A 144,179-nucleotide genomic window follows, 5' to 3' on the forward strand; every position below is an offset into this window, starting at 1 on the left:
AAAAGGGGAGGATTATATCCAAGACTACAAACTTCTGTTATATAATTAAAAAAAAATGTATGCTACATTAGACAGGAGCAATCACATTGCCCTTAGAACATTCTGTTCCTCCAATGTTTCTTTCACATGATTGAGGCCATTACTCAAATTGTTTCCCTTTTATTACTACTTCTCCCTGCATTAGCTCATGCTGGTTTTTTAAAGTTTCTCTAAATTCTTCCTGGCCATTTCTTCCAGTGCAATAATATTGCAATTTGTTAATTCAATTGAAAGACAACTACTTTTTTCTTTTCTCAATTCCTTGCTACTACAACTATAATTTTTGCTTCTATGGGAAACTTCCCTTTGCCTTTAAATTTTTTTTTAAGGCTGATCTATCTTGCCCAAGCGCTTGAGAAGTGCAGCTAGATGGTACAGCAGATTGAACTCTGGACTTGGAGTCAGGAAGATCCAATTTCAACTCTGACCTCTGACACTTTCTAGATGTATATATGACCCTGTGCAAGTCACTTGTTCAATTGTGTCTGACTCTTCAATAGCCGATTTGGAGTTTTTTGGGCAAAGGTTCTGGAGTGGTTTGCCATTTCCTGCTTCAGCTCATTTTACAGATGAGGAAACTAAAGCAAACAAAACTTCTGTGGTTTGGCAGGGTCAGCAGCTAGTGTCTATGGTCACATTTGAATTAAGGTCCTCTTGACAAGCCTTCCATACATACCAGCATATAAACCTTGTATATTTGTTTTTTTCAGGCAGGGGTAAATTGGAACTCACTTGAATTAGCTCCCAAGAGCCAATTAGTAAATTTTCAGTATTTCATCTTGAAAATCAGCAAATCATCAGGAAATGACAGAAAAAGTTAATGTAGATCAAAAAATTTAAGTGTGTAAGGTGTAATTTTTTTTGGAGGGGGAGAAGGCCAGTTATTAAACATTTACCCCTATACCGCGTCATATTCAGTATTGAGTTGTAACTTCTATACTAGACTATGGGTTTCTTGAGGAAATATAATTATCTTTTTATCCCCCATAACTCCTATAATAGTGTTTTTTAACAACAGTAAATCCTCAACGAATATCTGGCGAATCAGTAATCCCCCATTTAATACAGGAGGGAACTGTTAATGCCAAAAAGGGAAACGATCTGTTAAAAGTCATGGAGTTACTTGGAGAAGGAGCCAGGTCTAGTACCTTTATGAATCTTTCTTCTCTGATATGTGATGATATTAATGATGAATTACTAGCACAATCTAGGAAAACAGATATAGCAGTATATGAACTATTTAATAGAACATATCACCAATGGAAAAGTATAAATCACCAATCAAATTATGAGGAATTAGGAAAGCCCATATCTAAAAACTACAAGTAACCCCCCAGAGGCCTCAGTCTTCAGCCTTTTTCTTGGTTGCAACTGGAACTGGTTCCCGTTTCTCCACACTTGGGACTCCAGCATCTCTGTTGCTTGAGGTCAGCGCTGTATGACAAACTTGCCCTCAAGCATCTTGGAGGGAGACGTCCACCGTCCAGCTGGGCAGAGAGAGTGAGCCTTATCCATTTAGTATGTGTTGAGCAAAACTAAAATGTGATGCCTTGAGTTGGAAACATCCAAGCACAAGAGTTAATCTCAGCTATATTTTCTAAAAGCATGTCTGAAGAGTGATCCCCTTTATATCAAGACTGCTGAGACATCCAAAAGGCAGGATGGTAAACAGCTGTATCATTCAGGCAGAATTTTCAAAGGATACAGCTGTATAAAAATGAACAGTTTACCTCACATGCAAAACAAAATAAGTTATTTTTAGTAGTAGAACTGTCACAAAATGTTTCCTTTTATTTTACCACTTTATTAGTTTTGGTGAACATAAAATGATCATGAAAACATTTGCTATGCTTTATTTTATAACAAATACTATAATATCTTCCTTTTAAACTCTTAATGTGTAATGTAAACATTTGTGTAAAGAACTGTATACAAATCAGTTTTAAAAACATTGAATATACTATAAATGTGTTTTCTTTAAGTCTACTAAATAGAAAAATAGAGCTGAAAAAAAAGGTATCCTTTAATGATAGGCACAGTTTGACAGCTCCTACAAAGCTAAAAAATCCTTAGGTATGAATGGAATTGGTAATGCATTAATGTCCTAGGCCAAGGCTCACTAAGTGCAGAGAGAAATACCCGAAAGGATGACTACCAAGTGATAAGTGATGTCTTTTTTTAATACTAGCAACTCAATGTGGAAGGAGGGGTTGTTGTCCATGTTAATGAAGAGAGTACCCATAATAATAAAATTTCAGATCTTTTGAAGTAATAAATATGTATTATTTCCTTTTACATTTGTGCTGATTAACTATTCTATATTTATTATATGTTTCTAAGTTTATGACAAATCTCAGCTCCATTTGGAGAGAAGTTAATTTCCTATTATGTGCACAGGACTATTATTAAGTGCTGGTGAAGATACAAAAATTAAATAAGAAAGAGTCCCTGATCTGGCAAATAAAGCTATGAGATATGATGCATTTTATCATTAAAATTTCCATATAATGATATTTAACTATATTTGCATTTTCCCCAAAATGTAGCATAATGATTCACAGACACTTAAGTGAATGATCAATAAATAATCATTATTATATGAGTACTATTTTAAGCCAAAATAAAATATCTTTTTAATTTTTCATAAAGATCAGATGATATTTTACCCTAGGATAATTTCTGTGAGGTGTTATCTATAGATAGAGGAACAACAGAATCCTTTCAGACCTGCAATTTTAAAGTCATATTGCATAGCTTATTTTTTTATACTGTAACTCTTTTCAAATTTTGGGAAAAGCATTGTACTTTTTGGCAACAATAAGTCTTTCCATGACCCACTTGCTATTTCTATTCTGCAGAAAACAAGATTTTTAGAAGTCTATAGACTATATGCATCAATTCATGTGTTGAAATGATTTATGAAAAAAAACTCCACTGTCACCTCCCAAAGTTCCTGCTAGCTCTTTGTGAGAGATTCCAATGGTTATATCATATCCTTAGTACTTTCTTCTGTCCCTGAACTTTTTAGTTAAGGTTGACAAAGTTTGGCGGGAATTCCAGAATAAAGTGATCAAAGAGACTATGAGAATCTACAGGCAGAGTCAGTTCAGCCATTAGAGAACAAAAGCCCTCTTCTAGGGAGATAAGAAAGGATGAGCTTCTCTAATTTTTGTTTTAGGTGATGGACATGTTAGAAGGGCAAAATATCAGCAAATTGTTCTTGAACTAACCAGGCCCTTGGCTGCATGAAGAAGACCTTAGTTACAAGGTGCATCTACTATATCATTTGTCCCTCACAATCACCCTGTCAGGTAAGCAGGACAGCATCATTAATCTCATTTACCAGACTGAACAGACTGTGCCTGCTCCAGTGTCCTATGCTATGTTTGGGGGTCTCTCTTGATTGAACCAGCGGGATTGATGTCTGCCACACATTCCTCCTTCCAAACAGAGAACCCCAATGATGCTATGTGGTATAAGTTGAGGAACAGGTTAGTGAAGACTTAGGAGGGGCTCTCCTAATGAATCATTATTGTCATTTTCTGGGAAGTTTAACTTTGCCTAGAAGCTCCCAAGCAACAGAAGATGTTCTGAGGCAGAACAGTCAGGAGTGAGAAGCCAGTCTAGATGGAGGAAAAACACTACTTCCTGCTTCTGATAATGGGGTGCTAATTTCCTCTTCCTCCTTATGACACCCCATTTCCCTTCCAAACTAATAAAATCTTTAACAAAGACTATTTTACCTGGCTTACTCTGTCAATAGTTTAAGCTTCATAGCTAGAATATACTCTAACAATGTCTTATGGAAGAGTAATATGGACTAGACTGAGAGATTTGAGTCATAATATTCTGTATAGATAGAGATTCTTAGTATGAATAAATGATTTTGATACAATTTGAAGGGAGCAGAAAATATATCCCAGCCAACAGTTTTACAAAGCTCTTTCCTTGTCAGAGAAAAAGGGAAACTGAAGTACCCAGTAAAATCTATTCTCTAGAATCATTTTGGTGAGCTGTTTGTAAGAAGTGCACTTCTCCATTAAACACATTAACTGCAAATTTGCTTGTATTTCTCCTCACCTAAGAGAAGTCAATTTTTAAAAAGGCAAAGGATTACTAAGCTATCATTTGAAGCTTTTGAACTGGAGAAATCAAAATAGATATATCACATAAGATATAAAATGTAGGTTACCTACTAACTTTTGTACAAAATCCTTTCAGGTGATATTAAACTTCACTTTATGGCAGGGGTAGGAAGACAAGAAATTGCTTTACCTGCCATAGAATAAACTCTCTTCCATATGGCCCATATCACTTTCAAGTCCTCAGATATGGACAAGGAACAGAGAATAAAGTTAAGGATGAGGTTTCAATAAGGTGTTATTTCCTGGGATCTTTGCTCTGGGTTTTGATTAAACATGGAGAGATAAGGACAGAAAACATGCTTAACTGGATGATGAAAGCAGGTCTAGTAGTTTAAAAACAATAACTGCACAGTACCATAATAACAGCTAGCATTTATTTTCATAGCACTTTAAGAATTTGCAGTGCTATTATCTTATTTGATCCTCACAACAATCCCTGAGACACTGATGCTATTACTATTGTTATTATTTCCTTTTTACAGATGAGGAAACTGAAGCTGAGAGAGGCTATGTGACTTGCTCAGGCACACACACCAGTGTCAGTGTTGGATCTGAATTATCTGGAGAAAAGTATCAGATTTGCAGTTCATTCCTTGTGTGGCTCTTGTACCTTTCTGGGTCTCAGTTTGTTCTTCTGGATAACAAGGAGTCTGAGTGCTCCTGGGTTATTTTCTATGACACAGACTGGGGAGTAGAAAGTGGAAGGACCCTAAGGGGCAGAAGAAAAGAAAATTGAGGCAAGACTGAGTCAGAAAAGAGAGGCTTGGCTCCTGCTCCACAGGGCTGGGCACATGTCCGTGAGAAAATATTTCTGGCACCCCCCACCCCCTGGATTCAAATGCCTTCAGTCTCATCCCTCCTTTGGTGCTATTTTTAAAGATGCATTTTTGGTTAGATCATAAAGAGCTTTAAGAAAGAAAAAGATAAAAACCCAAACATCCATTGACAATCCCCCAAACTGCCAAGGCAGAAGATGAGTGGATCAGGGAACTCCTGCGTAAGCCTCTTCCTCATCCTCACTCGTGGCATCTTCCAGTGATTCGATCTTCATGGCTTTCTCTCTGAGAAATATTGCTTTTATGTGCTCCAGCTCCTGCAGTTCAGCCTCAAGTTTCTCCCTGTGCACGGCCCGCCGGTTTCTGAGTTGCTTCATGGGAAAGGGGTTCATGTCAGTGAAAGCAATATTCATCAGTTTACTGTGAAAGAGAGGAAAAGGGAGGGGTACGACCCACGATCAGTCAATTAGCCAATCTGAAAAGGCAAGATAGCGTCTCAACATTTTTCATATGAATGATGATGATAAACAAAAGGAAATCATTTACACTTGTACTAACAAAATATATATAACAAAATTAGATCTTTATAAAGCTCGTGAAAGAATGAACACCTTCATTAAACCTCAATCATGACATAACAGAACTCTTCCTATATGTAGATTGTTTTGGGTTTGTTTGTAATGTGAGTGCAGGTCGGGGACATTTCTCTCTGTAGAGATATTTCCTGACATAGGCCATATTGGTGGACATAATCATAGAAGGCTGAAAAATGCAATGGTAAACCCACTTGGGACACACATGCAAAACGAAGTTGGTCTTTTTCAGCAAAGCTTTGTGACTGACCATTGGGCTAAAGCCTATGGCTTTCATGCCATGAAATAAACATTAAAGAGCTTTCTGGAAAGTTTTCCCAGCCAGTCAATAAGCATTTATTAAGTGATTAGTATGTATCAGCATTGTGCTAAGTGCTGGGGATACAAAGAAAGGCAAAACTAGCCCCTGTCTTTGAAAACCAGCCACCTTTGAAATGGTGGGCAGGGGAGAGGAAGCGAAAGAATCTAAGAAGCAAATGATATATAGAAACAATTGGAGATAGTCTCAGAAGAAGAGCACTAACATTAAGGAGGCTTGGGAAAGATTTCTTGCCGAGATTTGAGGGAACCCAGGAGGCAGAGAGATAAAGAGGGACAGCATGCTAGGCATGGGACACAGCCCATGAAAATGCCCAGAGTCAGGAGATATGAGCATCTTGTTTAAGGATCAACAAGGAACCCAGTGTCACTGGATCATGCAGTGATCCTCCCTGGAGAGAAGGAAAATAAAGTGTAAGAAGACTGGAAAGGTATGGAGGGCTTTAAAAACTAAACGGGGATTTTGCATTTGATCCCGGAGATAGTGGGCAGCCTCTGCAGCTGGGAAGGGACGCCCTACGCGATCAGCTCATACTGAGGTAGCCAAAGGGTGACCTGGATGAGGGCGGGAGGAAGCAGAGTCTGAGACACCCACTGGAGGCTTTGGCAGCTGTCAGGACCCAAGTCAATGAGGACCTTCACTGGGGTAGGGGCAGAGAAAACGAACATAGGGGAGAGATGGGACAACTGATAAAACTTGGCAAAAGTTTGGATGTGGGGGTGGGGGAGAGTGAGGAGTAGAGGGTAACATTTTGGGTGTGAGCCGAAGGACGAGGGATCCTTGGTGGTAACAGAGACACTAAGAAGAGAGGAAGTCTCCGAGGGAAAGGATGAGCTCAGTTTTGGGTATAGTGAGTTTAAGATGTCTACGAGACACCGGAAGTTGGACATGCAGACCAGAAGTCAGGAGAGGTCAGGGCTGGAGAAATATTTAAAGAACAAGCTATGTAATTCACTTTGGAACCTGTGGCCCAAAGCTAGACCTTGGCTTTTTTAGTGACCACAGCACACAGAGACAAATCCCAATCCATGAGCACCGGCTCCCTGCAAGGCACTGTGCTAGGTCCAGGAGAGATGAAGACAAAAATGAAAGAGTGGGTGATCTCCAGCAACTTCCATATTTATCTGTATAAGTGACTACCATGCCTGGGGATAGGGCTTACATTTGTGAATTCATGGGGAGAGAGAACTACCAGGTAAGGGAAAGTGTTCCCCAGAGCAGATCAGCACTTCTGCTGCAAGTTACATTTTTATAAGTTGCCTCAAATGCTGAGAAGTCACACAGCCTGTGGCCAGAGTGGGGCTTAAATCCAGGTCTTCCTGGCTTTGAGGCTGGCACCCAGCACTCTGCCATGCTTCCTCTCTTTTTATAGGAAGTAAAGATGAAGCAGATTTCTCAGGGTAATCACCAATAGCTGGAGGCAGGGAAGTCGGGGTGAGAGGGAATCAGGAGTAGTTTTCTTAAGAGTAGATGCTGATAGCTTGTGTGTGGTGCGAATCAGGAGTGATGTCATATAGATAGAGGAGCTAGGTGGAGGAGAACAGGGAGTGGAATCCAAGTATGGAGGTTGGGAGAGTACTATGCAAAAAAAGCACAGAGAGGTAGGCACAATGCTCTGCGTGAAGAACACTGTTATTTTATTACACAATATATTTTTCTCCCTTCTTCCCCCACCCATCCTTTAAAAAAAGTGGAAAAAGGCAATTCAGCAAAGTAAATAATACATCAATCAAGATAAACAATCCACAGTAAGTTAACTGGCTACTAAGCTTTCCCCTCACTAGCAAAGGAGGAGCTATGTTCTCCTTTTCTATCTTGGAAGTCTGGTTTGATCATTATTAATTGTACACGTTCAATTTTAATTTTTTTGTTGCATTTTATGTTAACACTGTCATGGTCATTCTGTTAATTGTCTTCCGAGGTCTGCTTACTTTACTCTGCATTCTTCATTCATATCCCATAGTTTCTTAAGTTGCAGTCATATTCCATCATATTCATGTAACAAAATTTGTGTAGTCATTCTTCAATTGATGGGCAAACACTATGTTTCAGTGCTTTTATAATGTAATGTAAATGCTATTGTATAGAATGCTATTTAAAATATTTTGGCATGTATTATACCTTTCTATCTTTGGCCATTTTCAGGTTTATAAATGTAAATCTGTAAATGTCAGTAAATGTAAACCCAATCATATGATCAGCAGTGGGACCCTTAAGGCCACAGAATATGGCCTTTTAAGCCACTTTTAAACATAATTCCAAATTTTGCTCCAGAATGATTGGACCAATTCACAGATTCACTTAAACGATACATCAGTTGAAAGGCTTCCTTTCAAATATCATTTATCCTGTGGCCTGCTTCTATGAATTTTAAGGCCTCTACCTCACAGGTTGCTTTTAAGTCCTTTGGATAGCATGAGAGAAGTTATAAACAATCAAATGGAACATTTTCAGATAGGAAGAAGTCACTTAGCTAGCCATTCTTAGGGTCTTTGATTTTTAAAAAAATATCTGAGTGGGCAGAATCTGACTGTGAGGCATATGTCCCAATCTTTTCTTAGTCTTAGAGGTTCTCATGGCCATTTTACCCTTGATTCAAGGAGAAGGTACAAACTATTTAATTGAATTAGTATATGAATGGGGCCTGGAAATTGACTGTAGTCTCTAACTCCTCCAAATAACAGTACATATCACTTTCATTTCACATACCATTGGCCTGTTCAAGAACCTATAATGGCTCCCAATTTCCTATGACATTAAATCTAAAGCACATTTATCCAGGCTTATCAGATGAGGCTAAACTTCAGCTTCTAATATTTTTGGCTTGTCAAAATGTGATTCCAAATTTCCCAGGACAACTATAGCACTCATAAACTACACCATGACATTTTAGCACAATAGACTTATTCATGTTTTTCTTTTTAAACTCTTGTGTTCCCAACTAAAAGGAAACATTTTAAGGGCAGGGACTATGTTTGGGGGCTGTCCATAGCACCCAGCACAGTGCTAGGTTCAAAGGAGGTGTCTGATAAATACTTATCTACTGAATAGGAAAATTTAAAACCTTACCGGCCATCGCATATTGTTTTAGTGAAGATTTGAAAATACTGGTAGATCTCAAGGCTGTCATGAATCCTCAATATTGCCTCTTCATTGTACTTAAATATAGCAAGGGCATATCGGAATATCACCTGAAATGCGTTCAAATCTGTATTAGGAAATATCAGTGACATACAAAAATAAGGAAGTACTTAATAAAACAATCTTATGTATGTCTTTGTAAGGAAGTTTTACTTACTAGTCCATAGATAGGTACTATAGCACTATATTGATAGAAAAGAAACTGTCTGAGTGGAGTGACATGAAGGTCTCTAAAGACTCCTGTTGGTTTTAAATCTCCCATTCCAAAAAGCCAAAGACATGACCTGAAAATAGCTTGTTTTATACTCTGTCTAGATCAAAGATAAATTAACTCTAAAAAATAATTTTCTCTTTTGATTCATTTTCTTTCAGTCTTTTTGGTTAACTTTAGTACCATAGTCTAGTGGGGAAAACATGTATTGGATGTGCTTTTAAGAGTTGGGTTTAAGTTTTGCCTCTGACATCCACTGATTAGGTAATGAGGACAAATCACTCACTTCTCTGTACTTCAGTTTTCTTAACTGCAAAATAATTCTTGTACTACATACTTTACAAGGATGCTGTGGAAAATGGAGAAAACAGTCTGTAAAGTATGAAATCTATATTTGAAATGCTGGATAAATGAAATAATGTTTCTAAAGAACTTTGTAAACCTTAAAGCAAGGTTGCTAGCTCTTATGCTTAGAGCAGGTGAGCTCAGCATTTTTGGGGAGGAAGAAAGAACTAAGGTTTTTCTTCTCTTCCTTTCTGCCTCCCACAGAGCATTCCTTAGACATCCCATTGGCTAGTTAGTACTTTCTGGTTCAATGCTCTTCTGCTGTCCTCTGTGGCACAGACAGCACCTACGGTCACTCCATCTGGGATTCTTATCTGATTAGAACATGCTTCTTCTCTCCATAGCTCCATTCTTTCAGAGTTTTAGATTATTGCGATAATTGCCATACTTCTGTGTCTATTTCACCTTTGGGAGTTGACTTTCCATATTATATAAGTTTAAAATTAACAAGACTAAATATATACTAAATATATGTACTATATATAACAACAATTAACATATACTAATGAAAGAAGGATAGAGGAATACTACTTTCTTCAAGGGTCTTCCCTGTTCTGATCCCTCCTTTGGAGGCTTAATTCAGACAAATATCTCTAATGGCAGGAATTGTAGGCTAAATGCAAACAGCAAAACTATAAAAAGCAGAAAGAGAACATTCTAGGGCAATGAAGAATCCATCACCTCATAACATGATGATGGCTGCCTGTTCAGGCTATTCAGAGCACTGACCCCATGGAAAAGTACACTGTCTTGTTTCATCCATCATTTTAAAGGTACTCATTTAAAGGCTCAAATGGGTAAGAGAAGGCTAGTTGCCTAATCTTCATACTTTCATCTGGTCACTGCAGGAGTAAGTTAATATCTTTTGGGAGAATAGTGGAATAGTTTTTCTTAGCAGTAAAATGAAGAACAGGAAGAATTCAGTTGCTTTCCTAATATGTCATACCAGTTGGCATATAAAGTATTTCTTAGAAATAGTGTCTAGGGAAAACCAATAAAGAATGAAATAAACAGGCATTAGATTAGAGAGTGAATGAAATAATTCTTTCATTATTGCTCAGTGAATTGAGGAAAATGCTAAAGCCAGAGCTAGCAAAGGAAAGCAGCTCTTACCTTAATTCCTTCATACAGGAAGGCATCCCAGACTCTAAGGAGTATGTCACTGATGAGGTTGTCCACAAAAATCACAAGGAACCAGTTGAAGGTGATCAGTGACAGATCGATTTTGTGCTGCTCCAAGTGGGCCATCAGTTTGGGAAGTTTCTCTGATAAAAAATCTTGGAGAACCCTTTGATCTACCTGAAGTGAACCAAAAATCTAAATGTTACTTATCTCTCATAACCATAGGAAGGCCCTTTTATCTCTGTATTTTTCCTTTAAGAGTGTTCAGAATCCACAGTAGGCTTTTTGAAGGATCATAATATCTCAGAGTAGAAAGACTCTTAAGATGTGATAACACCTATCCAAAGCAGAAATTCCCCCTTATGCATAGTCAATTACCTATATTCCTATTGAATGAATGGAATATCAAAGTAGTGAGTTTTTTTTTTTAATATGGCTGGTTGTTTGGGGTTTTAAAGGGAAACTTGTGAAAATAGGAGGATATGGGTTAACTGCAATTGCTGGCTATATTTATTGCATATAAATATATATTTATAATAATATATATATATATATATATATATTATATATAAAAAATTAGATGTTAAGAGACCAGACAACTTAGTGTTAAGATGTCAGGGTCAGCCTTAAATGGTAGTCCACATCACTGAGACCAAATGAATGTGTAGGGTGATCCCTAAAGATTCCCAGTGGTAAGATACATAGCATTCATAACTACTAGGTCCTTTTCCATTAATATCCTCCTCTGATATTGCTTTAGTGTGGAGGGTCTTAAGGATCATGTCACTAGAATACAAGTTCTAGAAAGCCCTCCCCAGGCTGAAAATAATTTGAATCGAAACCTGGAAATAGAGTGTATGCTATTGTCATTCAAGGACCAGACTAGCTAAATGCAGTGAGCATGGAAAGTTGGCCCCCAGAAGCTGAACTTCATGGCTTTCACACTGCAAGAAGCATTACCTCCCAAGGCCTATTTCCATGCATAGCTAGAGAGAGCAGCTACACCAACAAAGTCTTTTGAGATAAGAATAAGGGTCTTGACTCTTGTATGCTTGGATTTTGACCCTTTATAGATATATATAGTCTCTATGTGTCTGTTTTCTCACACAGAGAGTGTAGCTTACTACAATCTTTAAGTCTCTTTCCCCCCCCAATTATGAAATTATGATCTAGTCATCTGTCTTCCAGTTTGTACAACTAAGATTATTTTGTGAACTTAAGGGTAGGACTGCATATTTATTCTTATTAAATTTCATATTATACATTTAAATGCAAGTTCTAGCTTAGTGAGATCTTTTGGATCTCTAATGAATCATCCAATGCATTAGGAACCTTTTGTAGCTTTATGCCACTTGCAGATCTAATAAGCATGTCACCTGTGTTTCTGGGCAAGTCACTAATAAAAAAGTCGAATAGAACAAAACAATTTTTATTACATTAGATGAGCCACGTTATATTTAGTTTTTCTGTATTCTCCCTGTTATTTCTTTTTTTGTTCACTGAAAATTTACAAAAATGCTTGGGGATAAGCTAGGTCCAATGAGATAAGGAAGATGAACAATATAAACTACCTGATGTACTGGAATCTAGTAAGTTAGGCAAACTGCATTTTTATATGGCTTTTCATTTTAAGCCCATTCCTTTGGAGAGTTCAGGCAATAATTTTTTGATGCTCATACTAGCTTATGAAAAAAAGCACATAGCAAATATTATAATTATTATAGAATAGTTAAGTTGAAAATGACATCTCTGTATCTTTTCCCACTAAAGGCCAATGGCCCATATTGGGAAAAAAAAATTAATTATTTATCACACAAAGATAAAAGACAACACATTTTTTGAGGGAAAAATATATTACATTAAAGTCATGAGCTGTCTGAATTATGGAAAAGGAAAATGAAAGACTATTGAATAAAAGAAGATAAGGAAAAGTGAGGGATATGGAAAGATACACAGAGAAAGAACTAAAAGAGATACACAAAGCTAGTCAATAGTAGAAGAAGCATTACTCCTGGAATCAGAAGATGGGATGGCCTTGACCACTTTCTTCTATTTGTATAACCTTGGAGAAATCACTTAAGTTTTCCAAGCCTTTAGTTTCTTCATCTATAAAAAGGGAAATACCTATCTTAACTATATCAACTATAGCAAGATCAAATAAAATAATTTAATAGACTAACATCTTCTGAAAAGTTGGCCAATGGTTCCTTTCTATGATGCCAAATACATTTTTTTCTCTTAATACTATTTTATTTTTTTCCAATTACTTATAAAGATAGTTTTCAACATTCCTCTTTTAAAAAAAAAAACTTCTATAAGTACTGGGTGATATGTTGGAAAATTGCCTTCTGAGTTCTGAGATTCATGAAATTTCTAACATAAAATCAAAGTAAAAATCAAGTTTGTTTTCATTTTAATTGAGGCAGATATTTATTGGTCCTTCTTTTGATCTTATCTTACTCCTAGTATCTAGAAATGTAGGGAAATCCACATCTCTTGGGTGAAAAAAAGGGAGGATGACAATATCCATAAGTATCCTACTACTCTTTACTGATGGGAGTTCAGCCATTCTTTTCCTTACCATTTTCTACTTTCTAATCTAATCTTGCTTAGTGAGCAGTAAAAGACGGCAGTTAGATTTTCTGAAACAATCTGTCTTTTCCCTACAAAAGATGTCCATTTCAGATGCTTAAAGTAAATGATTCATGATGGGATTGCTTTTTTAAAAAATGATTTTAATTGGATTTTGAATCTGTGATACTTTTTGTATATCAATCAATCCTCCTTTCTCTACCCCCCTATCCAAATTTCATATCTTTTCCGTTGATGTTTAGTTATTTTCAGTCGTGTATGATTCTTTGCAACCCATTTGGGATTTTCTTGCAAAGATACTGCAGTGGTTTGTCATTTTCTTCTCTAGCTTATTTTACAAGTGAGGAAACTGAGGCATTTACTATGGCGCCACCTATCAGCATTTTATCTTTTCTAGTAAGTCCTAATGACCATTACCTTTTGTCTGAGAGAACTGGGAAGGGTTCTGGGAAGTCTCTGGGGCATAGCATACAGACCCCCACTTGGAGATGGATGCCCAAGGCCACAATTTCTAAAGCCAAGGACACTGCAGAGAGGACTTAAGGGCTCTGCCATACCCAAGGCCCTGTGGTCCCAAACAAGAAAGATAGAAAAATCCACATGTTAAGTTTAAGTTGAATATGCATCATTAACACTTCCTTACTCACCTGAGATGCTATTAAAGTTTTGCTGTAGTATTCTTCTGGCATTATGGTTTCAACAATACAAACTAGGCACCAGAAAGCACTTTCTTCCTCTTCTAAAATTAATAGAGCAATGGCTGCCAATCTATATCATAAAAAAATACAAATACCAAATGTCAAAAATAAAAGAGCCATGGTCTTAAGCATACAATGTGATTGTAAAATTGCAAAAGAGGTGATTTTCCTTTCAGCAAAAAGATGTAAGTTTGTCTTGGTTATGCAGTACTGTTAGGCTTAATACTTTTAAGATGGTCTCTGACCAGTGGTTACTTGGAAAATGAAAGGAATACTTTACTTATTGTTTATATGTTTATATGTTTTTTTATATGTTTTTTATATGTTTTTATATGGTTTTTTATATGTTTATATGTTTTTTTTCTTAAATATGCCAAACAAAGGAAGTTGTAATACATTATCTAGGATGAATACAAGATTATAGCAAGAACCTGTGAAAACTGAGTCAGGGAGATTAAAGGTCAAAGTGAACTAAGGCTTGTAAAATTGCTAAGAAAAGAAAAAGGGGCTACAGAACTCCTTTGGAGTAGTAAGGAGGTGGAAAAAGCAGATTAACTGATTGGATGAAGTTGCTGTTATGTTAATAGATGAAAAGGAGAAAGTCAAATGACTTAAAATGTAGTTTATTTCTGCCCTGTTCAGTAGAGAGGAATGGTTCCCTGATTCAAGAGGGAATCACAAAGAACATAAAAAGGGAACTGAAGTCCAATAATGGTGAAGAGATAATGAGAGAGCACATGGGTGCTTGTTTCTTTATTAATTGCTTGAAATGATTTCAAGGGAGATAAACAGCCTTTCTTTCTGTTCCTGACCTAAAATCTGGTGATTATCAATCAGAAAAATGCCATAGGCACAAGTGAACCTGGATTTGTCAGTCTCCCATTATTTTCTTAGACTTAGAGAATTTGGAGGTGAAAAGGAAGGATCATAGAATTGCGGATTTGGGGCAGGAAGATGAAGCTCAGAGAGAAGAAATGAGTACTCACAACGGTGAATTTGAACTCAGGTCCCGATTCCAAAACCACAACATTTTCCACTCTACTTGATTTGTGTTTTCCTTGATATTTGTTTATTTTTTTTGTCAAGGCAACTGGGGTTAAGTGACTGCCCAAAGTCACACAGCTAGGAAGTGTTAAGTGTCTGAGGCTGGAATTGAACTCAGATCTTGATTTTATTTTGTACTTATGTTAAAGATCATCTAATCCAACTTCTCCATTCTACAAACATGACACTGAGGCTACAAAGGTAGTGAGTGGCCCATCCTGGGACTAAGTCTGACTTCCAAAGCTCTCTCCATTACATAATACAGCCTTTAAGGCAGATACGACGGGCTAAGAGTTTGAGATAGGGGCAGCTTTCTAACAGAAACAGTGCTATAGACAAGGTGAGAAGAAAAAAAAGATGCTATTGTCACTGCTCAGCAACTGTCTCAGACCTGCTAACAGACAGAGGTGTCCTGGTCCAGGCACTAGGAAGCCCAACCCACTCACCAGTGACTCCATTCTGTGCAAATGAGAGCCAAGAAGCAGTTGTGGACACAGGGCTAAGTGAAACTAGAAGGTGAGGTGGTGCAGTATGGGCCTGGATTTGGGAAGCCCAAGTTCAAATCAAGTTTCAGACACCAGCTGTGTGACCAAGTCACTTAAGTTCTACTTGCTTCTGTTTACTCAATGGTAAATTCGGGATATCAAATGAGATAAAAAACATTTAGCACAATGCCTGGCACGAAGTGGGGGATATATAATATTATCTATTATAAAGGAGATGATGTATGTTAGCTCTTACTTCCCGTCTCATTCCTGCATCTTCCAAAGCTCAAGGAAGCTGCTTTGAAGTACTAAGCCAGTGATTCTGATAGCTGCCATTAGGTGGAGCTAGCTACATTACTATTCATCTAAAAAGCAGCTTTATTCCAGGCATAAATAACTGATGTCTCCAAGACAATTAACATGTTACTATATTTGAACATATTTTTTCCTATTTAAAAAATATACTTTATTAAAGTCCAATTATGAAGACTTAAATAAGAACTGCCTACATTTATACAGAGAATTAAAGTGAAAATGTAATTTAGAAAAATACATAAAGCATAAAATTTAAAATTGTGTCACTTTCCATTATTTCCAGTTTTATTTTTGCTTTTTATAAAACATTAAGTCTTGGCTTGCTGTTGCCTCTACCTATTTTTGAAGAAAGAGAAACACTGCGTGCACTGTAAGCATGCAATAAATACCTGCTGAAAGACTGAGTAAAAGAAGAATGTATTCTATTTCTTCATTACTTCTAGTACCACATGGTTTATAATGGATTTATAATGGAAAATAGTAATGAGTCATCCAGGAAAAGATAATGATAAATATTGGATATGGGAAAACTGGGATACTAATGCATTGTTGGTAGAATTGTGAAATGACCCAACTATTCTGGAGAGTAATTTGGAACTATGCCCAAAAGGCTATAAAATTGTGTGTACCCTTTGATCCAGTATTGTCATTACTAGATCTGTATTCCAAAGAAATCATAAAGGAGGGAAAAGGACCTGCTTGTACAAAAATATTTATAATAGTTCTTTTTGTGATGACGAAGAATTGGAAAATGAGTAAGATGGCCATCAATTGATTGAATAAGTTACAGTACAGGAAATTAATTGTTCTATAAACACGATGAAAAGGATGATTTTAGAAAGGCCTGGAAAAATTTACACAAATTAATGTTGAGCAAAACAAGCAGAATCAAGAACATTGTACATAGTAATAGCAAGATTGTGTAATGATCAACTATGAAAGACTTGGTTATTCTCAGTGGTTCAATGAGCCAAGGCAATCCCAATAAACTTTGGATGGAAAATGCCATCTGCATACAGAGAGAGAACTATGGAGAATGAATGTAAATCAACACATGCTATGTTCATTTTTTTTTTGTTGTTTTTTTTTTTTCCTCTCTCATGGCTTTTTTTCTTTCCCAACATGACTCCTTAAGGAAATGTGTTTTTAAAAAAATATACATATATAACCAAAAAAAAAAATTCCTTTTTAAAAACAAAACAAAACAACAAATGAGTCATCTTCTTAGATCCTTTCTGGGCCATGTCAACTAAACTACTAATTTGAATTTAGAGGGGCAAGGGAGCCAAAATGAGTTACATCAAACTTAGTAACAATAATAAATAAAATAATTCTTGCCAAAAGAAGTCAATATAAAAAGAGACCTTACATGGATTAATAAATTAAACCCTCTGACAAAAGAGTAACAATCCTTTCTTAATTTTCACAAAAGAGAAAGCATACTTGGCCTGAAATCCTTTGCAGTTTCCTATTTTCTGTCACTGATATCAACAAAGCTCAAAATCTTGGGAGGGACCCTCATATCTCTCTCACTCATTTTAAAATTCTAGTCACCAACCCCTACCACCTGCCAATTTACCTCTTATTCTTCACATCCACTGCCAATACCCACTCTTGTTAGGGCTTCATCAGCTTATGTCTGGACTAGCTTTTAACTAGGCTCATACCTGCTGGTTTTCCTTTCCCCCAAACCATTCTGTAGCTGGGTGTTTTCTTTGCTATTAGTGGCAGTGACTACCCATTGGACCAAAGCTGTATGCTTTAGCCTGGCATTCAAGGTCTCTGTCTTCTGGTCCTACCCTGTCTAATTGACTTTATTTCCCATTACTCTTCAACATAAAATTTCTACTGAAGATCAGATTAATGTTCTTAATGTCCCTATATTTTTTGTGTTTATTTCTTGCTTTTTGTTGTTTTATTTATGCTGTTTCCTGCCGATGCAAGAGATTCTGAAAGGTCTATATTGAATCTCACCTTTGCCACAAAACCTTCTCTTATCTCTGATAATAATGGTAAAAATGATCATTTACAGAGTGCTTTACATATTATTTCATTTGATCTTCACAATAACCTTATGATATAGATGCTATTATTATTCTCACTTTTACAGATGAGGAAAATTAGGTTGACTTTCCTAGCATCAAAGAGTTAATGAGGGCCAGAGGCTGGGTTTGAACTGAGGTCTAACTCTAAATAAAGCCCTCTCTCTACTGCATTGCCTAGAGGATGTTGATCAGGGTGAATATCAGTGCCCTACCCTGGTCCTTCTTCCTGCCAAAAGATCATTAACAGAACTTGCTGCATGATATACTAGATAGTGCACAGAACTTCAGTTTCCCATGTCAAATCACTTTTTCTCTATAGCTCACAGTTTTCTCATTTGTAAAATGAGGGGGTTGGATTTGATGACCTCTATTTTCCAGCTCTAATCTTATGACCATTTTAGAAGGTGATTACATTAACACCATATCTCATACTTTTCTCTTGTTTCTATCTTATACAGTTCTTTAATAGCTTTATATCTCTCAATTTTTCCCCTCTCCAATGCTATAATATGGTCTGGGAGACAGGACTGCATCATGTGTTTTTTTTTGTTTTTCAGCACTACAAAGCACCTAATAGTGCTGGGCACTGAAGTGAGCTGAAGAAAAATTTTGCAAATTTCCTTGAGATAATGAGCAGGACTCTTGAGTCATGCAAAAGATATTAAGAAAATCTAGAGATTTTCTAGAGAGGGCCCTCAAATTACTATCAATCAGAATTCAGAGTTTTTATTAAAGGCATGTGCTAATTTTTCATATTACAAAGTACCTAGTAGCACAACTCAACACAGCTGTGTGTTTTGGGACTTACCAGTGTTTGTGGGCAAATAAGCTCACCTGTTCAGCCCTTGACAATAGCCAATGGTAGGGTTTTGCCAGGAGAATGCAAGTAGTACTCTCCGGAGTTTGGAGATAAATTTAGAAGTGGGGCTCGTAAAGTGTTTGTTGTTCGTTAAGGTACGAGTTAAGTCTAATTCAATCTGCCGAGAGGCTGGGTGCTCCATGGTTTCGCACTTTTCAAGCAGAAAGTTGTAATGGTGGGGTGATTGCATGGACCTGACTCGGAGGCTTATCATCCACTTCCAAACCCGCTGGCGGTGCTCTGGGGGGATGCCACTCCGGATCAGATGCTTCAGTTCTGCAGAAGGAGTAAGTTCCCCAATACTATTCCATTTCTCACGCAGAGGTTTCTCTACTGCCTCATGGTTCAAGAGATTATTTGATCTTATCTCTAGAGCCTGGATTTTTGCCAGAAGTTTTAAGTCCTCAACTTCATAATCAGGGACAGTCATGAATCCATAATTATCATATTCACTGTTGAGAAGACACAAAGTTGACAGTGTATTATTATATAGGTGAGATTGTGTTCATAAATATTTCAAAAGTTAAAGAACATAGACTTTAACTCAATGACTTTCACAGTTCCTGGCAATTAGTCCTAATTCCATATCTAAATTCATCTTTAGAGCCAGACAGAAAGACCAAGACATTAAATCAGGGGTCTTCAAATTACGGCCCGCAGCCAGATGCAGCAGCTGAGGACATTTATCCCCCTCACCCAGGGCTATGAAGTTTCTTTATTTAAAGGCCCACAAAACAAAGTTTTTGTTTTTACTATGGTCCGGCCCTCCAACAGTCTGAGGGACAGTGAACTGGCCCCCTATCTAAAAAATTTGAGGACCCCTGCATTAAATAAATGCCTATGTCTATCACTAAAGATTATACTGGGAATAGCGAAATTCTTATCACAGCCTTAGTTTCTTCTGGAGGAGGGAGGTAGATGAGATGACCTTAAAGAATCTCTCCAATTTTGAGATTCTACAGTCCCTTCTGTCTCTGAGATTCAAAACTAGCAAAACAGTCATGTAGCATCATGTGGGTTCAAAAACCACAATTTAAGAAACTTTGCTGTAGACTATGATAATGCTACTATGTGCTGAGATAGGATTACATTTGAATCTAAAAGGCACCTGAGAATGCAGAATACAGGGGTCATTTCTTTTTAGTGCTGAATCAGGTGCCACAACACTTTTGCGCATATTATTTGAGTTCTAGTATCTGTCCACTTGACACCTTTAGCTTCCTTGAGGCATGAAAGGACAGTGGCTAATACCAGTTCTGTCTCATCCCTAAGTCCTCGGGCTCCTGTACTATCACTTTCCTCCAGGTTTTTCTGGTAGGCAGAGGTGGAGAAGCTCTTCATGTAAGAACCTCTTTTCCTATTCTAGCAAAAGTTTGACCTTGAGTCATGGGGTAGGATTTCTCCAATATGTAGTATTGTCATTAAAGACCAAAGGGATTTCTTCCAAGGCTGAAGCAGAGGACAGTCCTCACAGGCAAACCTCCTCACCTGATAGGATTCAATTTCATGGAGTCCGCTGCTCCCTCCTTTACATCCCACTGTAGAGCTTCGTGAATCAACTTCTTTAACAACTCCCCAGATTTGCCATCCTCACTGGGCAATGTGTCTTGTAGCTTCCGCAGCACTGAGAGGTATTTGCTTTCAATTTGACAATTCTTTGCTTGGAGATATGCACACTAGAAGAGAAGGTGACAAAGGAGATTGTGTAATAGGGAGATCAGGGGTGTTGTACCAGGAGTTCAGATCAACTGCCAAGCTCAAGCAGTTTTCTTCTTAGTTCAACATTCTATTATTATGTTAAAATGTAGGCTAACATATTATCAACTTTCTAAATTAATCAGCTGACAATCTCACCTCAACTATACTTCTAGTTTTCCTTGGATTTGTTAGGTGGAGGCTAACAAGTTTTTTGAATTTCCAATTCATTAAAAATTTTTTTCCTTAAAACCACTGATTTGGATGACAATTTACCTAGCCATAAATACTAATATCTAAATTTTTAAAAATATTGATTATCTTCATTCAACTTAAATCAACAAGCATTGTTAAACATTTATAAAAAGAAAAAAAAAACAGTCCATGCCTTAAAAGATCTCATAATTTAATGAGGAAAACAACATACAAACAACTATATAACATACGAGATATAGCTAGAGTACAAAGTGGAGGTAATCACAGAGGGGAGCATTGAGAGGGACTGGGATTTGAACTGAAGGAAGCCAGAGAAGCTTAGAGGTAGAGACAAGGAAGAATAGAACTCCAAGCAAGAGGACTCTAGTGAAAATGCCAGGAAATAAGAGTTCTGAGTGAGAGAAATGGCACGGAGGCCTGTGTTAACAGGAATGCAGTCCACAAAACAGGAAGTAAGGTGTAAGAAGGTAGAAGAGGGCAAGAATATGAAGGGCTTTAAAAGCCAAACAGCAGATTTTGTGTTTGATTCTAGAGGCAAGAGGGACCCTCTGCAGTTTAGTTGCTGGATTTAAACCTTTCCTGGACTGCCTTTGCCTACTGTCATTGAAATCTTGCTGAGACAATTCAAACTTTAATTTAAAATGTTATAACAATTTATAGCTAAGTGATGTAAAAACAAAAAATGTCAGTAAAAATTTATTAAAACGCCCTCCCCCCCTTTTATACAGATTAAAGTAGCTGTTGTCTACTAACACCCAAGTGATTCTCCCTCCTTTCTTGAGGAATTTAGCCCCTGAGTATTTTCCTCTTCTCCTCAACTGATGCCCTTAAGTAGAGGACTCCAATGTTCATACTGATGCTTCATAGCACTCTCAACTCTCAGTTCCTCAATTTCCTCAAATCCTATGACTTACTTCTCCCACTTCACCTCAAACTCACATAGGGATAGTCATAGCTTGGATTTCAACATTACCCATAAGTGTTCTACTTCCTTAATGAAAAACCAATTCCCCCCCCCCCCCCCCACGCAAAAACCCACCTCTGACATTCCTCTATTAGATTATAAACTCGTATTATTAAATATTTTTCTATATCTCAATCCTCCTAAACCTATTTTTATCCCCATTACAATGTCTTATTTCTCTGTCCTTCAGGACATGCTCAGGCCATTGCCACTGCTTTGACTTCACTTCCCTTCTTTGCCAATCAATTAACAAGTTTACTCTATACTTTTCTGTTCTATCCTTTACCCCTGTGGCCTATAGCTGCTTATTCCTTGCAGGATTCCAGCCCTGAATCATACTAACTGCCATAATGTTGAAAGGAGCTGAAGGAAGTTGTGTAACTATGATGACTGTACAAATTTGTTATCTAACTCCCTTTTTTTAAGTTTAAAAAAATTAATGTCCTTACCATTCCCTCCTACTAAACAAAACAACAATAGCAATAACAAAATAAAACCTTTGATATGTACATTCATAGTTCAGCAAAACAGATTCCCACATTGAGATCTCTACCCTTGGACACTTGAGTCTTTTTCTGGACACATTCTCCTTTCCAACTTTTTGTTCCTGGTTCTTGTATTGGTCTGATTGCTTCTTCTCAGTCTCCTTTATTGGCTCACTATCTATATGAGACCCTCCAAGGTTAGAATTTTGCAGTGATTAGTTTTTAGGAAACAAAGAGAAAGCTATGGTAATGGAACAGAGAATTCAAACAAACTTTGCAAGGTGGTTTGGAAAGCAAGGGGGAAGGAGAGGTTGTTAATGAGAGAAAAGGATTGATTGCAGCAGCATCTGAGAACAGAAAGAGGCCCTTAGGCCGACAGGATAATTGGAAGCTACCTGTAAGACCATGCTACTCTTACCTTCATCAAAAGGAGTTTTTCCTTCTCAGCAGCATTTCTCCAGATCTTTGTGACCTGGTGGATTTCAGAGTTTAGGAATCGGTTCTGAGTCTTGTAAGCTTCTATGTCATCCTGAAAAGAAAGGTGTATGGGCTATTTAATGAAGTTGTAAATATCTAACAACCATATAGACAATGAAACTCTTATATCATATCCCAACCTTTTTGATAAACTCCTAACTTTTCAGCTCAATAATGACCAAACTCACTAGTATTATTTTCAGTGATACTAATTCAGTCTAAAACATTTTCACCATCCCAGTGTCTGGACTTTTTGCTGTCTTTTATTATAAGCTAAAGTGCCCCCCCCCTTTCTTTTTAGTCTTGGTCTTTCTCTGATGTATCTATAAATATTGTTTCAAAGTGTTAAATATTTTATTCATAGAATTACAGGTTAAAAAGGATTATAGATAGCATTTAACTCAATCTCTTAATTTTACAGAAAAGGAACTGAGGCCTAGGGAGATTAAATGGCTTGTCCAAAATCACATTTTGCAGTAGTGACAAAACCAGGATTTGAATTTTGGTTGTCTGACTTAAATACAGGGTACTACTTCTCTCATTATATACTCAGGCTCTTTCTTTATGCTCCCAGGGTTTAACATGGTGTCAGGCAGGGTGTAGACAATATATGCTACTTTACTTTTACTACAATATATTGCCCTTTGGCTATACTTTATAGCCAGATTGTATTTACTAAATTGTATGCTATTATTTCTGCTTTAACTTTTAGTTTACCACACCTGAGGAAAGTTTAGTTGGTTGAACTGAATAAATCAGAAATCTGAATCCCAAAGGTGGAAGAGAGCTTTGAAGTAACTTAATCAAAACTATACCAGAATAGAAATCTTCATCTATATCTCTGATAATGATTATATACCTTTGACAGTTAAAATCTTGCACATATTTTCAGCAATCGACTGTGCATATACCCTTTGACCCAGAGATTTTGGTATTGTGTCTATATCCCAAAGAGACCAAATGGAGAAGGAAATGATTCATATGTACAAAAACATTTAAAGCAGTTCTATTTGTTGTAGAAAAGAACTAAGAAATAAGGGAATGCCCATCAATTAAATAATGGCTGAACAAATTATGGCATATGAATGTAATAACTTATGTAATAAATTATGAAAAAGATGGATTTAGGGAAACCTGGAAAGACTTATGAATTAATGCAGAATGAGGTGAATAGAACCAGGAGAACAATTAATATGATAACAACAAATAAGATAAATAAATTCTTATGAATGCAATAAGCAATAATGATTCTAGAGGGATACATCTTGGTAGAGGAATGATGGACTCTGTGTGCAGAATGAGACATACTTTTTTTTTTTCTTTTTTGGATATAACCAATGTAGTCATTTGTTTTGCTTAACTGCCTATTTGTAACACAATTTTTGTTTTTCTAATTGAGTGGGAGAAAGAGAGGAGTCTAGTGATAGGATTTTTTTTTAAAGGCCTGTTTTTCTGTTCTACTTTGAAACTAGAATGCTCATTTCACTTGACATTTGTCAAGAATAAAAAAAAATTAAACACAAGAACTGTAGTGTCAGAATTCACTATCTCTTGAGCTGCCTCATTTCTCATTGGGAAGCTTTTTTTTTTTTTTTTTAAGCAAATGTTAAACTTAAATCTATCTCTTCAATGTTTATCTATTGCTTTTAGTCCTGCCCTCTTTAGCTACACAAACTCAAATCTCTCTTTTTTATAATGACCCTTCAAATACTTGAAGACTTTATAAGCATACACACACACACACACAATTTGTAGTAATGTATGTATAGCAGGAGTACATATACCATATGCATATATACCCTATGTTTATATATACACACACTCTATAAGACTTCTTTTCTCAAAACTCAAGCACCTTCCTTGTATATGAAACTTCCCCCCCAACTGCTCATTTCCTCCCTCTCCATATACTTCTGTCTTGGCTCTGGCTCAGATACTGGGAAGGTATTCTTGTAGTAACTGAGGAACTGATATTAGATTCAGTCAGGACCCCAAATGCCCAATCAACAAGTGTTTATCAATTCAGAAGCCTAATCTAAATTACTTGTGCTTGAAAGAATGATGCTGCTCACTAGCATCAAAGGGCCTTTAATGATGGGAACTCTAGTCAAATAAAATGTTGTTAGTAAACACCATTTCCTTCTGCTCATATCATCTATGTGATTCAATCACCATATTCCTAGGCAAAAACTCCCTTTGCCTGTTACCACTCCCTGAATCTTATTCCTATCCATCCCTTCTGTTCCCCTCCTAAGACACTCTGTCCTCCTTTGTTTTTCCTTCCTGGATCCATTTATATCATTAAAAAACTTCCCTTCATATTAAACGTCCTCCTCTCAAAACTCTTTCCATCCAAAGGTAAACTGTGAGCCCCAAAGTACATCAGTGTGATACTTCACAATATGATATGCTAACCAAGAATTTACTAGTTTGGGAAAACATCCATTATAAAGGATTTCCCAAAGGTCCTAGGACAGTTTTATCACATCAAGCCTTAAAATTTCCCTACGACCTTTGGGACATCCTCTATAGAGGGAAAAGCTAAGATTCAGGACATTTCTATCACATGGTCTAATAAATGAGGTTCACAATGATTGCTATGTCATTAAGAAAAAAATTCTGTGCAGTATATTCTATTTTATAAGCCCCAAATATATTCTAAGAAGGCAGGGAAATATGTAGTAGATTTAAACAAAAATTTTTAAAGAAACTAATAAAAAATTTCTTCCATTTAAAGAAAAGGTCTTTAACTATTTGAAAAACTTGGTTATTAAGAATAACTCACTCTTTAAGAAATGTGAATAGTTGAAGTTTTACTGTATTTGATTTATAACCCAATAATATGCAAAAGTCCTACTGTGTCTGTGATCAATAAAAAATACTAATAGGGCAAATGGAATAAGACAGACTGGGAAATGCTGATATAGTTGGGTTGTAAGGCAATTTTACATACCTTCAAATGCTCCACCTTTTCTTGAGGATTTAAGAAGGTTCCAGGGTCAAGCTCATCTTCCATCTTTGGTGGATCCATGAAATCCTTGGTCACTTTCTCTGTGAGCTTGAAGATAACCTGCTGCTTAGCATGGTTCTTGTCCATTAATAGTTGGACATGCTGCTGTAGTTCCTTAATGTGTTCCTCCCTCAGGCCCAGGGTCTCCTCAAGGGCCTTCTTGTCTTGTTGGAGGCTTTCCACATGCTTTTTGAGCTCAGCAATTTGTCTCACCTTGTGCCGAACCAGCTCTAGACGGTCTTGATCTTCAGCAGCTGTGAGGTAACTGCTACATGCCCGCTTTTCTTGTTGGGCTGCTTCAAGAGCTTTATGCAGAATCTTCACAAGTTGCTGAGGGATAAAACAACCACCATCACCATCACCACCAAACAAACAAACAAACAACAAAAAAAAACAAAGCAAATCAAATCTTTTCTTGTCAATCCCCTTCCACATGCATTTCTCTTGACTTGTTTGTATATAAAACTTCCAACACAGATTTTTTCTTTTTAAACAAATGATTACAAGTTTTCTCACTAGTCCATGAAAGATTCCTCAGGTCTCCCTCTCCAATTTATTCTCAGGATCACAGAGTCAGTTATCTCTTTTGTCACTTGGAATATCACAGTCTATCTAAGGGCTTGTGTGATTCTAGGAGTAGCAGTGTTAGAGCACTGAGACCAGGACATAATATGTAAGGCAAAAAAACCAAAACAAAACAAAACCCAAAAAACCAAAAACCAAAAACCAAAAAAAAAAAACCAAAACCATAAACTGGCAGAAATATCCTTTCTTAGAAATTTTTATAGTCAGAGGGAGATCTTCAAGGTTGATTGAATTTTAAGTATTGTCATGTTGGGATTGGAGTTCTGTCTAGTTGGACTACCTGTAATATGCACCTGTGAAATAGAAGGCAAAATGCTAGACTATAAATCAGGGGAGATAAGTTCAAACTCTGCCTCTGAAGTTAACTATGTCATTATGTGGAGGTCAATTAACCACTATGTGGAGGAGTTTTAGTATCTTCACTTTGAAAATGGGAATAATAGTATTTGCAACATCTGCCTCACATGGTTATTGTGAGGTATAAATGAAACAATGCATGGAAAGGATTTTGCAAACTTGGGTTTGCAAAAATAAATGTACTCCTCATTACTAGTACTGTTTTCCAAATTTCACAGGACCAGTGGCAAGAGCATAGGGTCCTAAGAATTAGAAACATCATAAACTTTTCTTACCACTAGAATTAATTACATAAAACAAAAGCTGTGTTTCCTACTTTAGATACCAATCTGGAGAACCTCTTGTTCAGGAAATGGGAGGGGCAGCCTCCTCATCTGTAAATTCTGGGAACAGTTTCCTAGTTACTGAAGCAATCTGATTAGCCAGTAGTTTTCAGCACCATTTCATAATCTTCTGAACTCAATAAAAAGCAGGCTAAGAATGTTTGTTATTTTGGTTTTCAAGGACTTGTTTTTCTGCGTTACTCTTTTAATTGGCATGCTGACAGGAATTAAAATGCAAGCAGACACTGAACAGTACTGTCAATCAGACTATGGCAGGAAAAGGAGTTCATTAAGAAGAGGTATTTGGTTGCATAGTTAAACCTGGAATTTGGATAAGTTTTGCAGAGGCAAATCTATGTGCTCCTGGTGGCAAGAATTGGCAGAAAGCAAACTACTTTCAGAGTCTCTGTTTGAAATACAATAGCAAGTAACATCCCGATGCCACAGAAGGAATCTTAGGAAAAATGTACTATAATGCTGACAAATTTCAAAAATTAATCTTTTAGTAGCTTTCTTATTTTCTAGTTTAACTTAGAATAAATCTAAACATTCAACAAGGACATTCAGAAAAGAATAAAAAGGGTATAGGAATATTTCTAGAAGGCTTCAGTTTAGAGTTTTAATATTAAAATAAATGTTCTCACCTTAAAAAATTATAGATACAAAAAATATGTATTAACTGGAGAGAAATAAAAAAAAAAACAACTGGGTGAGAATCACTATTCAATATTTTTATAGGACTAAAGAAAGACCTGTTAAGAAGTCATGAGCCTCACAGTTCACCTACTCCAAAATGGACTTTTATTTTACATGTGAGAAAAGGGAAGCCCAAGAGGAGAAACTTGTTAAAGGTCCCACAGATGAATGAAACAGGATTTGAATTCAGTCCTCTGATTTCAATTCATTTCCTAAAAGTCAGTTAATTTATAGGAAGGATGAGGGAAAAATGCCCCATGCTAATATATAGTCAACTGTTAAAATACTGTATATGTATATCTATCTATCTATTGTATATAGGATTAAAAATGACAGCTTTTCAAGTTATTTTAGTAAGGAGCCCAAATTGAAAACAAAAGGAATATAGATTAGTTGTAGGCTATCCAATTTTTACTCATGAAGAATACATCACCTTGAGGGCAAATTCACTTACAAACATCCTAGATGTGAATGCTGTATAAAATGCTTCTGTAACATACACTTAAATTTCATTATCTTTATAGGGAAAAGGAAACAATAGAATCATAGTACTGTTAAAGTACTATGTCAGTGTTCTAAGGAACCAAGAATAAGATTAAGCGACTGCCTCATCGTATTTCCTAAACAGATGTAGTGTCCAGTGAACTACATTATAACTGGATGATCCATATCCTGAAACACATGTTAATTCATGTTTATCTCTATTTAGGATACATGGATGATTTAATTATTTCCTTCAGTTGATATATGTCCAACAGAGTCACAATAGCTTTCCATATGCCTAAACAGATGGAAAACAGGGACAGGTATGATTTCTATTCTCTTGATTATTGATTATTTGAGTATTCATATTAAAAATATCAACTTCTTGTCATTGGACCCCAGACAAGATTGTTCTTTTCAGCATTACTATTAAAAATGTCTATAGCAGCCAAAGTGTTTTCAAATTTTTGATATAGAAAATACTAATCATATAACAAGAATTCATTCATTCATTCAATGAGTATGTATTGAGAATCTACTTTGAACATAAATACATTTTAAGGGGCATCTAGGAGGCACGGTGGATGGAAAGCTGGGTCTGGAATTCAAATCTAGTCCCAGACTCTATTTGACCCTGGGCAAGTCATGCTATTCAGTCTGCCTTAGTTTCCTTATTTGTAAAATGAGCTGGAGAAGAAAATAGCAAACCACTTCAGTATCTTCACCAGGAAAACTTCAAATGTCTAAAAACGAAGAGTCAGACATGACCAAAATCACTTAACAACTAAAATTCAAAGGGATGGAAAAGAAGTGAAAGGTCCTATGTTACCTGATCTTGAAAAGCTAACAGTTTTGCTTGGGAGCTAACAAATACATACACGAAATAATGGAACAAGTTCAATTTGCTTAAGTAGTAAGGTTGGCAGATCTGATTTCAGGATATATTTTGATCAGGCAAGGACTGTTTAGGTCTTTTTTGCTTCTGAGTTGGTTGTTGTAAGAACTATTAACTGGTTTCCTAAACTTCAAACTCCTCCCCAAACCATCCTAAATATCACAACCAACTTAAACTTTCTAGGAAAAAAACCAAAAACAAATAAAAACCAAACAACAACAAAAAATGACCAATTTAAACACTAATTAAAAACTGTTTTTATGTCTGTATTCCTTTTCCTTGACATGGTAAAAGAAAAAGAGCTCCATGATGATGACAACAGTGATAATAGCAACAACTGTGCTAAAAATTTGCATCTTATTCTCGTAATAAAACCTGGGAGGTAAGGAAGACCTTTATCCTCGTTTTACAGATGAGGAAACTGAGGAAGAGGTGACCTGACAAGTTCACATAGCTTGTCAGTGTCTGAGGTAGTAGCTGCCTCAGGTCTTTTCTGATACCAGGCCCAGCATTCTATCTAACAGTTTTTGCCAATTGCCACAGGTAGCATAAAAGCCACTAGGTCTTCTTTTTCGTTTTCTCTCTGGTCAGCTATTTAACTTCTTTGGATTAGGGAGATGTGACTTGATTTGTACATAACACTTATTTGCATCTCTAGACTTCAGTTCCTATTTCAATGATCACCTCTATGAAGATACTCTCAAATCTTCATCTTTAATTCTTTACATTTCCATCTACTTTTTGATCATATCAAAGATGCTGTATTTCAATCTAACATGTCCAACAGTGTACTTTTCAGCTTTCTTCTCCTCAATCTTGTTTCTTACCTGCCAAATAGCATCTTTTTTTTGAAAAAATAAATTTTTATTGATGTCAATTGGTCTTTACATCATCAGTTTCCTCTAGTATGCCTTTTCCTTTCCCCTTTCAGAGGGCCATATCATGACAAATGGTGTTTTTTTTTTTTTTTTTTTTTAAGACAACAGGGACTGCGATTTGTGCATCTTTTTAGTTTTATTTCACATAACTGTACCTTGAGCACTCTGTTCTGCCCAACTAGTCTACTTGCTGTTCTCCTTATTCAGCATTTCATCTTCTACCTCAGGCCTTAATCCAGGCTGCCAACCTATTCCTTGTCCCTGGAATCCCTGCTCTACACAAGGTTCACAAGGGCTAGCTATTCCCTAAAAGAAATTTGTCCAGCCCAGCCCAGTTGCTAGTGATTTGTTTCTCTTTCTAGTTACTTTGCATTTACTTGTCTGTGTATAGGGTATTCCCTCCAGGAAAAGGTGAGCCAGGGACTACAGTTTTTGTCATTTCATCCTGAACACTTGGCACAGGGCTTGGAATTGCTGAATACAGCAAACTGATACTCAATTAACATCACAGATATTTTCTAACATTTTAGATGGTGTGTAAAGAAAACAGGTGACTCCTTTATTATATTAATGATCTCTCAATCCTCTGAGAGGACCAGGCAGATTTCCCTCATGCAAAACTTGGAACCCTTTCACTGACAGAGTCTGTGACACAGTTAGCATTAAAGGATACTTTTGAATAATCTATGCAAAAAGGATTTAAGAAAAACAATAGTATAAATTAGAGAATGCTTACTAGTTAAGAGAAGACATGTAAGCATTTTACCATCACCTATTTACAATAAAAGCATACATTGGAGTTGAGTTATAAAGGCTAGGTATGATTTCAAGAGGTATAGGGAGGACATAATTCAAGGCAAAAGAATGGAAGGGTTGATTGTTCTCTCCAAATTGTTGTAATACTTATTTGTTGGTGACCAAATAAAAAAATTACAAACATGCCAAAAGACATCTATGGAGCCAATACTTACTTTTTGAGACTTTAAATCCTCTGTAAGTCTCAGAACCTGTTGTTCAAGGGTCCTAACTTTATCTTGAATATGTTTTTCATGAAAGCCTTCAGCAAAGAAGTTGCTGTTCTGCTTTTTGGCTCTCTGAATGAAATTTGCTGTCAGACCCAACTTCTGTGTCAATCTTGAATGTTCCTCTGTTTCTTTTCCTGTTGAAGAGGAAAAATTTAGAAGTTAGCAATATTATTAGGGTAATTAATACTATAAATATATTTTGTAGAAAATATGTTTTGGGGTTAAGTAAATATAACAAATTATTTGAAATGTCAGACACCAAGATGGAAGGACAGAAGTCCTCTTCATGAATTCATGAAAAATCGACTAAATCACAGTATTCTCATACATAAAAGGCTGGGTAGAAGATAGTAGTAACAAGATATTCACTATTTTAACTGAACATTCAACAAAAAGGCCTTATTCTTAATGGCTAAAAAAGTCTCTGTGTCTCTATTAAGAAAAAAATTCTCCCATGTTCATGGGAGTCTTTGTGTGGGCCCACATTTATTTTTTGCTATAGACAAATATGACAATATCTTTAATTATATATAGAGAAAGAGAAACTGGAAATGAGAAAAGGGAGGGAAGACTGGAAAATGTAAAAAATTTAAAATTTGTTAAGCTAAAGAGAATTTCTGCAATTTTGAAAAAATGCTAAATGAAATCTCAGAGACCTAAATTGGGTCTAAATAGGCCCTCTGACTTCTACTACTGTGCAATGAAAATAGATTCATTAAGAACATAAGACAAACTCTACCCATGCTCTAAATTAGACCAATTTTTTTTTTCTCTGCTATGGTACTTTATCAATCAGTGTTTAATGTGAAAGGATATTATCATCCTCAATGACAATGATCTTAATAAGTATCTAAGGGGCTGGGACAAATTCTTAAATGTGAGCCTCAGTGTTTTCATTTCTAGAATGAAGAAGTTGCACTAAATAATCTTTAAGGTCCCTCTTAGCTTTGTGATACCATAAGTCACCTTAAAAAAGTTAACTTTTTAATTTTATGTATCAAAATTGTCAATTTTTACCATCTGTGATCAGCTCTATCTCATTTAGTCATGAACTTTTCTCTTATCTATCACTGTGATGATATTTTCCTTCTTAAGGCATTTACATTTTAATGGGGGGAGATGAAGCATGGGTGTATAAGTATATACAATACACATATAAGATGATACAAGACCATCTTGTGGGACACACTATCATGGCCAATCTTGGACTTGGAATGGAGAGGTCAAGCTTTTCCCTCTTTTCCTTAGACAATTAAGAGACTACATAAGCAGAATGTTGCATTCATTGACAAACACTATCATTTTATCAACTGGTTTTGCTTAACTTTTTCTATTAAAAGGGAAGTTCATTCTTGGGACTGCTTTAATTGGTATTGTGCAAGAAATCTTCCTTCTCTGCTAGAAGGCTATTTTCCAGGGGCCTGCTGCTTAGAAGAATCTTTCTTCCTATCAGGCTTCATAGACCCCAGTCCTAAACCCCTGCTCTCTGGCCACATGGATGAGTACGTGTCTACCTCTTTTGTACATTTTGGCAAGAATTCTTCCTGCTCAACCACTAACCCAGCTGTTGCTATCTCTTGGACTGGAAAAATACACAGTCAGGTATTTATTAGGATCTCCTATGTATCCAACACTCTGAAGAACTCTCAGGCTAAGTGTAAGAAAGTTGTGTGGGAGGATATGATGAAGTCAGGGACATGTAACATGAATATTTAGTAATTTCCCTTTAATAATGATGATGATTATTATTTTTAATAGCCTTTTATTTACAGGTTACCCATACATGTATGGGTAACTTTACAGCATTGACAATTGCCAAACATCTTGTTCCAATTTTTCCCCTCCTTCCTCCCACCCCTCCCCCAGATGGCAGGATGACCAGTAGATGTTAAATATATTAAAATATAAATTAGATACACAATAAGTATACATGACCAAAACGTTATTTTGCTGTACAAAAAGAATTGGACTCTGAAATATTGTACAATTAGCCTGTGAAGGAAATCAAAAATGCAGGTGGGCATAGATATAGGGATTGGGAATTCAATGATTACATGAGTTTTTACTCATCTCCCAGAGTTCTTTCTCTGGGAGTAGCTGGTTCAGTTCATTACTGCTCTATTGGAACTGATTTGGTTCATCTCATTGCTGAGGATGCTTAGCTCCATCAGAATTGGTCATCATATAGTACTGTTGTTAATAATAATGATTATAAATGTTATTTATCTAATCATAATTTTCTAAGATATAAACTGTTGTTTGAGAGGCAACTAGTAATCTCATTTAGAAATGAATCTAAAATGCCCTTGGGTATTAGTATGGTAAATGAATCAATACTTATAAAACACAATTAAGATCCTGGAAGCACTGAGATTTCTCCATAACGTAAGCAATGGAATCCACATGGCAAAGTTTTTCTGTGATGTCTAAATATAATTTCCACTATTCTATTCCACTATTCCACTAGATCTATTTTACTATTTTAACATCCCCTGACTCTGAAGTATCAGCTTTACTTGAAGCCTAAAACTGTTATATAAGGAAGCTAACTTGCTTTATATTCTTATATTTATATTATGCTTAGGGCATGGTGGCACACACTTATAATCCCAGCTACTGGGGAGTCTGATGCTAATGGCTGCTTGTGTTTAGGAGTTCTGAGCTACAGAGGGCAAAAACCAAAAAGGTGTTCACACTAAACCTCTGGAAAGGTGTGAACAGATTCAAGGCAAAAATGGAATAGATTAAAGCTTCTGTGACCAGTAGCCTGCTGGGGACCAAGAGTAGCAACTGTACATCCAGTCTGGGAGAAATAGGGAGACTTAGTCTCAGAATAAATAACAAAATAGTATAAGATAAAGTAAATCCTCTTACCTCTACTGAAAGATCTCAGTAACCCACATTCTGACTAAAAGTCATTAAATCCTTGGACCTGAATAGATACACAAGTCATTCAGTTCATCTCCCTATTTTCAAATAAGTCATTTTAAATCACCTCTCTCTGGCAAAGAGCACTATATATCCTTTTCTTTATAATATCCAAATAAAGGATTTAATTAACCTTGATAATTATTAAAAACCTATTGAGAGAGGAGGGGAAGAAGGGAGAATTTAGAAATCAAAATCTTATTAAAAAAAGGAATGTTGAAAACTATCTTTACATGTAATAGAAAAAACAAAATTCTATTTATAATAAAAAAATACATTGGGATCTTTTGGAAAGAGTCAAAAGTAACATGGGGGTCTATAACAGGAAAAAAAAATGAACTGTTTCTTAATTGATTACCAATAAGTTCATCTGAAAGTGCACAACACCTTATGTTTTGCATCCTCTGCCCCTGCATAATGCCTGGTATACGGTAAGGGCTGAAAAATTACTTGTTGATGAATTGATTGTGGGTTCCCTTGAACCCAATACCAAATAACGCTATACCTCTATTAAGTAGTTGTTTTCATTAAGAAACAGACACATAAAAGAAAACTATAGAGTTGAGCACCATTTAGCCCTGGGTCTGCTTGTAGGTGGTGTTCCTCATTCTGATTCTCTCCAAACTTATGGGATTCATCTCCTTGGGAAACACGGCCATTTCCCTTGGACTGCTTGTTGCTACAAATGTTATGCACTGTATTTCTGAAAACAAAACAATAACAAAAAGAAAGTGAAGTAAGTCTCACTTTTAACCAAGATTTTTAAGCATAGGAACAATCAATGCAACACAAAGAGCAGATGTTCAAGAAACATTTTTTAAAATGTATGATTGAAAAAAGGAAGCATCAATATGCAATGGCACTTTTTCTGCCCATCAAGGGTTATGGTCTAGAGAGTCATATTTAGTCAATCAACAAACATTTACTAAGCACTTACTATATACAAAGTACTGGGCAAAGCATTAGGGATACAAAAAAGACAAAAATTGTTCCTTGTACTCCAGGAGCTTATATTTTAATGAGGAAGACAACATATACACAAATAGGTATATTTGAAATATATGTAGGAAAGACAAAGTAATATTAGAAGGCAAAGCTATGGTAATTGGGGGGGACAGTGAAAGGTCCCCATGCAGAAGGGGGGCATTTAAGCTGAATACTGAAGAAAGCCTAGGAACATAATAGGTGGAGGTAAGGAGTAAGCACATCCTAGGTATGGGGCACAGCTAATGTAAAAGTAACTCAAGAAGACCGATATAGGTGGACCACAGAGTGCACAGAGTAAACTGATGCAATGGGGATTTAAATGCCAAACAGAGGAGTTTATATTTGATTCTGGAGGTAATGAGTCACTGGTATTCATCAAGTAAGGGCTGACATGGTCTGCTAAATGCTTTGTTAGCTGAGTGAAAAATGCACTGGAAGGGGAAAGACCTGAGGCATACTAGCTGTCTGAACATTGGCAAATCACTTAACCTCTTAATATCCAAGGAAATTAAAACTACAAAATTGAATCACTGACAGAAGGATTTTCCACACCAGGATTTCCTTATGATGAATCTATAGATCTGAATTCTCATTAAAAAAAAAAAAAGTTTGCAAATTTATTTAGAAACAGCTAAATCATTTTGGTAATAAATAGTAAAATAAAAACGATTGCTACATTAACGAATCAATAAGCAATGGATTTTTAATTAGGTGAGACTGGATTTGAATCTCATACTTATTAGTGGTATGATCCTAGGCAGGTCATTTAAATTCTATGAGCTGTAATTTCCTTTTTAGTAAAACTGGGGCAATAACATTTGTAAGATTTATCTTATGATGCTAAGAGAGGTACAGATGAGAGAAAGTAAAATGATTAAAGCAGTTTTTGTCACAAATAAACTATTATAGATATTTGAATAAATGAATTGGCTTATTACATTGATGTAGCAAGTAACTGCAAGAGCAAGTTAAAGTCCAATTCCACTGAAATAAGAGATAAGAAAAGTATGACTGTGCTGATATTTGTTAGATTGTATGAAAGATATGAAAAATGCCAATTAGATTCAAGAAAGTCACTAAACCATTTATATTCTTTTACATAATAAAATCACTACTAGATCCAGGAGGGCAAAGACTAAGGAAAAGGCCTCACATGTTCAGAAATATTTGTAGCAGCACTATTTGTAGTAGCCAAGAAGTAGAGGGAAACAAAGTGGGTACTTATCAACTGGGGGGAATGATTGAATAAATTGTAGTACATAAATATATATGTAGTATATATTTGTAGTATATGTAGTATAATGGATCTTACTACATCTTAAGAAATTAATAATATGAAGAATTCAGAAAAAAACATAAGGCTTACATGAACTAATGTGGAGAGAAGGACAAAGAATTGAGAGAACAATTTGCAGTGACCAATTGGACTTCTTAGATTCATGGTCTAATGCCTCTTAGTAGAAAGATGATGGACTGTAAGTATGGAAAGAGGCTTAGGTTTTCAGACATTGCTAACATGTTGATTTATTTTGGAAAGTTCTACCACACAACAGAAACTTGAGTAGTCTGCAATTTGTCTACAGACCAGATTGGCAATCTATGTGAGCACTGCTTGGGTGTAATTACAGAATCTCTGAGTTGAAAGGATTTTTAGCAATTATCTAGTCCAACTTACAACTGAAGATAATTTTCTTTTAAAGCATCCCTGACAATCATAATCTAGTCTATGCCTAAAAACCTCCACTGATGAAAACCATTTCCATTTGGGACAGTTCTAATTTTAAAGCAGCCAGGCTTATGATGTAGAGAAGCTGCCTTGGAATAAGAAAGATCTGATTTCAAGTCTCTTGAAGAGTACCCTCTTCATAATCTTATCAACAATGGTCCAGGAATCATATTTTCAAATTCTTTCAGCATGCTAGGATATAGTTTATCTAAGGATAAGGTGATGTAACTCATCAAGAGTACTGAGGTGATCCCTTAACATTTCCTCATTTATCTGGGATTTCAAATCCATTTATCATTTTTTTTTGTTTGTTTTCTATTTCCTTAAAGAACACTGTCCTTGTTAACTATGGATTGTGTGTATAAATGTGTGAATTCATGAATAAACGAATGTTTGCTTGGCAGTGTCTCTCTGTGTATGTATACAGTAAGGTTATTGAGAATAGATTCTTGCTTAGCTATATACTCAGGAGACAATGGCCGAGGGTCCTTGTTTCAGCAAAATCCTGAGTACTTCAGTCTATGTTCTTGCCCCAAATTTCCTGTGGCTTATCATAAATAGCTTTAAAAGGAAGTGACTATCTTTTCACCAAATATTTCCTTCTTTCTCTTGATTTACGTTTTAATTTGGTCAGTTCAACTTTGATTGTCTTACTGACACTGACTGAATTTACTTAAACAAGATCTGTTGGCATAAAATGAGACATCATTTTACATGAAAGAACATAAATGAATCATGAGACTACAGAGCTTTACAAACTTTAAAGTGCTATACAAATGCTAATTATTATCATTATCTTATCACAGGACAACTCAACAGCCTCTCAGTGGGGAGATCAGAGAACAACTGCCTCTCAGTCTCCTTGTATCATCCTCTGATCCATACTGCAGATCTGGGTTGGATCTCCAGCATCCACTGTCAGGTGGCTTCGGTAGCACAACAGTGCACACCCATTGAGCCAGCACTGTTTCTACTGAGTTTATATCCCTAAAGAGATCATAAAAAAGAGAAAAGGACCCACATGTACAAACATGTAGTTGTGGTGGTCCTTGGTGGCAAGGAATTGGAAACTGAGTGGATGCCCATCAGTTGGAGAATGACTGAATAAGTTATAGTATATGAATGTTATGTAATATTACTATATTCTATAATATAGAATATAGTTCTATAAGAAATGATCAGCAGGATGTTTCAGAAAGAAAGACTTACATGAACGGATGTTAAGTGAAATGAACAGAACCAAAAGAACACATCGTGCACAGCAAGAAGATTATGTGATGATCAGCTGTGATGGACTTGGCTCTTTTCAACAAAGAGATGATACAAGGCAATTCCAATAGAACTGTGATAAAGACACCATCTGCATGCAAAAAGAGGACTATGGGAAAAGAATGTGGATCATAGCATAGTATTTTCACCTTTTTGTGGTTTGCTTGCTTTTTTCTTCCATCTAATTGTTTTTTCCTTTTTGATCTGATTTTTCTTGGACAGCATGATAAATGTGGAAATAGGTTTAAAAGAATTGCACAAGTTTAACCTTTATTGGATTACTTGCTGTCTAGATAAGAGGAGTAGAAGGAAAGGAGTGAGAAAAATTGGGAACACGAGGTTTTGCAAGGGTGAATATTGAAAATTATCTTTGCATGTATTTTGAAAATAAAAAGCTATTATTAAAATTGTAAAAAATACAATTACATGTTCACAACATAATGAATTACTTGGTCATAGGACCAATGTGCTCATTTTACTAAAAGGAAAAGTTAGTATATGAAAAACTTAAATATAAGACTCAAATGAAATTTCTAACTATATTAAACCATTTATCGAAACTTGCTGTTTTTCAGTTGTTTCTGACTCCTCACAACCTCATTTGAAGGTTTTTGTTTTTTTTTTTTTTTTTTTTTGGCAAAGATACCAAAGTGTTTTGCCAATTCTTTCTCTAGTTCATTTTACAGATGATTTTACAAGCAGAAATAACTGATTTACACAGGATCATATAGCTAGTAAGTATCTAATGGTGCATTTGAATTCAGATCTTCCTAATGTCCAATGTCTGTCCACTGTGCCATCTACCTGCTTTACTCAAATTATAATTTTTATAAATGTTTAATAGCTTTATTTCACAAAATGCTATAAGTAGAATTAATCTCAAATTCAAACCAATCTATGATCTTATTGATTTGAGAGTTTTATTCAACAACACAAATCATAAACCACACTTATGAATCCTCCTGATAGGAATCCATTGAATATGTTGGAGTCCTTTGATTTCTCTTAACATGAGTTAAGTTTCCTTCTGTCATTATTTTCTTTTTTTTCCTCTTCCTTGTTCTTCATCATTGTTTAGCTCTTTAGAAGCAAAGGTATTCTAAATCTTGAAAAGTTGCACTAATAAAGTGTTTACACTGAAAAAAAGGATCTTTGCTTTTCTGGGGAAGCTTAAAATCTGTAAAAGTAGTTTTTACTTTTTTACAAGAAACCCAGTCAGCTCTCCTCAACTCTGGGTGCTATCATACATAGATATTGTTGAACAAGGTCTGTAGGGTGTCCATTCAGAGGAAAACTGAAACCTGGGAGACATTCTTCACTCACATTTGGTTTTTCCTGTGGAGGGGAGGCCAAACTCCTTTGAGTAATTATAGATCTCTTTCTGGAGACTAATATTTCAGGGTTTCAAGCAAACAATGTATTATCATTTACACACAGAAGCATCTTGAAGATCTCACTATTCACAGGTAATTTCTCTATGCATCTCCTTGTTTTTTGCCCTGTTTGATGTTCATTATCAGAGAGTCATTAAATAGAGTTAGTTTCATTATTATATTTAAGAATGGTAAATAGATGGGAGACAACTGGTTATAAAAGAGCCTGTAAAGGCAAAGTTTTGTTTCACTGAGGATTAAGAAAAGGTCAGGAGATTTGTCAGTAAGATCATTGGTAACTTTTGAGAGGGCAATTTCAGTTGAATGACGAGTCAGATTGCTTTAGAAGAGAGTAAGAGGAAGTGGAGGCACCCTGTGCAATGACTTTCTCAAGGAAGTTAACAGAAAAAAGGAGGAGAAATATAATGAGCCCGATTAGGAGGAACAAGAAAGGGTTCTGAAGGAGGGAGGCGATATAGGCATATTTGTAGGCAGCTAATCTTTACATATAGAAGAGATTAAAGACTAGAGAGTGGGGATGATAGAGAATATGGGAGGTAATGGCATTAAAGATTAAGGATTAAGGATGTATATAGAGAAGTTTGTTTTAGCAAAAAAAAAAAAAAAAAAAAAGCCACCTCTTCATATAAGATAAGTTAAAGAGAAGATCATTGGGGGGGGGGGGGATATATCTGAGTGATGTGAAACAAAAGGAGAAAAGGGAAAGTAAATGGACTTATGTGTCATGTGAAATATGAATTGGGGTCCTTAAACTGAGAGAGGGGAAGATATTATAATGTGGGAAGCCTGATGAGAGATAAGAAGGGAAGAGCCACTGTGGAGAAATGGGAGAGCAAATTGACAAAGTGTGTGTAAAAGGACTGCCTGCTGTAAGGGCCCAGTTGAAATTGTGTAACATAAGTCTATAGTGAATATAGTCAGAAAAGTTTTGTGTGTGCAACTAGTACTCTTGGCTTACCAACTAAGCCACACAAGGTACTATAATTATTTTCAATTTTATATAATATTTCTACCTGTCACACATTATATTTTAAGTTTGCCATAAGATTTAGGCCCACTATGTCATTTGATCCTCACAAGAACCTATAAGGTATATATATCTCAGATATTAGTATATATTATACTATAATAATACCTTGAGTTATTATTATTCTCATTTTACAGAGAAAACAAATATCTCAGAGAGATTGTTTAGTCCATGTTCCTATTGTGTGTCTGATGTTTTTTCAAATCCACATTTTGATTCGACAAATCTTGATTCAATTTATATTTCACTTGTTGTTGTTCAACAGTATCTAATTTTTCATAACCCTGTATGAGCTTTTCTTGGGAAAGATATTTTAGTGGTTTGTCATTTCTTTTTTTCATTTCATACCTAGTTGTAAATTTGTTCATTCAGATAAATGCTTGGTGCTCTGAGGGGATTAAAAAAAAAAAAAGATAAATCTCTGCCCTCATACTTACAGTTTAGCAGTGGAAGAAAACATACATGGGTAAATATAAATAATCGGGTAAAATGTTTAAGTGAAGTAAGAAAGGTAGAAAATGTTCTGGTATTTTAGCAGAAGTTGCTTCTGGTTAAGGAGACTAAATGAAAACATCATGGAGATAATGGGATTGAACAAGATGATTGAAGGACATTTACATTTAAGACAGACAGAACTGGGATGAGTGAAACAATTCTAGGGGAAAGGCATCCCAAGAGCACTGTCAATGTCAAAGAAGTGGGAGAATGAAGGGTGTGCTTAAGGAATGGCAGATGGTCAGTAAGCATTTATTAAGGTACTATGTGCTAGGCACTATGATAGTATTGTTGAAACGAAAGGAGGGCAAAAGGAAGTAGTACAAGATAAGGCTGAAAAAGCTGTTAGAGATAAATTGGGGCAGACCACGGTTATAAAGAGGACCAAAATGACTCCACTACATTAGTCAAGTTATACTGTATCTGACTATGGCTAATCAAACCAACATGAGCTTGGAATGCTCTGCTACAGGCCAGGCACAAATAATTCATGTGAACATTTGGGATGGATTCTCTAAATTAGTGTTCATCTTGCATGTCTTTTGGTAATTCAACTCTGCTTTGCTCACAGAGCCCAGCACCTTCTCTGATGAGGGCCTGCCATGCTGGGCGGTCCTGTGCCAGTGTCTCCCATATCATACAATCAATTCTAAAGTTCTTAAGTGAAATTTTGAGAGTATCTCATATCACTTTCTGACCATCATGTGGGTGCTTACCCTGTGTGAATTCTTCATAAAACTCTTTTTGGCAAACATGCATTTGGCATTTGAACAATGTAACCAGCTCAACAGAGGTGTACTCTCTACAGTAGAGTTGGAATGCTTACAGTTTAGTTCAAGAAAGAACCTCAGTATCTGGTATCTATCCTGCCAGGTGATCTTCAGAATCTTCTTAAGACAATCCAACTGGAAGCTATTCAGTTTCCTGGCATGGTGCTGGTGGAGTGCCCAGGTTTCACAGACACACAACAATGAGGTCAGCACAATGGCTCTGTAGTTCAGTTGGTAGTCAGTCTAATATCTCTTCTATGCCTTCCTTTGGCACTTCCCAAACACTGAGCTAGCTCTGGGAACACGTGAGTCAATCTCATTATCAATGTGTATATAACATTGGCAGGACAACAATCCAACCACTTTAGTCTTGGCTTGTAACTTCTTAAAAATTAAATACATTGCAGTTTTAATAGTATCAGAAAGTACCCAGTTTTAGATTAGTTATCCCAACTCCCTAATCACTTACTGTATTTCAGTTCCTAGGTGTTTGAGGGAAATATTCTGGAGGGTAGTGGGCATCTCTGGAACAGGTTGAGAAGCAGCTGCTATGCCTACCAGCCCAGGTGGTGTTTTCATAGGACAGAAAAATTCATCAGTTTCTGCATTATCTAGTTCTAAGAGAACAAAAGAGAAATGAAACAAATGGACCCAATGTTATAGTGCTATGAAAAGCTCATGTTTAAATTCATGTTAAATGTTAACCTATTCCTCCTGATCCACAAGGCCAGAAGCAGAAGTCTAGATACTCTGTTTCTCAATGATCCTTCCAAACTACTACCATCCTCAATAATGCTTCTTATTTCAAATTTTATGTCATCAGATCACATTTCCTGATCTCAGAATTACAGCTACCTTTCTGATTTCCTCAATGACTTTAGTGCTTGGTTCAAAGTTCTCTTCCTTCCCCTAGCTATCATTCTCCTATAATTCAATATTCATGGAACCCCTTTTGAAAAGCTCTGCTATAGCCACATACCAGAGGAGCCATTCTTTAGATCTGATTATTACGGCATACTATGATCTAAAATCCGGAAATCAAAAAGTAGAGACACCAACCTCTTATTCTTCTATCATTCCAACTTCCTCACACTAAACCCTCTCCTTGCCCTTCTCAGTTTTTTTCAACTTCTTCCAGTCTAACCTCTCCTTTCAATTCTCTCCCTTTCACTTTACCCGACTCTGGCTTCAATTATCCCCTTCCTAAGTCTTAACCTACTGATAAGCTATTTAAAAAATTCCTTAGCCATAAATTTAGACTAAATCATCTCTCTTACCTTTGACTCTTATTCAACTAATATGAAACTCTGGTTAACCCCCTTAATCTGATTTCTTGGACCTTGATGATGAGCTGATAGACAAAATTTCAAAATTGACCCAACTTCATTTATTATAAACTTGTCAGTCAGTCAACAAGTATTCATTAAGCATTTATTCTGGGTTAAGAATTGTGAATACAACAACAAAGAGGCAAATACAAGAAACTCATACAGTATATGCAAACTATATACATGTCAGATATTTATGATATTAATTAATAATAAAAACTGTATTAATCTCAAAGGGAAGGCATGACTGGCCATAAGAGGCATAAGTGGTGAAGAGGGAACCACGAAAGGCTTTTGGCATAAGTTAGAATTTCAGCTGAATCTAGAAGTAGAGCTGAGGAGGAAGAGCATTCCAAATATGAGAGACAAGCAGAAAAAGGTACTGAGTTGGGAGGAGTGTCATGTGTGAAGGTCAGCTGGATGGCTAAGTGGAGGAAAATACTGTGAGAAGACTGGAAAGACTATTTGTGAAGCCCAAATGAAAGATTTCATATTTGACCCTGGAAATAATAGGGAGCCACTGGATTTGTTGCATAGTTAGGGGACAGTCAGATGTGTTTTAAGAAGATCACTTTAATAGCTGTGAGGAGATGGACAGAATGGGAAGAATCTTGATTCAGGGACACCAACTAGAAGGCTGCTGCAATGGTTGAGATGTGGTAGCTATGTGAGTGGAAAGGTGAGGATGTGCATAATTTCTTGAAAAGGTAGAAACAAGGCTTGGCAACAGTGTGAGTGAGGAGCCTAAGATGGGAAGATGGTGGTGCTCTTGATAAAAATAAAGGAGTTTGGAGGAGGGAAAGGTTTTGTGGAAAAGAAACTGAATTCTATTTTGGACATTTTAACCTCAACTGCATATTCACTGCTACTCACAAATCCTTGTTTTATTCTTATCAGTTCACAATCTAAATTTCCACAATTGGTCTAAATCTCTTTCAGTCTCTTCTGAAGTCTTAAGTTTATCTCTACCCTTTATGCTCAATGACATTATTTTCCCTTACTGAAATCAAGGTCATCTTTTGTTATATCTTTGACTTCTCATAGCTTTAGCTTAAAACTTCTAAGTCCTTTCACTTTTTCTTCTTTCCTTCCTCTAGTTTCAGAGGAAGAGGTGGTCCTATTTCTTGATAAGGTGCTCTTACGAATTTATCCCCTACAGCTTCTTCCTGCTTTATCAATCAATTATCCCCTCTTTCTGTGCATCTAGAATCTTTTCCTTTCTATTGATATCTTGTTATGCCATGCTTAGGTTTCCTTAATCTTATAGCATAGTTCCCTCCCTCCCCTTTCCCTTGACCTTTCTATCCCACCAACCCACTTATACTCGGTTCAGGTGCTTCCAAGTCATTGAGACATTCTATAGATAATTGGGCATCAGCCACTAGAGACTAGAGAGGGAGAGAGAGTCCATAATTTTAAATACAAAATAAAAATCATCTACATAGGTTGAACAGTAATATTAACAACTGAAGCCAATGCAGTAGATGAGATCAATGAAAGTGTGTGTAGAGAGACAAGAGAAGGTTAAGAATTATACCTTGAAGGCGTATTTATTTAGATAAGCTCCTTGAGGTTAGGAACTCTAGAGTTATTATGTCTATTATTATGTGTCCTCAAGCACTTTAGTACGTTGATATAACATATTAGCATCTAATAAATGTTCAATATTCAAGATACTATGATACAGGAAGAAATCGTGTTTTTGAAAAGCTAATTGAACCGAGTATAAGAAGTATAGTATCCGAGTTTCTTGTATTTGCCTCTTTGTTGTTGTATTCACAATTCTTAGCCCAGAATAAATGCTTAATGAATACTTGTTGACTGACTGACAAGTTTATAATAAATGAAGTTGAGTCAATTTTGAAATTTTGTCTTTCAGCTCATCATCAAGGTCCAAGAAATCAGATTAAGGGGGTTAACCAGAGTTTCATATTAGCTGAATAAGAGTCAAAGGTAAGAGAGATGATTTAGTCTAAATCTATCTTCTATCCCACTTTCTAACCACTTACTGGTTAACAAAATCAAAATCTTTAGGCTATCAATCAAAGCTCCACATAATTGATAGTCTCTCTATATTTCCACTCTTATGAGTATTCTTTACATATACTAAGTTACAGAAAAAAACACTACTTACTATTTTGTATTACTTCTGTACCTTCTCCTTGGGATGCCCTTTTACTATTTATGACTTTTAAAATACTATCCATTCTTCAAGGTCTGGCTCAAAAACTGGTTTGACTTCTCAATATTTGCATAACCACAGGTAAGTCATTTAACCTCTCTGGGTCACAGCTTACTCATTTATAAAATGAGGGAATTGGACCACAGGATCTTAAAATCCTTTCCAGCTGAAGATATAAGATCTTATGATCCTCCATGAAGTCTATTTCCACTGCTTCTTAGTACCATCAGTCTCTCTCTTTCACACACACACACACACACACACACACACACACACACACTCACACACACCATTTCTTTATTTCTTGCCAAAAATGAAAGCTGGTTTACCTCTGCACCCATCTAGCCTACTTTAATTGACACTGTGTTTATTGGCACAGTAGATACATCTAGCTTCTGATTTAGTTTCACATTCCTCCGTATCTACTACTCTAGAAAATCTAACACTCGTGGTATAAAATGCTGGTTGGTGAGAAGAAACTCCTTGTTATTAAGATTACATTCAAAATTTGATAATACCATCTGGAAGGAGCTTAAAACATGATGCTAGTAAACATCTACTAGCAGAACCTGGAAGACCTTCAATACCTCTTGTTTCTCTCACCTTATTCTCTTTAACCCCTTCTATCTTGGTAGCTGCTTCTTTTTGTTCATCTTGCTTTTATTCCTTCTTACCTTTTACAATCCTCAACAAACATTTATTAGATGCTAATATGTTATATCAATGTACTAAAGTGCTTGAGGAGACATAATAATAGACATAATAACTCTAGTGTTCCTGACCTCAAGGAGCTTATCTAAATAAATATGCCTTCAAGGTATAATTCTTAACCTTCTCTTGTCTCTCTACACACACTTTCATTGATCTCATCTACTGCATTGGCTTCAGTTGTTAATATTATTGTTCAACCTATGTAGATGATTTTTATTTTGTATTTAAAATTATGGACTCTCTCTCCCTCTCTAGTCTCTAGTGGCTGATGCCCAGTTATCTATAGAATGTCTGCATGACTTGGAAGCACCTGAAGTTCAACATAAATCTTAGGTAGAGCAAGACATAGAGGAGAACAGAAAACATGGAAATGGCTTTTCTGCTCAGAAATGGATAAAAGTGATGAGAGAGTAAGTGGTATAAATTCCTAGATGAAGGATATCAGAAGTATGTACTTGAGATATGCCAATTTTAATTCAAGTGAGTAGGGAAATCTATCCAAAGGGAAATAAAGTAGCAGCAATATGAAAATATTCAAGATACTATGATACAGGAAGAAATCGTGTTTTTGAAAAGCTAACTGAACCGAGTATAAGAATAAGGGGTGTATATTTGTGTGTGTGTGTGTATGTCTATGTGTGGAGAGATTCACAGCATTGTTAAGAGCTGACAATCTGACAAATGCACTGTAATTGCTTAACCACTCAAATTCTATTTCTTTCATGAAGTCTTTCCAGATCATCCAAAATACAAGCTTTCCCTTCCTCTGGCCCTTGTTTGTTCCACTTAACATATTCTGACTCCATTCCTAAATTGACTTATGGGAGACAGATTAACTGCCTTCAAATATATGAAGGGCAGTCATGTAGAAAAGAGATAAGAATTGTTTTGTTTGGCTCCAGAGATCAGAAGTAGAACAATCGAAACAAACATGTTTTTGCTTGAAATAAGGGAAAATCCCAACAATCAGAATGGACTAAAAATGAAATGGGCAGCCTCAGAAGGTAAATGAGATCCCAGGCATTGGAGGTATTTACGTGGGTAGAAGAGAGCCACTTGTTAAGCAGCTGAAGAGGGGATTCTTGCTCTAGTGGAAAGTGTGCAAGATTCTGGAGGCTGACAGACAATAGTTCAATTCTCACTTGTGACACTAGCTGTCAATTTGTCCCCAAACCTATATCTGAAGCTTTATAGACAGACAGATACATATAGGTGTAGCTTTAGGATGTGACAGAATTTGTGATCTGCTGGCACAGCTGCCAAAAGTCCTGTGTCACCTCCATACCAGGATGAAGCATTAGAGCATGACTTGTTGGAAACAGGGAAGTAGGAAACACATTCTTTTATGTTAAAATGCACGTTAAGATTAAAAGGTATTGTATACATCCTAAAGCCTTAAGCAGATGTTTTATAATTAAGGAGACAAGGCAACTTGGAATATAGGCTCTGTTTATACTACGCAGATATTGTACAACAAAACAATAATTATATGTGGATGTTCTAAATAAACTGCCACACAACAAAGGAAAAAGATGAGTGTGAAAACTAAGAATATTCTTCTGGTTAGTCAGTTTCCAGTACCAGTCATGTGGGAATTCAGTTATCTCAAGGCTGGTTGACACCAGTCTGACTCTAATTATTTGGAATTGCTCAAACTCATTATGCAATCATCTACGAAACCAGGGTTGGAAATTCAATAGAGGAAGAAGTTAAGGAAATGGGGGAAGGGACACAACTTAATAAAAAGGATCTTTATTAATGATAGTCTCTAGAGACGTAAAACTTTAGAAAGATTCTAAATACCAATCCAACACTATGCAGCTCTAATGTTCCTCTTCTAATTTTCACATGAATGGGATTTAATCACAAAAGGAAATAGTTTTAGTAGTTTAACTATATATGCATTTTTCTAGTAGTTCTATAAAGGTCGTGATTGTAGTATATTTTACCTATTTCAAATTAGATTCAGACAAAGGGTAAAACATTTTTCTTGCAGATTTTCTTTTATCTTTCTACTTATGGTCAAGAGGTCCTAGCTAGTTTTCAGCATTTATAGAAAACTGTGAAAAATTGTAAAGCATTTTAATTTGAATGGCATTATACTGTGGCCTTATGGCTACAGTAAAATGCTGTTGTGATCCCTTTCTCATTCCTGATTCCTTCCCATCAGTGTCAGAAGTAGCCTGGAGCACACTAGGTTGGACTGAGGGTTAGCAACTGAATTATCTAGCTGAGAAAAGGGGAAAATGCATCTAGGAGCCATACAAACTGAAAAGCTGTCATCACAATGCATGCGTGTAAGAGGATTCTTGAGTCAAATTAAGATCCACAAATACAAATTTATTTGCAGCTCAACGACATTATAAGCTGACAGTGATTTCATATAAAGTTGGTCCTAAGTGCCAGCTGGCTTACCTCTGTTGGAGTGCCACTGTGAACCTCTAACCCCAGCTTCCTTTATCTCACAAATGTATACTTTTTTTTTTTTTTTAATCACAAAGGGTTCAGGAAGAAAGAATAGACAGGGGATCATAAATTCACTATTACTACTTCAAAGCAACTGATGATGGGGCAGCATCAGTATCTTTGCATATGATAGACATCTCAGGCATCAAGCAGTTAGAATTGATACCATTGCCAGAAACTGCGATACATTAGAGCAGTAGCATGATACCTCAGAAAGAACACTGGATATCAAGCCAGAAAACCTAGACTCATGTGCCAGTGCTGGATCATATACTCCTAGCTGTATCTGCTTAGTCTTAGAAAAAGTTAAGGAAACTTCTTCTTCTTACCTAACTGCAAAATAGGGGTAATATTTGCTCACCTATTTCATGAAGGAATTATAGGGATCAAATGAAATAATGTATATGAATCATTTTTGAAAATAAATCCATATAAATGTAATATATTAATTACACGTGGGTAAGACTTAAAAACTTTTAAATTGACACTTGGGTTTGAGTACTCTTTTCTACTAACTTCCTAGATGATGTGAACTGGTGTTAATATTTCTTTATATTTTAAATTCCCTTTGCAATAAAAAGCATGATTATTACTCTTGAAATAATATGTAAATCACTGAGGTTCTCAGTTTTAAAAAGGCATATAACATGTTGTTTTCAGAACATTCTCTTTCATGGTACAATAATGTGTCCAAAATCATTTTGTTGAGAGTTGGAGCATTTTTGTCCCCTGGGACAGTACCTATACTTATTGTAAGAATTAAGAATGAGGTAGGCCTAGGGAGAAGGGATTCACTTTCACATAGAAGTAGAACATTTCTCCAACTTCTGGAGAACTTCTGTGTTATGTTAGACTGTGGAGGGCTTCCTTGTTGAGTTTATGTTTTCATAACCTGAACAATAGGCCAGAAACAATAGGCCAGAAAAGAGAACAGAATAAGTATATATATTCTATTTTTGATAAAGGAAATTAAAAAAACACCCCATAATATGTATATAACATTTGTTAGTGTAACTTGTTTACAATCTCTTTCTTAGAGGCTACAAAGATTATTATTGTCTCTTTAAAAGTATAGAAGTGGGATGTTTGTACTGGCAGTTAGGAAGTTGAGAAAATTCCTTACTGCAAAGTACTTCTCCCAATGATGTCAGGGAGGTGTGTATTTTATATTTGACCCATGCTCTATGAGAAATCTGTGAAGAATACCAGAGAGGAAGAAGATCATGTGAAACAACTATTGTGATATGTTTTAAAGAAACTTTTATGAAATGAATCCCGGAAAGAGTCTGTGAAGAACTGGCAAGTACAATGTACTTGGGAAAGACTATGAAACTATAAAAGAAAGACAAAGAAATGACTGATATTCAACAGAAATATTGGAAGATTCTTAAAAGACTTTCATCAATATCTGGATTGAAGTAGAATAAGACTTGAGTTTCCATAGAAGTGAAAAGTGGTTAACTACTAAAGTATTGAGACATGAAAGGGCATAAAATACTCTAGGTAGTTAAATATGTCTACATCTATTGATATTTTCATTCATTAATGATTTATAGATGAAATAATTATAATTTTTAATTACAATAGATAAGTGTAGTTACTATTGGGAATGGATAATTTCACATTAGATTTTGAGCACTATATAGTGAGCTCCTTGAAGGCTGGAACAAGTTTTGCCTTTCTTGTCTTGCGCACAATTTAGCACACTGCCAGGCATATAACACAGATGCTTAAATCTTTATTGACTTGAGACTTCATTTCATTAAAAACTAATATTATCATGAATTGGGATGGGGCTCAAACTAGTTAAAGAGATTACAATTTTATCAATGAGAAAAATCACAATTAACTCTAGTTGACTATAAAGCTTAGGAATATAAAATTAAATAAATACTCAACAGGAGTCAAGTGACAAGTTGACAGTGTCAAGTTAATATTATATCTGGGAGTATAACTTTGTCACTCTAACAATTAATAACAATGTTTTCCCCCCCTTCTGATCTGTAAATGCTTAATATTTTAGAATGTAGTGGTAAAGAGGCGAAGGTTGCTCCTTATAAATGTCAGTTTGCTTTGCTCTGCCGTAGTGTTACCTTCTACAAAGTATGCAAAGATCCTGTCTAATAAACTTCTTACATATCGGAAGGGTATCTTCTCAGCTACCTAAAGGATGACTTCAATACCTCTTCTTTCTCTGATGCTACTGCCATCACCCACCTGAAGGAGCATCTTATCTCACAGCTGGATGACAACTGTCTTCTGATTGATTCTCTGCCTCAAGCCTCCCCATTCCAATTCACACTCTACTCAGTTGCCAAAAGTGATCTGTTTAAAGTGTAAGCCACCCCCCTAATCCGATAAACTCTAGTGATCTAAAAGATCAAATGTGGATCTTCTGTTTGACTCCTAAAGCTCTTCATAGCCTGGCTCCCTCTCTCTCTTTCCAGTCTTTGCATAAAACACTTGTATTAGGAGTCATTCCCCTCTGCATATGCTGCTCCACCTGGTTTCAAGATGATGTTCCTCCCATGTTAAGGGCGGCTTCCCCTCCAATCTCATCACCATGCAGCCAACTGGAGTCTAGACTGACCCCACCCCTCAGCCCTCAGACTGGCTTATGGACTTGATTCTCCTGCCACTCTGCCTCTGCTGCCCTCCATGGAACAAGATACCTACTAATCAGTGTTCCCCTTTTTCTGTTTTCTCCTCTCCTTTAGATCATAAGCCTCTTGAGGAAAGGCTTTTTAAAAATATTAATTATAGATATTAGCACAGTGCCTAGCACATAGGCAATTAATAAACGAGTGTTAGATCGGATAACGATCCAGTGACACTGGCCTCCTTACTGCTACTTCCACAACACATTCAGTCTGTAGACTCTGAAATTTCAAGGGTTGTCCTCCATGCCTGCTATACCTTCTTTTTTCACTTTGGCCTTCCCTCTTAGATGACTCCAATTTTTCCTGTATATGTCAATATTTATATACATACATATCTTATTTATACACAGTTATTTGCATGTTGTCTCTCCCTTTAGAATATAAGTTCCTTGAAGACAGGAGCTGCTTTTGCCTTTTTTTTTTTTTAATCCCAGTGTTTAGCACAATGTCTGACATATATAATAGGAACTTAATAAATGCTTAGTTGACTTGATTTAAACAGTAGGCACTGTTTCTGCAGCCAAGAATTCCCCTAGTTTCCAGTTTTCATAATGACCACATAATTAAGAATTCAACTGTGGTTAAAAAAAAAAAAGGTTCACAATAGAAAGAAAATTATTTTTTGATACCTAGTGTGATGTGCAGGGGAGAAGCATTCCCAGGCAAAGCTTCATCTGTGATCCCTGAGACCAGGATTCCAGGCTGGTTGTTATTATATTTCCAACGCTTCAACTGAAGCTGCTGCAACCAGTACATCATGGTTTGTTTGTTGACGGCCTAAGAAGTCACAAAACTTAGATTCAATATTTGATTCCTGTGAAGCAAGTTGGTTCTTGTTATCTCTATATTATTTAAAGGAAGGAGTAAGGGAGGGAGAAAGGTATGGTAACCACCTCTTTCAGGATAACTCAAATTCTAACATAAAATCATATGGCTAGAGTTGAAAGGGATCTCAGAGATCAGCTGTTTCAAACCCTTCCTTTTACAGACAAGGTAATCAGAACTCCAAAGTAAAGTGACTTGCCCAAAGTCACAAAGGTGATGAATCAAGAGAGCTTCTACTTAGATTGACTCTAGTCAGAATTGCCAGAATATTTTACATTTAAAAAGAGTGGGGAGATAAAATATTTAGGAATTATCAGGAATGGAAAAGTTTCTCTTTCAATAAATAAAAATCTAATAGTTAAGTGATGGCTTTTCTTTGTCAACATAAGGCACAGAGTTCTGATATGTCACATGTCCTAAAAGTGAGGATGGAGCAGAACTATATAAAAATAATAACATAATAAACGTGTATTCCTTTTCTTTCCCTTTTCTACATCCCCAATTCCCCCACTACAGGCACTCTGCTAGGTTGACAATGGTAGCACAAAAAGCAAAACAAAACAGCCTCTGTCGTCCAAGAGATTACATTCCACTGGAAAGAGATACCATGTTCACAAACAAATGTCATTCAATGAAAAAGCATTAGAAGTCTTTTTGGGGGGTAGGGATGAGAGGAATACCAAAGATTTCATGGAGAAGTTGGCTCCCAGTTGGAGCCTTCAATGAAGATAATGAACCTGAGAGGCAGTTAAGGAAGGACTGGTTTGTCATGTTAGTGAAGGAATGAGGCCCAGTATAGGATCAAAGATTCTGCCCTGATGGGGAGTTGGGGACAATCTAGTCCAATGCTTTTATTTTACAGAGGAGGAAAATGAGGAAACAAAGAAATTAAATAATTTGCCCATGTCAAGTAGAAAATCACTAAGAGTTGGAATCTGAACTGATGTTTTCTATTTTTGTATACAATGTTCTTTCTGCTATAGCATTTAAATGGAAGATGAGAGTTATAGCATAAAATCAATCTGAAAAGGAGGCCAGACCAAGGATTTTGTATTTTATCCTACAGTTGATGGAAAACCACTAAAGGTTTTTGACCAGGGAAATGATATGGTCAGTCCTTGGCCTTGAACATAGCTAGGAATTGAAATGTTTGCAGAACTAAAATACGGTGCTTAGAACCAAACACAAGAAGGCAGTATGGATAAAGTATGAAGGGCACTGGATTTACTCCAGTCAAAGGGCTGGAGGTCAGCAGCTGGTTCTGGTTGCATGACCTTATGCAAATTATTTAACCTCTCAGACCCTCAGTTTCTCTTCTTTAAAAAGAGAGAGGTTAGACCAGATGACTTCTAAAGTCTCTTTCAGTTCTAAATTTATTCATATCACTTATGAATAGATAGATTCATATCTAAATTTACTCATATCATTATGGATAATCTTGGATATTGTGACTCTCACTACTGCCTATAATCAAAAGATCTTGGTTCACTAGGCAGGATGCTTACTCTGAGCTTTATTTATAATATTCTATGTTTTTGAGAGCCTTCTCTAATGTCTCATCATTGTATGGAATGTGCCAGTCAATCCATCAATAAGTATCCATCATTCCATCTTCCACCTTTGTTGTGGCTGGAGGCTGAAGCACAAACCTTTGGAGTGGGGGAGATTCAGAAGCCAGAGAAAGCAGGTGGGAGCTCAAGCTCTAGAACCAAGGCCAAGCTCAAAGGCTCTCCAGAAAGTTGCCCAGCGCCAGGAAGGAGATTAAAGGATTTGGACATTAATCGTTGGGCACAATTATGGTGATTACTGAACTGAAAAAAAGGCTGCCTCCAGAGATCCCAAGAAAACCCCAACAAGAGAATATTACATTTTAGAGAAGAATATTACAGATGCCCATCAAATTGAGAATATGACTAAATACATTTTGGTGTATGTGTGGGATGGAATACTATTATTGTGCTATCAGTATGATGGGGAGACATTTTGAGAGAACTTGGGGAGACTTATATGAACTGAGACAGAGTGGGATGAGCAGAACCAAGAGAACAATTCATTTAATAAAAAGAACATTGTAATCACAAATCACTTTGAAATATTTGGGAAATACTTAGTGAGCACTTCTTTATGCATCTTCTATAGGCAATTGAGATAAAAAGGCAAAAAAGTCAGTCTCAACATAAAGGGAGAGGTAACATGAAAATAACTATCTACAAACAAATAAGTAGGGTTATTTGAAGATAATCAATGTAAGGAAGATGGTAGCACTAACCTTGAACCAGCATTCTAGAAGGCTAAGCTAATGAAGCCCAAGTTGTAAAGACTTTTGAATATAAGGTTTGTGGTCTGAGAAGCAGCCTAAATAAATTTCTTAGAAGTTTATCACAAGGTTGACAAAAGCGAGCTGAATTTTTCACCCCTTGCTGCTCTTTGAAGATCATTTATACTTATTATACTATATGTACATATACTACATATAGTACTACCTATGTACATATACTCTACAATGTAGAGAAGTCATCATATAGGGAAGAAGTACCCATAAAGATTTTTATTTAATAATAATAATAGTTTTTCTATCCATCTTACAGGATACTTTTAAATACTTTCTACACCTTAATGCCTCTACAAATGGGAGGTATCAAGATAATTTAATGCAATTTAAGTGAACTAGGGCTCAATGCTCTAGTTCTGGGTAATCTGTGCTTCCCTTTACTTAATTTGGCAGCATAGAACATCCTACCCTAAGGCACCACTCTTTAGCCACCTAGTTAGGTCAAACTTCCTTAAACTATTTATCCTATTATTCCCAGAAAGGACGTTATACAGATTAAATAAAAACATCAGTGAAGAGCTAGAGAAAACAATCCACATCAAATTAGGGAGATAGCAATCAGTCAAAGAAATCAAAGGCTCTAAAGTGCTTTGCTTTTTCCTAGCAGGAAGCACCCATTCCAGGAGACAAAATGTAGACCCAGTATCTCCATTTCTGATGAGATTAAAAAATTTCCATCCACAACATTTCACTTTTAATTAGGAAAGAGAAATATACAGTCCTATAGTTGAGAAATCTTACAGACACACACACACACACACACACACACACATAAACTTTGACCTAAGGTTATGATTCCAAATTTTACCATTGAAATAGATAAGGGCAAAAGTTATTAAGAATGCCAAGCACTTAGCGAACCTCAGGGCATACAAAAGAATATATAAAAGGTGTTCCCAAGATGTGAAAGTACAGATCCCAAGGAGCCCAGTCTAACTGGGGAGACAGCATGTAAACATTTACGTACTTAGTAGCGCTTAATAAGTGTTGATTGAAGTACAAATAAGTCAAATAAATGCAGGATACACTGAAAGTCAAAAACAGGGGGAAGACACCAGAATTAAGGGAGATCAGGACTAGCTAACAATAGAATTTTACCAATTACAAGTAGTTAAACTAATAGCAATTCTATTTACCTTCAGGGTAAAAACTCGATTGGGAGTTTTGATCTCAAAAGTGCCTTCCTCCGCTTCCACTTTGCAATCAAAGGTAGCAGTGGCAAGGTCGATGCTCCCCAGGGGATTAGCATCCTGGGCTGTCCGGGAGTAATTCAGGTGGCACTTTCTCTCCTCGTAGAAGAACCAGCGGGATTTCCAGCCCTTGATGGGCCCTTTGCCGCCGAATTTAAGCAAGTACCCGCAGAGCTTCTTGGGCGCCCCGTTCTTGGCTTCTTTTTCGGGCTTGGGCAGGGCAGCCTCCGAGTCATTTGGGGACGCCGCACCTTTCTCGGCCGCTAGGGTGGGGTCATGCCCGCTCTCCGGCTCGGGGGAAGCCTCGTGGGGAGCCGGGGGCCCGGGCTCCTTCGGGATTCCCTCCTCCATCTCGGGGTTAATGCAGGGGAGGGAAGGGCCTCCTCTCCGGAGCCAAGCTTCATTCACGGTTAGCTCCGGGGCTCGCGGCGGAGTGGATGCGGGTAGACCCCGGTAGCTAGGGGGTCGGGGCGTCCCGCGCCCACCCGCTGCTTTGGGGAGATTCTGAGGTAACCCGAGTTGGACGGGGCCCAAGGCGGGGCGGAGCGGGGTAGCTAAAGGATACCTCGAACCCGCCGCTGCAACAGAAAGACCCCCAAGCCCTTCCAGAGCCGGAGCTCACTGAGACGCCGTTCCACCGACAGCCGCGCCCCCCAAGGCCCCGCCTCCAACCTGTCTAGCTCCTCCCCTTCATTGCCCGAGATGCTCCTGGCCACGCCCTCTTCCGGCGGCTGCCCACGCCATCTTTGCCGCTGGCTCGCGGCTCCTCCAATAGGAGCGGACTTGCGAGCCCTAGGTTTCCAGCCTCCTCTGGGGGCGGGGCTCACTTCTCTTCCTTTCCTCGCTCAGTCCCCCTTCCCGCATTCCAAATTGTCCACACCTTTTCTCGAAAACCTAGAAAGGGAAGATTGTCCCTTTCCCCGCCCTGTCCGCCCGAGGCTTCCTCTTAGAGAACGTTCCAGGGCCCACGTGGCTACCTGTCAAGCCTTTCCTTGTGACTGACCCGAGGAGTTACCTGCCTTTAATGCGGTCGGGTGTGGCGGGCCCTGGAGGAGTGGAGCACCTGACTGACCTCAGAGAGTGTCGTAATCCCCGCTGCCGCCCTGAGTTTGAGAAACCATTCCCCCATTTCACCAAATTGCAGGGTAGCAGGGCCTGAACCCGGATCCCGTGGATGACATCCCTGATAAGGAGTTCTCCCAGCCCCGAAGACATGGCGGGGGCCGGGCAACTCACTCCCTGAAGAGGAGCTCCCTCTCGTTTTTGTTGGCTTTTTTTTTTTGTCAGATGAAAGAAAACATTTATTAAGCTTTTCCTCTTTTCCCAGTATTGTGCTAAAGCTTGAATACAAATAAAATAAAAAGAAGTTGGTTCCCTTCAGGAATTCAGTTGGAGATGGAGACAATGTATCAGAGAAAGCTGGAAGTCTGCAATTTGGGGGGATGGCTCCCGATTCTTCCCCGCTGTGGCCAAGCTGAAAATCCTTTCCCACCACGATTTAAAGGAAGCTCTCAAACTAATCCGCCTCTTTACTCCCCTCGCCTTCCCCCCCTCCCTGCCCTTCGAGTAAATTGCCTTTGGTTCCTTCGCGGTCTGAAATTGTCATAACGATCATTAACGATATTAGTTCTATCCCTTCAGGATGTGTTTGTTCTGCCTTATTAATGTTCTTGCTAAAATGTGTACCCCCCAGAACTGACCATAGTATATTCCAGATGTAGTTTGATTAGGGTAGCGGATAACCAGACAATGACCTCTGGACCTGCTTCTGGATGAAATCAAAGCTAGCATTACCTTTTTGTCTCCTCAGTTACATTTAATTACTGGTCTGATGATCAGGCTAGCTAGGTTTTGAGAGGTTTATCACTTCGCAATGAGTTTACAGTAGTAGAAACAATGTTTCTCGATGCAATCAAAGCTAGCATTACCTTTTTGTCTCCTCAGTTACATTTAATTACTGGTCTGATGATCAGGCTAGCTAGGTTTTGAGAGGTTTATCACTTCGCAATGAGTTTACAGTAGTAGAAACAATGTTTCTCGATGCAATCAAAGCTAGCATTACCTTTTTGTCTCCTCAGTTACATTTAATTACTGGTCTGATGATCAGGCTAGCTAGGTTTTGAGAGGTTTATCACTTCGCAATGAGTTTACAGTAGTAGAAACAATGTTCCACTTTTGGAATCAGGAAAACCTAGGTTCAGATCTTATTTCTGTATTTGATTATGCTCAAGTCACTTAACGTCACAGTTTCCTCATCTGTGAAATGAGTCCCCTAAATGTCTACCTCTCCAGTATTAAATCTTTTAAGAGTTTTTTAGGAGACTCGAATAATAAAAAAACACTTTCTACACTAAAGCACTTTGTAAATGACAGCTGCTATTATTATTACCCAGGATTTATATCCATAATCTCCCAAGATTCAGATTGATTGTTGGCTGGGTGATGAATTTTTTGACCACAATAACTCTTGAAAACTAAGAAATTATAGAGATATTAAAATGTGTTTCAGTTGATTGTTATTGAGTTGTGTTTTTATGACCCCATTTTGGGTTTTCTTGGCAAAGATGCTGAAATTGCCATTTCCTTTTCCAGCTCATTTTAGATGTGGAAACTGAGGCAAACAGGGTCACACAGTTAATAAGTGTCTGAGGCCAAATATGAACTCAAGATGTCTCTTTAATACAGGTCTAGCACTCTATTCACTGGGTCTGCCAAGTTTGGAAAAAACTTCAAATTTTGACATGTCACATTCAGTCCACTAACTCCCCTACACAAATATTTATTTTGTGATCATTCCCTGACTACATGATTGTTAATAGCTTCCTATCTACAACTGGTCTCTTTGTGCTGCGATTCACTCACATCTACTAGACTAATCTTCCTAACATACAAGTCAGACCATGTCTTTGCCCTGCCCAAAACCTTGCAATGATTACTCACTATTTAAGGGATAAAGTTTAAACTTCTTAGTGTGGCATTTCAGGTCATCATTGTCTCTAATCCCATGATCCAGTGAACTGTTCTGTTCTTTGTTCTGTACTCCCCAAAATCTATAAAAGGGAAATTTCCCATCTGGCCGGGTCTTTGATATAAATGGAAGCAAGTCACTGAGCCATTTATTTACAGGCAGCATGCCCTTGTTATCTTGCTGAAAAAGTTACTTCGGTTTACCTTTATATTATAGTTCACTCATAACATAAAAAATATTTATCATACCTCTTTTTGTGGTGGCAAAAATGAGAAAATTGAAATTGGATGCCCATCAACTGAGTAATGACCGAATAAGTCATTGTATATGAATAAAATGGAGCACTAACGTACAATAAGAATTTAGGTAATAAGATGATTTCAAAGGGACATGGAAAGAAGACTTGTATGAATTGATGTAGAATAAAGTAAGTAGAATCAGGACAGCTAATTTTACAGCATAAATATTATAAAAACAATTTCAAAGACTTATTAAACTGATAAAGAATAAAATGAATAAAGCCAGGCAAAATAATACATTAATGATAACACTGTAAAAACAAATAACTTTTGAAATTGAAAGAACTATGGCTAATAAATTGACCACCCATGATTCAAGGGGCCTGATGATGACCCTCTCCTGGTATCACTTGGTAATGAAGTAATAGTTTTAGGGTGGGGTTAAGACAAATACATACCTGCCTACATATATACAAACACACATATTGTTATTCATCCTTCATTTTCAAAGGCGATCAATGCCATCACGATATTGAGGTTAGGATAGAGTATGTTCATCTGTGATTGAACAGTCCAATATGAATTTGGAAGGCTCTATCCCAAGTTAGGCACATGTAGCTCATTTGAATGTTTGGGATTGAAATGCCTTTAGATTTGTCCATCTCATGTTTCTATTGTGCTTCTGTAATTCTTTGTATTCATGGAATACAATACCATCTTTGATGCAGGCATGCCATATGGAAGATCCTGCCAGCATTTCCTGTGTCTCACAGTTGATATCAAAATTCTTTAAAGTATCTTCAGAAGTGTTCTTAAATAGTTTCTTCTGGCTATCATGTGAGTGCTTCCTTTGTGGGTGTTCTCTATAAAATAGTTTTTGGGGTAAGTTTGACTTTGGCATTTGGGATTTGAGGCCAGTCTTTCAAAATTGCTCCTGTTGCTTACTATTTCAGCTCAAGAGAGGGGACCACAGTGTCTGGTATCTTATCTTGCTAACTAATCTTCAGAATTTTCCTAAGACAATTCAAGTGGAAACTTCAATTTTCTAGCATAGTGCTGATGCCCAAGTTTCAAAGGCATGTAATAGTGAAATCAACAGAACAACCTGACAGGCAATGAAGGAATTTATTTTGCTTCTTTATGCATATTTATTACAACAATTTGTTGTATTCCTCTATAGGGTGACATAGGAGAGGAATAGGGAGAAAATAGATTTCTGTTGATCAAAATAAGTATTTTTTTTTCAATAGAGATGTGTGTGTTGCTGATACAACAGGTGTACAAGGCTGTATTTACTTTCATATGAACTCGTGTTACTAATTTTGCTTAATTGTCTTAATTTGTTACCCAAGACCTAGTGGAGTGGGAATAATCTATGAGTATTTGTAATATAAATACAAAACATATCAATAAAGCTTTTTTTTTTTAAAAAAAAAAAAAAAGGAAGAACATGCATTGTGTCCTCCAGACTCTCTTTTTCCCTTTTCTATTTTCTACCTTGTGGCTTTCCTGTCTAGTCATAATATAGATATAATTAGGAGATTTAAAAGGCAATTCTCCCCTACCTCTTTATTTTCTATATCTCTTTTTTTACTGCTGGCATTCTCATCTCCCAAAGACTTATAAATATATCTAGGGATATGGGTCTGGAGAATGAGTGAGAGGCATTGAAAATTTCAGAGTTAAATATCAGTAGGAAGTAAATAAAAAATTGGTAAGAGCTTAAGAATTCCTAGAAAAAAAACAATGACTGATAAAAGATATCATCTAGAGGAATTCCTTTTAAAAATACTATCATTTTTACTAAAGAAGAGTTAAAAAATGTTACACAAACTTAACACCTGCTCTCAGTTGTCACTTGACTTTTTAGCTACCAAATATTTTGCACAAATCCTACTTTCTATGAGCTATATTTATAATTTTTGGGACCAAGGTAAAAGATTTTGAAATGATCGTTTCATTTTACATTCTAGTTCTACATAATAACATCTTTTTGGCAAAGACATATATCATATCACATTCTTTCTATTTTGGATCTCAGAGAAATCAATCAATTAGCAAGTCTTTATTAAGTATCTACTATGTGCCAGGCACTTTACTAGATGCTGAGAACACATATATAATGAATGAAATAACTCCTACTCACAAGGAACTTGTTTTTGTTTTTAAATATCTTTAATGTTCCAGTTCAGAATCTGCTACAAAAGTTATGTGGCTCAGAGCAAGGTGCCAAAATCTTTGCCCTAACCCTTATTCTATATTCATTTCTTTATCTGTTAAAAGATCAGTGGTGAAAGGGGTGTTTGTTGGATTAGATGACCTCTAATGTTCTTTCTAGTCCTTCACTCAGTGAAGAGCTATTGAGTTAGCATATTCTTCACAGCTGTTTTCACATCCTTGTTCCTAAGACTGTAGATCAAAGGATTGAGCATGGGGGTAACCACACCATAGAAAAGGGAGATGAGCTTGTCTGCTATTTGCTGTTTATCTGCTCCAAGAGAATCTTTAGACTTAGGTTTTGCATACATGAAAAGTATGGTCCCATAGAATATAATCACCACTGTCAGGTGGGCAGAGCAGGTGGAGAAAGCTTTGCGTTTTCCTTCTGCAGAAGGAATCCTCAGAATGGTGGAAATGATGAAAACGTAGGAAACAAAAATGAACAGAACTGGCACAACTAGAAAAATCATATTTGCCACTACCATGCTAATCACATTGGTTATGATATCTGCACAGGCCAGTTTAAGAACAGCTAGAATTTCACAAGTGAAATGATTGATGATGTTGTCTCCACAAAAAGGCAATTGCATTGCAAGAGATGTCTGTACAACTGAATTGACAGCTCCCGCTATCCAGGATCCCATTGCCATTGGCACGTAGGCTGCCTTGCTCATGATGACAGGATATCTCAGGGGCTTGCAGATGGCTACATAGCGATCAAATGCCATCATGCTCAGAAGCACGCATTCAGTTGCTCCCATAGCGAAAGACAAAAACATTTGCACTGTGCAACCAAAAAAAGAAATAGTTTTTCTTGGGGTGAGAAAGCTGTCTAGAATCAGAGGGACAGAAGAGGTTGTATAGCAAATGTCCAGGAAGGAGAGGTTGCCAAGGAAGAAGTACATGGGGGTGTGCAGGTGGGAGTCATAGATAGTTACTATGATGAGGATGCCATTGCCCAGAAGGATTACCAGATACATCACTAGAATTAGCAAAAAGAAAATTTTTTCAAGCTTTGGATGCGCAGAAAGTCCTAGGAGAACAAATCTTGTAACATAGGTAGTCTGATTCGCTTCTTCCATTTATTTTCTGTTCATTTCCTGCAAGAATTTAGAGTACCAAACATTTCATTCTTTAAAAATTACAGGGTCACCACTGCTTTTTAATTGGAAAAAGTTAGAAATTTCTGGGTCTGTGTTTACTGTTTTCTCTAACCTTTTAAAATATGAAGTCAACAGGTAACAGAAAAGTGACTTATTCATTCAGTTGAGATTTAATAAGTGCCTACTTTATTTCAGAAATTGTGCTAGGTTCTGGGGATAGAAAACCAAAAATGAAACAATATCTGTTATCAAAGAGCTTACATTCTATTATGAGGAAACAAACTATGTCCTGATAAGTATATATATTATATATACATATATATATTTATGTATTTATTATATGTGTGCACGTGTATGCATATATAAAGAATTTGATGTTATTTGGGGAGCAACTTGAGGAACAGTGACACTTGATTTGAACTTGTAGGAAAATATTCTGTAAATCAGATATGAGGAGTGAATGAATATTCATTATGGACTTTACAACCTAGACCTTTCCCCACAAGAAACAACAGGATATATGACAAATACACAGACCAGTATCACTACACATAATGTAGTATAGGCAAGGGGAGATAAAAACAAAGAAAATTTGAAGATAGTAAGATTAATTTTAGTTGAGGGGGGTGTACCATGGATTTTCATGGAGGTTGTGGTCCTTGAGCTGAGATTTGAAGGAAGTAAAAAATTTCAAATAGATAGACATGCGTAAGTAGACCATTCAAGGAATAAGGCATGATTTCTGCAAATGTATAGTGTTGGGACAGGGTGAAGAAAAATATGGATGGAATGTCCACTATGTGAAGGATTAAGTGGAGTGAAACAATTAGAAAGGTAAACTGGATCTGCATTATGAAGGATCTTAAACACTAAGTTAAGGAATTTTGTATTTTATTCTACTGGCAACAGAGAATCATTAAATATTTTTTAGCAGGTAAATGACATGATCAGACTTATACACAAGGAAGATTATTGTGAAAGTTACAAGAAGAATAGATTAGAAAAGGAAGATGCTGAAGAAGGAAAGATGAATAAGGACACTTAAAACAGGGTGGTGGCAAAATAAATGGAGAAGAGAGAGCAGCTTTGAAAAGTACTGTTGAATGGATTTATACTTATCTGAGACTAACATTTTCTACTAATATTCCAGTATGACTCTACAAGTCATTCTAACTATTATAGTAGAATCATTCTGGCACACTGACAGAAAATGTTAGTCCCAGATAGGTACATTCAAGGGGCAGGATTCTTGATAGGAAGTGGCCTGGGGCTAGTCAAGAAGATATTTCTCCTGCCTGGTAGAGAGATTAGATGATTGCAAGTTATAGAGAATTGCTTTGGGGAAGATACGCAATTTCTCTTTTTAGTCTTGTTGATTCTGGTACCCTAGAACAAAGTTTGTTCACTTTGTCTTGGTTCATAGTTCTGTTTCTTTCCTGATAACCTGCAATTAATGTGAATCATATCTCTACTTCTAATCAACAGTGTTAAAGTCCTTCACTAATTTCTTCATTTTTTCCTTCCCACCGCTATTCTCAGACTAATTGCTCCTATGTTCAATCACCCCATAAGTCCCTTGCCATCTACTGCTTATTTTGTTTGTTTTTCCCCTAGTAACTAGAAACAGTCTGTCTGTACTATTAGAAACTTAATGTTGTTTACTGAGTATAATTAATGGACTGATAAACACTGACTAACTTATGTGACTTGCTCTCAAGGACATAATTATTTTTGACTTATCAAGCAAGACTAAATCAGTTAGTCAAAGGGCATTGTTATAATGTCAGTCTTTGGGACCTAAATATGATATTTAGAAAAAAGGACTCTTTTCTTTTTTCAACTGCAGTAATTCAAATGCAGATAATTTACAGTAAAGAGGCATATCGGTTTTTCCTATCCCCAAAGCACATACATTTGTGTGCAATTAGGAATGGATTGGGTGGATGAACCTTTTTGACAATGGGAAAGTTGTTTTGGATAAAGAATAAATGCTACCAGAATTTATTCTATCTGCAGAAGAACTAACCTGGATTGATTATCATGTTTAAATCAAAGAAAATGATAAGAGCTCTTACCTCCATTTAACTTTGATGCTGTGAAGTTTCCTTTTGATAGTGGGTCCTTAGCATGTTCACCTATGTTTCTTCTCTGTTTCTTTGTATTGATTGTATCTATCCATGTCTATTCTGATAACAGCTATTGAACCCATTAGACTGAATCTTTTGAAATCCACATCTACTTTCTAAGTCCTGTGATCTCATGACACTGGGATGCCTGAGAAAGAAGGAAAGAATTTGATGTCAAGGTTGTAGATGGTAATATCTTGTGACACAGATTGCTTATCCCTAGGTCCTCTGGTGTTCTTTCTATCCATAACCTCAGATAATCCATAGCATGTTTAATCCATAAAAATTCCTCAAGGACACATATAATGCAGGGAGACAAAAATTAAGAAGATAAGGCCTTTAGGATATCATGTATACCTTTAATATCAGAATCACAGAATTTTAGGGTTGGAAGGAACCTAAGAGGTCATCTGGTCATCAACAATAACCTTGCCAAGCACTTTCACTATGCTTAATACTTGGAATACAAATACTAGTAAAAAGAAAGACAGTCCCTGCCCTCAAAGAGCTTACATATATGTAAAAACATTTTATAATACTTCTATTTATCAGTTCTTTCTCAGGATACAGATAGTGTCTTCCTTTATATGTATATCCTTTATAGCTAATTTAGGTATTTTTAATGATCAAGATGACTTAGTTGCTCAAAGTTGTTCTTCAATATTCAATACTGTATATAATGCTTTCTTGGTTCCACTTATTTTGCTCTTTATTATTTAATGTAAGTCTAACCTTGGCAAATCAGAAATTCATTATTGAAAGCTCCCCCTTCCTTTCTGTGTGGAATCTCTTATGGAATTTTAAACCTTACCTATATTTTCTCTGAACCCTAGTAATTGACTCTTCCCAAATATTGGACAGGTAATAGTACAGAAGATAGAGTGGTAGGCCCGAAGTGAGGAAGATTCATGTTCAAATCTGGCTTCAGACACTTACTAGCTGTGCGACCTTGGGCATCACTTAATCTTCTTTATCCCAGATCCTCATCCATAAAATGAATTGTATCTTTGCCAAAAAACAAAACAAAACAAAAACTCCTCAAATGGAATAATAAAGAGTTGGAAGGGTCTGATTTCAGACTGAACAATAACAAACATGTTAGCTACATTCCATACTATTTCTATTCTCTACTAGAAATTATAAAATGTCTTTTAATAACCATTTCTAGTCTAGCAATCTGTTTCTCCTTTTTGGTGACCATCAGGTCTAGCATACTAGTCACCATGCTATTTCCTTTTTCCTTTCAAACCAGGAAATTATTATTGAAGGAAGCTAAGAAATCAATAGCTTCTCCGTTTTGAACAAAAAGAACTCCAAAAAATGTTGGATATTTGCATTTCTTTCACCTTACTGTATCATGTCTCTGGGTCAAGCTTGTGATTTTTTCCCTGAATTTTCCCCCTTCCTTTGTCTATTCAGTTATCTTGTAATATGCCACAATAGCAATATCACTTCTGGTTTTTATTCTGTTGATATTCATTCAAATAGTCACCATCATATTTTCCTTTATGGTTTCTGAATTTTCCCACTTGAGTATATCTTCTTACAATATAATTCTTCCTTGCCTTTCCATTCTTTATCTGTTTTGTTCTTTTTCTGACTATGGACCCTATCTTACCAAGTTTTAGCTATCTTAGATTGAATTTGTATTTTTTATTGTCATTTAATTCAGCTTTCTTATTGCCCCATGCTTCATATATATGATGCTAGATCCTTTTTTGCATTTTTTTCTATAATGGATTTTTCTGGGTTTTTTTTATTGTAATCCCGCCTCTGAATTTTGTAGTTATTCTTTATGGCAAATACATGCAGTAATATAGTTTGACATATACATGCAGGACATTTTCTTTGTCCCTTCCTTTTACATTTAAAATGCTTTAATTAGATTTTCATGCCTCCAAGCAAATAATTTTTTTCAATAATTGTTAGGTGTAGTTCATTCCTGGTCAAGAAGCTATTTTCTCAAATTAGAAACTATGGCCCATAAATCTCAAAGTCATTCTTGGAATTATCCTTTTAACAATTTATTCACTTCCTATACATGCTATTTTCTTTTAACATAATGCCTTCGATTACCAATTAAAATATTACATGCCCCTTAGCACTTGTTTTTTGTTGTCAGTTTTAAAAAATTTCTTACTGCTTTAGTTCTTCCATCCTTTGATGTGATGTTCCTTAAGGGCTTTCCATGTTTCTCTCTGTTCCTGTCTTATGCTTTCCTGAAAATGTTTTAGGTGCTAGACATGCTATGAATTATGTGGGGTTTTAGAGAGAACTTGTGGGGTTTGAAAATGAGAGATCTATGACAGAAATTCTGTAATCCTTATCAATGCTTTCTTGTTTCCTCTTAGAGTTACTGTACCATTATGATTCAACAGAAGTGAGCAATGAAGAAATTGTGGAAGATTCTTCATCATGTTTTATATACCTGTACAAGGGAGATAGGAGATTGGATTATTGCTTAGGTCATGTTCATAAACAGCTATCTCAAGAATTGAAAAGTAGGTATAATGATTTATGTCCTGACTAATTTAGGGCCTATAGTAAGGAGCAAGTTAGGTAATAAATGCACAATTTCTTTGTAAAATGAAAAGTACTACATAAATATTAATCCAGATGGAGAATTTAAAAAAAAGATTTTCATATTGATTATATTAAGCAAACTATATTATTATGAAGCTTAATTATTACTTAACTAATTCATATCAAAGTACTTAAAATATTCATGATTTTATTATTGCGGGTATTCTCTCCTTAAACATATAATACTTTCATGCTTCAATAGATGCTCTTTGGGAGTAGCAAGGGCCAAAAAAGATGATCTATATGTCTACCTATCTAATATATAGGGTATCTATGAGATATATTATATATGTTATATCCAGGTAACAAGCTTTCTGGTTTTAAGTTTTTATTTTTACTTATCTAGGTTGGTCTATGAATAAGAGACAAATGCCCATTTGTAAACTTATATTCTATATCTTTAAACATATATATTGGGAGAACTGGAGGAGGACATAAATAGAGGAACAAATCAATATGACAATAAACATTCTCAGAAATAATTATTTTCATTCATATAGGCAGGAGTGTATATTTTTGTATATAATTTCTTTCTTGATAGTAATGTCTTTTTGAAGACTCACTATTATTCACTATGGTACAATTCCAGAACCATGGAGAGTCACCAGTCTACCAGTATGTCAGATAAATGGGATCATAGTCCATTGTAAAATGGAAAAAAAAGCAAAAGCAAAAAGCAAAAATAAGCAACAAACAACACCCCCAATAAAACAAAAATAATATAACATTTTATTTTAATGATTACATATTTTCAGCATAATATAATCATAAAAAAGCACATTAAAAAATTTTTTTTGGTATTTGTTTTCATTTTTTGAGTCAGGGTCTTCCTATATCCCCTAGTCTAGAAGTGCAGAAGTCACTCATGAGCCCAGCCCCACTGCTGACAGGCACAGAAGTTTTGAACTGTTCTATTTCTGACCTGGCACTGAGGACAGTAAATATAAAAGCATGGAAATGGAAGATGGAGTGTCACTTTTGAGGAACAGAGAGAAGACCAGGTAGTCTAGACTATAGAGTATAGAGGCTGAAAATGATGAGAATAAATTGTGAAGAGCTTTACATGCCAAATAGAGGATTTTATATTTGATCTCAGAGGTAATAGGGAATTACTGGAGTTTATTGAGTAGGGGAGTGATATCAGAACTGCACTTTAGGAAAATCACTGGGGCTATGTAGAAAATGGTTTGGAGTATGGATCTGGGAAAACATATTGACTATTAAAATTTTTGTGCATTATTATAGATTTACCCTTTTAAAGAGAAATGTTTCTTATTCATGGTGGTTTATTTTTTATTTTTATTAAGTGAGTTCTCCACCCAAAATACTAGTTAGATGTTTCATTGTGGCAGGAAGGGGACCTAGTTTTCTACTTAAAGCACACTGAACACTCGCTTTGGCTGGCTTTAGCACCTCAAGAGGCTCCAAGCATGGGCCTGGTCACAGACTCTTTGTTGTTGGAGGACTTACTGAATGAAATGTGGTGGTGGTAGTAAACTTAGCCCAAGTGTGAATGCAAGGTGACGAATTATTTAGCTCAGCAACTTTAAAGTCTGTACTAAGTCAAAACATTGCGATTGCAAAAGTAGCTGGAAGCCACATCCTTACTAATGAAAAATATAAATCCTTAAAACATGAGTATAAAATAAATTACATATACTGCCGGAGAAAAAACAATTTAGAGAACTCGACTGAATTTTTCATGTTTATATTACTGCCTGAGATAGCAAAGGATAGTGCCACAGGGATAACATAATAATAACAATAACAGTAATGACTGGTGATAATATCACTTATATTTTACTATTATATATCATTTTGATATAATATCACTTATATAACACTTTAAGTTCCTATCTATCATTTGAATCTATAATCAGCAGTGTAATACAATTTTATTAGATTTAAAAAAGGTTTTGAACACTATTCCCCAAGACTTGAAATACCTATAATAAATGACAAAAGGAGAAATTTGTATCTATGGAAGTTATATATTTCTCTCTTCTGGATAGCTGGGTATGTGCACCAAATTTTCAAATATGAATTATTATTTCATTGGACTTTCTTATTTATAGTTTACACAGGTTAATTGTGCCTGAACTGAGTATTATAAATGTGATGCATTAACTTAAAATTTCTAATTCCTATTGGTTTGAATCCCACTTACCTTTATCATTTAAATAAATTGGAGAGAGGTTAAAGTTTCCTAATCTGCTACTTGGGAGAAATAATAATATTGGATCTATAAATGCTCAAATAAGGAATCCCATGGCATTGTTAAGGCTTCATGTGCAGCTCTTCTCAATGTTTGATTTCATTTCACATTTCAGATACAATCGTCAAAGAATTAATCATTGAATCTAAAAGCCAATTTAAGTCTTTCATTGTTTTTTGGGACTACTTTTGGTCCCTGAAGTGATTTAAAGTTTCAAAACTGAATTGTATAAAGTTTAGGAACTTTTTATGCTTCCGGGATAATGTCCCAAAGATCCAATTAGGATTATGTTAGCATAGTTAAACTTGTTAAGTTATTTGACTCTGATCAGCCTGTTAAAAACATGACAGGAAACTTCTTACAGGTCCTGCATGAATTATCACAGATTACAAATCTGAAAACATCTTTATTTGTAGCCGGTGAAAGAAAGAATATATTTAGAGGGGAAGAGATGGATAGTGAAAGGAAATAATTAACACATTTAATAAAGTGTATTTTCTCATCAGCTTAACAGTTCTTTTTGATTGTAAAAGCAAATAATGTTTAATTAAAAGAGGACCAGTTTAGGCTTACTTGACAATTCTTGGTTAGTTAGACTCTGCATTTTACCATTCATTCCCAGAACGGTTGTTTACATAGGTTATAGAAATAAACAGAGGTATATTCATTTTTAAATATTCCATAATTCAGATAATACCAATGCCTTATTGTACATGCTTTAATCAAAACATACATAAATGGCAACTAGCATTTATTAAGTAACTACTATGTGCCAAGCACTTTGCTAAGCAAAGTTATTTTATAAATCAAATACATAGACCTTCAAGAACTAGCAAGGAGCTTTATTTGGCATGATGACGGGTCTTTGTCCCTCTCCCTTTCCCCTTCTCCCTTTCCTTCTCCCTCTCCTTTTTATTCCTTCTCCTTTTCCATTTCTCCCTCCCTCCTTCTTTCCCTCTCCCTGTCCCTGTCCTTGTCCCTGTCCCTGTCCTCCTCCTCCTCCTCCTCCTCCTCCTCCTCCTCCTCCTCCTCCTCCTTCTCCTCCTTCTTCTCCTCTCTCTCTCTCTCTCTCTCTCTCTCTCTCTCTCTCTCTCTCTCTCTCTCTGTCTCTATCTCTCTTGGTGTCTCTGTCTCTGTCGCTCTCTCTGTCTGTCTCTATCTTCCTTTGTCTCTGTCTCTGTCTGTCTCTCTCTCCCTCTCAAAAATTAAGGGATAATGCCAAAGACTTGTATCAGACTTTAGGGTGTGTTTTTTGCTTGCCTGTAATAGTTGACAGGTACTTAGGGAAGGGAGGAAATTGTGATCCCAGTAGCTTAGAATATTGCTGTTAATTAATGCTAGGAATCTGGATGTTGAAGCAGGGACACAAAGGTATTCAGAATATCAAAATCAGATCTGATGATTAAATGGGTCAATTAGAATGGTGGACAAGATGAGATAAAGGATCAAGCATCAAGCAACATTACATACAACATTACATACTAGGAAAAAATATACCAGAATCCAGACAAAAGATACATTGCTATCCATCCAAGACACTTGCCTCTCTTTGCTGGTACTGTCACTATGTTTTGCATAGTGTTCTTTTAACTAACCTAACCTAGACAGTAAATTTCTTGATAGTAGGATTCATATTTTATCTATACTTTTTAACTCCTTCCCTATGTTGGTTAGGATGTTTGTTAATTTAGTGAGTACTGAAAATCTGTGAAAAGGAGATGGTTTTTTCTTTTCTGATCCTGGAGTTGAGAGGATTTGAGTTCAAATTCAGCCTCAGATACTTATTAATTGGATCATTTAACCCCAATTGCCTCAAAAAATTGGGGGGAAGACTTTGTATCTCCTCCACTGAAGACATTACAAATTTCTTGAATATCAAAATTTTCAAGAAAGGTGTTGAATTATATGACTTATTGTGTTCTCTCAAGTGAGGATAGTGAAACAAGTGGAATCCTTGAATTGAAGTTTTACTAGTAGATTGTTAATGAATCTCTATTTGTCCTTCTGTCAAATAGGAACAGTATTTTTAAAAAGTGGTATATTTTGTTTTTAATATAGCAGACAATTACAAACTCATAATTAAATTCCCTGAAAATAGTTAGGTGCAACACAAAAATCCATAACCAGTGAGTCAAACAAGAAACTGAGGACTTGTCAGAATAATAACTTTGGGTAATTCAAGACTTAGCACCAAGGGTCTGTTTAATCATTAAAGCTTTGGGAAGAAGAGGAAAGATTTACTTTTCCAGCAGAAAATACCTGAGGTAACCCTTTGATCTTTATTCAACTGCTTAGAGAAGAACCTGACTATTTAATTAATCTGGCCCATCTCTTTTGAAAATCATTTGTCCAGAAATTGACCATTTGTCCATTGAGGATAGGCTTTAGTCTTATGAATTTATATCAATTTCTTTTAGAATCTGTGTGGCAGAATCAAATTTACACCAAAAAATTCTAATCTTTGAAAAATTTCAGTGATATTTTTATGGGCATTATTGGATAAATGGATATTTGAGAAGCCTCCAAATTGACTAGCTCTGTTGATTGAAAAAGCCTGAGGTAAACCAAGCCTCCTTAGTTATTTTAGAAACCTTTAACTCCTCTGGCTTAATTGATTTCTTACCTCTAAATAAATCTCCTTCTTGTAAGGAGATTGTGAGGAATCATGAGGTTTCTCATAAAACCATTAACTAAGGTAGATTGAACCCATAACCTAAATTTTAGTTTATGAAGGTTTGATGGGTTTGGGAAACATGAAATTGTACAAACATTACAATAGAGTGCTCATATCAGCTCAAGCAAGCATTTGCAAACTGGTAACAAGCTTACCACAATATATTTAGGCAAACACATCTGCAATAAGTCAACTATATTGACTAGACTGGAATTTAGCCAACCTTTGCTACTTCTACTTGAGCAGACAGTGAAAATTAACCAGATAGGGGAGGGTGTCAAGGGTTCTTATGGTTTTTGACTATTTAAATCACCTCCAGGCCTTTGTAAAATTAGCCTCCTCTCTCTGAGAACTCAGCAGATTGCCTGCTTCTCTTGAGATTCTAATAAAGCTTCTGAGCTTCACTTTGAGAAATCTCTGAGTAGTCATTTTGAGTCAGTAGTTGCATTGCTATTCACATACCAGGAAATATATGGATAATTGCTTAATGATTATACAAAGTCAAGCTCTGCATTTCACCATTCATTTCCCAGACTATACGCTTCCCACATACATTCTAAATTCATATGATGGAGAGAGAATTTAAGGATGGAAGGGTTGTTGTCCTGTGACTTTCTATCACTGTACACAAAGTCACAGCTCCAAAGAGTTTCCTCTGCTTTCTCTTCAGGTTATCATCAACTGAACTCTAAATTTTAAGAATATTGAGAATAGCTTGTTAGCATTTACATAGTGCTTCAAGGACTTTACAAAATTATCTCATTGTGTCTTCTCATCTCATTGTAAAGTAGATGCTATTATTATGCCAATTTTACAAATGAGAAAATTAAGATCCAAAGAACTTAATTTACTTGCTCAGTACCACACAATAAGGAAATTTCTGAGCATGGATTTGAACTCAGATCTTCCTGACTTCAAGTACAGTGCTTTAAACACTTTAGCACTTTATCTGTCTTTTGTCAGAAGCCTCAGCTTATAACCCTCTTGCTAATGTTTTTTAACTCTTACTAGTCAACTACAGGACACAATTTTCTCAAAGCAAACATTTAATGAAATAAAATAGTAAGAAAAGTAGCAATAGAACATTTACTGCCTCTCGTTCTTTCCCAACCTAGGGCCTCACTCTCCCATAGATACAAATATTAAAAACAGGAGGAATAATCCTTTGAAGCGCACACGTAAAGAAACTGCATTACAGGGCTCATGCACAGAGAAGCAATTGATATCTTAAGTATTCCGGGATTACCTATATATTTTTGGGATGCAATATAGCTCCTGTGGACTTTTTGTTAAGTGCTAGGTATTATTTCTTCTGCTATCCCAATGGGCACTGTGACACTGCTGCTCTCCTTTTCCTTCTCTTTTCTTCCTCCTTTCTTTTCCTCCCCTTCTACTCTCATAATAAGTTAAGTGATTTCCTGTAATCTGGGCCATCTCTTTTGAAAATCATCTTTTCGGAAATTGACCATTTGCCCACTGAGGATAGGCTTTAGTCTTATGCATTTATATCAATTCTTTTAGAATCTGTGTGGCAGAATCAAATTAACACAAAAAAATTTCTAATCTTTGAAAAATTTCAGTGATATTTTTATGAGGAAAATATTTTTCTTATGATGTAATGAGGTGTAGCTAATAATTTCTTCCCTTTCAACATTTTTTTTCTCCTTGCAATTAAGAAAAATATGTTATGTGCTTTCTGCCAATATTGAAGTGATCAATAAAAAATACTTTAGGTTATTGATCCAATTGGATTTTATACAGTATATGATGTAGCATATATATATGTATATATATATATATAAAATAAAACTTATTTTAAGCCAATTGGTATCCACATTTTCCGAAAATTTTTATTGAATATAATTTATTTCCTTCAAGGTTTTATCATTTGAGGCTTAACAAATATTACTCTTATATACATTAGTTTCTATTTCTATATTCTTTATTTAATTTAATTTAATTTTTTTTTTTGGTATGTTAACCAAATCTGTTGTTGAATTCGAGGCAGTCTTTTACCAAAATCTGCAGATTTGGGAAAGGAGTAACAAACTGTGTCTGCACCAACATACTGATGGGGAATTGTCAAAGGACATCATGCATACCATTACAGTGAGTCAAAGATAAAAAAATTAAACTGAAAATAAAGAGATTTATTAACATGCTTTAAACTCATAGCAAAGTCTATGTATGTATAATGTAGAAATAAGATTTTTATAATCTTTCAGGCCCATTTAGAGTTAACAAGCAATAAACACAATTCTGCAGCAACTCAGGATAGAAAAGTAAAGCATTTCCAAAAAAAAAAAAAAAAAAGAAAGGGAGCTAGGTGGCAGCTAGATGGCACAGTGCATAGAGCACCAGTCCTGAAGTCAGGAGGATCTGAGTTCAAATGTGACCTGAGACACTTAACACTTCTAGTTGTGTGACTCTGGGCAAGTCACTTAACCCCAATTGCCTCAGGAGAAAAAAAGGCATTAGCTAACAAAGAAAAGGGGATTATTTGGAACATAAGAGGAAAGATTTATTATCACAATAAGAAAATTTTTTTTTTCAAAGACAGAAGAAAAAGGGAAAAGAATTTTATAAGTGTGAAAGCAATTCTTTTAGACAAAATTGTAGGGTTTCTTTTAGAAGTTCAGTGAATAATAATTATAAGTAGATAAGATCATGTCTTTTAAAATGTCTTTGCATAGGTGTTGGGAACTTTCTAATATTAAATCATTAAATGGTTTTGGGATTTCCACATTGTTATATTTCCCAAAAGATGCCCCCAAATAATTGTGGTGTCTTTTTTCACTTCATAATGGAATGATAGGCTTTTGGCTAGTGATGAAGTACATGAAATAGAGGTTGCTAAAATGTATTTATCTGGATTATCTTTACATTGTAAATATACATGTAATTTACAAAAATTACAATTATCTTTAATTGTACTTTAAACTGAAAAGGAAAATGGAAGAAGAAAACTACTTGAGTATGTGCCAATATAAATACCAACATGTATATCTCACTTTGAAGTTTTCATAGTATCATATATACATGTATTCTTATTTTATCCTCATAATAACTCTAGGAGATAGATGTTCTTAGCTAAGTTTTATAGATTAGGAAACCAAGGCAGAAAAAAGTTAAGTGACTTGTTTAAGTCTAGTCCTCTATCCATAATTTATTGACTGATTGGTTATTCTATCTAGATATTCTAACTATAATACAAAAAGAACAGCAGCAGGAATGCACAGAAAACTCATAGGGGAGAAATTTTCCAAAGCAGCTAGCAGTAAAACTTTACTTGCTTGAATTATCATTTACAGAAAAATGACAAAAGTAAAAGCATTGACTGATGACCTCTGTTTCACAGAAATCCATAAGCAAAATAATCATCACACAAATTGTGTGAGAGTTAAAGAAGCTCTAATTAAGAAGGAAGGGATTGTGATACCTTTTCTTTATGAAGAGAGATAGAAAGTTCTGTAAGTAGCAAACACACCAAATGGTATAGCAGAAAGGACATTTAAAAAAATGAGTCTCTAGGTCAATAAAATGGACAAATGACTCCCTCGGAGTGAGCAACTTGAGGGCAGAAATCATGTTTTTGTCTTTGTTCCACGGCACTCCCGACACATAATAAGCTTTTAAACTTATTTTCTTTGTTGATTTTCCCCAAAACACCTACATTTTATTCTGTCAAAAGTTCTTTTATAATCAATCAATAAAAAACAATGGGGTTTTGTATTTTCTGAATCTTTCACCACTAGTGGAAATATCCGGACTCACTTCTCTTTTGACTCTGCTCTTATATCTCCGGGTTTTTCCATCTTTCCTCTTCTCCCTAAACCCTAGCTTCTTTTAATGTCATGTACCTACATTAGAATGTAAACTTTTGAAGATATAAACTATGTACTTATTTGTTGTTGTTGCTTGTATTGTATTCTTAGAATTTGGCTCTTTCCTGACATCTACTAAGCTCTGACGTCTATCCATCCATCATCTATGCATCCATCTAACCATCCATCTATCCATCATCTATCTACCTACCTATCTTTTTTTTAACCCATTCTTTATGTCAGTCTATAGATCATTTATTTATCCATTTATTCTTCATCCTCTTTTCTTTCTATATTTTAGTCAATTAAATGACTATAGCTTTCATTTACATAATTGTTTGCATGTTGTCTCCTTTATAATGTGAGCTCCTTGAGGTCATGAACTGATCCCCCAAACTCCCCACTCCTTTTGTATCCCTTGCCACATTGCTTGCACATAATAAACACTTAATAAATGTTTTTTGACTGAAGGACTATTTGTAAAATGTGGTTGATAATGTGAGGACAAAACTTTATAAACCTCAGTGCATTTTATTAATGTTTTAACCACCAGGTGGAACTTATAACCACTCATCCAAACCTGTTTATTGAAAAAAGGATATGAGTCCTGCCAATTCCCACGAATGTGCTGGATGCTTGACAGAATACCTACTGGCTGGAAATGCTGAAAAAACAATGAGTAAATTCTCTTGCTTAGCTTTCCTGGTCAGGATTTAGATGACTACCTTTTTCAGCTCTGTGGAATCAGGAATAAGCTCTGAAGCTCCACCTAGTGACCAAATTCCACCCTTTCCTTGTTTCACCTTTGCTGAGAGGTATTATACTGATTTATGTTCTCCTGGCAGGTTTTCTTCTCACATGGTCTCAATGAATAGCTGATTACAGGAGACTGTGAAATATTAAACTCCTTTCTCTCTTAACCACTCTCTCAGGTTGTTTTCAAAGGGCTTTGGAGATGCTAAGGAATAAATGAAGTACAGCTAAGTCATTCAACAATCAAGGGCTTCAAACGGAAGTGTGCTAGTATTATTTAACAACCAACCCTCCAAAAAAAAAAAAAAAGTATACATTTTAGAGTTTAACTTGCATCATTAACATCTTCATATTTTTCTTAAGTCTTGATAATCAACAGGATAATAATCAAGTGCTAATTTGTACCATCTATTTATTACCAATAGATATTTCTTCTGAACAAGAGATGATTTTGATGGAGACCAAATGTGAGTACACATTGAAAATTGAACAATCATCAGTGGAGCCAGTTCAAATGACATCCAGCAGATAGATGTGGAGACAATGGCTCCTAAAAAGCGGGAAAGGTAAAAGGAAGTAAGGGAGTAGTAGAAAATTTGGTTCTCACACATCCTGACACTATCTCTGTGGAGACTGGATGGCAAATACTGTGGTAGGTATTCTAGGTAGTACACTTTGGGGTTTTCAGTGAGGAAGGGACAAGAGTCATAAAGAAAATGTATTTAATTTTCCTCAGAGAAAAGTTCCCTTCTATATGAGTTAACAGGGTAACTTTCAGCCCCCAAAACTAACATGATTAGGCTTCTCTGAGGGTTATAGTCTCTATATCTAAGGAGGTATGAACTTTTGCATTCTGCTGAAATTGTGGTCATCTTTGCAGTATTGTGTTCAATAGTTGGATGCCACTTTTTAGAAATGACACTTTTTTCTGCTTAATGTTTTGTTTTCTCTCAGTTACATGTAAAACAAATTTTTTTGGGGAAAGCAATTTTTGTTTTAGGAAAAGGGAGCAAATTAAACTCTTAAGAACCTTCAAACTCAAAATCAACTTAAAATCTCATTATGAATGAAGGTTACATAAATGACCAAATAAGTTTTTCTTTTACCACAAAAAATGTACCCTAGCAGCTGAAAACAAACTGAATTCTTTAATTTCTAGACAAAATGACATAGTTTGTTCATAGAACTCTTGAGAAAAGCCTAACAAAAAAGTTTACAGCTGCCTAATTTTGAAAATTTATCCATAATTTATCACTCTGTAAATTGCATTATCACTAATAAAATATTTAAAGTGAAAAAAGCAGCATTTGTAAAACAATTTTTAACATTTGCTTTAAAATGTTGAATTCCAGATTCTCTCCCTTTCTCCCTCCTTCTCCATTAAGAAGGCACATGTGAAGTTCTGCAAAATTTCTCTATAAAAGTTGTTGTAAAAAAACCCCATAGATCTCCCCCCCCAAAAAAAAACCTCCATAAAAATAAGTAAAAAATATGCTTCAATATGTATTCAGACATAATTAGTTCTTTCTCTGGATATGGATAGCATTTTTTATCATAAGTCCTTAGGTCATTGTATTGCTGAGAAAAGCAAAGTCATTCACAATTGATCATTCCACAACATTTTTATTTATTCCACTTTGCATGAGCTCATGGAGACTTTCCAAGTTTTCATGAGTCATTCTCCAATTGATGGATATCCCTTCAATTTTCAATTCTTTACCTTGAGAAAAGACCTGCTATAAATATTTTTGTACATGTAGATCCTTTTTAAAAAATCTCTTTTGGAATACATGCCTAGTAGTCATATTGTTGTCAAAAGGTATGCATAATTTTATAGTCCTTTGGGCATAGTTCCAAATTGTTTTACAGAATAGTTGAATCACTTCACAATTCTACCAACAATGCATTAATGCCTCATTTTCTCCACACTTCCTCAAACATTTACTATTTTCCTTTTTCTGGACTATTAGCCAATCTAATAGATATGAGGTAGTACCTCAGAATTGTTTTAATTTGTATTTTTTGAATCAATAGTGGGTTAGAGTATTTTTATATGGCTATAAAGTTTGATTAGTTCATCTGAAAACTTCATATTTTTTGATCATTTACCAATTGGGGAATGGTTATTATTTTTTATAAATGTGACTCACTTTCATCTGCATTTGAGAAATGAAGCCTTCAAAATTCATTTCACAATTACTATTGCTACTTGTATTTACCTCTGTTTCTTCTATTCTCTCTTTCATTTCGCTGTCTCTCCTCAAAAGTGTTTTGCTTCTGACTAGCCCCTTCCCCAATATACCCTCCCTTCTATCATCTTCCTTTATCATATACCCTTCCTCTCTTACTTTCCTGCAGGACTGAGCAAAGGAATTCTTCTGAAGAGGGCAGCTGGGATGGTGATGTTCCTCCAGGTCATGCCATTAGGAAACAAATATTTCTTTCAAAAAAGAGATGATTTTGGTGGGTGGGTGGGTGGAACTGTTAAGTTGGAGAACAGTTAAAATTATCTTGCTTGACCCCAGAAGGTAAAACTAGGAGAAATGACAAGAAGTTAAAAAGATACACATTTTCTTTCTAACACTTAGTGTAATCCAAAAGCACAGTGGGCTGCCCTTTTAAGTAATAGGTTCACCTCTCTACCAAAGGACTTTAAGTAAATATTGGGTTACTACTTTGGGATTTTATTTTAAAGGGACATTGTTCAATAATGGATTGGATCAGACACCTCCCAGCTGTTATTCTGTGATAACTAATTCTGACAGAATGTAGATCTTTATTCATGAGATTAGGATGCTCCCTCCTGTTTTCAAAACATGGATCTTCGAGAGTTCTTGAGTTCAATAGATGGTCAATATTGTACAGAGAGCATCTCCTCTGAATATTTTTTTCCTGAATCTTTCATCATAGTGAATGAAACTGACAGGAAAATTAAGAAGGCATTCACTCCTAAGGTAGGGCTTCAGGAGACCCTGTCATGTTCCTAAGTCAGGGTGTCATTTTTTCATGACACTTGACCCTCTGGTTAGGAGAGAGGATGAAATAGAAAAATGAAGAAGTCTGACTTTGGGACAAAGGGAAATATATTCAATTCCATTCTATAAAGTACACAATATGTTGTAATATCTCAGAATGATCAAAGTTAGAGGCAAACTTTAATAGGATGTTATGGTTGAATAATACTGTGTAGAACAAGAGTTTCTAACCATTGATCTTGGGATCATTTTTTTTAACATAATCTTCCTCTACTCCCAGTTCATTATGAAAAAAAATAAATTCTAATGTATGTCACGCATATGCACATAAGAAAAACCTTTTCATAGCTCCTATTTAATATTGAAAGAAAACAAATGGTAGGGTCTATCATATATTTCCCATAAGAAATAAAATTAATTACATAATATAGTTATCAAATATTCCATACATTCATAAAAAAATGAATAAATAAAAAAGAAATATGAATGAATGATATGAAAATATCTTTATTAAGTATTTGCAATGTGTAAAGAACTCGAATAAATACTTGACAAACAAATATAAAAGCAAGGCAGTTTCTGTTCTGCTTTTCCTTGTGGATAAGCTTACCCTCCCTAGGGAGGGAAATCTTGGTCTAAGGCATGGGAGTTTTGTAAATCTCAGATTTACAACTTCCTGCTACACTCTTAATTATTGAGTAATGATTTATAAGATTTCCTGAGGAAATTAATCCAATTACATTACTCTGTGACTACTGAAGAATTCATCACTTTTTGTTTTCTTCTTGATTTTCTCTTTCAATTTTTCCTTATTCAGAGGAAAAATAATCAAAATTTCAACCACCAAGGATAATTGAAGAAATACCAAAACATTAAAACAAAATGATTTTTTTCAAAAAATCACACTTTAATCTTTGTTACTAATATGTGCAAATATAAGCTCATTTCTTAAGGACCTTTAATTAAATTGGAAGACTTTACTCCTAATCATAGAAGTCTTTATTTAAAAAGAATGTTTATAAATCTGTAATTATTTCTCCATGAAGCAAAAAACACAAGGACACTATCAATATAAAGAATATATTATTTTTATTCATTGAAGAGTATTTGACTTAATACATTTTTTCATAGCTGTCTTCAAATCCTGCTTCCTCAGACTGTAGATCAAGGACTTGAACCACACTCTAGAACAGGAAGATGAGCTATTTATGCTTTTTGGTACATATTTTTTGTCAGGTCCAATAGAGTCTTTAGACTTGTGTTTTATCTATATAAAGAAAATGGCTCCATAAGATATAATAACTACAGTTAGGTGGGCAGTACAATTGGAGAAAGCTTTGCATTTTCCTTTTATAGAAAGGATCCTTAGAATGGTGAAAGGATAAAAATATAGGAAACAAAAATAAACAGAACTGGAATGACTAGAAAAGTCACAGTTTCAACAACTATGTAAATCACATTGAATAGGATTTATGCCTGGTTATTTTGAGAACAATTGGAATTTCACATGTGAAGTAATTGATAGCATTGTTTCTATAAAAAAAATTAAATTGCAAGAGAGGTAAAATTTTAGTTGACAGCTTCTACTATCCAGGAACCTATTGCCACATAGGCAGCTTTATTCATGATGATGGGATATCTCAGGGGCTTGCAGATGGCTACATAATGGTCAATTGTCATCATACTTAAGAGGACACATTCAGTTGTTCTCATGCAAAGGGTAGACACATTTGTATAGTACAGCAAATAAATGGCTTTCTGTGGGGTGAGAAAGCTTTGTAGAATTATAGGGACAGAATAAATTGTGTAGCAAATGTACAGGAAGGAGCATATGAGTATGTGCAGGTGGGGTCATAGTTACCTATTGCCCAGAAGGATTACCAAGTACATTATTAGGATTAGCACAAATAAAATTTTCTCAAGTCTTGGATAAGTTTGGGTTCCAGGAAAACAAATTTTTTGATGTAGATGGTCTGATTCATTCCTTACATTTACTTCCTTCTATTTATTTCTTGTTTTCCACCTATAAGAATCCAGAGTAATAAACCATTCTTTTATTATCATAGGACTTTCATTTTGTACCATTAAATGCATTTGCCATATTTAAGTATATTTATTATGCAAAGATCAGTTTCTACTTTTGAACATAAAGACAACAGATAATTAAAGAAATGATTTTGTAGAATATCTGATTGAAATCAAGATATGGAACTTTTTTTTGGTTAAAAAATTGGGTTTAAAAATTTGGTTAAAAAATTGGGAAAGTAGTGGGTTCTGTCTCACTGCAGATTTTCAAGCATAGGTTAGTATGATGTGATGAAATGATGTGTGAAAAGAGGATGGCAAAATAATGCAGTTAGAAATCATAACTATGATTTCCATTCATCCTCTTTTCTTCTATACTTATTCTTCTCTTTATGTTTTGACCCTGACCTTTCTCTAAAGTTTGCTTTGATCACGACCACTGCCTTCCTTAATTTGCCTTCCCTTTTATCATGCTCCCCACCTCCTTCTTTTATCCCCCTTTCCCCCTACTTCTCTATTAGGTGAAAGGGATTTGTATATCTAGCTGATTATGTGTAGTTGTGTTCTCCTCTTTGAACCTATTTATATGAGAGGGAAGTGTAAGATATTTTTACTTCCATTGTAAAAGCTCTTCCTTTTGTATACCTTTTTATGCAAGATCATTTCCCTCATTCTCCCTTCTCCCAGGGTGCCTTTATTTCTTGCCCATACATTTCCTGATATGGGCATCCCAACATAATCAACTTACTCACATGCCCTCTATTTTTTAGAATCTTTCTAATTGCCCTAATTTTGATAAAGTTCTTAGAAATTACTTATATGACCATCCTGTATAGCAATGTAAGTGCTTTAACCTTACTGAATCCCATATGGTTTTCTTTTATGTTAACATTTTAATATTTTTCTTGAGTATTTTATTTTGTCCTAAATACTGATTGATTGAATGAATAGAATACTGGCATTAGATTTATGACTATTCTTGTTAAAAAATAAAAATTTCTTTTATGTAAATCTCTTATATAGGCCCATGTATAGCAAAACTATTGCCTATATTATGATGGGCTGACTACTGGGGATAGAAATATGTAAAAAAAATCCTTTCTCAGAAGTTTATTGTTTAGTTGAAGAGACAAAAAATAAATACTCCTGGAAAAAACAACTAATTCTGATAGTAGTGTGGATAACAATAATAGTCATAATAACATATTTATATAGTACACTGCCATTCTTTTCTACAATCCTAAAAATTATAGTTTTACAAATGGAACAATTGAGGCTCAGAGACTTGAAATGAAGGTGGTATAGTATGAGGGGGTAGATGAATGATGTAGAAATTCATGAAAAGATAGGTCACTGAGGATTATTTCAATAAATAACAATAGCTTATGTGTATATAGCATAAATGGCATAGCTATAAAGTGATTTCACATTCATTTTCTCATTTGATCACCTCAGCAGCCCCACAATAGTTACTGACAGCATTATTTCCATCATATGGATGAGGATAGTCAATAATTTGGCTTATGGTCACATAACTAAAGAGTTACAGAGCCTCAACTTAAGCCTAGATTTATTGAATTCATTCTGTAGTTTTCCTATTACATAACACTGTCTTATTATTTACCTTTATGTGTGTCATCCTTATTTATAGATATATGAGGGTAAAAAATCAGTGACCTTCCATGAATTAAGCGGTTTGGTTGATGAGCAGTCTTACTCAAAAACAAAATAGTAAGTGAGACGAATTCAGCTGGATGTAGTTGAGGTGGAGTGGTCTTCGATGTGAAAATCCCTGACATAGTTGAAATAGACTAGAGACAGTTTGAAAGTTGGAAAGACATGACTGGGGCTATAAAAGGTATGGTGAACTACACATTATATACTTATTGAGGAAGATGGAGAGTATCATGAATTTGAACAGGTGATAACAAAAAGAATCTGGACAAAATGGGCAGAAACTTAGAGGGTTGTGGATGACTGAGTGATGGTGACATATGAAGGATCTGCGAGTGGCACTAAAGAACAATGGGATTGTAGGACGAATGTTCCAAATCCTCCTCTTTTATCTATGTGTCAGGGAATGTGAGCTAGGATTGGAGAGGGTACTGTGAGATATATTTTCTTTGGAGAAATCTAGGTTTCAGTGAGCATCAGAAGATGAAGAGAAAAAAAAAGCTAACTAGAAGCAGGTAGATTGATTTTAGGATCCGAGGGTCCTAGAATTAGAGCTTGAACAAATGTTGGAGATTATTTAGTATTATTCCTACTTCTTACATATGAGGAAATTGAGACCTAGAGATTAAGCAACTTGCCCATGATTATACAGTAGTTCCAAAAGGATGGAATCCATGCTCAAATAATTCTTCTGATTCCAAATTTACTCATTTTTTCTGACTATTCTATATTATTATTAGCCTAAGTGAAAGCATCCTTAAAGTCAATATCATCCTACTTCTGTTTCTGGATCTTTTGTCAGTGTCCAGAACTTCTACTTTCTAACCACAACAAATGATTATTTTCTTCTTGGGTGAGTTCCATTTCAATTAGACTCGAGTAGAAAGATTTTATACGAATTGGGTCTGTGGGATATTGTCCCTGAAGCATCAGAAAGTATCAAAAACCTCATACTGCATTTCATTTTTCAAAAACTTTAAATTACTTCTGGGATTAAAACCTCTCCTTAAATCAACAAGGGATTTTAAAGGGATTTGACTTGTGAGCACTACAAATGATGCATTGGAGAATGAATCTAGAATCTGGAATATAGTGAAATACTGAAGAGAACAGGACTTTAGACTTAATTTTTTTCCTGTAGATTATTTGTGTTAAGAATGAGAGATAAGTATTGCTGAAAACTATGGTAGAGATATTTCTGATACTCAGATTTTATCTTGTTGATATTTCTTTATTTCAATGACTTACAGTGAATGAAGAGAGAAAATCAAATCCTACAAGAATGTAAAAATTTTAGATATCTTCTGCCATCCCATTTTAAACTTTCTATGTAATCACTCTATTTTTTAGTGTAACAATTAAAATAACTATCAAATTTCACCTGCATTGTCCTGATCACCATCTTGTATGCTGTGGGAAGCAATTGCTGATTCAGAATATTACATCAGCTGGAAGTTAAATCATATTTTGCTCCTGAATTAAGAAGGATCCTATATCCCTGACTTAGAGGTAAAAGGTATCATGTAGAACCTGCTTTCTTTGGAATAGAATTTTCTGAACTTAGATGCACAGGTACAGATCATTTGAAGTTAGTTGTTTGAGTCAGATCATTGCTAGTGTCAGGTCTATTAAATCTTTAATCTCTATTAAATATTCAAAGATATATATTAAATTTTTTGATCACTATTGTTACTTGTTTATATTGATCAAGTGTATGAAAGAAGGGAGATGACTACAATTCTTAAAGATTTTTAGAAAAATGTTAGTGTTGTCTTATGTTAATATTAAAAAAAGATTAATACTATCAGAGGGTCTCTCTTTTGAACAGAATATGGCACAGTAACTAGTAGAATTGGGAGGCAAGAAGACCTAAGCTTAAATCCTGCCTCAGACATCACTTGTATGATTCAGGGCAAATCACACTTCCTTGTGCCTCGGTTTTCTAATTTGTAGACTAGGATAATAATAGTATATATCTTAGGTGGTTGTTGAGAAGACCAAATGAGTTAACATATGCAAAGCTCTTTATAAATTCTAGTTTTCATTATCATTATTATTAATGAAAAATATTACTTGCAAGAACTCTTGTCCAATTAGTCCTTTAGCCCGGTCATAAACTAGAGGCAGTGATTATCATTTTTACTTATATAGCACTTTATGGTATATAAAATGTATGTACAATTATTAATTCATTGGAGTTTCACCAGAACTCTTAAAAGATTCATTTTAAAAATGTTACTTAAAAAAATCCTTTTTGCTTAATCTAAAACACACAGACAATAGATGGCATATGTTCTCTAACTTATATCAGTCCAGCAAACTACTCAATACATTATCAAGGCCAACAGAGTGTGGTGCATTCTATATCTATACCCTCCAATTCTACAAAGGAAGGACTGAAGTACTTGCTTTACTGACCAGATTTCTATAATTTCAATGTTTTTCAGTTCAGTTTTTAAAAATGAGATAGATTTTCCTTTTTTTTTTTTTTTTTTTTTTTTAGTCTTTTGGTTTTGTTTTAATAAATCTTGTTGCTTCACAGGGTCATTAGCTCCTATTTGATTCAGTTTAGTTTCCAAGGAATTTGTTGCTTGGGAAAAGTTGTGTATTTCTTTTGGCAAGTTTTGAAATATTTTTTCAATTTTTTCTTCCATGACTCTCATTTTTTCCTATTTTTTCCATTCTAGTACTCTCATTACATTAAAAAAATACCTCATTTTAAATTCTTTAAAACTTTTTTATTTCTTTCAGGAATTCTAGTTGAGTTGTCCTCAAGTGGTGTTTTTCTCTGTGATGTTGATTATAGATATTTTTGAATCATTCTCTTCTTGTATGTGTAATTTAGAGAGGTCCACGTGTGGTAAAAGCTATTGTTTGTGGTTTGAAGGTGAGGCAGCATAGCCTCTTCTCCCATTCCCATTTCATCAAAAAGACTTTTAATCCTGTCAGGAGGCTTTAATTTTCTTATGGGGAGGGGATATTGGGCTAAAATTCTCTCTGTTCCCTTAAATATTTTTAATCTATTGGATGTAATTAAGTTCAACCCACTTTTGATCACTCTGTCATTATTATAATTGGAGAAAAGAGGGACTCCAAGCTCTATACCCAAGATTTAATTTCTTTCCCACCAAATGCCAGTTCTAAAACGAGCATTTAGCAATGAGCAAAGAAAATCCAATTATCCAAATTGGTAACAAAATAGGAATCAGAGAATGTATATATAGGAGAACACATGCATATACATAGACACACACACACACACACACACACACACACAGAGAGAGAGAGAGAGAGAGAGAGAGAGAGAGAGAGAGAGAGAGAGAGAGAATACAGAATGCCGAAGCACTCCTATTGGGAATGAGATAACATTTCAATCAAGACAGAGAATCCTGGATTTTACTTAAGGGTAAACTTCCCACTGAAGTCTCTAGGGTAGGTAAAAATTTAAGGATAGGACATAATAGAGATCCTCATGATTTCCTAGAGTATTTTCTCTCAGTAACCTAAAGTGGGGCTGACCTCTTGAATATTAATTCTCAAAGCCAGAAGTACTCAGAGTGACAGAAACCTCAAAGAAAACTTGGAACTCAAATAATCCTAGAGAAGGTTTGGAACTTGAGAAGTCCCAAAGAAGACTGAAGAAGGCTGGAATTCTCCCACTCTCTTGCCAACTCTGTTGATTCTCAAGCAGTGCAGGGAATTCATCTCCACCAATAAGGAGAGGGAGGAAAACCAATGGGCTTTCAGACAGAGGTTATGTTATTTGTGTCTTTGATATCCCCACCACCACAGTAACATATTATGATAAAATTCTCTATGTTGTTAACAGTTTGTACACATTCTCTTAATGTCCATTCATGTCTTTAGATAATCTACTGTGGAATGACTCTTGCCATTATTATTATATATTGCAATAAATTTTCATATTTACTCACACATAGGACATCGCTTAATATATATTGAGAGAAACATTCCTACTGACACCTATGGAATAAAAATATCTATTCTCTCTTTGCCTCAGAATCCTGGAGACTGAAAGAGAACTTCAAAAATGAATGAGACCAATCAAACCACTGTGAAAGAATTCATCCTCCTTGGGCTTTCTGGCCACCCAAAGCTGGAGACTATTTTATTTGTCTTGATCCTGTGGATGTACCTGGTAATATTGCTTGGAAATGGAGTCCTCATCATAGCAACTATTTATGATTCCCACCTACATACACCCATGTACTTTTTTCTTGGCAATCTCTCTTTCCTGGATATTTGTTACACAACTTCCTCTGTACCTCTAATTCTAGACAGTTTTCTCACTCCAAGAAAAAGTATTTCTTTTTCGAGTTGTGCAATGCAGATGTCTCTGTCTTTTGGAACGGGAGCAACTGAGTGTATACTTCTTAGCATGATGGCATTTGACCGCTATGTGGCCATCTGCAACCCCTTGAGGTATCCTGTCATCATGAGTAAGACCGCATATGTGTCAATGGCAGTTTGTTCTTGGACATCAGGGGCTGTTGATTCTATAATACAAACATCCCTTGCTGTCCAGTTACCATTCTGTGGTGCTAATATCATTGACCATTTTGTTTGTGAAATTCTAGCTGTTCTGAAATTGGCCTGTGGAGATATTACTATTAATGTGCTTACTATGATGGGATCAAACCTCATTTTTTTAGTTTTTCCTCTGATATCAATTTCCATCTCTTATGTTTTCATCCTTGCCACCATTCTGAGGATCCCTTCAGCAGAGGGGAAACGTAAAGCCTTTTCTACCTGCTCAGCCCACCTGACTGTGGTGATTGTATTCTATGGAACAATCTTTTTCATGTATGCGAAACCCAAATCTAAGGACTCTTTTGGAGTAAGCAGAGAAGACATAACAGACAAGTTCATCTCCCTGTTCTATGGTGTTGTGACTCCCATGCTCAATCCCCTGATCTACAGCCTGAGGAACAAAGATGTGAAGACAGCAGTAAAGAATTTGCTGGGTCAAAAGTACTTCACTGGGTAAATTCAGACAACCTGTATCTGATCCTTGAGAAGGAAAGAACATTCATGCAAAAATGAACTTGAGGAATATGTATAATGGATAAAATCCTTTTAAACAGAAAGATTCTGTGTAACAAAACTAAGAACCTATTTTGTGTAGCACTCATTACAATTGCTATTTCAGGCAACAAACTCAATTTTTAAAGCTAGCGCATGTAAGAATCACTCTCTCATGAAGGTATATGTCTGATATACAAAGTATGGAAGGAGCTTTATTCTTCTATTATTTGATTTTAAGGAAATTTTAATTCATGTCCAACTATCTTCTTTTCTTCTCATTATTTTTTCAGTTATATTCATGCTGTCCATTTCAATTATTCAAACCTTACATATAAAAAGCGTAGCTAATATTTCAAATCATCCACTTAACCTAAATAACAGTAAGGCAATAGGTCTGAGAGCTCTGAGCAAGAAAACTTGGAATTAAAAGAGAACCAATCAAGTTGAACTCTGAAAGAGAAAGAATTTTAGTTTATACTTAGTATATAGTAGGTTCTTAATGTTTTAATTATAACTTAATTCTACAAAAATCTTTTTTTCTATTACTTAATTCACCAAAGAGAAATTTCTGAAAACTCTTTGACCCATGTAGATGCATGTGCCTTAAAATAAAATCCCAGTAAACATTTTATCTTATGTAATTTATTTCAATGGCATTGTACTATGATGATAGAAGTATATGATACTTTTATAATTAAAGACTGAAATTAAAATGGATGATAAAACCATGAAAATTACTTATGTTTTTATTAGATATTTATTAATGTTATTTGAATAGAGATTTCAAATCTATGGTACTTAAAGAAACAATTTGTTGAAAGGTAATTTTTTATGTAATTTAAATGTGAAAGATTACATAATTAAAAATAAATTAGAGAAGAATGGGATTAACTGTCCAGTCTTTGAGGAATAACTAAACAAATGTGATATCTGAATATAATGGAATATTTTTATGCTGTTAGAAACTATAAATGTGACAAATTCAGAGAGGAAGGAGCAGACATATAAACTGATACAGAGTGAAGGGCCATTAAAAGCTCATAAATAATGATTAAAACAATGTCAATGGAAAAGAAATAAAAATAGAATTGTAATTATAATGACCAAGCTTGAGCAGATGAAGAATTGAAAAAATTCATTGTGTTCTCTTTGAAGATATTTTGATAATGAAGTACATTATATAATGTCAAATACAGTTGATGAAGTTGGGCCCAACTTGCCAATCAATTAATCTAATTGATTGCACATATGCAATATTTTTTTATTCCTGTCCTTTTATCTCTACAAAGAAAAGAGTGATGTTCATTTTCTTATTTATTTCCTACAGTCTGTACATGTCGCTTAATTGCAAAACATAGTTTCATTTATTTTTATTGTTGTTCTTTCCATTTATATTGGTGTAGTTCTATATAAATTTTTCCAGTTTGCTTACTTTACTTTGCACCAGTTCATATAAATGTTTTATGCTTTTCTAAATTCTTTGTATTCATGGTTTTAATTGTGTATTAACATTCTATTTTATTTACATACCAAAATTTGTTTTCCTGCCACCAATCAATGAATATCTATTTTGTTTTGATTCTGTTACCAAAAATATATATATAGTTAAAAATATGTTGGTATAAATGAGACCTTTCTGTTTTTGAACTCTATGGGGTAAGGCCTCTGAGTCAAAGACATGGAAGTTTAAGTCACCTTAGCATCATTCAAAATGACTTTCTAGGATATTTGTGCTGTGAACAATCAGCTCTGAATTCTTCTTCTTTTTCCCTGTGGAGGGGAAACAAATTATCTGAGGTTTAAAGGTACTCATGGAAGAAACCTGCTTTTTCCTCTCTTACTTAAAATTGATCTTTAAAAGGGTTTTCCTCCTCTATATCAGCATATAAACTTTATTTTTCCTTACCTTACTTCATTGACTAAGGCCTTCATGGGAAGCCTCTGTTGATTATTCCAGCCTACAAAGCAGCTAAATTACACTGTGAAGTGTTAAACTACCTGGGTAAATCTGGGCAAATCACCTCTTTTTCTCATCTTTCATTTTCTCATAAAATAGGGATAATAATAATACTTATCTACCAGAACTGTGAGGATAAAATTTGATGTTGGTAAAGCACTTGGCAAACTTTAAAGTGCTATATAAATGCCAGTAATTATTACTATTAATTATAGTGTAAGTTTTAATTTTCTTTTGATGGTGAGGGTCAGTATGAAAGCAAGATCAATGGGGCACAAGACTACAGATGTACATATGTAATCCTAGGCAGGGCATTAATGATGAAATGAATGGACTAAGCCTGTTGACACTAATCTTGACAATAATTCCTATAATTCATGTGTTGTGAAAAATGCAGGCCAAAATTGCTGATGAAATGAGGAAATAGAAAAATGGGATGCTGCTGCAGGATTGTGTTTTCAAATCACTTCTGAGGTTAATGAAGCAATCTCATGTTAATATTAGCTTAGACTGACTCAATAAGATTCTGAGTCTCTCTTCTCCAAATATCAGGAAGTTGAACTCCAGGCCTCAGAAATGTAAGACAGCACATAAACACAAATGAATGAAAACACTCAGATATGGACACAGATACAAACTCATGGACAACCACACAAAGGTTCTCTGATTGATTTTGTAAAGGCTAGCATTCTGGGAGAAATACAGCATCAAGTCTATATTAGAAAGACTTCTGGTAATCTTGTTAATGAAACCATTCTTTGTGAACTCTGGAGTCTTCTCTGTAACCAGAGAACCTTTGATTCTACAAAGGGAAATAAACCATTACAATGCTACATTTACAGTGATATTTCTTGTCTAGAAATCAGTATAATAAGCCATACCATTAAGAAAAGGGACAAGCATGTGATATGAGAAAACTAGAATACCTCTAAAAAAAAGTCTGCTGAGAGTACATATCTTGTCATTTAATCCCCAGTTCTCTTCAATGCAGTGTCACATTATGGAAGCATTGGAGACACATGGGGTGAACCCAAAATTTCTGAGTTCAAAAGTCATCCCTGATGCTATTGGGAATGGTTCCAGTTCCCCCTTACATATAATGTTTGCTGATGATTTTAGGTAATATGCTTATAAGTCCACAAAGCTTTCCTTTCAGTAGCATCATGGTTTTCCAACAGACAAACCTTTAGAGCAGATGCTATATAAAAGCTTAGGATAAATAAAGGCTTATTTGAGGCTTTTCTTTTTCAAGTTTCAAATTTTGTGTTGGTACTGAGGATGTTCCTCATGCCAGGCACATGAGTTACATAGAAGGAGAAAACTAAAAACAAATAATGCCTTCTACCTTTTTTTCTGACAAGATCCAAGATTCTTTCGAATCAATCATATTTCTGTAGTCTTCAAAAGTCATGATTAGGTACATATTCTTCCATATGACTCATTGATTCTGTAAAAAAAAATATTTTATATATAGGAAGCAACTCCAGGTCAGTGGAGGCAAATTTTTTCTTTATTGAAGCAAACTGGAAAGAACAATGTTCAACTGGCTTGTGTATATAGTCTTTGGCACTAATCCATTCTATCTTTTCCATCGTTTTTAAGTCAGGGGGTCACAGTGATCCCCTGAAACATCTGTCTATGTATAAGGTATAGACAATTTGGGTTCAGATGTTATAGCAAAGATGGTACTATGAACATTTTCTTCAAAGCTAACTTTCTCTGGCTTGACATCTTATATGTATGACTTCTTTCTACCTAATTTGCATGTGAAACATATTCTATTAGCCTTAATTACCCCATGTTGAACTATTGGTCAGTCTGCCATATCTAAGAAACATTTCAGAACTTTAACTATGGTGTCTAGTCCTATTAGGGATAGTTTTGTTACACACAGAGCGTCTTCATTTGCAAATTTTCTGGACTCAGCACAAATTCTGGTAAGGTCCTTTGGCTTTTGTGGAAGATAACTCTTCATGAGAAATGCTGCCACATGATGAGATAAGTACTTCTTAAACCTTTTTGTACACAAAGAAAATGTTGAAGAAATGGGATATGCCTGCTGATCAGGAGATACATGAAATCCTCATTACTGGAATATTGGAAATCCTGGAGAAAACACAAAAGCCACAATCAAATGTGCATCATGTTCAAACTTGTTCCACAGACTTTATTCACCAATCTCTTAGGTTAAATTTAAGAGTATTTTACTATGGGTTCTTTACTAATCTAACTGGATGTAGCTTCACACTCCATAGACTTGAGCCACCAAACTCAAATATTGGAAGGAAATAATAGTGGTGGATGGTGATTTCATTCAGTTCTAAGTTAGTCAAGTCCTGGATTTGCACAGATTGTTTTACATGAGATGCCACAGAAGCCTCCATTCTATCTTGGAATTATATTGTCTGAACTAACGAAGCCAATATATGACAGCCCTAGTTATGTCTACTCTCAGCAGGTCTAACTATCTTTTATAATCTTCTTCTTGTCTGCCATGGATGGGAGATAAGGATATACTTTACTACCTCTTTACTTAATTCCTAGAGGTTGGTCTTTCTCCAAAATCACTTTCTTGGGTATGGCCTTATGTTGATGGAACTCCCTATATTCTGACTTATTTTTATGAAATGTGATTACTCTCAGTTCCTTAGTCAATAAGCAATTTGATTTTCCCCCTTTCCTCTATGGAGAGGACATAAATCATCTTTTCACTAAGGATAAATATGACAGGGAATTGTTTCTTCCTTTTTTAATCTACTTTTAATAAGGGCTCTGTTGCTGGAATATAATTTTACATCTCATCATCTCATTTCTTTCTACTCTCATATCTCTTCATTTCTTAGGATTTAGTGACTTTACTGTTTGGAAGTTTCAAGACTCTAGTGATTGAATAAATTCCATAATGGAGACCATTTCTTATGTCAATTAAATTGATTTAGAACTCTCTTATGCTATGACTACTTCTTCCCTATTTTCCCTAAAACATGTCTATATCCTATATTTTTATTTTCACGTTATACTTAGAAACAAATGAAAATGATTACTTTGACCATCTGCAAAACAAATATTTTGGAGGTCATCTAGCATTACAGGTGAGAAGGCTAATACCCTAAAAGACTGAATGACTTTCCCAACTTCATAAAGATAGTAAATAGCAGAACCCATATTTGACCTTAAGTCGTCTAATTCCAAATTCAAAAATCTTTCCTTTCATGAATATTCTACCAAAAATGCTTTTTTTTCCAAACTTAGATTGCTTCTCTCCTAATTAAAAGAATTTATTGATATACATACATACATACATATATATGTATATATATATATATATATATATATATATATATAAAACATGCAAGACTTTCTGTTGTTGTAATCTGAATTGTGTAGCAATTGTATTATTTCTATGATCGTAATATCAGACATCACTTTGAATTTGCCCTTAATGCATCTGGGGTAGTGGAGTGAAAAGAGTGTTGGATATAGTCAGAGGACTTGAGTCTGATTCTTGACCCCTACATAAATTTAGATAATCAATTACCTTTCTGGGTCTCAGTTTTATCATTTGTAAAATGAGGAAGTGGGAGTTAATGACTTTCATGATTGCTTCTGACTCTTAATCTATGATCCTATAATTTTTCAACAGGTAGCCATTTTCTTTCATCAGAATAACTGTTCAATTAAGCATAGCTCTGTTCCATTTTCTTAATCAAGAATTTCCATGCCTGATTTGTCATTTTGTTAGTTTACTCTGATCAATAAAGTTCTATCTTGTTTCTTGTTGTCCTTTGAAGGTAGATGTCAATATGAAGGTAGACTCAAGTGGCATTAGGGCTGAGGCCACTTAGAGATCTAGTGGGATGATCACAGTGAAATGAATATGCTGAGTCTACCTTTGACAATAACTTTCGAAACTTATTTTTGTCAGCTATCTAATGAGAAGGGAGAAGGTGAAATAGAAAAAACATTCATAATGTCAAAAATGTTACATATGATGCTCTCCAACTACTCTTGAGGATGGTGGGACAGACTCTCAGGAAATGTCATAGCAGAGGTATGGCCTGAGTTGTGTCAGTAAAGCCTTATGATAAAAATTCACCTACTGAAGGTTGATCCTCAGGCAACAGAGAAGGACCAAGCATAACAACATATTGAATGCCTAGAGAAAAGGGAATGTGATATGCATGTTATTTCTCTCATTGCCATTTCAAAAGAGTCATCCTGGCTGAGATAAATAAGATGCCATCAATGTTTGAAATAGTTCCTGTGAATGTTAACACTGCAATTAGATCCACCTTGAATTTTAGAGCCTCATCTGGGTTTTAAATCTTTCCCAAGTGTAACAGAAATCACCATGACTCTCTATGCTAGTGGCTAGCTTATTCTCTATCCATAGTAATACATTAGCAATAATAAATGTGTGTGTGTGTGTGTGTATTACTCCTAGTTCAGTTGGTCATAGAGAATAAGGGACAAATAACAGAGGGATGAGTTGTCAGAGTGATAAAGTTAAAGAAGTGTTTATACCTAGTTATCCCTTTATGCAGATTAAAGATATTTCCTTGAAGAATTGTAGAAACAGCTTGCCATTGGTTGGGAAAGATTGGACAAGTCTTTGGTAAGTCTTCAGAACAAAACTTTCCAGTCCATAAATGTTAGAGACAGGAAGGAACTTTGTGGAATGTGACTCCTGTGCATGTAGCAGGGAACTGTAGGGTTGAGGAGGAAAAAAGATTCCTCCCCCCACTCTCATAAATCATATCAAAATAAGCAAAAGTGTTAATCATGATTATATCACAATATATTAATTTTTTTGGATAAAATACATCTCTTTATGTTAAAAATACTAAAAAACATAGTAACAAAATAATTTTCCTTTTAACATGAAAATATACTTTGATATTAGGTTGGACTTTTGCAAATAATGAATCCTGAGGAGTGGTTACATTATTTGAACTTACACTGTTTCAATTGAGTGAGATCAAATTTCTATATTAAATCTAATGATAATTCTGAATTCTATGATTTTGAACATGTGACTACTTTATGGGATTTATTATACCTATTAATGGGGACCAACTTGAATATATGGTAGAAAAACATTAGAAGAAAATTCTGGCTGTTCACACACAGAATTACTACTTGCCATAATTTTATCAATGTTTTTTTTAGGGTAGATGGTGGAATCTTTATCCTTAAAGATAGTAGGTAATAGATTTAGAGATTAAGAGACCTCAGAGGCTATCTAATCCAAAGAATTTATCAGTCTGAGGAAGTCTGTGGACCCTTCTCAGAATAATGTTTTTAAATGCATAAAATAAAATTTATAAGATTACAAAGAAATTTAATTATATTGAAATACATCTATTTTTTTTTTTACTCACATAAGTTGATGTTCCCTCCTTCCCATGAAATCTATCCATGGCTTCTTTGGACTTCCATGGGCTAAAGATTAAGAGCCTCTGCTCTAAGGCCCTGATACTTGCCATTCATTTACTGGCACCCAGTTCTATGTTGGCTTTTATTGGCATCTGTCCATATTTTTACTAGGCAGGCTGGCACTAGGTCCTTATAATGGCATGGGTAGCGTTATAATTCTCTGAATATGCCCTTCATTTATATTATATATTTTTATGTTTATAGTTGTTTGCCTTTTGTATCTGCAATGTCAATGTAAGTTCCTTGAAAGTAAGGAACATATTTTTGTCTTTCTTTTATGCCTAGTACTTAGCAGAGTGTCTGACATATAGCAAATTAAAAAAAAAAATTGTTTTATTTTTTCTGGTTATACATGTATGTTAACTTTTTAAATACACATTTCTTTTTGAATCATGTTGGGAAAGTTAAATCAGAACAAAAGGGAAAAACTGTGACAGAAGGAAAAAAATAGAAAAAAGGGAACGTAGCATGTATTGATTTACATTCAGTTTCTACAATTCTCTTTTTGGATGCAAATGGCATTTTCTAGCCAAAGTTTATTGGGATTGCCTTGGATCACTGAACTGCTGAGAAGAACCAAGTCTTTCATAGTTGATCATTTCACAATCTTGCTGTTACTGTGTAGAATGTATTCCTGATTCTGCTTGTTTTGCTCAGCATCGGTTCATGTAAATCTTTCTAGGTCTTTTAAAAATCAGCTTGTTCATTTTTTAATAGAACAATAATATTATTAACAATAGCTTATTCAGACATTCCCCAATTGATGCACATGCATTCATTTTCCAAATTTTTGCCACCACAAAAAGAGCTGTGACAAATATTTTTTACATGTGGGTCCTTTTTCCTCCTTTATGATTCCTTTGAGATACAAATCTAGTAATGGTATTGCTGGGTCAAAGCATGTAACTAATATTTAAAAATGTTTGTTGACTGATTGACTAGATGCTTCCTCGAAGTGCTTTGTAAAAACTAAAGTGGGGAGAAAGTGGCTTCTGGTAAGCATGGCAAAGGGAAAAACAGTAAAGGAAGTGGTGCCATGTTAGAATGGTGTGAAACTCTGGAGGTGGTGGTTTTATGTGACAGACATAGAGAACCATGGCACATGATAATAATGGATTAGACAATAGAAAATATGTTTCCTCATATGCTGTCTATACCGTTGGGTCAAACTCTAGTTTCCTTGTCCTAATTATTCTTATGCCCTGGGATTACTGGTGAACTTGCAAATAAAATTCATAGTCTTATTTGAACCATAGAACTATTTATGATGGGAGACTCTTTTGTGATTCCACTTCTATTGCTACATGTACCAAAAAGATAATTTCTTTAAGGGTTGTTTTACAACATCCTAGTGACATCCAAAAGCCTCCATGAACATGAAATATGGAGACTAGGGTATGTCTCAAACATCAGACATCACTTCTCTCCATAAGGTCAGTCATGGGTATTTATTTACATTTATGTTGATTCTCTAGAGATCTGTAATTTTATCGTATGGATATAAAACCTTTGGAGGAACAAAGGTAATATATGACCATATCAACTTAGAATTTACAAAGAGAAAGAAAAGATTTTAAGAAATAGGTTTATGTGTTATACCAGTATTTCTCTTGGTTGCCACATTTCTCTGCTTCACAATGAGATCAAATATTTGTTCATAGAAATAGTTTCTAGGTTCTTTTGGTCTCAATGTAGCAATTTCTTTACATTAGTTGAGCTTTGTTAGGAAATAGAGAACAGGCTGTGATGACAAATGACACATTCTTTTTCTATTTTCTATTTTCCAACATCAATAATTTATTTAAGTTAGTTAAGTTAGTTTAGACTTACTTTTAACTGTATGCTATAGCTTCTTATTCTGATTCTTTTTAAAAGTTGGTATTGATTTTGATTTTATTTTAAGAAGTCACCTAATTTTTTTGGTAGATGTCCTATAAAAATATAAGTTGATCAATGAAGTTCATTATGTATTAACATTTAAATTCTTCCCCCTTTTTTCCTATTTGGAATTATCTTTGTTTATATAATTAAAAATTTATCCTTAAGGTTTTCCACCTCTCTTGACTTAGTTTTCATTGTAGAAATTCATGTTATGGTTACCTATCTACCTTCTGTTGAACTCTTAGAAATATAGCACTGTGTTTAGCTTTTCACTTCTTTAATACTTTGATGGTTCTATGATTTCATCATTGTGAGCCACTCTTAGGGCATCTACCCAATATTTCTGGGAGGTTCCTTCTTCTAAATAACCAGATAGTGAATTCTTTGTCATTGAAAATCTTAAAGCAAATCCTGTATGACTATTTAGTATTATAGATATTATAGAGTACAAAATGGCAGCCAAAAAAGTTAATATGATTTTGAGTTCACCAATACAGTATAATATCCAGAATACCTGAATTGATAGTACCTATGTGTACTTGGATCATAAGTGAAATATTATTTATAGTATTAGGAATTAAACTTTAGACATGATAATGCCAACCTGGAGAATGGCTGGTACCATGGAAAAGTATATTTGATTTGGATTCAGAATATCTGGTTGCATATCCTGGCTCTGCTACTTATTCCCTGTATGCTAAGAAAACTTACTTAGAAAACTAACTTCATCTCTATAGACTTCAATTTTCTCATCAGTAAAATGAGAGTATTCAATGAGATTTTTTTCTAGGATTCCTTTGGATCTTAGTCTCATGAGAATGATCAGAATGGTGGGCACTGGTATAACAGTGTAGTATGAACATCAGATAAAGGAATCATTGGATTTTGTCTTGTAAAAAAGAAGCCAAGACATGGGTCAGGGGGACCTTGACTGCAATTTTCAAATATTTAAAGGAATATTATAGTTATTGCTTCCACATTGCAGGATTTTAATTTTAATTTTAATTTTAATTTTTAATTTATTTTAACTTTAAAAAAGAAATTGTTAAAAGATAAAATATATTGATAGTATACAACACTAACATATATTTTATGCATTTCTGAGTTTCTAAGCTTTTTTGTATCATCTGCTAATCTTCAAATGTTATCTGTAGGTTGTACAAAATTCTCCCCAAATTCCCATTTAACTTCTTATCCTGACCCAAATTATATTAAATCCTGATGGGAAGAGTTGCAGTGTGGAAAGGATAACTGTATGTATGAGGGATTAGCTTTGTCATACTTGACCTCAGAGGATTGGTGTAAGATGCAAAAAAAAAAAAAAAAAAAAAAAAAAAAAAAAAAAAAAAAAGACTCTAACTCAATACAAGGGAAAGGTTCCCAATGACTAGAGCTATTCAAAATGGAAGTCCCCTATCAGTGATATTCTTCAGACTTCAAGTGAGGATGATTACTTGTTGGAGATATTATAAAGAAAACATGTTTTTGGTATGGTCAGGCTAAATAATGATAATCTATGAGTTATGTAATGACTGCGTATTTTAAAATCAGCCTGAGTCAGGAATTCAAGTTAAGGGAAAATCTTCAGTCTTTATTCTCAGTAGAGGTGAAGAAGGGTCAGAGGTAAAGGGGGATCAAAGGTAAAGGGAGATTATGCATCAAGAAGCCAGTCAGACCAGAAGCCAGCCAGCAGTCTCTCTGCCCCTCTGCCTCCACCCACCAAAATTGTCATTTCCTATACCACACATCAGGACTTGCACAAAGAGTGGGTGGGGACCATTCTTTCTCCAAGCATATATATTACTAGAGTATGGTCCAATTACTATCTAGCCTCATGTGCTTGGGACCTCAGTGCATCAGCTCAAGCTTCAGCCCATTACAGAGTTATATTCGAACTTTTTGATTATATAATTTTGAAAAACTCATCATTGGTATTCTGAAAAATGTTTCATAGAATATCCTGCACTTCAGGTTCTCCATTAAACTAGGCTTTTAAATTCAGGAAACTTCTGATGTTGGCAGTTGGCAAATAACATTCTGTAAACTTCATATTCAGATTTCTTCTTGAAAAAAGAGTATGTATTTATCAAATGCCTAGGACAAAATATACATTTATAATTTGAGGGATGTTTATCTCGCTATGCAAACAAAATACTAAGATACTAAATAACATTTTTGCATTCGGAATCTTAATGTTAATACAAAATCCTAATTATCCAATTCTTGTGCAAATGAACATAAGAAGGAGATGAGATGGAGGAGAATTATACTTTTTTCAAGATTCCAAACAGATTTTTATTTAACCTCATAACAGGAAGCTTAGAGGATATTGAAACTCAATAACCCTGAAAATAGTCTTCTATAGGAAATATTCTCTTAGGGAGTTTAGGGAGCTGTCCATAAGGCTCAGATTCTAAAGCTTGAAATCATGTAGTCTGGCTGTCTTTTGAGTGACTCATTTTGTCCTGCAGGAGAGAACCTTGGGATCAGTATTTATTAGAGCTATTATAGAGAATAATATGGCAGCTAAAAAAGCTAATGTGGTTTGGGGCTTCATTGATAGAAACATAAAGCTTATTACATATGAGATGACGGTTCCCCTGTACTCTGCCGTATTCATACTATACCTTGAATATTATTTATTGCAATGCCATACTTTAGAAAGGATGGTGATAGGTTGGAATGTGGCCGGTACAAGGAAAAATATTTTTTCCTTTAAAAAGCCTTCTCCTGTTCTCTATTTTTTTCTAAATTGGGGGGAGGGTCTCCTTTCTCTGGATTATTAGGTTGCAGGTTCTTTGTCACTGGGTTTCTCATCTCATTTATTGGAGATGTTGAGTGGAAAATGACATTCCATGAATCTAATGACATTTTAGGATAAGTTAATTGAAGTATAATATTCACAATGAAGGAAGTGATGGTCACCCTGTGTTTCAGGTACCTGGAATGTTTTTAGAGCCAATATATATATATAAAGAACAATATATATTATAAAGAGCAATAATAAAACAAGATCATTCTCCTCCTGTCCAGTGCTCCTACTATTTTCAGCCTAGTTACATTCTTTTGGGATATAAAAGGTTACCCTTTTCTCAAAAGCTTCTGTTTCAACAAAGTTTCTTGTCTCAAAAACTCCTTTCTCTACCTTATATCATGGAGAGAAATAAAAAAGAAGAGGAAAATATTTCTTTTATCCTTTTAATCATTTCATGTTAAATGGTTTTTATTTCCTTTTTTTTCTTTCCAAATCTTCCTTAAAGAATTGTGGGTGGGAGGGAAAAGTACTTGTTTTAATTTTTTCTGACCTCTAGTTCACCAGATTTGGCATGATGTTGTTAATCTGAAGGAATAAAGGTAAGAGGAATCAGAAAAAAAAACATTTCTATTCTTTCCCCTGTCTTTGGCAAGCCAAATCTCTACTTTAAGAAAACTATTGAGTATCTCTATCCTGAAATCTTTACTCTGATGCTAATCCAATGTGTGTCTTGCTATCCACCTGAAGTACAAAATATCACTCAATTACTTCATGGTCCCAGTAAAGTAAAAATATCACTAAGATTTCTCTCTGGACAACTACCTTTAATAAAAATAAATAAAATAGCTGGCACTTATATGTTGTTTTAAGATTCACAAAGTTCTTTATAAATCTTAACTAATTTTTATCCTCATGATAGCCCTAGGTGATAGATGCTATAATTTTCTTCATTTTACAGTTGAGGAAAGAGACAGACATATGAATTTCTACATTCAAGTGATAGATGATTTTTTCTACACATGAATTTAATCATTCAACACCCATGAATTTGAAGAGATATCCACAATACCTGATCCACAATATGATTCTAATTGCTAATAGTTTTTTTTAAATCTACCCATCAGCAAATATATATATTCCTCTCCCATCAGGTAAAAGTCATTACCCTATATCACATAGACTCAGTGAAATGAATTTTGACATAAAATGTTTTTCATAGCCACCTTAACATCCTTGTTCCTCAAACTATAAATGATGGGATTGAGCATGGGAGTCACCACACCATAGAACAGTGTAATAAATTTGTCTGTGATATCACTGCCTCCTCTAAGAGAATCCTGAGATTTGGGTTTTGCATACATGAAGAAGATTGTCCCATAGAATATAATCACCACAGTCAGGTGAGCCGAGCAGGTGGAAAAGGCTTTGTGTCTCCCTTTTGTAGAAGGAATCCTGAAGATTGCAACAAGTATGAAAATGTAAGAGATGGAAATTGATATTAAAGGAATAACTAGAAAGATGATGTTTGATCCTACTATGCTAAAAATATTGACGGAAATATCTCCACAGGCCAATTTCAGGATAGCCAGAATCTCACATAAAAAATGATCAATGATGTCCACACAAAATCTTAACTGAACTGCAAGAGAAGTTTGGATCACTGAATCAAGAACCCCTGCTGCCCAGGACACAGATGCCATTGACACATAAATACTCTTGCTCATGATGACAGGATATCTTAGGGGCTTGCAGATGGCCACGTAACGGTCAAATGCCATCATGCTTAGGAGCACACATTCAGTTACACCCATTGCAAAGGATAGAAACATTTGCATTGCACAGCTGGAGAAGGAAATGGCTTTCCTTGGAGTAAGAAAACTGTTTAGAATCAGAGGCACAGTAGAGGTTGTATAGCAAATATCCAGGAAGGAGAGGTTACCTAGGAAGAAATACATGGGAGTGTGGAGATGAGAGTCATAGATGGTTACTATAATCAGCACTCCATTGCCTACCAGAATTACTAGATACATCCACAGGACCAGCACGAAGAAAATGGTTTCTAGCTTTGGATAGTCAGAAAGTCCCAGGAGAATCAATTCTGTCACGGTGGTTTGATTGGTTCCTTCCATTTAAAAGATCTCTTTCACTTGTGTAGATTCTAAAGGAAACAGAACATAATTTTGTTGTATCAATGCCAGGAAGTATTGATCTTTTTCCAAGATTACATCTCAAGTAAAAAAAAAGTTAGTCTTTTTTTGACTATGAAAATATGTCACAATTAAGAGACCAAGATCCGTCTCCCAATGGTCAAAGGATAGGAAAAAAATCCATACAAATAGTTTCTAGTAGAATTGTGATTACTAACAACCATATTAAATAGTGCACTAGATCGTCATTATATCATTTATATCAATGATCAACTTATGTCAAATCAAAAGAACTTCGAGATTTTATAGCATATCCAACAAAATGGCAAAAATGTTACAGGATCAGTATTCATTGTTAGAGAGAAAAAGGGAAGATACGGTAGTAGAACTTCACATTGGTCTAGTCTGTCTGAAAAGTAATTTGGAATTATGCTGATAAAATGAAGCAAATTTCTATATTTTCTGACCTGGAATTTCCACTACAATCCTAGGGCGGTCAATAAGAGAAAAAAAAGTTTCATATACACCTATGTATTCACAACAATAATAGCAAAGCAAGAATAGCAAAGAAGTGAAAACTGACTAGTGAATTTTATTGTTGTTTAGTTGTGTCTGACTCTTTAAGACTCCAACTTGGGGTTTTCTGCATAAAGATATTGTACTTCCTGCTCCAACCCATTTTGCAGAGGCCATGCAAAGTCATGCAAAACACATCCATAAAAGTAATGTTGTGACAGGAAACATAGACTCCCCCTCCCCCAAACCAAGAAAAATAAAGTTAAAAAATATGCTTCACTTTGCAGGCAGACACAATCAATTCCTTCTCTGGGTATGGATAGCATTTTTCATCTTAAGTTCGAGTCATCTTGGACCATTGCACTGCTGAGAATAGCCATGTTATTTACAGCTAATCATCTTACAATATTACTGTTACTTTGTACTTTGTACTTAGAACATTTTTTTTTCTATACAGCTATATTATTTTCTATGGATTTAAAGCTTTGATTATTTCATCTGAAAACTATTCATATCATTTGATTATTTTTCAACTGGAAAGTGACTCTTATTTTTCTAAATCTGCCTCAGTTTCCTATTTGTTTAAGAGATAAAGCCTTTATTAGAGAAACTGTTTTCAAAATTCTTCACAATTACTATTGCTAATTCTATTTCCCCCATTTATTTTTTCTTTCCTTTCATCCTATTCCTCCTCAAAAGTATTTTGTCTCTCACTACACCCTTCGCCAATCTTCCCTCCCTTCTCTTGCCCTCCCATATATACTTTATATATATCCTTTCAAATTCAGTTTATGTGTTTGCTAGTTTTGCTGACCTACTTTTTTTCTTTTTATTTTAAAATCTTTGTTATAAAGGGCAGGACGTGAGTAGAGGTTAGAAAAGGATATATTCAGAAAAGAAAGTGATATAAAAACAAAAGATATTAAAAATATTACAAATTTAAAAATACTGTAGCACAAAACATGTTTCCTTGTTGTAGTGATAACCATCATTAGAAGATCCACTCAGAAATCCTAGAACAAAGATTTCAGATTTAAGACAATTAAATACCTTATTATTAGAAGGCCAGTCTAAAACTCACACAGTTGGGTTGAAGTAATGGTTCGTATATGGTTTTTATTATTATTTTGGATGTGAATTTGCTGATGAAGCTTAGGTATTAAGCAATTTAGGGCAAATAAATAATTAATAAAAAGAACCCAGATCTTGGATGTAGGGAAGATCTGGATTCAAATTCTGACTAACTATGGGAAAAATCAAATTAACTTCTTTGGATCTCATTTGTAAAGTATAAAACTGGGCACAATAATCTCCAAAGATACTTCCAAATTATATGCTTTATAGTTATTAAGTATGTAAAAGTATCAGCCAAAGAAACTGGTTGAATGAACTATTTAGATCACATCTAATAATTGTGTCTCACAAATTGAGAATAAGAGATACTATTTATATTAATAGGATATCATATCATCATTGATATTTATATCACTTATAAAATCATAGTCTTTCTTCCTTAGCAACTGATATCTTGTATCTTATAAGAATAAGATTTATGCCTGACTCTGCAGGATACATATTGGTCCCAAGATTTGATTGTCAAGTACTATGGTTATGACCTAGATTGGATTCAATTATTTTTGCTTCTTTGAAATTCAGTTTCCCACAGTTAGGGATAAAACAAGGTTTATAAAACTTATTGTAAGATTCAAAGGAGATCATGGGTGTCCATACTTCCTAAGTCATGAAGTGCTATGAAAGCAGAAGTGATTATGGCCAATGGTTTTACTTTATGTATTGAATAAGAATCTAGTGTTAGAATAAGCTTTTATCATTAACACCCATTTTATTAGCTTTTTCTATTCAACATTGAAGTACATTTGGAAGCTTTATTAGTAGATTTTCCAAAGAAGAGTAGCTCAGAATATCACTAGTATTAGTCAGGTAGCTGGCACAATGGATAGAGTGCCAGGTCTGGAATTAGGAAGAGCTGAGTTCAAATTTGACTTCAGATCCTTACCAGCCAAGTACCTTGTATGAATTACTTAACTCTGTTTGCCTCAGTTTTCTCATCTATACAGTGATTTGGAGAAGGAAACGGTAAACCACGCCAAAATCTTTGCCAAGAAAACCCCAGATGGCATCACAAAGAGTTGGACATGATGGAAACAACTTAACAGTAAAGAGCAAACATTTCTGTTACAAGGCATTATTTTTGATAATTGTGTTCTTACCTCTAATTCAATGACATTGCAACTAAAAATTTACTGTAACCATAAATATTAGAGACATTCTTAAAAATAAATACCAGAAAGGGACTTAATATTCTGGTCCACACAACTCAAATAATGTATCTCCTGCCTTTGAATTCATAAGCTTATAAAGCTCTATTTCTAAATATTTAAAATTGAGTAACAGCAATGTCCATTTACCTCTAAGTCTAAGAAATATTGTCCTCCTTGCTCAGAAAGTAATTACTAACTGACTTCCAGTTGCTCTGTTATTCTGAGTCAGAAAAATCATTTCCCAAACATATGGAGTGATGATCAATATAATGTGGACAAATACATGTGGCAATTATTTTTGTCAAGTTTCACTGAGAGAATACTCATCAAAAAGTTGAAAAAGTAACAGCAGAAGAAATGGAAAATTCTCATATTTTCAGCACCATGAGTTTTCTGTCTTCATATTCTGTACATCAATGAAATAAAGAAAAAGAGTGTGGCAACCCATTCTTGATCAATATAGGTCTCTATTAGACTTGAGCCAATTTCCTAGGAAAACAAAACTTTCAGTGTTCTCTACAGTGTTTCTAGCATTTCAAATTCCACATTCATTCTCCAAAGGATCAACTATTGGAACCAAAAGTAACTTAAATCCCTTGTTGCTTTAAGGGAAAGTTCTAATCCCTGAGGCAATTTAAAGTTTATCAAAAAGGAGAGGGTAGGGAATCCCACAGATCCAATTAAAGCAAAGTTACTACTTTGTTTTAATTGAAGTCGAACTTTTTTTTGTGTGTGTCTATGGACTCAGTGGAAAGTGGAAACTTTGTTCCCTGACCTTTGGATAAGAGCTAGAGCTAGCACATTGGGATGTTTGTCCTAGATGCTGCTGCTGACAGAAATGGAAATCTTTTCTACTTCTGGGAGTCCAAATATTAGACTGGTCCAATCCCTTACTTTGCTCCTGGGGTCATCAGATGCTGTGACCAACTAGCTTTTTCCTTGGCCCAGTTTCCAGTTTTGGCTGATTGTCCCTGATCTAGGGATTACTAGATCAGCATGGGCTGGGGTTGAGGGGCAGGGTGGTCAGGAAGGATCTACTGTGGAGGCAATATGCAATGATAGCTGTTTGTCCCCTCCAGCTTTAGGATTCCTCTCATCTCTCATTCTCTGACTTCCTTTCTCACTGTGCTCTCTAGAATTTTCTACTGGTATCAAGAAGAGCAGTATGATGTGACTGAAAATATTGGATTTTGAGTTAGAAGAACAAGAGAAGAGAAGCTAGGTACTGGAGTGGATAGAGCACTGGCCCTGGAGTCAGAAGGGTTTCAAACTGGGCCTCAGACACTTACTAGCTGTGTGACCCTGAATAAGTCACTTATCCCTGATTACCTGAATAAAGAAGAATAATAATCAGAGGATCTTGAATACGTAATTATGGGCCAATTATTTAAACATCTATGTGTTTCAACTTCCTTATCTGTGTGGGTCATATATCTTCTCAAGCTCCTTTCCTTATTCATATTGACACAAGCAGGTTAATCTCTTAATCAATGACTACTACTGTACCTCCTTTCAGGATCCTAGGGACACACAATAGGAACTATGCTATATATCTAATGCTGATATCAGGCCCCCATTTAGCAGGTTCCTCCCAGGCAGGGGTATGCTGGGGGTGGGAGGGAGGGAAGAGAAGACATTCTTGCTCTCTATAGGAGTTCTTTAGCCTATTCTTGTCATGCTTCATGATCCTCCACCAGTCCATGTCACATGGGTCCAGGACTCTCAGAGTCTTTCACTATTATATTGCTCTTAGAGGGACTGCCTTCCTATTGCTGTAATATTCACTTATCTATTACTTTCCTGGAGGTGTGCTACAGTCAGCTTGTACTGGGTCATTTGAACCAATTATAAAATTTTCAATGTGAGCATTCATACTTTAGAATTTGGCAAATGCTACAAATTGCAACTTTATTATTATTATTTTTTTTGCTTGAGTTCTGGATTTAAGAAAGTAATGGGAAATGTTAGTAATACAGATTAAATTTAAAAGTATTCTATCTGTAGCTCCACTCCCTCTCTACTTTTTTGGGACTACAAACTAATTCCTATAAAATTTCTCATCCCTTTTTGAATTGTAGTGCAGTTGGTGATAGGAGACCTTTTAATTATCTCATTATTACTATATGTAATGAAATGCCAGATTCTTTATGACATTATTTTCTTATAAAAATAGTAGTGATCTTTTAGTTTTAAGATGCCCTGTATGTGTTAAATGTAGTGATTGGTCTGTTGGAGTACATAAGGATCTCACAAATCTGCTCTGTTTTCCCTATGAGATTAACCATAAGAATTTATTTATGTTAATCTTGATCCTGTAAATATTTATGATTTCAATGGGACAAACAAATGATGGTGTCCTATCAATAGATGGACCATCCATTGGTGGAAATCTTGGGGAAAAGTGACCTAGCTAAATTACAATTTGAGAATGGGCAGAGAAAATATATATATAAAAAAAAGAAAACAAGTTTATGTTGAAAATTAATTTTGTCCTTGTCTTTTGTGGAACTCTCTGCTTGGTGAGGCAGATGAACATTTACTGACTGAAATTGTTTCTATTTGTTCATCAGGACAATTGATTTATATCAGTTCAACTTCTATAGCAAATAATCATTGAGAGTTGATACACAAACAAAATTTTTGTTACCTTTTTCAGCATCTATAATTTGTTCAAACAGGTCATATTAGCATTTAAAAAATTATATGTCATCTCGTGTAATTATTTCTTCTATGTTATTGATGTTAGTCTTTATTCTAACAAGTTGATGGTGGATTATGTATATATTTTCTCATATAATTATTTCTTTTTGTGTTTTGTTTAATTTCATCTTTGTTCTAACAAGTCTATGACTGTCAGAATGTATATAACTTATTTAGAAAGGACAATCATATTTTGCTTCCTACTTCTGTATGTGTTTTTATTAAAGTGTAAGCTGGTCATAGGTATTCCCTCAGTGTCCATGTTGTTCTCTTTATACAACTTACTGTTTTAAAAAATATTATTTTAATAATTTCCATTTCTGTCATCAGAATTTAATCCTTAAAGTCATTTATCTTAGCCCTCTTAAAGTGATTACCATTTTAGAATTTTGAAGGAACTACATATGGAAGAATGATCAACTTAATTTTGATTGACTTTAGAGGACAGAGAAGCATGTTTTGTGTTAGTAATAGATTTAATTTTCTAATCATTAGAGATATCTAAAAAGGAAATTTTCTGTCATCAAAGTATTTAATTGAAGTTTAGTTGCTGATATTGCAGAAAGTATACATGTTTCAGGTATGAATTGGATTAAATAGTTTTTGAGAATCCTTCCAACCTGAATTTATTCACATTAGTTGTGTATATATCTCTTTCTACATATCCACTTAGCAGTGTTATGTTACATTCTAGAAATAGAATGAAGCCAGAATACTTGAATTGAATTACAAGATAAGGGCAAATAATGGGAAATGTTCATAATTTTATATACTCTATTTTATAGCCCTTACTATACCCTAATACACGATTGATTTTTGTAAGAATTTCATGTGGTGCTGAGAAATGCTCAATATTTTAATGGTCCCATTTATAAGATGTCGCCAAATGTTTTGAGTCTACTTCCTCTAGTAATATTTTCTATTCCATTTTTTTTATTTTGTTGTATATATTTGTCCAAATCTGAGACAGAGATGTTAAAATCTCCTACTCTTTTTGTTTCTATTTGTGTTTTTGCAATTTATCTAATATTTCAAAATTTCAAATTCAAAATATTGAAATAATCGATATTACTTTATTTCCTATTGTTCCTTTTACAGAATAATGTGATTTTCTTAGTTAATTCTATTTACATTGTGATTTTTTTGCTTTTCTTCACTGATAGCACAATTGAAACTTTTATTTTGTTGGTTTCACTTGATGTATAGAAAATTTTGTTTATGACTAAATTTATTCTCTATATGTCTTTGCTTTTACATGTATTTCCTGAAAGCAACAGACTTTAGACTTTTTTTAATCCATTCTGTTATTCACTTTATTTTTTTCTCCAGTATTTTATTTTTCCAAGTACATGGAAAGATAGTTTTCAACATTCATTTTTGTAAAACTTGGTGTTCCAATTTTTTTTTCTTCCTCTTTCCCTTATCTAACCACTAGCCAATATATCAAGCAATGTGATATAGGATAAACATGTGCAATCCTTTAAAACATAATTCCTTTTTTTTTGTCATGTTGTGCAAGAAAAATCAGGTGAAAAGGGCGAAAAACCATGAAAAAGAAGAAAGCAAAGAAACAAAATAAAACAAAAAAGGTGAAAATACTATTTTTAGAACAATATTCAATCTCCATAGTTCATCCTCTGAATGAGGATGGCATTTTCCATCCCAAGTCCATTGGATTTGTCTTGGATCACTATATTGCTGAGAAGAGTTAAGTCTATCATAATTAATCATTATATAATCTTGCTATTAGTGTTCTCCTGGTTCTCTTTACTTCACTCAGCATCAATTCATATAAGTCTTTCTAGATTTTTCTGATATCAGCCTGCTCATAATTTCACATAGAAAAATAATAATTCATTAATTTATGTGTCATAACTTATTCAGCCATTACACAGTTGAAAGGTATCCACTCAATTTACAATTCCTTGCCACTACAAAAAGAGCTACTACAAACATTTTTGCACGTGTGGGTCTTTCTTCTCTTTTTTAATTTCTTTGGGATACAGGTCCAGTAGTAACATTGCTGGATCAAAGGGCATGTACAGTTTCATGACTTTTTGGTTGTAGTTTCAAATTGTTTTTCAGAATGACTGGACCAGTTCACAACTTCACCAACAATGCATTAGTGCCCCAGTTTTCCCACATTCTCTGCAATATTTACCATTATCTTTTCCAGTCATCTTAGCTAATTTGAGAGGTGTGAAGTGGTATCTTAGATGTGTTACTCACTTTAAAAAATGATGTTATAAAATTAAATAATAAACAAACATAAAATAAGCAATAAAAAGGAGATACTGAAATTAGAGAAGTAGATAAATTAGAATAAAACAGAAATAATCAATAAGACTATCAAGTGGTTATTCACAAAAAATATAATTGGAAAACTAACTTGAAAGAAAAAAGAAAGCAGGAAATAAAATCAAGAAAACAATAAAGTAACAAGATGAAATCACAACAAAATTTAAAGAAATAAAAAGTATTGTCAAAATCTACTTTACACAGTTATATACTAACAAAACTGAGAATATAGAAAAACAAGAGGATTACATTAATAACTGTAAAATAAACCTACCAGGAGTTTAAATAGAGATGTTAAATAAAGAAATTACCAAAGTGTGTGTGTGTGTGTGTGTGTGTGTTAAGGTGCTTGTGGGTAGGTAAGAATGTCCCAACCCTGTTGGAATTACAAGAGAATTCTACAAAAAATTTTAAAGAAAAATTAATATAATACTACATAAATATTTTTAAAATTTGTGAATATTATATCAAATTATTTGAGAAAACTATATCCGATATTTGAGACACTAGAGAATAATAGAACAAAGAAGTAGAATTACATACCGATATCATTAATGAACACAGACTTAAAGATTTTAAATAAAATTCTGTCAAATAGCCCATCAGTTTATTCAAAAAAATCATTCATAAACAATCAAATAGGATTTATATCAAGGAGACCAGGATGGTTCAGAATTAGGAAATCAAACAAAAACATCTAAAATCACATATTTATCTCACCATGTCTAGAACAAGCTTTTAACAAAGGATAAAGTTCATTTGTATTAAAAATCCTACAAAGTGAATGTTGTAAAATTACAAAGAACAGGTATTTACTCAAAGAAGAGATAAAGGCAGACAGTTTCCCACTGAGAGATGGCAGAGGTAGAAGGTACATGAGTGTAGAGCATTGCATGTTTTCAGATATTTTTCACTGTACCGATAACTTTTGCTAATTATTTTTCTCTTCTGCCTCTTAAAAAATTTTTTTTTCTGAAATATTTTTTGTTATGTGACACTGCTTTCTAGGGGGAAAGTGGTAGTAGTGAAGAAGAGAGTATTTGGGGGATAGTTAGGAAAAATAAAAAACATTCAACAGACATGTCTGCTCAGAGGCAAGTCATCACTGAATAAATTATCTTTTAGATTTTCTCAGGGAAGCATTCTGACTCAACATATTCTTTACAGCTGACTTTACATCCTTATTCCTCAGGCTATAAATGATGGGATTGAGCATGGGTGTTACCACACCATAGAACAGGGAAATGAGTTTGTCTGTAATATCTTCTTTGTCTGTCTTAATGGAATCTTTCGATTTGGGTTTTGCATACATAAAGAAGATTGTTCCATAGAAGATGATCACCACAGTCAGGTGGGCTGAGCAGGTAGAAAAGGCTTTCCGTTTCCCCTCTGCTGAAGGGATCCTCAGAATAGTGGTAATGATGAAAACATAAGAGATGGAAATTGATATCAGAGGAAAAACTAGAAAAACGAGGTTTGATCCCATTATACTAAGCACATTAATGGTAATATCTCCACAGGCCAATTTCAGAAGAGCCAGAATTTCACAAGTGAAATGGTCAATGACATTAGCACCACAAAACGGTAACTGGACTGCAAGGGATGTTTGTACTATGGAATCAGCAGCCCCTGCTGTCCAAGAACAAACTGCCATCGACACATAGGCTGTCTTACTCATGATGACAGGGTATCTCAAGGGGTTGCAGATGGCCACATAGCGGTCAAATGCCATCATGCTAAGGAGTATACACTCTGTTCCTGCCATGGCAAAAGACAGAGACATCTGTATTGCACAGCTGGAGAAAGAAATACTTTTTCTTGGTGTGAGAAAACTGTCTAGAATTAGAGGTACAGAGGATGTTGTGTAACAAATATCCAGGAAAGAGAGATTACTGAGAAAAAAGTACATAGGTGTATGTAGGTGGGAATCATAGATAGTTACTGTGATGAGGACTCCATTTCCAAGTAATATTACCAGGTACATCCACAGGGTCAGGACAAACAAAATAGTCTCTAGCTTTGGGTGTCCAGAAAGCCCAAAGAGGATGAATTCTTTCACAGTGTTTTGATTGGTCTCATTCATTTTTGAAATACCCTTTCAGTCTTCAGGATTCTGAGGCAAAAAGAGAATAGATTTTTTTTTAATTCCAGAAGTTTCAGTAGGAACATCTCTTTCAAGATATATCAAGCAAACTATAATCCTATGTGTGTGAATATAGGAATTTACTGCAATATATAATAAGATGGAGAGTCATTCCACAGTTTATTGTCAAAACACATGAATGGTTATTAAGAAAATAATTATAAACTGTTAACAATATAGAAGATTTCCTCAAATCACCAATTATATGAATAAAAAAGCCAAAACTGGTTTGAAGTTTCACCTTACATCCAGAATATTGTTAAACATGATGAAAAATGGGAGTGTTCAATGCTTGAGGGTGGTGGAAGAATGATTTGAATAGTTATTCTGTAAGGCAATTTTGAATTATACTTAAAAAATGAAAATAAATTCATTGTTCAATGCCATATCAATCAAACAGTCTGCCTAAACTTAAGAGAAGTAGAAAAAAAAAGAATAAAAGCACTCCATGTAGAGGGGATAAGTTCAGGGATCTCAATAATAGAATGAAAAGAAATAGTATTAAGGTGAACTTCCTTGTCAGAGTTCAAACTATATTATAAAGCAGTGATTATTAAAACAATTTGCTACTGGTTAAAAAACTCAGAGCTCCATCAGTGGAACACATTAGCTATTATTCATAATATAGGAAAAAAAATACCTCTAATATCCTAGTATTTGATAAAAACAAAAACTCTAATACTGGGATAAGAACTTGCTATTTGATGAAAAGATCTGCAAAAACAGGAGTATGAAAAAAAATTAATTTTTATCAACCATTATCCAAAGGTAAGTTCTAAATGAGTACATAACCTAGATATAAGAGGCCACATCGTGAACAAATCATCGAAAAGTAGAAAATATTCCTCTGACATCTATTATGAGAAAAGTTCAGGATCAAATAAGGAATAGAGAGGATTCTAGAACACAAAAGAAACAAATTTGATTAAATAAAATTTAAAAGTGTATTTTTTGTATAAACAAACCATATACAGTAAGATTAAAGGAGAAATAATTACCTGGAAAAGCTCTTTGTACTAAGTTTCTATTATAAATGTCCCACCTCCAAAATATTTAAGGAATGAATTCAAATTGATAAGAATGAGAGTCATTTCCTAATTGATACATAGTCTAAGGGATATGAACAGTTTTCAAAAGAGAATCCTAGGCTATAGCTATCTTAAAAAATGCTCCAAATCTCAAATTAGAGAAATTCAAATTAAAGAAGTTCTGAGAGTCTACCTCACACTTATCAGAGTGACAAAAAATTTCAATGACAAATATTGGAAAGGTTGTGGGAAAACAGATACATTGATGCATTCTAGAAAGCAATTTGGAATTATAGAGAAAAATTACTAAACAGTGCATGTCCGTTGATTCAGCTGTATAACTGCTAGGACTTTACCACAAAAAGATAAAAGAAATATAGAAAGATCAGTTATGTAAAAATATTCATAGTAGTCCTTTTTATAAGGGCAATAAAATGGGAAATTAAATTAAATTGTCCTTCAAGTGAGGAATAACTGAACAAGGTGTGGTATAAGGATATCATGGCATACTAAGGCTAGAAGAAATGAGGAAACATTATTTCAAAGAGATATGGAAAGTTTTATAAGCTTATGCAAAGTGAAATCAGCAGATAGAAGAACAATTTATATTATAATTTCAATATTATGACAATGAAAAATTTCGAGGACTTTTATAAACCAAAGAAAATATGAAAAGAAAATAAACCAAAGAACAATTTATAGAACAATAAGAATATAAAGATAATTTATTTTGATAATTGGAAGAAGTGTGATTAATATAATGCTCATTCCTAATCCTAGAGAACCTGTGATAAAATTTGCTATCTATTACATGGATTTTTGGTGAAAAATGAGACATGTTTTTTATATTTATATTATATACATACATATATATTATACGTACACATACACACATAGTATACTGCCACAGGAGGACTTTATTTTCCTTGATTTAGTGTATTTTTTACAGAAAATTTATTTTTCTTTCTTTTTCAATCAGCTGGGTATAAGAAGGAGAGAAAATAATTTTCTGTTAATTAAATAAAAAGACAAGTGGTTAGGGTAATTTAAAACCCCTACAGCATTGCTAAATTGAAACGTCACATTTATATTTACAATTTCAATTTGATCATAATTTTGATGGCAACTTGACTAACCAGATCAGGCCAGCTGTAGTTTTCAAGAGAGAGAGAACTCAGATTAGATTCAGAGAGGATGTGGGACCAAATCCTGATTTATTATCCTTATTAGATGCATAACCTTGGGCAAATCAAATGAACTTCTCTAGGCCTTATTTACCTCTTTTGTAAAGTAGAAAGTTGAACTCGATCTTTAAAACTCTATGATTTATAATAAGATATAAAAAAAAAGTTCAAAGGAACTGTGGATGACTATTCAGGTAATAGATTCTTTCAAATGTTGATAAAAGGACAGAACGTGTCTAGTAACAAGAAGTCATTTCACCACTGAGGTTCCCATTATTTAAGGAAACACAGAAATGATCCCTCAGTCAGTAAAACAGAATATAAAGTGGCATGCCTGACCCTATAGGAGAGGCAGTGGCAAAAGGAATATATTTGGTGTCAGAGACTTGAATCAAGAATCAGGACTCTGCCAAGTATTATCCTTATGACACAGGCTAAGTGCTTCTTTAAATTTCATACATAGTTAAGTAAAACAGAAATTGTGATACATATATATACTAATTGTCTCTAAGACTTGTGAGACTCAAATGAGAAAATTTATGTATGTGTACTTTATAATCCATAAAATTAATATGTAAATGCAATAACTGTGACCAGCAGTTTTTATTTGTAGTTAAGATCTGTTCTTATAAGAACTTTTGTAAGTAACACATATTTTTATCACTACATCTTGTATCAAAGTGAAATAAAGCTAAATTATGAAAACTAAATTAACCCTTTTCCCAAAGGCTTATAAACCAATGCTTCACTCACATTATTGGGGGAAAATGAGCCACGTCTTTCCAGAGAATTATGCTTGGCTCACTTTAATAATTCTTTTCACTTTAACCAGATAACTTCATTGATCAGAAAGAATGTTCCTTCTTAAACATTATGGCAGAATGAGACTTGACATCTGAGATACTGACTTTCATAATTTCAGCTATGTATGATATCCCTTTGAGTGCATAAACTCAGAAAGTTTGTGTCCAAATATGTAAGATTCAGTATAATAGGGAGGCCCATTTACCTCTTTATCTTCCCAGTCTAAAAAATACTTTTCTTCTTGATCAGAAGTAAATTTCTTTTTTCATTTCCAGTGGCTCTAAAATTGTGTCAGGAAACAGTTTTTTGCCAGCATATTCAGCAGTGCCCAGTATAATCTGGGTAACTATATTTTGTATTTTCTTCAAGATTCATTGATAGAATAGTCATCTAAAAAGTTGAAAATACAGCTTTATCAGAAGCCACTTGAGATTTTAGTATACTCAGTTTTATAAATCTTCTGTTTTCATTCTCTGTAAGTGAATAAAATAAAGAAATACCAGTGTGGAAGGATGTACCAGTACTAACAGTGCTATCAATTTTTCTGTTAGATTTGAGTCAGTTTCTAGAGAACAAATTTCTGTCCTTTCCAAGTTCCAGTTCCATTCTTCAAAGAATGAACTATTGGAATCAGAGGTAATTTTAATAACTCTTTGCTTTAAGGAAAATTTCTAATCCCTGAGGCAATTTAAAGTTTATAGAAAGAGAAATGGGGATATCTTGAAACTTTGTGATGCCTCAGGGACAATGTCCCACAGGCCCAATTAAATAGAAATTATTACTCTACTATTATTGAAGTCTAATTTACAGAATAAGAAACCATTTGTCTATGTAATCCTTAGGTAGTGTAAGTATTATGTAAATGTTTACTGACTTTTGGACCAAAGTCCTAGCATAAGGTCCCTGGACTTTGTCCCTGTTAACGTGTTTACTTTGAGCAATTAGGGATGGAGTCAAGGAAATTTCTTCTCTGTGGTGAATTTAATGTCTTGGCTAGGTTTGCTCATTACCTGGTCATGGAGCACTGTTGCCAACTGGTCCCTCTCTTTTCTAAGCTTCCAATTTTGGGAAAATAACCTGATCTGGGATAAAGTTACCTTGGTTTACATGGGATCAAACATGGAATGAGGAAGGAAGAAAAGAAAGGATCATTAGTAAAGGCAGCATGCACCAGAATTTACTTTTTCTGTCCTCACATGCTTTTAGCAGTAAAATGTGGGAGTTAGACAAAATGACCTTTAAGGTCCCTTCCAGATTTATTAAACTGGATCTATGAACCTATATATTCTATTGCCAAAATCTTCATCCTATATTTCTTCCTCTCATGCTCCTTACATCTTGTTGGGATAACTGACATCTAGTTTTGATATGACGGCCACATATTTCTTGGTTCTCTTTTTCTGAAACTATCTCACACACTGTGAAACGTAGAACTAAGAGGACTTGGACTGTTTGCTCTTTAAATTTCCTTATTCCCTAATGCCATTTTCAGAATCTTTCCTTTGCTATCATCACTCAGCAACTTTTCCTTTACCTTTAAAAATCACTTGATCCTGCCTATATCCTTGTGGCTGACGTGTGTGGGGTTCCATATAACACTGTTCCTCAGGAAATTTTCTTATGGATAATATCTGATTCACCATTTTCTTTTTTTCCCCCTGAGGCAATTGGGATTAAATGACTTGCCCAGGATCACACAGACAGGAAGTGTTAAGTGTCTGAGACCAGATTTGAACTCAGGTCCTCCTGACTTCAGGGCTAGTGTTCTGTCCATTGTGCCACCTAATTGCCACAGTTTTCTTTTTCTATACCAATCTATTAACACTTTGGCCTTTCTGATTTTCAACTTCTCCAGTTCATAGTTTGTGTTTCTAATCTATCTCAACCATATATAATAGCTGTTAGCCTATAGACTACCATTTCTTTTAACTGAATTTGTCCCAGTTGCTGAAATTCATGGATTCAATTGGGACTGTTCAAAACTCAAGTCTTATAACTCCAGTTTCATTGTTGACATTTTCTTTTAAGTTATCCATTTTTGGGAGTTATGTATGCTAAGTAAAAGCAGTCCCTAGAATTTTGCTGTTTTGGGTTCCAGCAAAAACTTGACCACTAACTAGCTTTGTGAACATGGAAATGTTAGAGCAGCATGTTGTGTGGTAATAATGAATGTATAAAAAAGTATTAGTTTGGTCATGACTGAGCAAATCATGCTACATGATGTTATTTATTTATTTATATTAAAAGTTTTTATTTTCAAAACATCTGTATGGATAATTTTCAACATTCACCCTTGCAAAACCTTGTGTTCCAATTTATCCACCTTTCCCCCCATAGCTTCCCCTAAATGGCAAGAAATCCAATATATTTTAAACATGTTCAATTCTTCTATATATGTGTCCAGAACTAGCATGCTGTTCAAGAAAAATCAGATAAAAAGGGAAAGAAACAAGAAAAAAAACAAAATACAAACAACAAGAAAAAGAGTGAATACTATATTGTGATCCACCCTCAGTTCCCACAGTCCTCTCTCTGAGTGTAGATGGTTCTCTTCATTGCAAGATCATTGAAACTGGCCTGAATCATCTCATTATTGAAAAGACCCATGTCCATCAGAGTTAATTATAGTATAATTTTCTTGTTGCCATGTACAATGATCTCCTAGTTCTGCTCAATTCACTTAGCATCAGTTCATGTAAGTCACTCTAGGCCTCTCTGAAATCATCTTGCTGATCATTTCTTACAGAATAATAGTATCCCATTATATTCATATACCATAACTTATTTAGCCATTCCCCAACTTATGGACATCCATTCAGTTTCCAATTCCTTGTCACTACAAAAAGGGCTGCCATAAACATTTTTTGCACATGTGGGTCCCTTTCCTTCCTTTATGATCTCTGGGATATAAGCCCAGTAGAAAATTGCTGGATCAAAAAGATATACACAGTTTGATAATCCTTTGGGCATGGTTCCAAATTGCTCTCTTGTAAGGTTGAATCAGTTCACAACTCTATCAACAATACATTAGTGTCCCAGTTTTCCCTTATCCCCTCCAACATTCATTGTTATCTTTTCCTGTCATTTTAGGCTACATAGATTTAACATTACATTTTTTCACAATAAGGTAAGATGAATATGAAATCATGAGAAGTCTTATATGAGCTTCTGCAGATTGAGATAAGCATAACCTGGAAATCAAGATACACCAGTGATGACAACAATGTAACTGGAAGGAAGAACCAAAACAACAACAACAACAACAACAACAACAACAACCTGAATTTGAACACTCCATCTAATGATTAAGAATGGCCATAAAGAAGAGCTGAGAAATATGCCTCCTTTTCTTCATTGTAGTAGTGGTGGATTAATGGGATGGAATATTGGTTACTCATTAGCTTGTGTTATAGAGAGACTGACAGTGAAAAAGTGTCTCAGCTTGGAGATACTCATGAGAATCTGCTTCGGCTCTATTCTTACACTATCCCTTGTATGACCCATGCAATAAAGGGTTTCAGCAAATCATCTGGTAAAATCTCAAAAAAAACTTTTAGGGAATAAGATGGAAAGAAATGTGTTGGTTGATACAATAGTTAATTGGATAGAGAAATGATTGAATGACACATACAAAAAGTATTGATTAATGAATCAATAGTAATCTGAAAAGAAGACCTAATGGAAAGCTACCCAGTTCTGCACTTGGTAATTTTTTGTTTAATACTTGCATACTTCCAATTTGACAAATCTCGAGTTGACAGATAACCCATTGGATGATAGCATCAAGATTTTTTAAAAAATTTCAACAGGTTAGAATTTTTCAGCACCCAAATGAATTTCAAGTTCAGCACATTGCTGTTAAGTAGCCTATGACCTGCACTAAATGCAGTGAATACAAAACCAAAAACTAAGATGTATCCCCATGGAATGAACAGGTGACTGAACAGTTTTAATATGTACATATTAAAGACAAAATACTTCTCTCAGGAGAGAGATAAAAGTAATAACTAACAAGAAGTTTACCCATGGCTAAGGATACGTGAGCTGAAGTAAGATTAAGGACAGATGTTTTCAAGCATAGGATATATCTTATTGCATAGGCATGAAGGAAGGGCAAAGAATGTTGGTTTCAGGCAGTGGTTAATATTTTAATGAATGTAGATTGGAGTAATATGACATAAGTCTAAAAAGATGGACAGGAGTGAGTTTGCAAAGGTCTTTAAATGAGATTGTATTATATTTTGAGTGTTGCACAGTGCGCAAATTGTATTAGCATAGAGACCTGAAGCAAAGAGACTAATTAGAAAAGCATCTGTTCAGATGAGATGTGATAAGGGTTTGAACTAAAGTAGCAGCCATCTGAGATAAAAGAAGGATAGGAGGAGGATTTTGGGAAGATGTGGAATAGGTCAGAAATTCCAAAATCTTCATATTTTTCCCATAGGGGGAAAAAAAGTTGTGCCTCGTGACAAACCCAGCGTGGTGAAAAAGCAGGACTTGGGACAGAAAACAGGTCCTCATAGGACAACTGGAGAAACTGGGAAGAAAGATCCCAGGATAGAGGATTAAGGAAGATCTAAGGATGAAGGATTAACTGATGTAAAGGACAAACACCTCCAGGCTAGCTCCTTTGAAACAGTCAGCAGGGAGCCCTGGAGCTAAGTGGGTTCAGAGTTAGCCAGAACCTAAACCACAGAAAATTTCACCTCCTGGTCAGTTGGGGATCTGAGGCCCAGAAGATTGGTGGAATCTCTGCTGATTAAGAGGGCCCAGCTACGATGCTGAGATGCAGCCCTGGGTGAGAATGAACCAGAACATTTGGTGTTGTAGAAATAGTGGGGAAAGGGTCATGCTGGCAGTGGGCACTCATGGGGGGAGGATGAAATTCTTGGTTTTGGGTTTCAGATCAGAGGGGAACACTGAAGGAAGACCAAAAGCCAGAGGCACTATCCCTCCTCCCATCACCAGAATTAGAGGGGATTAAATTATTAAATTTGTATTTGAAAAGAAAAATGAGCAGGCAAAGGAGAAAGAACCCAACCTTTGAAAGTTACTAAGGGAATTGGATAATCTTCAGAGGAGGACATTGGAGTTAAAAAATACTCCCTTATCCAAAGAGTAATGTTAAGTGGCTACTCAAAAAAAGACTTTAAAAATCAAACGAGAGAGATGGAGGGAAAACTTTTTTTTTTTTTTTAAAAGAACAACCCACGCAACAGAAGACAATGAAAAGAAAGTTAATCAATTAGAAAAGGAGATCCAGAGTCTTAAAGAAGTAAATGACTCTTTTAAAATTGGAATTGGGCAAGAGGAAACCAATGAAGTTACAAGAGACCAAGAAATAATATAACAAAATCTAAAAAAAAAAAATAGGAGAGGATGTGAAACATTTTATAAGAAAAACACAGATCTAGAGAACAAATCAATAAGACAATATAGATATTTCTATCACTTCAGGAAAATTTTATTTCTTTTATTTTTCTGCGGTTCTATTTTTTGGGTCATAGCTTTCAGGAAGTCTAATTATTCTTATGTTTTCTCTTATTGATGTCACTCTCTAAATTCTCTGAGGGAAAACATGTTTTGTGGTTGATTTTTTTGTTCCTGTAATTCTATATTGTTTAAAATTTATTACTAAATTCCACATAATTGGATATTGGAGATGTGATCTCTTAAGCATTCTTGTGTATTTCTTTGCTTCCAAACATTCACACTTCAAAACTTAAATTTTTTTTTATTAAAGCTATTTATTTACAAATTTATTTAAAATTTTATTTATTAAAGCTTTATTCATTTACATTTATATATGGCAGGTAGTCCAATAAATATTAAATATGTTTCATCATATATATATATATATACATATTTGTACAGTTATCTTGATGCTAAAGAAAAATAAGATCAATAAGGAAAAAAAAATCTGAGAAAGAAAACAAAATGCAAGCAAACAACAGCAGAAAGAGTGAAAATGCTATGTTGTGGTCCACACTCAGCTTTTATAGTCCTCTTTCTGAAGATCAGTGGAAGTGGTTTGAATCATCTCATTGTTGAAGAGAGCCACATCCATCAGAATTGATTATCATATAGTCTTGTTGGTGCTATGTACAATGCTCTCCTGGTTCTGCTCATTTCACTTAGCATCAGTTCATGTAAGTCTCTCCAGGACTCTCTGAAATCATCCTGTTGGCCATTTCTTTCAGAAAAATAATATTCCATAACATTCATGTACCATAATTTATTCAGCCATTCTCCAATTGATGGGCATCCACTCACTTTCCAGTTTCTTGCCATTACAAAGAGACTTGCCACAAACATTTTTTGCACATGTAGGTCTCTTTCCTTCCTTTAAGATCTCTTTGGGATATAAGCCCAGTAGTAACACTGCTGGGTCAAAAGGTATACACAGTGTGATAACTTTTTGAGCATAGTTCCAAATTGTTCTCCAGAATTATTGGATCCATTCACAGTTCCACCATCAGTGTCCCAGTTTTCCCACATTCCCTCCAACATTCGTCATTATCTTGTCCTGTCATCTTAGCCAATCTGAGAGGTATGTAGTGGTATCTCAGAGTTGCCTTAATTTGCATTTCTCTGATCAATAGCGATTTGGAGCACCTTAACATATGACTAGAAATAGTTTCAATTTCTTCATCTGAAAATTGTTTGTTTATATTCTTTGACCACTTATCAATTGGAAAATGGCTTGATTTCTTATAAATTTGAGTAAATTCTTTATATATTTTAGAAATGAGGCCTTTACCAGAACCTTTGAATGTAAAAATGTTTTCCCAGGTTATTGCTTCCCTTCTAATCTTGGCTGCAATAGTTTTGTTTGTACAAAAACTTTTTAACTTATAATCAAAATTATCTATTTTGTGATCAATAATTATCTCTAGTTCTTCTTTGGTTACAAATTCCTTCCTCCTCCACAGGTTTGAGAGGTAAACTATCCTATGTTCTTCTAATTTAAAACTTTAAATTGTTGCTGGGATAAAAAAGGTCTCTTAAAGAGACAAAAAATTAAAATTTTTTGACCCTAGTATCTGATCTTTTAGAAACTCTCTTTGCACACAATTTAGAATTGGAGGTTGTGGGCCAACTCAAATTTCAATCATGTGATTTGCATTTCAGATTATTTGATGCCTAAGAATTTAACTTTGGAAGTCCCCTAAAATCTCAGAACATCAGAGCTGGAAGATGACCAAACATCTGATCCAAGCCTCTTACTGGAAAATAGTCTCAAATAGGGCAAATGAGTACATTAAGATCAGACAGGTAATTACTGGTAGAGTCAGGAACCAGTTCTTTTGACTTTTAGATACCTCTGAAGCTGAATCTTTTAATTCATTGAAAGGCACCAGATTTTATTTCATCATTGCATTAAACCAGGTTCTTACCAATGTGAAACTCGGAGCTTCAGAGTAGAGGCCAGAGTACTAGGTGGGAGGAAGCTTTGTGAACATTAGGCAGTTTGGCAGGAAGATTACTGGAGTCCATTGTGGTGGGTCCAGGTTCACTTGGGTATTATGAACTCTCACCAATAAAGATTGAGAGCAAGGGTCAGAGTAATACATTTACTAATTTTAATATGTTTGAGAAATAGTTCACATTGTTTTTTATTTTAAATAAAAATCCTGCCAGTAAGAATTTTAAACTTCTTAGCATGAATGTTCAAAACCATTGTATTCATTGGTGAGGAAGACTATGCTATGTATGGACCAGAATAATTTTAATAAGATCACTTGGTTGATAATGAGTACAATGTCACTTGAGAAAAGATAAAGTTATTAAACTAAATTGCTGGAGAATTAGTATAGTACAGTGGTTTTCTGTATTTTTGTGGAAGGCAGCATTTGAACTATTTAGGCAGCTTATAGAGCTGTGCATAGTAGAGTCCATACACACTGTGATACTGGATAAGTCAGTTAATATGTGTGCCTCAGTTTCTTTATCTGTAAAATTAGAGTTATCAATAGCACCTAATTTTCAGAGTTGTTATGAGGAACAAATGAGTTAAAAGTTGTAAAGCACTTAGTTTAGTACCAGAGTCACATAGTTGGTAAATATCAAAAGCTGGATTTGAACTTATGCCTACCTTATTACATGTTCAAGGCTCTATTCACTATTCAGTTGTGTCCAGCTTTTCATGAATTCATTTGGAGTTTTCTTGGTAATGATACTGCAGTGATTGATTATTGAATTATAGTAAAAGTTTTCTGGATAGGTTTTTGACTAATAAATATGAGTCTTGATGTTCTGGGTAAATTCCAGGGTAGATGTCTCTTGTTTACATTAATTGAATCTTTGAGAATGTTGTCTCTATACACTTGAGAGGAATTGTTTTTATTTCCTCTAACTCATTCTCTGACATTACTCTGTATATTTGCAATTATATAGAAGTAGAGGAGAGTGAATTTCCTCCCTTCCATAAGCTGATCATACATCACTGATGGTCTTTTGTACATTCTGTATATTCCACAGACATCTCAAAAACAATATTTATTAAAGTGATATCATTATATCTCAATTCTTTTGCCCACCTGTCTTCTGTGTAATACTTCTCTCTATTTACATGACCACTACTTTAGTTTTGAGTTTCAATTATCTCTTATATGACTAATGCAATAATTTTTTAAATCTGCCTCAAGAATCTTCCCATTCCAATCTATTTCAGATGAGAAAGTGAATTTTCTAAAGAATTGATCTGATCATTTCCCCACTTCTGTTCAATAAACTTCCATTCTATTGCATCTAGAGTTAAACTTCTGTGTTTGTCATTTAAAGTTCTTCCCAACCTTGCTACTTCCAACTTTCCAGTTTTCTTACACTTTTCCCTTCCACTGTATTCTATGAGCCAAGTACTCTATTCTATCTGCTGTGCCTGGAACTTGATACTTCATCTTCTGTCTCTGTACCTCTGTACTCACCATCCCCCATGCATGGCAACTCTGAGGTACCACTACACACCTCTCAGTTTGGCTAAGATGATAGGAGGGGGTGGGATATGAGAGGGGATGTGGGAAAACTGGGACACTGATACATTGTTGGTGGAGTTATGAAGTGATCCACGCATTCTGAAGAACAATTTAGAACTATGCCAAAAGTGCTAGCAAATTGTGCACACCCTTTGATCCAGTAGTGTTTCTACTGGGCTTATATCCCAAAGAGATCTTAAAGGAGGGAAAGGGACCCACATGTGCAGAAATGTTTGTGGCAGCCCTTTTTGTAGTGGCAAGAAACTGGAAAGTGAATGGATGCCTATCAGTTGGAGAATGACTGAATACATTATGGCATATGAATGTTATGGAATACTATTATTCTATAAGAAATGATCAACAGGATGACTGTAGAGAAACTTGGACTTAACTGATGCTAAGTGAAATCAGCAGAACCAAGAGATCATTGTACATGGCAACAAGATTATACGATGATCAATTCTGATGGATGTGGCTCTTTTCAACACTGAGACAATTCAGATAAGTTCCAATGATCTTGTGATGAAGAGAGCCATCTGCACCCAGAGATAGGACTGTGGGAAGTGAGTGTAGATCACAAATTAGCACTTTCATTCTTTTTGTTGTTGTTTGCTTGCATTTTATTTTCTTTCTCATTTTTTCCTTTTTAATTTGATTTTTCTTGTACAGCAAGATAATTGTATAAATATGTATGCATATATTGCATTTAATATATATTTTTACTATGTTTAACATATATTGGATTACTTGCTATCTAGGGGAAAGGTTTAGGGGAAGAGGAGAAATTTGAAACACAAGGTTTTTCATGACTTAATGTTGAAAAATCATCCATCCATATCTTTTGCAAATTAAAAAATGTTCATTAAAAAACAAAACCAAAACCAAACAAACCAAAAGAATATCTGAGCCAAGAACAGTGAAAAACTTGTGTTTGCTTTTGAAACTTCCAAGAAAACTTCTTTTTGGTTGCCTAAGGAGGATCATTTAATATGCAGCCAGGAAAGGCAGTATATACTCATTTTTTGAGGCACATTAGCCAGAGTTTAGGCAAAAAGCATTTTGCATTTTTTTTCACATCAATAAGTGTGATTTTAATTAGGTTGGGCTTGTAAACCCATTGAGCTTGTAAGCACTCCTCCCCAATCTCTGAATTTAATTGAAAGAGATTGATAATTATGAGGTAGTAAAAAATATTTAAAATTTTAGGCAATTTCAGCTGGCTTCAACTCAGTGCAATAAATGGATAAAGTTTTCCAATCATGACTTCCTCCTTGGAAGTTCTTCATGGCTTTTGTATTGCTGCTGCTGGTGTCTCTTGCATAAAGGTATCAGACTCAAAGCACACATTTGTTTTAAGCTTATAGCACTCACTTATTACATCAGTACTACATAAATCTTTGTTCCTCTTCACAAAGACTCAACCCAAATATATATATATATATATATATATATATTTCTAAACAAAAGACAGAAGGCTATATAACATGCCTTAAGGAATAGCAAAGTGGATTAATGTGAGATCTCTTACAAAGAACTATGCCATAGGGGTTTCATTGAGAAGAGGACTTTTGAGTGAGCAAATTTCTCACAGCAGCTTTCACATCCTTGTTCCGAAGACTATAGATGATGGGATTCAGCATGGGGGTGACCACCCCATAAAACATAGATATGAGTTTGTCTGTTGCTTGCAACTTGTCAGCTCCAAGAGGGTCCTGAGACTTGGGTTTTGCATACATGAAGAAGATGGTCCCATAAAATATGATCACCACTGTCAGGTGGGCTGAGCATGCGGAAAATGCTTTGCGCCTTCCCTTGGCTGAGTTCATCCTCAGAATGGTATAGAGAATAAAGACATAGGAGAAAAAAATCACCAGCAAAGGTAGAACCAGAAAGACCATGTTGGAGACCACCATTGTAATCACATTGAGGGCTATGTCAGCACATGCTAACTTTAAGACTGCTAGGATCTCACAAGTGAAATGATTAATGACATTATTTCCACAGAAAGGTAACTGCATGGCAAGAGCTGTTTGAACTACTGAGTTGATACCCCCTGAAAGCCAAGACACTAAAGCCATCAGCACATATATGATCTTGTTCATGATGATGGGGTATCTTAGAGGGTTGCAGATGGCTACATACCGGTCAAATGCCATCATTCCCAATAGTAAACATTCAGTCGATCCCATGGCAAAGCCAAGGAACATCTGTATTGCACATCCTGTGAAGGAAATGGTTTTTTTCTTGGATAAGAAGCTTACCAGGGTTGAAGGTATAGAAGTAGTTGTGTAACAGATGTCTAGAAAGGAGAGGTTACTGAGGAAGAAGTACATTGGGGTATGAAGGTGAGAATCAAATATACTTGCTATAATAATGACACTATTGCCAAACAGAATTATTAAGTACATCATTACAATTAGAATGAAGAAAATGATTTCTAGTGTTGGGTAGCCAGAAAGTCCCAGAAGAAGAAATTCTGTCACAAAACTTTTATTTATTCTTTCCATTTCTTCCTCTTGCAGGAGTTCATAGGAAGAAATAATGTAAAATTCTTTTATTTTAGACTCACATATTGTAAAGATCTCCAGCAATCTTTCATTAGGTTGTCACTATGAAGCTTGGTTTGAAATTATTTTCATTTCTCATCACAATGAAGAGTTTCTGGATCTTAAGTGATTAAAAGACTTTATTTTTCATCAATTTACATTATCCCAGGAAGCCTAAAAGTGCCTTCCTCTGTTTTTGATTTCAGTCTTTAGGAACTCAGGCTTGTCATGTCTTTAAATTTAACTTGCAGTTAGCAGAATCGTATATTCCTTCCCTCACATACATGATGCTTCATTTTATAATACCTGGAGTACTTCAGGATCATGACATTAACATTTTAAACATAAAAAAAAAATGGAACAATTAGTTTCTCTGGAGTAACTGGTTGCTGTGTCTCAGAAATTGTGAAGAGGAAATCTCAGAAGAAAAGCTGCTGAGATAAATAAAATAAAATAAAGAAGGAATATTTTCAGTTCCTTTTGGAAAGGAATTGTTTTATGACCTGAGCAGTTGAATTAAAAGTTAAGATAAAATAATGATAACTAAGTTAACATTTATATATATATTTATTCTGTGCCCTGCCTTGTGGTAAATTATTTTCTCTTCTGATCCTCACAACAACCTTGTTTTTGTAATGTTCAGTTGTTTCATTGATGTCTAACTCTTAATGACCCCATATGGGGTTTTCTTGCCAGAGATACTGGATTACCATTTCCTTTTCCAGCTCATTTTACAGATAAAGAAACCGAAGCTAATAATGTTAAGTGACTTGGATAGGGTCTTACAGCTAATAAGAATTTGAGTTCAGATTTGAACTCATGAAGATGAGTCTTCCTTATTCCAAGCCCAGTGCTCTATGCAGTGCACCACTTAGCTGTCCCCTTTCCCTTTGCAAGGAGGATCTTATTATATTATCCTCATTTTACAGATTAGAAAGTCAAGGAAAACAGCAGTTATATGACTTGCCTGAAGTCACACAGCTAAGTATGTGAGGCTGTATTTGAACTAAGGCTTTTTGGACTCCAGGCCCAGCATTCAGATCATTGTGTTACCTAATCACCTCTGTTAATATCTTACATAGTTAAGTATAATGCTTTACAATTTGCATAATGCTTTTCCACATATTATTTCATTTAATCCTTCCATAAGCCTGTGAAAGAAAAAGATCAGAGATTATTAAATCCTCGTTTTGCAGAACATGAAACTCTTGAGTTTTTAATGGTTTATAAGGAAGTTAATCATTTTATCAATGGCAGAAGAAGCAGGACCACAGCTCTTCTTTTCTAAGTGTAAGTCTATTGTTTTTCTAAGTTTCTACTATCTTTAGATAGTAAGAATGAGGGTTGGAAAAAGACTTTGAAAATTGTCTAATTCAGTATCTTCCTTTTTGACATGATAGAAATAAGACTCAGAAGTGAAATCTCACATTAGTAAGTATCAGAGGCCCTGTGCCTGGCTGTCTTGTTTGTTCCTGGTTTGCAACATTCTCTAATAGCAAGAACTCCTTTCTTAACATCAGCTCTGATCAATGATCAGGGAGGAATGTTTTGTGTCTGTGTAAACTGTGTAAACTTTGATAAGCAACTGTCAACATGAAAAGTGCCCTCCCTATTAATTCTAACTTTTCTACAAAATAAGGTATAGTAGATTATATTTTACTGGAAGCTCAAAAGTACCTAGATTTTCAAAAGGAAAACATTTCCACTTCCCCCTGTATAAACTACTCCTTCAACTACTTTATCCTAATTTCCCTCCCTTAATTACCTGTCTAGATTTTTCTAAAAGGGAATAACATTGCTTTTTTGAAGCACTCATCTTCTGGAATAATATTCTTATAGTAAATATGATTTAATTCCTTTCTTCATTCAACAAAACACCTGTTATGCACTGTGCACTGTACTGGGAGCAAGGGAAACTATGAAGTTTAAATAAAACAAGTCCTTGCTTTCATGGAATTTATAATTCCAGAGGGATTATACAAATATAGATAACAGATAATATTACAATATTATGCAACCAGTGCTTTGAAAAATTACCAAATACATGTGAGATTCAAAGCATTTCTATTTGCTTCAGGAAAGTCTGTAAGCTGCATATTGCATTAAAATATAATGTCTAATTTACTGGTTAATATTTTCATTCCATGAGCTATTCCATTTTTCTCCTTTTCTCCCTCTAATGTATATATAGATTCTAGTTTTGTGTCCTGTTTGTGATTATATGTCATACAAAATTGTTTCATATGTATTCATTCCTAGGCTAAAATTAACATTAACCCTATTTTTCCATTATTGTACTATTATATAATATGGGAATCCATGAATGACATTTTAACATTTTTTGGGCCATGGATCCCCTTGATAGTCTGATGAAGCTTTGAATTCCCTTCTCATAATAGTGTTTTAAATGCATAAAATGAATAGGATTACAAAAAGTTAGATTGAAATAGTTACAAAAACATTTAAAAATAGTTCATGGTCCAAATTAGGAACCCCTAATAAAGCATACCGGGTTAGTGATCATTTGTCCTTTGTTTAAAAATCAATTAACAACCATATGTGTTTATTATAACATCAGCCATTGTACTAACTGTTGGGGATACAAAGAAAGTCAAAAAAATTTTTTTTTGCTCTCAAGGAGTATATGGAAATAATAAATAAATAATAAGTTTATAGAAGATGCAGACAACACAGATGAAGGTAATCTGAAAAGAGAAAGCACCTGGGGAAAATGGGAAAAATCATTTTGCTGAAGAGAGGATCTGATTTGAGTCTTGAAGGAAGCAGGGAAAGCAAGAAGTGAAGATAGGTGCCAACACCATTCCATTCTTGGGAGATAGTAAAAAGGCATAGAGTGTCTCATGGGAGGACTAGTATATTGGTCAGTGTAGTTAGATTATGGAGTATGTAGAAGGTGGTGAGGTAAAGGTTATGTAATTTGCCCAGAATACAATACTCGTATTTGAACCCAGACCTTTCAGACTCCAAGCCTAACATTCTGACCAGTATGTCATGCTCCCTCTACATAATATGCATGCAACAGGCACTTAAAGGTTATTATTTGAATTAATGGATTGTTAAATATTATTCTTCAATCTACTGAGAATACTAAATAAAATCGACCAGCTAATTGGATCCTATTTTCTACATGTTTTTCCATCCACAATTTTTTACCTCGCATCCTGTAGCTACTTGTTCATTAAGATATCTACCTCTGATATGTCTCTTTAGGACTTTCTCCTTCTAATTACATTCTTTGAGGTTTTTCTCACTAAATGACTTTTCTCAACTTGCATCCTCCTTGATATTTCTGAGGCATTTTATACTGTCAGTCATGTACTCCTCCTCCTGTCATAGTTTTTGTGATATTGTTCTCCCTAAATATGAAGGTAAGGTAATTTGTTTGCTGTGTCTTGAGGCAAAAGACAACATCCCTAACTTCAACCCATAGGTGTACTACTGGTTTCGTTACTGTAAAGTCATTTTTCAGTCATGTCCACCTCTTTGTGACTCCATTTGGGGTTTTCTTGGCAGAGATATTGGAATGGTTTGCCATTTCCTCCTCCAGCTCATTTTACAGATGAGGAAACTCAGGCAAACATGGTTAAGTGACTTGTCCAAGGTCACATAGCCAATAAGTGTCTGAGACCAGATTTGAACTTAGGAACATGAGTATTCCTGACTTCAGGGCTGGAGCTCTATCCACTGCAACACCATTTTCATTTCTCCTTCAAACAAATATTTTACTAAATATCATGGCATCTCAGAACATCAGATCTAGAAAGAATTGATTTGAACTTAGGAAGATGTGTCTTCCTGAGTGCAGGTCAGCACTCTCTCCACTGGGTGACTTAGCTGCCCCTATTCCTGGTTACAAAGAGACAAAAGGAAAGAGTTTGAACTCATGCACATCCTCTGAAAATCACAAAATCTTATGAGTTATGAGAGTGGGTAATCAAGTATAGTATCATAGGTGATCAGATATTGGCAAGGGAAAGAAGAGAAAGCTTAAAGTTCATATGACCCATTACCTTCAAATTAAAAGTCAAGTCATCATGGCCTAGAAAGGTGTAATGAACCCTCAGTGGTCATACCTCTAGTGCCAAGGCCAAGACCAGAATCCAGGTTTTCAGGATCACAGGCCAGGGTTCTCTCCATAACATTATGTTACTTCTCTCATTGACATTATCTTATTGTAAGTAAAGCACATCTTTATTTTCTTATCCAAATTATAACTCTTGTGCTTTTCATTATCACAAGAAATTAAATGATCTAACATATTTTCCTTTCCTTTAAATGACTTTTCAATGTACTTTGATGGACATTGCAATCTGTTTATTAGTCAGTTCTCTTGCCCTTCCAAGTCCATTTTTGAGCAGAAAAATTTTTTATTCTTATGCTGAGACATTTTTCCTTTTCATTTAATCTGATCCAGGGTTGTTATCAAATCTCAATTTATTTTAATTTCTGAATTGGATTAATTTCAACATGAGTGAAACCAGGCATATTCTGAAACTACTTTGGCTTTAACAAACGTAATAATCTAATCTTTTATTTTTTTAGCTTCAGTTCTTTAGGTCTTTTTACCTAATAGTTGGATTTTTGTTTAATGGTTCCTGTACACTGAAATCTATTTGTGCCAGAAGCTGGAAGAACTTCAATATGAGAGTTTCATTTCAGGTAATTAGGTCTCTTAATTCTATTGTTTATTCTTATTACCATACCCAGGACCCTTTGTCTTGTATTGTAAGATTTTATGAAATAAAAAAAAAAGAATTCCCTTTATTAGATTGGAAATTCTTTAACTTCATAATTTATTTCTTTTCAGATTTTGCATTCTCCTTCATCATTTAAAAATATTTTTATTGTTGTTCAGTCACTTTTCAGTCATGTCTGACTCTTTGTGGGATTTTCTGAGGAAAGATACTGTAATGTTTTGTAATTTCCTTCTCCAACTCATTTTATGGATGAGGAAACTGAGGCAAACAGAGTTAAGTGACTTGCTATGGTCACACAGGTAATGTTTGAAACTGAATTTGAACTCATGAAGATGGGCTTTTCTAACTCCAGGTCCAATACTTTATCTGCTGTGCTACCATGCTGCCACAAATCTTTTACATAGTAGATGTTTAATAAACACTTCTTTTCCTTATGTAGCTTAGTACTTCAGTTTTTATAAGGTTTAAATCTATTTCCTCAGCTATGTGATAACAATGGTAGAAGATGGAATTGGAGACAGGAAGATGAGTTCAAATTCTGTCTCAGATATTTACTTATGTACTTACTGAACCTGAAAAAGTCACTTAATCTCACTCAACTTCAGATTCATTATCTATAAAATCAAAATAATTATAGTCTTATGAGGATCAAATGAGTAAATTTATGTATAGTACATTATAATCCTTAAAACACGATGAAATGCTAATTATAATTTATAATAGTGATTATTAGATATATTAGTCTGTATTATAATATATATTTATATCACATTATTATGACATATATCATAATAATTATTATTAGTATTACTTCCTGCATTTTGTATGAGATTACATATTATGTAGAATAACAATGAATTCTTGGTATAAGCCTTTTTATAAAATCACTCAGGAGAGAAAATAGCTACAATTGAATAAAATTACCAAATAATGACTTAGTAGGCCAGGTATTGATGTGTAAAAGTAGTTATAGATCAGAATATTTTAAATCAGACTTCACAATATATATAATAAAATTCTGCTGTAGTTATAATCAGAAACTGAAAAATTCCAGTGTAATATCTGGCCAAAGTTTACCTGGAGGTTTGAGGAATTATTTGTACTTCTTCAAAGAAATACCTTACTGTTTCCAGAACATCACCAAAAATTTTCTGAAATTGACAGTTTGCATTCATTTCATAAGCTGCCAGACTCTCATAGATGGATTACAGTAAATATTTGTTAAGCAGCCATTACCCAATACAATCATGGCTAATCCCCAAAGCAATTTAAAGTTGAAAAGTGAAAAGTGCCAAAGTTAGAAACTTTCTGCTCCTTCAGGGACAGTGATCCACAGAGCAATTAGAAAGAAGATGTTACTGCATCTTAATTGAAGAGTGAATTAGAGGAATAGGAAAATGGTTCTTGTTAACACAACTGTAGGGAGGAGGAATTTTGAAGAATAAGTGACCAATTTAAGACTGTAGGTCAGGCAAATTGGACAATTAAGACAGAGTTTTGAAACTCTATCTATTTATCCATATAAATATTTATCTCCTTTTATCTACATCTCTCTCTCTCTCTCTCTCTCTCTCTCTCTCTCTCTCTCTCTATATATATATATATATATATATATATATATATCAGAGGATACACAGGTACATATGCATATTGTTATTCAACTCAGTTCTTGAAGAAGACCAATGACATCAGGAAGGTGATGTCTTGATTTGCAAGTGAAGTGGATTTAAGTGAGGTAGGGCTGTGCAAAGTCATCAGTTTCACTTTCTCTTCCATTCACTCGAATTCAGTGGCAAGACTTAGGTTAGGATAACTGGCAATGACCCAGGATGCAGTGTAAGAACTTGTCTTTTTTAACCTAAGATCTTTCTCAGATCTGTCTGTCAGAAACAATGCCCATTCAGCATTAAAGGCTAGGTTAGAAATGAGACAAAAGATAGTCTAGTTTGCTTTCCCAAAAGAATCAGTCTGGCTGGGGAACATCCTCAGAGTTTCTGTCCAGGACCAAAAACAATTTAAATCAAATGACTTGTTCCTAGCTATATAACTAGTAAATGACAAAGATGGGATTTGAATCGAGATTTTCCTAAATTTAGAAAATCCTATATCATTATGTGGTAGAAAGAAGATTTTTTTCAATAATTAATATTTTCATTGAAAATTGTTTTTGTTGTGTATTAAATATAGGACTTGGATTAGATAATTTCTAATTCTAATTTTGTATGAACTTCTGTTAAACATGTTTGATTGACATTACTCATCCTTTCCCAATTCTGTAGTCAAATTTATAAAGAAAAATTAAATATAAATAGGTTAGATGATTAGATGATTAAGTTTTCAAAAGTTAAAATCCAGAAATGCTTTCTTTGTCCTTAGAGAAGTTTCCACCCCAAATTTTTGTGGATCTGAATCTTGGAGAAGAAAGAGATGTCACTTTTGGGACTCTATGTTAATTTTCTGTTGGATAGCTGGGAGTGGGATGGGAGGGTTGAAGATCTATTGCCCTGCTTGTAGAGTGAGGTTGCGGTTTAGGATTGAGATCACTTAATGAGATCATGGACTGAGAACTGAGCTGGAAGAAGTAAAGATTGAGTAGATTGGAAATGTTCACTTAACTGTCACAAAACTAGCAACTGCTGCCTAATTGAGATCAAAAGACAGCTTGGTCATATAGTAGTTAGACCATTGTGCCTGGAGTTAGGAAAACCTGAGTTCAAATCTGGTCTTGGAAATTTGCTAGCTGCATGACTCTGGATAAGTCACTTAAGTTCTTCCTGCTTCAGTTTATGCATATGGGGGCATCTAGGTGGTGCAGTAGAGTGCAGGCCCTGGAGTTGGGTGGACCTGTGTTCAAATCAGGTCTCAAACACTTACTAGCTATGTGACCTTGGGCAAGTCCCTTAACCCCATTTATTTCAATTTCCTCATCTGTAAAATAAGCTGGAGAAGGAAATTGCAAACCATTCTAGTATTTTTGCCAAGAAAACCCAAAATGGGTTCATGAAGAGTTGGATGTAAGTAATCAACTGAACAACAACAGTAAAATGGGGACAATATAATAACACCTCATAGGGTTGCTGTGAGGAGCAAATGAGATGTTTGGAAAGTGTTTTGTAAAACTTACAATGTTATAAAAATGCTACTCCTATTATTCCTTCTTTAGTTTCTTTTTCCCTTGTCTACTCAGAGGTCTTGTTATAAAGCTCCCACTAAGTTTTATACATTTACTTTTCCTTTCCATCTCTTTGTTCACCTCTAAGGAAGGGAATGGAGGAAAATAGGAAACTATCTAGTAATATTACTATATTACCATTTATGTATAAGATTTATAGGACTTTATACATTTTATTTCATTTGATCCTTGCAAGAATCCTGTGAGTTAGGTGCCATTATTATTATCACCCTCATCTTACAAATAAGGAAACTGAGGTTTAAAGACTTAAAATAACTTGGTTAGTCTCATGCAGCTAGAAAATGTCTGAGGCAGAATTTGAACTCAGGCTTTCCTTTGTCTTAGGTCCAGTGCTCTATTCACTGCGGTGATATTACAACTGGATGTTTAAACTTTTTGATTATTTCTTTGAATTTTCTGTTATCTGATTCTATTCATAAATCTCAAGGCATTAAAAGTGAATTTTCAAATTCTGTGAGAAGAAATGAACAAACATTACAAGGAAGAATCTGTCTCAAGAGACAGATTCTTCCCCACAAAGGAAATGGAGTTCAAATGTTCTACCGAAGGTGAGGATAGTATTCCAATAAATTGAACAACAATCTCCCTAGCCTACATTGACAAAGGAACAATTCCAACAAATTCCATGATGGTTTAGAAATGAAATCAAAGAATTAAATGAAAATTATAATAAGAAAAATCAGTAGCCAGAGGATCATAGGATTTGAAATCAAAGTGTGACAATAAAAAGAATGCAAAAATCAAAATTGTAAAACCTATGATGTCATTAGTGTGTATTTATTCTTCAAATGCCTATTGCAATTGTTCCATGCATTAGTAAATAATTTTCATGATCTTCTGGGAAAAATTAAGAAAGGAAGGTAGGCAGGAGGGAGGGAAAGAGAGAAGGAAAGAAGGAAGAAAGGGAGGTAGAAAGAAAAGTTATCACCGGATGAGCTCTCTTTTATCAATGAGTCTCTGGTCCTCAGAAAACAGCTAGAGTCTGATTGTTGAATCTATGCTGAAATGCTTCCCAATTTGATAAAACTTTGTAGAGTTGGCAAAGGCCTTAATAAATCAGGACCACGTAGCAGTTATAAGCTATTACATCAAATTTAGAGAGCAGTCTAGATGTAGTACCATATGCTGTATATGTGTCACAAATGTAAGATTTAAGAAGAACATTGTTGTAAATAGCAACCTGTCTAAAAATTAGTAGATAATTCTGAGAGAACTGATTGAATTTTAGGGACATTAAGTAATTTGCCCATGGTCACAGAACTAGTAAATGACAGAGACAATATTTTAAGCCATGCTTTCCAGACTCCAATTACATGTATACATAATTTATTTTATATGCAATATAACACGTGCATATTATATATATGTAAACTTATAGGTAATATTATATATATGTATATATACTTCAGAACCTCAAAGACAAAAAGGGGAGCAGAACAAACATTTATTAGGCACCTTCTAAGAATTGTTCTGTATACATTACAAATATTATGTCATTTGATTATATCATAATTTTAATCAACATAAAAGTGAGATTCAGTGGATACTGAGTGTAGATAACTAAGTCTCATATTCTCTTATGAAAAATTCTATAAATGCAAATGTGCTTCAAAGGTCATATAGTTGATGTTGTTTTACTTACTGCCATTACCCCAAAATTTTTTCAACCAACCCAAAAGAAGATGAAATGATAAAAAAAAAACAAGCTATAATATGATACAAATGAGGTTTAAATGCAAAAACATCTAAGGAACATCATCTAATATATAAGAGCAGTAAAGAAAGCAGGAAGAATCTATAGTAAGAATGAAATACTGGGTAGACAATCCAAGTTATGAATTAATATCTTTGTAATACTTTTAAAAAGAGTTAATTGACAGAGCCAAGATGGTGGAGAAGACACACATGGCATTCTAAGCTCCTCTTATACCCTCACTACTAATTACCAAATTCAGCCTCAAAAATAGTGCTTGATTGGTAAAATCCATGAATGTTGGAAGTACAACTTACCAGTCAAAGATAATCTGGAAGACCACTAGAAAAGGTTTGTCCTGATCTGGTGGGAGCAAGCCAGTGGAGACAAGGAGGCAGAACCAGAGGCTAGCATACTGAATGGACTGGGGCGGGGGCGGTCTCCGTGGATGAAAAATTTGCAGGAAGGACTTTACCATAAGTTGGCTGCTCTGCTTTAGTTGCAAAGCAGTAGATCAGCAGAGAAGTTAAAGCCAAAGATAGAGTGTACTCCAAAAAATGCTAGAATCTAACAGGATTTGGCTACACCCACACAGCACCTGGGAGTGACTCAGCATGGACAACAACACAGCTGTGCAGCTGTATTGTGCAGCATGGGGCTTTTGCCCAGGGCAGTTATACTTCTTGGGGCAGCTTCTAATCTGCACAACATGGGGACTCTGCCCAGGGCAGCTTCAAATCTACATAGCAAGAGGACTCTACCTGGGGCAATAGAACTTCCCTGTCACTGTGCTTCCCAGAGCAGAAACACTTCTGGTGTGGGGCTCTTGCTGATCCATGCACAATGGGATTCTGTCCTGGGCAATGAGACTTTCACTGCTCAGCCACTAGCCCCAGGGCAGTCACTGTACAGCAAGACTATTCCCAAAATAGAGATACTTCCAATGTGAGGCTATTCCCAGAGCACTTCTGCAGCTGGGCCACTCTTAGCAGCCCATTTGTAGGACAGCTACTGTCCATATATCTATTTCTGCTCTGTAGAGGAAGCTGGTAATCTCCTTGCCCTGAAGCCAAAACCCAAGGGCTTTTAAAAAATGAGTAAGAAGGCCAAACATATACTAATGATGGATAGCTTCTATAGAGAAAGAGAGCAGGTTTTCAAACCCAAGGAGACTAATAGCGGCAGCCTCTTAACAAAAACCCAAAGCTCTCCTAGGAGAAATTATAAGATATCTTAAAAGAGAGCTAGAAGAAAAATGGGGAAAGGAAAGAAAAATTCTGCAAGAGAGTATGGAAAAGGCATATAATTTTCTTAAAGAAAAATTTGATGAAGTGGAAAAAGAAAAAAAAAACTTCATGAAATGTGAATTGGAAAGGTAAAGAACTCCCAGGGAAACGGATTTTGTGAATTGGAAATGATAAAGAACTCCAAGGAAAGTAAGATTTATGAATTGTAAAAAGAAAATAACAGAGTAAAAAAAAATAGTGAAATGGAAAAAAATTCCAGAGAACAAAATGACTCACTTAAAAACTCAGTTGGACATATACAAAAAGAAATTTTAAAAAGCTAATGAAGAAAATAACTCATTAAAAATCAGAACTGACAAATAGAAATGAATGATTCATTGAGACACCAAGAATCAGTCAAGCAAAATCAAAAAAATGAAAAAATAGAAAAATATGTTAAATATCCACTTGTAAAACAACAGACATGGAAAATAGATCTAAGAGAGATAATTTGAGGATTATTGGACTTCCTGAAAATTATGATGAAAAAAGAGCCTAGACATATTGTACAGGAAATCATCAAAGAGAACTGCCCAGAGGTAATAGAATCAGAAGGTAAAATAGGCATTGAAAGAATTCATCAAACACCTTCTGAAAAAGACCCTAAAATAAAAACCCCAAGGAATATTGTTGCTAAATTTCAGAATTACCAGACTAAGAAAAAAATATTACAAGCAGCCAGAAAAAACAAGTTAAATACTGAGGAGCCACAATAAGGATCACTCAGGATCTAGTTGCTTCCACATTAAAGGATCAAAGGGCCTAGAATCTGATATTCCAAAGGGCAAAAGAACTTGGAATGCATCCAAGAATAAACTACCCAGCTAAGCTGAGCATTTTCTTCCAGGGAAGAAGATGGACATTTAATGAAACAGGTGAATTTCACTTGCTTCTAATGAAAAACCAGAATTAAACAAAAAATTTGATAGGACTCAAGAGAAGCAGAAAAAGGTAAAAAGAACTCTTGAGAACTGTATTTATGTTATGGACATATATAAAGAGTGCATGTATAATTTGATTTTACTAATATAATATATAAAAAAGAGGAAATAGAAATGGAAAGGGTATATAAATAAGAAATACCTTCTTAGAAGTAAGTTCATTTCAAATCATTTCAAGAACGTGACTCTCTCCATGAGAACTTAGCCTTTCTTTAACCCTATGAGACTGGGAATATGCCACATGTGTTTGGCTTCACCTCTACAATCCCAGGAACTAGCCACTCCTTGGGACAATGGATGCCAGTGAGGGTTGGCCCCCTCCCTGACATCTACATTTATCAAGTCATATCTTGGAAGCTCATCTGGCATTTCCTTCTCCTATACCTAACTTTCTATATGTAAGCAAGTTAGCTCTGTGCCTTCTTTGTTTTCAAGTCTTATAAATTCAGTCCCGTTTTAATGCTCATTGGGCTTCACCCACGGAGATACTATTCTGCCTGGGATAAGACTTTTCCCGGTCGAGTTTGAAGGCTGCAACTGGATTCCCTAGCCATTTTCCAGTGCTCCTTAGATCGGTGATGTATCTTACCTCTCTCTCTCCTATTTTAATCATAGTTTTCCTTATTCTTTGTCTTTTATGTATTATTTATTGTATTGGTTGTTATTGTAGGCAATCTATTCTGTGTATTGTATAATTAAATTTTACTTTCACTTTAACTGAGTTTAAAAAAGTGCCATTTATGGGAGTGATCCGAACCTATCCTTAAATTAACAGAACAGGATAGTATCAGAAAAAGGAAAAAGGGGAGATAAAAAGAGGAAAACTACATCCCATAAAGAGACAAAGGAAACCTATCATATCTGAGGGAATTTAGGGAAGGGGAGGAACATTGTGTGAATCTTACTCTCATCAGAGTTGTCTCAAAGAGAAAAAACTGACATATTTATTTGGTTTACCGAGAAACTTCTCTCACCTAATGAGGTGGGAGAGGAAAGGGAAAAGTAATAAGGGGAAGGTATAAGAAAGGGGAAAGGATTCAAAGGAGGTAGGAGGGACTAAAAAGAGGGAGAGCTGTGTGAGGCAAGTGGTGCCCATAAGTTTAATATTGGGAAGGGGGATAAAGGGAGTAAGAAAAAGAAAAGCATAATTTGGGAATAATAAGATAGCAGGAAATACAGAATTAGTCATTTTAACTGTAAATGTGAATGGGATGAACTCTTCCATAAAGAAGAGGTAGATAGCAGACTGGGTCAAAAGCCACCCTACAATATGTTGTTTACATGAAACAATTTAAAGTAGGGTGATACATACAGAGTAAAGATAAAAGGCTGAAGCAGAATGTATTATGCTTCAAGTGAAGTCTAGCCATCCTTATCTCAGATAAAGCAAAAGCAAAAATTGATCTAATTAAAAGCAATAAGAAAGGAAATTTTATCTTGATAAAGGATAGTAAAAACAATGGAGCAATATCAATACTAAACATATATGCACCAAGTGGTATAGCATCTTACTTCCTAAAGGAGAAGTTAAGAGAGTTGCAAGAAGAAATAGACAGCCAAACTATAATAGTGGGAGATCTCAACCTTGCACTCTCAGAATTAGATAAATCAAACCACAAAACAAATAAGAAAGAAGTTAAAGAGATAAATAGAATATTAGAAAAGTTAGGTATCATAGATCTTTGGAGAAAACTGAATGGAGACAGAAAGGAGTACACTTTCTTCTCAGCAGTTCATGGAACCTGTACCAAAAATTGACCATATATTAGGACATAAAGACCACAAAATCAAATGCAAAAAGGCAGAAATAGTAAATACATTCTTTTCAGATCATGATGCAATAAAAACTACATTCAACAAAAAGCTAGGGGTAAATAGACCAAAAAGTAATTGGAAACTAAATAATCTCATCTTAAACCATGTTTGGGTGAAACAGCAAATCACAGACACATATTTTCACCCAAAAGAATGACAACAGTGAGACAACATACCAAAATTTGTGGGATGCAGCCAAAGTGGTAATAAGGGGAAATTTTATATCTTTAGAGGCTTATTTGAATAAAATAGAGAAAGAGAAGATCAATGAATTGGGCTTGCAACTTAAAAATCTAGAAAAAGACCAAATTAAAAACTCCCAATCAAATACTAAACTTGAAATTCTAAAATTAAAAGGAGAAATTGATAAAATTGAAAGTAAAAAAAAAACTATTGAATTAATTAATAAAACAAAGAGTTGGTTTTATGAAAAAAACTAATAAAATAGATAAACCCTTGGCAAATCTGATTAGAAAAAGGAAGGAGGAAAATCAAATTGTTAGTCTTAAAAATGAAAAGGGAGAACTTTCCACCAATGAAGAGGAAATTAGAGCAATAATTAGGAGTTACTTTGCTCAACTTTATGCCAATAAATTTGATAACCTCAGCGAAATAGATGACTACCTTCAAAAATATAGGCTTCCCAAATTAACAGAGAAGGAAGTAAATTGCTTAAATAGTCCCATTTTAGAAAAAGAAATAGAGCAAATTATTAATCAACTCCCTAAGAGAAAATCCACAGGACCAGATGGATTTACATTTGAATTCTACCAAACACTACAATTAACTCCAATGTTATATAAACTATTTGAAAAAATAGAGAATGAAGAACTCCTACCAAATTCCTTTTATGACACAGACGTGGTACTGAAACCTAAACCAGGTAGGCTGAAAACAGAGAAAGAAAATTATAGACCAATCTCCCTAATGAATATTGATGCTAAAATCTTAAATAAAATATTAGCAAGAAGATTAAGAAAATAATTCCCAGGATAATACACTATGACCAAGTAGGATTTATACCAGGAATGAAGGGTTGGTTCTACATTAGGAAAACTTTTAGCATAATTGACCATATCAATAACCAAATGAAGAAAAACCATATGACCATCTTAATAGATGCAGAAAAAGCATTTGATAAAATCCAAATCCATTACTATTAAAAACACTTGAGAGTATAGGAATAAATTGACTTTTCCTTAAAATAATCAGTAGCATCTATTTAAAACAATTAGTAAGCATCATATATAATGGGGATAAACTGGAATCATTCCAATCAGCTCAGGAGGGAAACAAGGTTGCCCACTATCACCATTACTATTCAACATTGTATTAGAAATGCTAGCTTCAGCAATAAGAGGTGAGAAAGAGATTAAAGGAATTAGAGTAGGTAATGAGGAAACCAAATTATTACTCTTTGCTGATGATATGATGGTTTACTTAGAGAACCCCAGCAATTCTACTAAAAAGCTATTAGAAATAATCTGTATCTTTAGCTGCAATGTTCTTCTCTAAAATGTGATATTCTCTGGGAGTGGGTTTCTTGGGGGTTTTCTGGAGGCATCCAGTGATCACCATAAGTGCAGCCAGGGATTAAAGTAAAAATCCATTATTGTTTCCTTTTAAGTCTTGTGTCCTTCCTGAGGCCCATTTAGCTTTCTTAGAGCCTATTTCTTTCTTTGGTTCTGATAGCTCTTGCCACTAGTCCTTTGCCTCTGCCAGCTTCTGCCTCTAGATTCCTCTGAATGAGCTTCTAGTGGATTCTCTTCTTTGGGCCTGAGAGTCCTTCTTATATATGCTCTCTTAAATGTGTGAATCTTTGGAAATTATAGTAAGTACTAAGTACACGTAAATTAGAGAATCATTATCTCATCATTTCCACTGATTTGGCACCTTGTAAGAATCTTAACATTTAACAAAGTTGCAGGATACAAAATAAACCCACATAAGTCATCAGCATTCTTATATATCACTAACAAAATCCAATAGTTAGAGTTACAAAGAGAAATTCCATTTAAAGTAACTGCTGATAGTATAAAATATTTTGGAAATCTATCTGCCAAGGGAAAGTCAGGAACTATATGAACAAAACTACAAAAAACTTTCCACACAAATAAAGTCAGCTCTAACCATCTGGAACAATATTAAGTGCTCTTGAATAGGTCAAGCAAATATAATATAGATACCTAAACTAATCTATTTATTTAGTGCTATACCAATCAGACTCCCCAAAAAACTATTTTAATGACCTAGAAGAAAATAACAACAAAATTCATCTGGAAGAACAAAAGGTCAAGACTTTCAAGGGAACTAATGAAAAAAAAATCAAATGAAGATGGCCTAGCTGTACCAGATTTAATATTATATTATAAAACAGCAGTCACCAAAACCATTTGGTATTAGCTAAAAAATAGACCAGTTGATCAATGGAATAGATTAAGTTCAAAGGACAAAATAGTCAATAACCTTAATAATCTAGTGTTTGACAAACCCAAAGAATCCACCTTTTGGGATAAGAATTCACTGTTTGACAAAAATTGCTAGGAAAATTGGAAATTAGTATGGCAGAAACCAGGCATTGACAATGTAAGCCAAGATAAGGTCAAAATGGGTTCATGATCTAGGCATAAAGAATGAGATTATAAATAAATTAGAAGAATACAGGATAGTTTAACTCTCAGACCTGTGGAGGAGGAAGGAACTTGTGACCAAAGAAGAACAAGAGATCATTATTGATCACAAAATAGAAAATTTTGATTATATCAAATTGAAAAGCTTTTGTACAAACCAAAATGCAGACAAGATTAGAAGGGAAACAATAAACTGGGAAAACATTTTTACAGTCAAAGGTTCTGATAAAGGCCTCATTTCCAAAACATATAGAGAATTGAATCTAATTTATAAGAAATCAAGCCATTCTCCAACTGATAGTCAAAGGATATGAACAATTTTCAGATGAAGAAATTGAAATTATTTCTAGCCATATGAAAAGATGCTCCAAGTCATTATTAATCAGATAAATGCAAATTAAGACAACTCTGAAATATTACTACACACCTCTCAGATTAGCTAGGATGACAGGAAAAATAATGCTGAATGTTGGAGGGGATGTGGGAAAACTGGGACACTAATACATTGTTGGTGGAATTGTGAATACATCCAGCCATTCTGAAGAGCAATTTGGAACTATGCTCAAAAAATTATCAAACTGTGCATACCCTTTGATCCATCAGTGTTTACTTCTGGGTTTATATCCCAAAGACATCTTAAAGAACAGAAAGAGACCCACATGTGCAAAAATGTTTCATGGAAGTCCTCTTTGTAGTGGCCCAAAACTGGAAACTGAATGGATGCCCATCAATTGGAGAATGGCTGAATAAATTGTGGTATATGGATGTTATGGAATATTATTGTTCTGTAAGAAATGACCAACAGGATGATTTCAGAAAGGCCTGGAGAGACTTACATGAACTGATACTGAGTGAAATGAGCAGGACCAAGATATCATTCTATATTTCAACAACAATACTATATGATGATCAATTCTGATGGACCTGGCTCTCTTCAATAATAAGATGAACCAAATCAGTTCCATTTGTTCAATAATGAAGAGAACCAGGTACACCAGTGAAAGAACTCTGGGAAATGACTGTGAACCATTACATAGTATTTCCAATCCATCTCTTTTTGTCCACTTGCATTTTTGATTTCCTTCACAGGTTAATTGTACATTATTTTAAAGTTCGATTCTTCTTGTGCAGCAAAATAACTGTATGAACATGTATAGTTATACATATATTGTATTTAACATATACTTTAACATATTTAACATGTATTGGTTTACCTGCCAACTGGGGAAGAGGGTAGGGAGAAGGAGGGGAAAAATTGGAACAAAAGGTTTTGCAATTGTCAATGCTGAAAAATTACCCATGCATATATGTTATAAATAAAAAGCTATAAAAAAAGTTAGCCTCAGCTGAATTGGATAGAATATCTGCTGAGAATTTATCAGAAAAAATGTACCAGAATTGTATAAGATGGGATACATGGGGAGAGGGATTGTGGTCTTCCTTGTAGAAGAATATATACCACAATGAGGAATTCAAAGTATCCAAATAAGTTATTGTCTTATGAAGTGGACCAGCAGTATAGAGCCAAGTCAAATCTTTCAGTTTCCATAAGGACAGATTTCTGCTTAGCACTTTCTTCACTGCAGCATTCACAATCCTTGTTCCTCAGATAATAGATGATGGGATTGATCATGGGAGTAAAAATCCCGTAAAGCATGGTCAGCTTAATTGTGGTCAGAAAGGCTTTGGATTTGAGCTTCATATACATGAAGATGATT

The 144,179-nt window shown here is 34.9% G+C and overlaps 6 protein-coding genes and 2 pseudogenes across 6 annotated transcripts; 1 reads left to right on the top strand and 7 right to left on the bottom strand.

The window, feature by feature from the left end:
* Window positions 1–1,810: 1,810 nt before the first annotated feature.
* On the bottom strand, window positions 1,811–55,765 carry TBC1D2 (TBC1 domain family member 2). Its single transcript, XM_031945561.1, has 13 exons — window positions 55,055–55,765; window positions 51,391–51,538; window positions 41,884–42,031; window positions 34,316–34,449; window positions 30,765–30,952; window positions 25,520–25,906; window positions 22,508–22,618; window positions 20,218–20,405; window positions 18,705–19,181; window positions 13,931–14,051; window positions 10,683–10,868; window positions 8,942–9,063; window positions 1,811–5,380 (listed from the first exon to the last, which is right to left on the bottom strand). The coding sequence occupies exons 1-13, from the start codon at window positions 55,457–55,459 to the stop codon at window positions 5,167–5,169; spliced, it is 2,829 nt and encodes a 942-aa protein (XP_031801421.1). The 5' UTR covers window positions 55,460–55,765; the 3' UTR covers window positions 1,811–5,166.
* A 4,907-nt stretch (window positions 55,766–60,672) lies between these two features.
* Window positions 60,673–61,617, bottom strand: LOC100916277 (olfactory receptor 13C7-like). Its single transcript, XM_003763253.1, has one exon. The coding sequence runs from the start codon at window positions 61,615–61,617 to the stop codon at window positions 60,673–60,675; it is 945 nt and encodes a 314-aa protein (XP_003763301.1).
* An 18,264-nt stretch (window positions 61,618–79,881) lies between these two features.
* On the bottom strand, window positions 79,882–80,612 carry LOC116420473 (annotated as a pseudogene).
* Window positions 80,613–86,464: 5,852 nt separating this feature from the next.
* Window positions 86,465–94,063, top strand: LOC100925421 (olfactory receptor 13C7-like). The gene is made up of 2 exons (XM_003763279.3): window positions 86,465–87,479; window positions 94,042–94,063. The coding sequence occupies exons 1-2, from the start codon at window positions 86,539–86,541 to the stop codon at window positions 94,061–94,063; spliced, it is 963 nt and encodes a 320-aa protein (XP_003763327.3). The 5' UTR covers window positions 86,465–86,538.
* A 6,680-nt stretch (window positions 94,064–100,743) lies between these two features.
* On the bottom strand, window positions 100,744–101,691 carry LOC100915753 (olfactory receptor 13C8-like). The gene has a single exon (XM_003763251.1). The coding sequence runs from the start codon at window positions 101,689–101,691 to the stop codon at window positions 100,744–100,746; it is 948 nt and encodes a 315-aa protein (XP_003763299.1).
* An 8,928-nt stretch (window positions 101,692–110,619) lies between these two features.
* On the bottom strand, window positions 110,620–111,588 carry LOC100916012 (olfactory receptor 13C7-like). Its single transcript, XM_003763252.1, has one exon. The coding sequence runs from the start codon at window positions 111,586–111,588 to the stop codon at window positions 110,620–110,622; it is 969 nt and encodes a 322-aa protein (XP_003763300.1).
* Window positions 111,589–125,189: 13,601 nt separating this feature from the next.
* On the bottom strand, window positions 125,190–126,182 carry LOC100919138 (olfactory receptor 13C3-like). The gene has a single exon (XM_003763263.3). The coding sequence runs from the start codon at window positions 126,144–126,146 to the stop codon at window positions 125,190–125,192; it is 957 nt and encodes a 318-aa protein (XP_003763311.2). The 5' UTR covers window positions 126,147–126,182.
* Window positions 126,183–140,679: 14,497 nt separating this feature from the next.
* Window positions 140,680–144,179, bottom strand: part of LOC100919137 — a 4,258-nt pseudogene continuing 758 nt past the window's right edge.

The sequence above is a fragment of the Sarcophilus harrisii genome, chromosome 1, assembly GCF_902635505.1.
Source record: "Sarcophilus harrisii chromosome 1, mSarHar1.11, whole genome shotgun sequence".
Taxonomy (NCBI): domain Eukaryota; kingdom Metazoa; phylum Chordata; class Mammalia; order Dasyuromorphia; family Dasyuridae; genus Sarcophilus; species Sarcophilus harrisii.

What these genes read in the sequence shown, in the direction of transcription:
- LOC100915753 (XM_003763251.1), bottom strand. Translation starts at nt 101,691, where the DNA reads ATGGAAGGAACCAATCAAACCACCGTGACAGAATTGATTCTCCTGGGA.
- LOC100916277 (XM_003763253.1), bottom strand. Translation starts at nt 61,617, where the DNA reads ATGGAAGAAGCGAATCAGACTACCTATGTTACAAGATTTGTTCTCCTA.
- LOC100925421 (XM_003763279.3), top strand. Translation starts at nt 86,539, where the DNA reads ATGAATGAGACCAATCAAACCACTGTGAAAGAATTCATCCTCCTTGGG. An exon ending in AAGAATTTGCTGGGTCAAAA is followed by an intron (nt 87,480 to 94,041) that starts GTACTTCACTGG and finishes TGCAGATTAAAG; the next exon opens with ATATTTCCTTGAAGAATTGT.
- LOC100916012 (XM_003763252.1), bottom strand. Translation starts at nt 111,588, where the DNA reads ATGAATGAGACCAATCAAAACACTGTGAAAGAATTCATCCTCTTTGGG.
- LOC100919138 (XM_003763263.3), bottom strand. Translation starts at nt 126,146, where the DNA reads ATGGAAAGAATAAATAAAAGTTTTGTGACAGAATTTCTTCTTCTGGGA.
- TBC1D2 (XM_031945561.1), bottom strand. Translation starts at nt 55,459, where the DNA reads ATGGAGGAGGGAATCCCGAAGGAGCCCGGGCCCCCGGCTCCCCACGAG. An exon ending in ATCGAGTTTTTACCCTGAAG is followed by an intron (nt 51,539 to 55,054) that starts GTAAATAGAATT and finishes GTGACTTCTTAG; the next exon opens with GCCGTCAACAAACAAACCAT. An exon ending in AAAAGGTGGAGCATTTGAAG is followed by an intron (nt 22,619 to 25,519) that starts GTATGTAAAATT and finishes CTTTCTTTTCAG; the next exon opens with GATGACATAGAAGCTTACAA.